At 35.6% G+C, this 124,115-nt stretch overlaps 5 protein-coding genes across 6 annotated transcripts in view; 1 reads left to right on the top strand and 4 right to left on the bottom strand.

The window, feature by feature from the left end:
* Positions 1 to 15,937: 15,937 nt before the first annotated feature.
* Positions 15,938 to 26,885, bottom strand: dcps (decapping enzyme, scavenger). The gene is made up of 6 exons (XM_056467544.1): positions 26,703 to 26,885; positions 24,996 to 25,146; positions 22,638 to 22,783; positions 22,450 to 22,563; positions 18,988 to 19,098; positions 15,938 to 16,324 (listed from the first exon to the last, which is right to left on the bottom strand). The coding sequence occupies exons 1-6, from the start codon at positions 26,880 to 26,882 to the stop codon at positions 16,058 to 16,060; spliced, it is 969 nt and encodes a 322-aa protein (XP_056323519.1). The 5' UTR covers positions 26,883 to 26,885; the 3' UTR covers positions 15,938 to 16,057.
* A 142-nt stretch (positions 26,886 to 27,027) lies between these two features.
* On the top strand, positions 27,028 to 45,367 carry cry5 (cryptochrome circadian regulator 5). Its single transcript, XM_056466318.1, has 11 exons — positions 27,028 to 27,113; positions 30,155 to 30,414; positions 30,965 to 31,159; positions 32,283 to 32,401; positions 32,475 to 32,629; positions 35,712 to 35,852; positions 36,765 to 36,932; positions 39,691 to 39,831; positions 42,426 to 42,577; positions 43,531 to 43,742; positions 44,746 to 45,367. Exons 2-11 carry the CDS (start codon positions 30,182 to 30,184, stop codon positions 44,805 to 44,807), a joined length of 1,578 nt encoding a protein of 525 aa, XP_056322293.1. The 5' UTR covers positions 27,028 to 27,113; positions 30,155 to 30,181; the 3' UTR covers positions 44,808 to 45,367.
* A 233-nt stretch (positions 45,368 to 45,600) lies between these two features.
* On the bottom strand, positions 45,601 to 71,100 carry foxred1 (FAD-dependent oxidoreductase domain containing 1). 2 transcript variants are annotated; one of them, XM_056466320.1, is made up of 12 exons: positions 70,910 to 71,100; positions 66,519 to 66,739; positions 64,439 to 64,549; positions 60,839 to 60,957; positions 59,021 to 59,115; positions 58,845 to 58,946; positions 54,073 to 54,149; positions 53,807 to 53,967; positions 52,654 to 52,783; positions 52,476 to 52,580; positions 49,505 to 49,767; positions 45,609 to 47,755 (listed from the first exon to the last, which is right to left on the bottom strand). In XM_056466320.1, exons 1-11 carry the CDS (start codon positions 71,010 to 71,012, stop codon positions 49,513 to 49,515), a joined length of 1,479 nt encoding a protein of 492 aa, XP_056322295.1. In that variant the 5' UTR covers positions 71,013 to 71,100; the 3' UTR covers positions 45,609 to 47,755; positions 49,505 to 49,512. The 2 variants fall into 2 exon arrangements, with proteins under 2 accessions (XP_056322294.1, XP_056322295.1); XM_056466319.1 differs by having other exon boundaries at positions 45,601 to 49,767.
* Positions 71,101 to 72,628: 1,528 nt separating this feature from the next.
* stt3a (STT3 oligosaccharyltransferase complex catalytic subunit A) lies at positions 72,629 to 96,446 on the bottom strand. Its single transcript, XM_056466740.1, has 18 exons — positions 96,362 to 96,446; positions 95,672 to 95,794; positions 95,532 to 95,592; positions 93,140 to 93,261; positions 92,114 to 92,259; positions 91,949 to 92,039; positions 89,987 to 90,093; positions 89,716 to 89,880; positions 89,445 to 89,625; positions 87,695 to 87,850; positions 86,141 to 86,232; positions 85,906 to 86,061; positions 81,499 to 81,687; positions 81,262 to 81,378; positions 76,821 to 76,923; positions 76,540 to 76,728; positions 73,575 to 73,690; positions 72,629 to 73,032 (listed from the first exon to the last, which is right to left on the bottom strand). Exons 2-18 carry the CDS (start codon positions 95,757 to 95,759, stop codon positions 72,994 to 72,996), a joined length of 2,118 nt encoding a protein of 705 aa, XP_056322715.1. The 5' UTR covers positions 95,760 to 95,794; positions 96,362 to 96,446; the 3' UTR covers positions 72,629 to 72,993.
* A 14,672-nt stretch (positions 96,447 to 111,118) lies between these two features.
* Positions 111,119 to 124,115, bottom strand: part of ei24 (EI24 autophagy associated transmembrane protein) — a 13,613-nt gene continuing 616 nt past the window's right edge. Inside the window, exons 2-11 of the mRNA XM_056466498.1 lie at positions 122,765 to 122,895; positions 121,082 to 121,227; positions 120,502 to 120,562; positions 120,347 to 120,413; positions 119,125 to 119,249; positions 116,051 to 116,170; positions 115,864 to 115,975; positions 115,680 to 115,791; positions 113,805 to 113,879; positions 111,119 to 113,698 (exon numbers count right to left, since the gene is read on the bottom strand). Coding sequence (XP_056322473.1) covers positions 113,536 to 113,698; positions 113,805 to 113,879; positions 115,680 to 115,791; positions 115,864 to 115,975; positions 116,051 to 116,170; positions 119,125 to 119,249; positions 120,347 to 120,413; positions 120,502 to 120,562; positions 121,082 to 121,227; positions 122,765 to 122,806 — 1,023 coding nt within the window. The 5' untranslated portion in view covers positions 122,807 to 122,895 and the 3' untranslated portion in view covers positions 111,119 to 113,535. The remainder of the gene's footprint in view (positions 113,699 to 113,804; positions 113,880 to 115,679; positions 115,792 to 115,863; positions 115,976 to 116,050; positions 116,171 to 119,124; positions 119,250 to 120,346; positions 120,414 to 120,501; positions 120,563 to 121,081; positions 121,228 to 122,764; positions 122,896 to 124,115) is intronic.

Here is a 124,115-nt window from a genome sequence, read left to right as displayed (position 1 = left end):
GACATTTCAAGACTCTGATCACACAGCTCAAGAGTTTTTAGTGCATTTTTAAGTTCATTTTAAAGGTATAGTTCACCCCTAAATGAACATTTTCATTTAATCATTCTGTTAAAAACAAAAGAAGATATTTTGAAGAATGTTGGAAACCTGTAACCATTGACTTGATAGTATTTTTTTCCTAATATGGATGTCCATGGCTACTGGTTTACAACATTCTTCAAAATATTGTGTTTAACAGAGGGAAAAAGAAAATGTTTACATGTTTGGTAGTATTTGAGGACGAGTAAATGGTGAGTAAATGTAATTTTACTGTTAAATTATGCATTTAATGTGAACAAATCGCATGATTCGTTACAACTCTGCATTTAAATAAACCCATGTGAACGCTTTGAGACTCTTTCAGGTTTTGTAGCATTTGAGGATGAGTAAATGTTGTGTAAATGTTAGCATTTAAATAAACATGTTTCAACAATATTTTGAAAAATGTTGGAAACCTGCAACCATTGATCTCGACATAGAAAAATTAAGATCTTAGTTAATTTAAGTCTTTAAGGACTAAAACTTTATTTTTTTAAATAAAATAAAAGTTTTTTTTTAATTGTCAACTTTTTCTGGATGAACACTGATCAAGGTCCAGAAAAAAATAATAAAAAACATGATTTACAAAATACAGTGCTCAGAATAATTAAGTACAGCCCATTTTGAAAATGAAATATTTTAGCCATTTCTCAGTGAATATAGGCTATGCATTTTTGAGCATTTTAACAAAACAAACTTTATTTAATAATAGATCTGTTTAATAAATCTTAGTTCAAAAATATTTGTAAATTGAAAGACAAATCTGTTAAAATTAAGCAAAATATTGCAAAAAAAAATAAATAAATACAAATTACATTTCAACTAAAGTTTTCAATTTTTTTTGCTTCTCTTGACTTTTCCTCTTTTTAAAATTTGTATTTGATATTTTTCTATAATATATAAATTTGGGTGTACTACTTTTTGGACCGTTATCGTAAGTTATTTTGTTAGATGAGCTCCAGATTTGGCTTCAGTACTGACTAATATAATGTATATGCACAAATATAATATTGTATAGCTTCCTATTAAAAATATGAACTTAAAAGAGATTTGTGAGGGGTGTACTTATATATGCTCGACACTGTACATAAAACTGTTTATTTACAAATATTTTTACAGTGTATGAGCATTTGAGTGAGTTTTAGAGGCAGCGTTTCATGGACATAGGAAAATTAAGAGCTGTTCAAAACGGTTTAACATATAGAATGCAGTGCTTTGGTGAATTTAAGACTTTTCAAGGTGTCAAACTTACATTTCTCTATATTTTTTTAAGACCCTGACCACACAGGACAGGTATTTTGTAATGTTCTTATTTGAATGTTAAAGTATAAAAAGTTATTTCTTTTTCTGCTGAACACAAAAGAAGACATTTAGCAGAATGTTGGAAACTTGTACCCAGTAACTTCCATAGTATGTTTGTTTTCTACTTCGAATGTCAGTGTTTTCTGGTTTCCAACAGTCACTGTGAAACAAAATGCTGGGTTTTACACAATTCCTTCATGTTGTCCCAAAATCGATTAGGTTAACTCAGTGGTGTCCAATCCCGGTCCCGGAGGGCCGGTGTCCTGAAGAGTTTAGCTCCAACCCTAATCAAACACATCTAAACCACCTAATCAAGCTCTTAATAGGTATACTAAAAAACTTCCTGGCAGGTGTTAAGATGTTAAAGACTGGATGACCAACAATTTTATTCTCTTAAACTCAGAATTATTAATTATTGGGCCTAAATCCTGTACAAAGCAGATCTCAAAACTCGACCTGCCATTAGAGGGATACAAAGTTACTGTTAGCTCTACAATAAAAGATCTGGGTGTCATATATATAAAATCATATATCCCATGTCACAAAAACCACCTTCTTTCATCTGAGAAATATCGCTAAGTTAAGAAGTATGCTATCCATATCAGATGCAGAAAAGCTAGTCCATGCTTTTATGACTTCTAGGCTGGATTACTGTAATGCTCTGTTCGCTGGCTGTCCAGCATCCTCTATTAACAAACTTCAGCTAGTACAAAATGCAGCTGCCAGAGTTCTTACCAGGTCTAGAAAATATGATCACATCCCCCCAATTTTATCCTCCTTACACTGGCTGCCTGTTAAGTTTCGTATTGAATTTTAAATATTGCTTCTTGCCTATAAAGCTTTAAATAATCTAGCTCCTGTTTCTCTATCCAACCTTCTGTCTCGCTACAATCCAACCCACTCTTTAAGATCTCAAAACTCAGGGCTTCTGGTAATACCCAGAACAGCAAAGTCTACTAATGGAGGTTGAACCTTCTTATTTATGGCTCCTAAACTCTGGAATAGCCTTCTTGATAATGTCCGAGGCTCAGACACACTCTCACAGTTCAAAACTAGATTAAAGACCAATCTCTTTAGTAAAGCATACACTCAGTGCATCCCATAGCAGTATGATGCATGAATGTGCTCCACGCAGGTTTTTGCATCTCATCACACTATGAACAGCAGCTATGCTAATTATTCTCTATTTCCATCTGGGAATACTTGTCCAGAGGCCTCCAGAGATTATGCAGCGCCACTGATGCGATCCAAGACCTGTGAAGAGATGATCCCAAGGTTTCCACAATCCCGGACCAGGCTGTATCCTGAGCAGCCAGCCAGATCTCACGAGAAAACGTAAGTATTTTACGTTTAGTCAGTTTAGTGGCTAATTCGTACGAGTTCATATGAATTTAGTTGTACGATTTTAAAAAGGAGGCGTGGCACCTAACCCCACCCCTAAACCCAACCGTCATTGGGGGATGAGCAAATCGTACTAAATTGTACGAATTAGATCATACGAATTCATACGATTTAGCCACTGAAGCAAAAAGTTACGAATTGCAGTGAGATTGTGTTGGAGCAGCTGCTGTGGAGGTCTTGGAGGAGTGGAGAGCATGAGACTGATTCCTCTGATGCTCCAGGAACAGACGAGTCTTCGCTGACATCCAGCGTTCTCCGGCGCCTTGACAGCAGCTCTGCACAAGACGTTTGGCCATCGGAGAAATGGTCATGCCCAACTGAGCCTGGTTTCTCTCTAGGTTTATTATCCTTCGCATTTGTCAATTGGTGAAGTTTTTTCCTCTTCACTATCGCCACTGGCTTGAATGGTTCGGGACTTGTAGAACTGCGCATCAATGGATTTGCTCTTTAGTGTCTGGACTTTCAGCAGTGAACATTAAACCACACTGAACTGAACGTAAACACTGAAAACTGAACTGACACTGTTTCAATTCACTATAATCTTCTATGTTAAGCTGCTTTGACACAATCTACATTGTAAAAGCGCTATAGAAATAAAGATGAATTGAATAGAGGTGTGTTGAAGCAAATTGGAGCTAAACTCAGCAAGACACCGGCCCTCCATGACTGAGCTTTGACACTCCTTGGTAAACTGATTCATTTGTACAAATTTAAGTGGATTGAACATAAAACAATTAACTTGTCCCCCCCAAAAAACCCTTAATAATTGTATTGTTTTAAATAAGCAATTTAAACAAGCAGCTTTTTGAGTGTTCTTCAAAATATTGCATTAAACAGTGTGTAAACATCCGATTATTTCTTGAATTATCCTTTTAAAGTGAACAAATCAAGTGAAAGTTTCAGGTCAAATCAGGTGGTAAATCAGCTTAACTCTCTAATCAAAACTAGCATGTGATACGATAACACATGGTTAACAGCACTTATCAAATGTAGCCGCATGAACTTCCTCTGTAACACTTGCAGTATAAACCTCAGCGTGGCAAAGCATGTCAAACCGCACGCTCATCTCTCATATCTCATAAATAATAATTCCCGGAAAGAAACAAAGAGATGTTATATATAAATTCAGCAGGTCAAACAACAGACCACATCCTCTGCTGAATATCGGAATCAAATTATGCACAACAACACATATATGGGTCAAAAAATGGGGTACTTTTGGGTAAGTGCTACACTAACACGAGTGCTTTTACATAAAAAAGAAAGCAATTCATATGCTACTTCTTTGTTTATTAACTTGTTTGTTTATTTACCTGTTTACCCTTGATTATTTATTCACATCCTTGTTTATTCACTTGTTTGTTTATTTACTTGTTTACATTTGATTATTTATTCACATATTTGTTTGTTTACTTGCTTGTTTACTTGTTTATCTACTTGATCATGCATTTCTTTGTTTATTTACTTGATCATTCATTTCTTTTTTATTTACTTGATTATTCATTTCATTGTTTATTTAATGGTTTTGTTTATTTACATCTTTGTTTATTTACTTGTTTGTTTGATTATTAAATTCTTTGTTTATTTACTTGATCATTAAATTCTTTGTTTATTTACTTGATTATTCATTTCTTTGTTCATTTACTTGATTATTCATTTCATTGTTTATTTAATTGTTTTGTTTATTTACATCTTTGTTTATTTACTTGTTTGTTTGATTATTAAATTCTTTGTTTATTTACTTGATTATTCATTTCATTGTTAATTGTTTTGTTTATTTACATCTTTGTTTATTTACTTATTTATTTACTTAATCATTAAATTCTTTGTTTATTTACTTGATTATTCATTTCATAGTTAATTGTTTTGTTTATTTACATCTTTGTTTATTTACTTGTTTATTTACTTAATCATTCAATTCTTTGTTTATTTACTTGATTATTAATTTCTTTGTTTATTTAATTGTTTTATTTACATCTTTGTTCATTTACTTGCATTTATTTAGTTGTTTGTTTATTAACTTGTTTATTTATTTGTTCGTCTGTTTACTTAATTATTTATTTCTTTGTTTACTTGTTTTATTTAATTTGTTTACTTGATTAACTTCTTTGTTTACTTGATTTACTTGTTTGTTTACTTGATAGTTAAACTTCTTTATTTACTTGATTAACTTTGTTTACTTGACTACTTTATTTGCTTGTTTATTTCTTTGTTGACTTAATTATAAACTTCTTTGTTTACTTGATTATTTACTTTATTTGCTTGTTTATTTATTTCTTTGTTGATTTAATTATAAACTTTGTTTACTTTATTATTAACTTCTTTGTATATTTGATTTACTTGATTATTAACTTCTTTTTTATTTACTTGATTATTTACTTCTTTGTTTACTTGATTTTTTACTTTGTTTACTTCTTTGTTTATTTACTTGATTATTAACTTCGGTTTACGCAAATAATTACTAACTTTGTTTACATACTTGATTGACTTTATTATTTACATCTTTGTTTAGTTACTTGTTTATTTACCTCTTTGATGATTAACTTTTGTTTACTTGATTTACTTTATTTGCTTGATTCATTGTTTACTTGATTGTTAAATTCTTTGTTTATTAACTTCTTTGTTTACTTAAAATCTTCCTTGGCTCAGAAATCAATTTAAAACTGACACTTGAAAAAATAAATATTGTCAGAAATAAATAGAAGAAGAAAACACTTGGGTTTTCTGGGTATTTCAAAGAAAATAATAAAAAAACTGCACAAAATTGCTCAATTTCACTGTATATTACTAAAATGAGTACTATTCTGCATGGACTGCATGCACGTTCTTATTTCCCATATGCTGCCATTTCTCAATTTTTCCACACTGATCAAGCTACTAATAATATCTTGCACTCAATACCCCGTGTATTAGTTAAGTTTGTCATTTTCCCTATAACACTGTGATTTGTTTAATCCATAGTAAATAAAAAAACTGACCTCTTTAACTATCTTTTGCTCCTTCAACCAGTGCTAACAACAATTTAATATAAATATTTCAAATGGACTTATTTAGCGGCTCAGTTGAAAAAAATATAAGAAAAAAAATAGCTAATTAGCCAAAAACACTGCAGCTGCTTACTTAAAAAAATAAATAAATAAAAACAGTGGCCACCTTAACAACAATCAAGCTCCATCACATTTAACTTCAACATAATGCACATAACAACTCATTCTCATTACCCTCCGATTGCTTTATATTCTCACTTAATGCACTCCACTTTATATATGCATGCATTCAAAAACACATGCATGCACGAAACTGACTATTTGTTTTTTTCTCATTTCCAAAAGCATAATCGTGAGTGGAGTGATAGATGGAGAGGCTCAGTCTGACAGCATCGCTTGTGTGCAGTAATTATGTAATTGTTCTAGAGAGCCTCCGTAAGGCCATTTAAAAAGCTCTTAAGGACTTTCACATTTTTCCTCTGGAATTTTCTGTCTAAATATTGAATCCTGCTGCCAAACACAATCACCACAGATAAGTAATAAGACCTGGTAATTACTTAGAATTAATGAACGCACAACAAGGAGCTAAAGCCGTATGCGCTGGCTATAGTGACAACACTGAAATTAGCGGTAGCCAGATGCAACAATAGCATTAGTTAGAAAATGTACAAGTGTTATTACTGAGAGCTTTCTTAGAGGGATTTTATTTGCAAGTGACTTAAAGGGATAGTTCACCCCAAAATAAAAAAGCTCACATCATTTACTCGCAAACACAAAAGAAGGTATTTTGAAAAATGTTGGAAACCTGTAACCATTGACTCCCATAGTATTTGTTTTTTCTACAATGGATGTCAATAGTTACCAGTTTCCAACATTCTTCAAAATATCTTCTTTTGTGTTCAACTGAAGAAAACATTTGCGACAATGAGAAAATTATGTGAACCTTTTTGTATTTTGGGGAGAACTATCCCTTTAAATCTCTTGCAAAAGAATTCCCTTTAAGAAGACACTTTCTTTTGTGTTCAACAGAAAAATAGGAACTTATAAAGGTTCAAAACCAGTTGATGTGTATTAAATTTAGATTTTTGGGTCAACTATTTAGAGTCCATTAAAAAAATAATAATATAGGCTACTTGCCCACATAAATGGATCCCGGACGAGCCCCCAATTTGTGTTACGGCCAACTCACTCTCGACCGTACCATAAAAAGTATCACATACAGAAACTAATACTATAAAATACACAATTATTTAAGGGATAGCTTTAATTAATTAAGACATTTTAATATTAATAATTAACATTAAAATGTCTACACTGTAAAAAATGATATGACCAATTAGTTCTGACAGCATGTGTGTTTAGGTCATTGTAACTTATTAAACTAAGATAATCATGTTCTAACTTAATTTTATAAGTTATGCAAAAATTTGATTCAGCTTAAAATTAAGGCAACCAGGATTTTTTAAAGTGTAGAGCAGGGGTGTCCAAACTCGGTCCTGGAGAGCCGGTGTCCTGCAGATTTTAGCTCCAACTTGCCTCAACACACCTGCACGGATGTTTCTAGAAAGCCTAGTAAGTGCTTGATTAGCTAGCCCAGGTGTGTCTGATTGGGGTTGGAACTAAACTTTGCAGGACACCGGCCCTCCAGGACCGAGCTTGGACATGCCTGGTGTAGAGACTTTAAATGAATGAGCAATGAACAGAAAAATATCTCAACAGAATAAAAATCTTCTGTAATAACTCTCTGGTGAATAACGGTCCACCTAAAGAAGTACAGTTCTTTACAAAAATTCACATATTTATACCCTCCACCCATAATATTAATTAATTAACATTAGCACATGGCAGCACGGTGCAAAATAAAGAAGCTCACATCATTTATTTGTCGCAAACCTGAGTTTCTTCCTTCTGTTGAACACAAGTGTTGGGGAAAAAATGTTGGAAACCATTGACTTCCAGAGTATTTTTTTTTTTCAACATTCTTCAAAATATCTTCTTTTGTGTTCAACAGAAAAACGTGGTTCAGACCCACTTGATGAGTAAATAGTAACTAAATTTAGATTTTTGGGAGAACCATTTAGAGTCCATTAAAAAAATAATAATTTAGGCTACTGACCTGCACAAACGGATCGCGCTCGAGCCCCCAATTTATGTTATGACCAGCTCGCTCCAAACCGTATCATAAAAATATCACATACATAAATATTACAAAATAAACATTAAGGAATAGCAAAAAATTAATTAATTAATAAGAAAATGGAACAGACTTTAAACGAATAAGTAATCAACAGACAAATATCTCGACAGAATAAAAATGTTCTGTAACAGAAACAAGGCAGCAAAGCAAAAGAAAAAAAAAAACTCTGGGGAATAACGTCCACCTGAGGATGTACCAATCTTTACAAAAATTCACATAATTATACCCTCCACCTATGATAATAACTAATTAACATTAGTACATGGTTGAACGGTGACTAGTAACCACGGTGAGTGGTTAGCACTGTCACCTCACAGTAAGAAAGTTGCTGGTTTGAGTCCCCGCTGGGTCAGTTGGCATATTTGTGTGGAGTTTGCATGTTCTCCCCGTGTTGGCTTGGGTTTCCTCCTGGTATTTCAGTTTCCACCACAATGCAAAAACATGCGCTATAAGATGAGCAAAATTGGCCGTAGTGTATGAGTGTGAGATTTTGGGTGTTTCCCAGTACTGGGTTGCGGCTGGAAGGGCATCCGCTGCGCAAAACATATGCTGGAATAGTTGGCGGTTCATTAAGCTATGGTGACCTCTGATAAATAAGGGTCTAAGCCAAAGGAAAATGAATGGATAAATGAATGAACATTAGTACATTTTCTTTGGACCAATTTTTTAAAATGATACATTGTAGTATTTTTCAGCCATTTTGGCTCCGTTTCTCATCAAACCAACTGCTCTGAACTGAACCAGTTGAAACAACATCCACATCAGTCTTTGGCTAGACGAATTTCCTAAACTGCATTTTGATTAGTCAAAATTAACCACCTTTTCAAACAGATTTCTCTACCATTGTTTGGTCCTCTTTAGGTGCGCACCAGAGTACGATTGCCAATTTCACAGCTGCCCAAATGAACCAAAAAAAGGAAAATGACTCTGATACATTTAAACAGAACTAAATGAAGCAGGTGTGAAAGTGATACCCTCAAAAAAAAAATTTTTAAAGTGTCATTGTGTGTTAGCTTGCTAGATATTGGTGCTTGTTGTTTTAATGTCGAACAAATATGCCAAAAGTAATTGTATTCTACCCTCTGAGATTACATATGCAGATGGAAGTGACTAAAAGGTTCCTGTACAATGGTGAGAAACTGTAGATTTCTAGTCAACTCTTGCTAATCTGAAATAAAAAAAGAAACAAAAATACATAAACTAACTCCCTCTACTAACAAACAGGAGAAAACTGATTCAAAACAAAATGGCACCCACCTTCCTACTCAACCCTCAAAATAAACAAACAACCAACCAGACTCACTTCTCTTTGGGTGAATTATTAGATGTTAACAACAAGATCACTGAAAGTAGAAGTCTGACTTAAATAGCTTTACCACACTGTAAACATTGAAGTCAAATCAAATTTTGAAAGCTCTAACAAACACAAGGTCTGTCTGTGGAGAAACGTTCTGCCACTGCACGATCTAGCCGCCACCACCAACAGTAGTTTGAAGTGTAGATCAGATTAAATACTCTCTCTCCTCTCCTAACAGCCAATCACTGGAAAGATCCAATAATCGCTACCAGGTGGACACAGTTACCTGCAGGGAGAGAGAGAGAGAGAGACACAGAGAGAGAGAGAAAACACAAAGCACATTGTGCACACAAAAAGATACGTGTCAGGACGTAACACCATCTTTCTGCAATCTTATACCAAAAATAGAAATAAAGGCAGCATTAATAGCTAAAAATGTGGAAGAGCATTGCTATTATGATACTGTATTTGTATTGCAATATGAAACAATTAAGTGTTAAGGTAAATCAAAAGTAATTTACAAATACTTGAAAATGAAATGATTTAATGACATTAACTTAACAAAATTAGTAACAAAATAACTGTATAAAATGAGAAAACATGAAGGAAAGAGTAGAGCAGGAAAAGAGAAAGAGCAAAGTTTACAATCCAATTTTGTCTTTGGCCATCGGACCAAAGCCCAAATACTGAGACATTCAACTCACCAATCAATGTGACCACATCAGAAAACCCCCAAAGCATACACACATCTTAGCCAGGCCCTGATCTTATCAGCATCTGCCTTTGGAATCTGTAAAAACCTTCTTGGTGGGACAGATGTTTTGCAATATAAATAAATGGTTATGATAATTCCTACACAGAATTTCTGACTGTTTTTAAATTATTGCTTTAAACAATCTTTTATTTTTTTTCCAGGAGATTTTGTGAGATTTGAGATATTGACCTTTTATTGGCTTGGCTTTGGTTTTTTTGTTTAGTTTTATGCATTTTTGTGTATATCTTTTACCTTTTTTGCATGTAAAGCTTCTACTTTATAGGTGCTACATAAAATTACATTTATCGTTGTTATTATTATTTACTTTTATTTTTGGCCATATGACAGAGATATAATATTATATTTTCCATATTTCTGTTTTGGATGGACTTGCCTCAAATGGTGATATTCGCTACATCTTATAGAGTACAATAAAGTCTAACTAAAGTCTTGTCGCCTATCCAAGTGTTAGGAGCAACAAATAATAACTTGACTTCTAATTGATCATTTGGTATCGGAAGTGGCTTATATGAAAGGCAAAGGCCTCTAGATTACGCTTATTTGACCAAAATAAAATATGATTTTTAATTATTTAATTAGGACTGTAAGATCTGACTTTGCTTAGACAAAAGTCTTATCGCTTAACAGAAAAAATATTGTACAATAATGTCTCTGCATTGACTAAAATAACTTATTAATAAAGTCATCTGGAATGGCAAAAAAAGCGTTCTTGCAGGACTCCCAGAGTTCATCAAGATTCATTGGATTCATTTTCAATGCCTCCTCCTTCATCTTACCCTAGACATGCTCAATGTTCATCTCTGGTGACTGGGCTGGCCAATACTGAAGCAGCTTGACCTTCTTTGCTTTTAGGAACTTTAATGTGGAGGCTGAAGTATGAGGAGCGCTATCCTGCTGAAGAATTTGCCCTCTCCTGTGGTTTGTAATGTAATGGGCAGCACAAATGACTTGATACCTCAGGCTGTTGATGTTGCCATCCACTCTGCAGATCTCTCGCACGCCCCCATACTGAATGTAACCCCAAACCATGATTTTTCCTTCACCAAACTTGACTGATTTCTGTAAGAATTTTGGGTCCATGCAGGTTCCAGTAGGTCTTCTGCAGTATTTGTGATGATTGGGATGCAATCAACCTTCTGACACTTTTCCAAATGATTAACTAGAAGTCAAGTTATTATTTAGTGCTCTTACAACTGAGATCAATGACAAGACTTCAGGTCAGGTAGTGTATTCTAAAATGGTCTGATGTAATTTTTTTGAATAGATTTAATAAAAACAGCTCAGGCACATAAAAGCAGACATTTTAAGATTTATTCAAATATGCTTTGTTCTCAGCTCATGGGTTTTACAGTAGTCAACATTGGAAGTGGAACAAGACTAGGGTGTTTTCCAGTAGTTTTTGATCCACTTCAAATGTTGACTACTGCACATTATCTTTAAATATTTACATAATTCTTTAAAATATACTTTCTTACTTAAGATTATGGCAAATATAATGCAGTCTCTAACATGAGAAACACCATTAGAGGACCATAAGGAATAACAGATTTTTTTTTCTAGAAACTTCTTTGCACAAAATAAAATCAAGCACTTTCAAGAACCTGTATCAGTGTATGTTTATTTTCAGAAACTTTCAAGGCCCTTGATTTTTTTTTTTTTCTCTTCAGATTCAGAAACTTTCAAGGATTTCAGGGACCTGTGGGAACACATCTCTCTTATTTCATCATTCTTTATGTCATGTTTACACTATAAAGCAATCTGATCAAATGCATTTTCGACTGTTCTGGTGGTTCACACAAGATGTCAAGTTCATTTTAGACCTTTATCACTGCCAACTTTTGATCAGTTTGAAGAAAATGCATCTTAAGTTGTGGCCAATAAGAATTAACAGTACACATGATGAACCAATGGCTGTTAAGCCACAACAGGCCACAAAAGCAGTCCATAAAATGTGCGTGACATAATCCAAGTAATCAAATGTAACATTAAAATATAACATTCCTTAGATTTATATACCACACATTGGGTGTATATAAACACACGTGTGCAGCATCCACCTGGATGACACGACGGCAGCAATATTGCACCAGACCACACACCAGCTCACCAGGAGACAGAGTGATGAAGCCAATAAGGATATAGGGCTGGTTAGGAGGCCGTGATGGACAGAGGCCAGTGGGCAAATTTGGCCAGGATGCCGGGGTTAAGCTCCTACTCTTTTTTTCGAAGGACATCCTGGGATTTTTAACGACCACAGAGAGTCAGGACCTCGGTTTAACGTCTCATCCGAAAGACGGCACTCACTGAGCAGTATAGAGTCCTCATCAATATACTGGGGCGTTAGGGCCCACACAGACCGCAGGTTGAGCCACACTAACTGCTGGCCACACTAACACCATTTCCGGCAGCAACCTAGCTTTCCCATGTGGTCTCCCATCCAGGTACTGACTGGACGAAGTTCTGCTTAGCTTTAGTGGGCGACCATGTGAGAGTTGCAGAGAGCTAGCTGCCGGCTAAAAAAAAATATATATGCATTTTTACTTTGTTATTTTATTATTATGCTAGTTTTATTTTCATGTAAACATTATGCCTTAAGTCCTTCATTTTATCAAGTTATTTTTATTCTACTCTCTTTCTGGATTCTGATGCTGAATTGTTTCTAATACAGATATGCAAGTAAATGCAGAATTTTAAGCAATAAAAAAAATAACATTTATGTATCATAAAAGGAAAAGGTTTCAATAACTGTGAACTAAATAATATTTGAACACCGTAATACCAGGAGAAAACAACATAAAATGAAAATAATGTCAGATTATTTTTTTCCACATCATTTAATGATTTCTAACATATATAGGTCTGCATACCGTAGATATGCAAGTAATTTCAGCAATTCATTCACTTTCAATCAGATTAGTCTCTATTTTACAGGTTGCCACAGCGGAATGAACTGCCAACTACTCCGGCATATGTTTTACGCAACGGATGCCCTTCCAGCCGCAGACCTAGTACTGGGAAACACCCATACACACTCAAACACTATGGACAATTTAGCTTATTCAATTCACCTACAGCGCATGTCTTTGGACTGTGAGGGAAACCGGAGCACTCCGACGAAACCCACACCAACATGGGAAGAACATGCAAACTCCACATGGAAATGCCAACTGACCCAGCCGGGACTCAAACCAGCGACCTTCTAGCTGGGAGGAGACCCACGCAGAAATTTAAAGCAATAAAAATCTGGCATTGATGTATCATAAAAGGAAAAGCTTTCAATAACTGAACAAAAAGAATACATGAACACATTATTACCAGGAGAGAATATCATAAGACGAAAACAATGTTCTTTGTGTGAACGTACCTTTAAATAACAGAGCATTACTTGAGCTGATACTCCATCAGAAATCATTCTATTCTGCGCTGTGATTCCCTGTGAATAGAGAGCATTAAGTCTTTGATTATGTAAAACAGTGAAATCTCATGTTGAACCACATAAACAAACTTTGAACAGACTTTTTTTTTTTCCTGCTTTGGAGGTTTGGGCTTTTCTGCTGCTCCAGGGCTGGATTTACAATGAGCTGCAAACTAAAAATCCAAAAAAATAGATATAAAAATCTATACAACTTGCTATAAGTAAACTCGCAGCTAAGCAAAAACATTATCGGTTGTGTTGTGCTTATTAAACTTTACTCTTCCTGAACGTTGGGGTAATATTGAACAAGTAACTTTCAGAAAAGAAAATAAGAAAAAAAGCCATCCATTGCAGCCCACTGCTCTGTCAGCCATGGCCAAATCTCTTCAAAGGACCCCTAAAACCTCAAAGAATAAGGCCTGGGGCCCCACTGGCTCCAATTGTGCTTTAAAATGAATCTCGACATCCCACCACAGACAGGTGCACAGCCGGGTGGAAAAAACTGGGCTTTTGAGTGATGAATTTAGGCTGTGTCCACACGATCGGCCACAGCATGAAAAACACAAACGACCCATTTAAAAAAACAACCTGTACTTTAATAATAATGAAAAACAGAAGATTACAAAAATCACACCTATATTTTAGACATAAAACTGTGAGATGTTATTAAATGACTGTTATAGTGACCATAATGCATGTTTTAAAACAGATAAGCAGTATAAAATGTAATCTTACATTAATTAAAGTCATTTATAGGTTAAAGGGTTAGCTCACCTAAAGAAAGAAAACTTGGTCATCATTATTACCCTAAAGCTTGTTCTAGATCAGGCATGAGCAAACTCGATCCTCGAGGGCAGGTGTCCCTGCAGAGTTTTGCTCCAACACTAATCAAACACACCTGAACACCCTAATTAGTGTCTTCAAGATCACTAGAAAGCTACAAGCAGGTGTGTTTGATTAGGGTTGGTGCAAAACTATGCAGGGACACCGGCCCTCCAGGATCGAGTTTGCCCATCCCTGTTCTAGATATTCTAAAGCTGTATACCGACTACCATTAAAGAGATTTACTGAACATTTACGGTTGATTTACTGACCTCTTTTTTTCCTCATTATCGAACAAATCTTTAGGAAGTCTTAAAGAGAAAGTAACCTACATTTCAGATCACCCGAGGGTGAGTAGATTAACTGGAAACTTTCATTTTTGGGTGATCGATCCCTTTAAGCTTTGAATGGTAATGCAATGGTATTAACAAGGTCCCATGTGATGTGTTTGTATATTGAAATTTGGTCAAAAACTAAATAGAATTTTCCAAAATTGAACAAAAAATCCTGAAACTGACCTTTAAAGAAGATTAGTTAACTTCCAGAATGATCGGTCACTGACCTCAATTCCGATCGGCATTGATTTTCATAGCAATTTTAACTGTTTGGATACCAAAATGTTTCTAATCATATTTGTTTGCATTTAATACAAGTAAAAAAAACTCAAACAGGTTTGTTAAAAACGACGGTGAACAAATGACGACAGAAATTTCATTTGGAAAATGAACTACTGCTCCACTTTTTTTTCCACATCACCTAGAGTTAAACAAGAGTTAGCGTAGCATAGATCACTGACCATTAGCATCTTGTTCAAACTTCAAAAAATAATTTTCTCTATTTAAAGCTCGACCCTTCTGTGGTTACATTGTGTACAAATAAATTTGGAAAACGAAAACTTGCCATCTTCTAGGCCAGAGATGCTCAAAGTAGGGCCCGCGGGCCACAGTTGGCCCATGGTAATCTTTAATTTGGCCCGCCATCCCATCTGAAGGGGACTGAACTCCATTGTGTTATGAATGAGATTATGTTTTTACTGTAATAAGTTCAATATAAAATGTTAAAAATGATACTGCATTACTTAATATGATTTAAAGCAACATTTTCTAGTTATTTTTAACTATTACCAAATAAATTAGTAGCTTGTCCATCACAAATTTAATATATACGGTTTGGTATATATATATATATATTAGGCCCACAGCCTTCAGTTAAGTTCATTTTTAGCCCTTTATAGGAAAAAGTTTGGGCTAAAAAGCTGATATGGCTAGAAACTATACTCTCATTCTGGCGTAATAATCAAGGAATCAATTTCAGGTGCTGTGTAATATCATTGCGCCTGCTGAAGGCATGGTACGACAGCAAATTCTCTTGAGTATTAGCCAAAATGATGTATCTACAGAAGAGTAAAGCTTTAAAAAGGGAAATCATCAAAACTTTTTTTTTTTTAATACATTTTTTTGAGATGCTAATGGTCTAATCTGATTTAATGATCTATGCTAAGCTAAGCTAAAAGTGCTTCCACCAGACCCAGAGATCAGCTGAATGGATAAAAAAAAATGATGACACTCAACAGTTTAACTTTAGGTGAATTGTAAAATCAGCCTATTTCCTGAAAAAGAGAGCCCAGAAAATGCACAGACATTCTGAGAAATCCAGCAGAACATTCTTACTGAAACAATCTGCCTTTAATGTTTAATAAAAGACAGTAGAGTATGACTAAATGTTACTTTCTGGTTGATCTATCCCTTTTAAAAAACAAGCTTAAAAAAAGTGGCAAACATCACTAAATTTTCCCAGCCTCTCTGAACCGTTGGAGCAGCCCATCATCAGCTCGCAGTGGAAACGACAGGCTGCGATTGTGATAGTAACTGGAATCCAACTGCAAGTTCTGGATGACATCTGAAAGCAGGTGAGCTCTTTCCACTCCACAACCCGGAACGTTGTACTCCACCGCAGTGAAATGGACGTGAAGGTGGTAGTACGACGGCTGATAGTGAAAATACACACGCAGTTTGCTTGGAGGGACGCCGTACTTCTTCTGAATGGTGTCCTGTGGATATAGACGAGACCTGAATTTAAATATGATGTACAGTTGAAGCCAAAATGATTCGCCCTCCTGTCAATTTCGTTTTCTTTTTCAAATATTTCCCAAATTATGTTTAACAGAGGAAGGAATTTTTCACACAGTATTTCCGATAATATTTTTTCCTATGGAGAAAGTCTTATTTGTTTTATTTCGGCTAGAATAAAAGCAGCTTTTACATTTTTTAAAAAACATTTTAAGGTAAATATTATTAGCCCCCTTAAGCAATGACTAGCCTAATTAAAATGTCACTTTATGCTAAATACTAGTATCTTGAAAAATATCTAGTACAATATTATGTTCTGTCATCAAGGTAAAGATAATATGTAATAAATAATATAATTCAGACTGTGACACTTCACAAATGTATTTGGGGAAACCATGCCTTGGGAATTATATCATGTTGAAGTGTTGTTCAAAGTCCATGTAAACCGGAAGCTGCAGAGACTTTTATTTCAGTATGTTGATGTGCTTCTAACTGAAAATGAATATGGAGTAGGGCAGTGTTTCCCAACCCTGTTCCTGGAGGCACACCAACAGTACATATTTTGGATGTCTCCCTTGTCTAACCCATTAACTTCAGGTGTTGGAGTCTCTTCTGATGTTATGATAAGTTGATTCAGGTGTGTTTGATTAGGGAGAGGTTGAAAATGTACTGTTGGTGTGCCTTCAGGAACAGGGTTGGGAAACACTGGAGTAGGGGGCGGGGCTTTTTTGTGTGTCACTCCCTCAAAGCAAACTAATGGTAAAAGGGCTATATATATATATATATATATATATATATATATATATATATATATATATATATATATATATATATATATATATATATATATATATATATATATATATATATATATATATATATATATATATATATATATATGTAGATGTTTTTGTGTGTATATGTAGAAATATTTATGTGTGTATTTATTAAATTACCCATTAGACTGAATTTTTATACAGAGTATTATTCATATTTTTTATTAAATTACCCATTAAACTGTATTTTTCTACTATTATTCATATTATTTATTAAATTATCCATTAAATTGCATTTTATTAACACCTACCTCTGCACCAACACTAAACCTAACTCTCACACTAATGTAAAAATAGTAATTACTGTTGTACAGCGTCACAAAAATCATGCTATATTGATGCGAGTATCTTCAGCTGTATCCCTTCTAGACTTCACCAAAGTAGACAGTAGAAACAGATGGACTTACAAGTTTAGTTAAACACTGACATCTAGTGGAAAACTGAATGTTTGAAAACTGAATGAATGGAATTCATTTCAGTGTTGAAACATATTGGTGCTGAAACAATTTTTTTATTCATAAAGTGTTGGTAAAATTCTGTTAATTGAAGAAATGTGACCTTGAACCCCAAAATCAGTCTAATTTCGCATGGGTATATTTGAGGGAATAGCTAAATCTATACTGTATGAGTCCTAATTATATATTTGTCTTTCATGTAAAACAAATTTCAGTTCAATAATTAAAATATCATAACACATTTTAAAAATGAAGGCAATGTTCCATAAAGACAATTTCTAAATTTCCTTTCATAAATATATTAAAAAAACTCATATCAGTAATATCAATATGAATTGCTAAGAACTTAATTTGAACAATTTTATAGGTTATTTTTTGCAGCATTTTGTTTTTTTGAAGCCTCAGATTTTAGATTATGAATCCGACAAATAGTTTAATAAAAAAAAAAAAAAATACAACAATTGAAAACTTCATATGATTTCCAAAAATGTACACTTTTGTACTTTTTTGTGGTCCTGGGCAAGTAATGTGAAGTAATGCATTGAATTAAAAAACATACATTTAAAAGTTGCATTTATTGTACAAAGACTTTATTTTCTTGTAAAACATACTGTGATCATCTAAATTTTCAACTAGGGCTGTACGACATATTAAAAAAAAAAATTGTAAACAGTTTGTGACATGACACACGTTATAAATATATGCAATACTGGTGTCAGAGAAAAGCAAAGAATGTAAATAAAAACAAGCTTGACTTTAAAACTGAAATATTTATTATTCGTCCACAATACTTCAAATAAATAAATCTTGATGGGAAATTGCTAATTATATCAGTCAAGTTAATTCTTCTTAATTTTAAATATTAATACTAGACTATTTTTAATAGTACAATATATTTCTTAATTGTTTCTTTGCATTAAGCACCATACACAGTCCTAATAATTTATGAAATGGTCAAAATAGTGAAACACATTAATAGAAAATTAAATTTTATAAAAATATCAACTTTGTAAACAATAGAAATATTTTTATTTCTTATAACTTCAATTGCATTTTATTGTATATATAAGATATTATGCAGCCCTATTGTTTATTTGTTTTAATGTCTTATCAGCAGCCTTGGCTATATTCATGGCAAAATGTAAAGAATATTATATACACATCATTTACAAAACCTCTTTTTTTAAAAAAAATAAACAAACATTATACAATACATACAGATGGCAGCAATACTGATAAAAGGTGATATAAGATCTTTCAATTTACTTCAACTTAAATATTCTAAAATTCTTCCAGGACACCCAATTTACAACTACAAAAACATTAGTGTGGTATACTTGACCCGTAACTCACCTCTCCTTTACTGCGGATGTTTGTGAGCAGTGTCAGGTGCTCTGCTGTAAGATCCCTCAAACTTTTAATGTCCCTCCTGTGGACGATGGCAATCAAATACAGGTCCTGCAGCTGAAGAGGAGAACAACAACAAAAAAAAACATTCATTATTTTTCCGCTGGTCTTACAAATCTACCTCAATATGACCACAATGTGTGTTTTTATTATGCATACATCATCTGATCTCTGAATAAATATGTTTTCTATTGATGTGTACTTTGTTAGAATAGGAGAATATTTGGCAGAGATATGAACAGATGAATATGACCATATGCATTTTGTTTGTAATTTTCTTCGGTCTCTCTTATTGTTCTCTCTCAGATAACTTTTTATGTTTAAGCTGAGTTCAATTAATTTTTTTTTTTTTTTTTAGCATTTTGTAACTAATTGAGTGTAACGATAGCAAAATATTATTATTAAATAATTTCATTTTCAAGTATTTTGTGAATTACTTTTGAACTGCTCATTATATTGCAATACCAAATTATTCACATAATAGCCATGCTAAGCTATTCTAACTGCTCTTATTTAGTGGCTTTGGTAGAATACTTTATTTACAGTATTAAAATCTGTTATCGGAGAATTAAAAAAAATATTTAAATATTGTGAAAATTGCCTTTAAATGTGTTGAAATAAAGGGCTTAGCAAGTATTACTAGCTAAAAATTAAGTTTTGATATACTTACAGTAGAAAATTATCTAAATATATTGACAGGACATGACTTTCACTTAATATTATTTGGCAAGAAATGTACAGTTTCACACAATCTTGCTGATAACGTTTTTAGTCCTTCAGCAATATTAGTGTGCAAACCACTGTAGTTAAATTAAAACAATATGTAATTTATTTAAAAAAAAGTAATAAAGTAGTTAAAATCTGTAATCTGATGATTTAAAAAAATAAATAAATAAATAAAAAAAAAAAATAAAATAAAATAAAAAAAAAAATAAAAAAAAAAAAAAAAAAAAAAAAAAAAAAAAAAAATCGCCTTTAAATTTGTTTAAATAATGTGCTTAGCAATGAGTACACTAACTAAGATTCAGTTTTGATATACTTATAGAAGAAAAATCATCAAAACATTCCATAGACCACGATCATTACTTAATATTATTTGACCAAAAATGTAGTGTTTTACACCATCTTGCTGATAATGTTTTTAGTCCTTCAGCAATATTAGTTCAAACAACTGTAGTCAACATTCATTCATTTTCTTTTCGGCTTAGTCCCTTTATTAATCTGGGGTCGCCACAGCGGAATGAACCGCCAACTTATCCAGCACGTTTTACGCAGCGGATGCCCTTCCAGCTGCAACCCATCTCTGGGAAATCAACTGTAGTTGTAATCAAAAAAAAATCTAAATATTGTTAAAATCACCTTTAAATATGTTCAAATAAAGTGCTTCACAATAAGTATTACCAACTACAAATTTAGGTGATATACTTAGAGGAGGAAATCATCAAAATATATTGCTAGAACATGATCTTTCTGATAATGTTTTAGTCAGTTCTACCCACTATAGTTAAAATAAATAAAACATTTAATTTAAAAAATTATAATTAATAAAGTAATTAAAATCTGTAATCTGATGATTAAAAAAAAATCTAAATACATTGAAAATCACCTTTTAATTTGTTCAAATAAACTGCTCTGCAGAGTATTACTAACTAAAAATTGAGTTGACATACAGTAGGAGATCATTAAAATATATTGATAGAACATGACTTTTACTTAATATTATTTGACAAGAAATGTAGTTTTACACCATTTTGCTGACAATGTTTTTAATCCTCCAGCAGTATTAAAGTTTGAGCCACTGAGTTAAAAATAATTAAAATATACAACTTTTAAAAGTAATAAAGTAATTAAAATCTGTAATCTGAGGGTTCAAAAAAACTAAATATTGTGAAAATCACCTTAAATTTGGTTAAATAAAGTGCTTAGCAGAGTCCTACTAACTAAATGTTAAGTTTTGACATATTTACAGTAGAAAACAATCAAAATATACTTGTTAAACATGATGTTTACTTATTTTTTAGCAAGAACCATCTAGCTGAAATGTTTTAGTCCTTCAGCAATATTACAGTTTGAGCCACTGGAGTTAAATTAATTAAAATCTGTCATTAAAAAGTAATAAAGTAGTTCAAATCTGTAATCTGTAGCCTTTACATTTGCTCAAATAAAGTGCTTAGCAATAAATATTATTAACCAAACATTAAGTTTTGATATCCTTACAGTAGAAAAATATCCAAATAGATTGACAGAACATGATCTTTACTTAATATTATTTGACCAAAAATGTACAGTTTCACACCATCTTGCTGATAACGTTTTTAGTCCTTCAGCAATGTTAGTGTGCGAACCACTGTAGTTAAAATAATTTAAATATGTCTTGTAAAAAAAGTAATTTAAAATTGTAATCTAAGAATTAAAAATCTAAATATTGTGAAAAATTACTTTAAAATTTTCTCAAATAAATTGCTTGGCAATGAATACTTCAAACTAAAAACTGAGTTTTGATATACTTAGAGGATAATCATCAAAATATTAATAAAACATTTATTGTAGTGTGTATACATATATACTTAACCTAATATTATGTTTTTGGCATAAAAGTAAAAGTTATCATTTCAACCCATTCAGTGGATTTTTGGTTATTGCCACAAAAAAAATAGCAATAATACATTTTATTTCTGATGCACTCATCTTAAACTCAAATGATGGTTCAGAAATCATTCTAATATTCTTGATTACTGCTCTAGAAAATATTATCATTATTTGTTTTTTATTATTATTAATGTCAAAACAGTTTAACAGCTTAAAACTTAAATCGTAAAACAGCTTAAAACTAGGGTTGCACAATATTGGAAAAAAGTCCAATGCTATATTTAAATTTGTGCTATATTTTAAAATTGTAAGATAACGCAATTAATAATTTGAGATTGATTGGGACGATTTTGTAGGAGAGTTCATAAAATATAATAAACAAACTACAGAAAGAAAGAAATATATCACAGTAAATATGCAAATGAAGGAGATTAACAGTATACAGGTACAGAAATAAAATAATCAAAAAGACAATAAAACTGCATATTCTTCATTGTGTAAATAATTAAATAGGATTAATCCTTGTTAAAGCTACAAACTTAATAATTGCTTGTGCCCAAATGCTTTAAACTCGCTTAAAATGTTTACCTACAAAACACAAGCAACTGATTAACTTTCACTTTATTGTGGTTTACCTGAAATTTTTCATGTGAACTGCTGTACCTGGTCAACTATAATCCATACCTGGTCAACTATAATCCTGACTCGACATTGCACGTCCTGCTCTGTGACTATTGCGTACTCACACATTGCAATATCAATCCTAAAACAAAATATAGTGCAGCCCTACTTACAACCATAAATGATACTATTTTTCACCTGCTTTTGGTCCCACTTGAAATCAGGCAGCAAAACGAAACCAGCATCAGGGTCTGGATCCTCGAAAACGACCCGATCCGCCTCTGCTTTCTTCTCTAATATGTTATACACCCACTGAAATCACAATAAAAGCTTGCTGTTATACGAGAGACACTGAAATGAAGGGTCAGACGGGACTGAATCCTCACCTGCACACTGAAGCTCTGGCTGCTGATGTACGGTAAGGTGAGGTTGCGATAATCTTCCCCTGATTCTTCAAGCAGAAAAACCTCCTGGTGCAAATACTTCTTAATATGCTTCTCCGTCGCAGGGCACATTACTGTCGTTTTGATTTCTGTTGCAAACAATTTTATGGAGTTTTAAATTAATAGGTGGTGGCGTGTCATTTGTATGTCCTGTGTGGTGGTTAAGATTAATTCTCAAACTGTCACGAAAGTCCTTTTTAAACTATAGTTTAGTTATTTTAGAGTAATATTTTTCAATATACAGTACTGATCCTTTGTAGTGCACTGATACAAATAAATCAGTATTAGACAGGAGGTAATATAAAATAAATTGATATCAGGGTGGAGATTAGAGAAATTCTGTCATTATTAAATTTTGAAAAATATTTAATATTTAATAATTTAATTATTTAACTAATTTTAAATATACGTATATTTAATCTAAAATCTTATATTTATTTATTTATTATTATTATTATTATATTTAAGTCATAATTTGTAATCAGCATGTGACAGGAAAAGAATTATCACAAAAGATTTCAATTAAAAAAGAAAATATTTCATCAAAAAATGCTAAAAAAAAGTATTATTCATGGTCGTAAGCGGAACTGTTTTGACGTTTTTAATAATAATAGTTCCTAGAGCAGCAAATAAGCATATTATAATGATTACTGAAGCATAATTTGAGATTAAGACAGGAGTAATGATGGTGAAAATGCAGCTTTGAATCTCAAAAGTAAATAAATAATATTTTTCAATATATTGATCCTTTGTAGTGTACAAATTAAAATGTGTGCATAACATTAAATAAATTTCTATTAGACAAGAGGTAATATAAAATGAATTGATTTTTGGATCAGTTTGAGTGGAGGTTAGAAAATTTCTGCCATTATACTAATACTACTACTACTACTAATAATAATGTCACAAAAGATTTCCAATTAAAAGAAAAATTCTATACAATCATGAATTATACATTTTTTTTTGTATTTTGATGTAAGTGGAACTGTTTTGACATTATTATTAATAATAATAATAATAATAAAAATAATAATAATAATAATTCCTAGAACAGTAAATAAGCATATTAGAATTATAACTGAAGCATCATTTGACATTAGAAACTTGGTGAAAATGCAGCTTGGAATCTTAGGAGTTATTTTACAGTAATATTATTCAATAGAGCGCTGATAAAAAATATGTGCATGACATAAAACAAATTGATATTAGACAGGTAATCATATAAAATAAATAGATATTAGAGTGGAGGGTAGAGACATTTTGGCAAATATAACAAAAAAAATTGTTGAAAAATATTAAATGTTGTTCAAAAATTAGGCATATTTACTTTAACTAAATTTATGAGAAAAATAAATAAAAAGCCATAACTGAAACACAGCAAAAAAACTAAAGAATCTGTCAAATGGAAATCAAGTAATAAACACCAAAGAAAAATATAAACTACCATTCAAAAAATGTGGTCAGATGGATTCTATTTTTAATAAGTCAAAATTTGTGATCCCCATGCGAAAAAATAAAATAAATAATAATAATAATAAAATATTTCAACACATCAAAAATCCTGAAAAAAATATTACTTTTTATTTTTTTTATTAATAATAATAATAATAATAATAATAATAATAATAATGTTTCTTGAACAGTAAATATGCATATTATAATGATTACCGAAGCATCATTTGACATTAAAGCCTGGAGTAATGATGGTGAATATGCAGCTTTGAATCACATTTAAATCACATTTCAACTAGGCACGGGCTGGAATAGGATTCTGACGGTATGATAACCTTGGATAAAAATATAATGGGTTGACTGTATTGTGATTACTGCTCCAAAAGAAGTTATTTTTAGATTGCTTTCACATTTTGGCATGGATCCGAACGCGATTGCTGGATTCACATATGCCAAACAAACCGCCCTAATTGGGGAAACGTGCCAGGTTCTGAAACAAAAGTCTAGGTGTGAAAGCACCCTTAAATGTCTGGGTAAAAAAAAAAAACACCCCCCCCCCCCCCTCTCTCTTATTAAACACTATATAATTTATTTTAAGAAACCTTTAAAATATTTTGGAGCAGTAGCTTTTGATGTCGAGCTTCCTTTTCTGCTCGATGTACGCTTGCCCTAAAAAACGAAATAAAATAGTTGTGAAAAAAAAAGCCAAAAAAAAAAAACAACATATACCTTAGGAACTGTATTACAGAAAACTTTGGCGGTTTTAAAAGCTTGACTTATCCAAACCGCAGTATACCTTGAAACCGGTTATCATCCCATGCCTAGTTTCAGAAACATATTGTGATCTACCGTTGAGTTGTGGTGGAGCATGCAGCTGGTATGTGCTGTACACGTCATTCTGCATCTCCAGCTTGAGTTGACTAGTCTTCAGTAACTCAGACAGCGAGTCCTGCCTGAACGGAGATTTCTCCAGGATCACAACAGCATCCTGATCCTTCACCTAGAAATCACAATAAAACATTCAACTCCCGCAGAGTTTACTGCTTTAATCTGAAAGTGTACTTCTGGTGTCTTTGCACTATTTGTTCTAGAAATAAAATGAATTTAATACAAATATAAAACAATATAAAACCTACTTTACCTCAATAGCTTCTACTAGCATAACAGAACCGAGTAACAATGAAGCAAATAAGGAAATACTGTAATGTAATGAATAAAATAGTAGTCATAAGTACTGCTGTGTAATGATACCTATGTGCTGGTATCCAAAGGAAAGTGAATTTATAATAGTTGTTGCGTGTTCAATTTAAAGATTTGATAGTCAGTGTTTTGCAATAATAGTTGGTAATTTCCTACAGTGATTTCACAGACACATAAACAAACACATAACGTTACACATACACAACATTATATAAACACAAACGCATACACATAACGTTACACATACATACACAATCTTATATATACACTATCCGTTACACATACACAACATTATATATACACATCCAAACGAATACACATAACGTTATACACAAACATTGCACATACACAAACTGTTACACATACACAAAAACGCATACACATAATGTTACACAATGTTCTATATACACAAACGTTGCACATACACAAACAGTTACACATACACAAACAGTTACACATACACAACATTATATATGCACAAACACATAACGTTACACATACACAAACGTTGCACATACACCAGCCGTTACACATACACAACATTATACACAAACTAATACACATATTGTCATATATATACACAAACACAGACGTTGCATAAACAAACTGTTACAAATAACGTTAAACATACACAACATTATACATATAAACACATACACATAATGTTATATATACACACAAACATACACATAACATTATATATACACACAAACACAACGTTATATATATATATATATATATATATATATATATATATATATATATATATATATATATATATATATATATATATATATATATATACACACACAAAAACGTTACACATACACACACATAACGTTACACATACACATAACATTATATATACACAAACACACACAAACGTTGCACATACACATAACATTATACATACACAAACGTTACACAGACAAAAATACACAACACATGCACATAACTTTACTCATACACAAGCATAACATTACACATAAACATACACATGTTACACACAAGCATACACAAACACATTATGACACACACACACACACACAAACATAACACATAAAAATACGAATAACGTTACACACAAACAAACACAAACACACACAGGCACACACACGCACGCACGCACGCACGCACACACACACATAACGTTGCACACACACACATACACACGCATACACACACATACAAACACACAAACATACATACACTCGCCATATACATACATACATACATACATACATACATACATACATAAACACATAACGTTACACATACACACAAACCCTCACATACACATTCATAAACACAATCCCCAACCACACACATAACAAATAACAAATAACACAAACACACCTTTCCGTGAATGAAGATACTTTTTTCTCGCGGACTATCGCGCAGAATGCGGGTGAGCTGGAAGTCTGCGACCGGGTTATCGGCCGACTGTTCTCCCGCATTTCTGTTCTCATCCTCCGCGTCAATTTTCGGTCTTTTTGCAGCGCTTCTACCGTCCTTCCCATTCTCGCTTTCCGCCATGATTCACCGGTCTGGAAACCAACCAATCAGAATTCACTTCACGAAAGAATAAACCACTGCGCATGTCTCACCGACCGCGTCCTGATTGGTTAGCCTGGACCTTGCGGGTGCATGTAAACAGTCTCTGATTGGCTAAACATGCCAGACACGTGCTGCTTAAATTACACGTCTTTTATAACACAGGGAAACTGTTACAAAACGCAAAGCAGAGCTCACGTAATCAGAAAATTTGTAAGTATTGATAATATTATGGATATATTTTTAATTAAAATAGCGAAAGAGCATGCAGAGTTGAGTTATAATGCATTGTTGTCTCATAATATCTCTGTTTGATTACATAAACGCAACCGAGCGAGGAAAATGTATTGAACCTGATAATGACGATGCACTGGTTAAACTTTAAATCAATAATAATAATAATAATAATAATAATAATAATAATGTTTATAATAAAAAAAGAGATCAAATGATTTTACTGCAGTTTATTTTACTTTTCGGGAAATTCGGCTTGGACTTATTACACAAAACAAAATAAATAATAACGTGGGTCAAAGTAAAACAAAATGTCTGGCATGTTTGGAACATTTATCATTTGGTAGTATATTAAAAATACATTTTAAGGATTTTAGGTAAAATATATTCTTTTATTCTTGTGTTTTAATGTAGATCAGAATAATAACGTTCAGTTTTTACTAGTATATCTGTTAAAACTAATATGAAACATTATTTCACCTATATATTTGACATTTCCCTTTTTAAAAGCTATTTGAATTATTACAGTAACGTTAGACAAACACATTCATGTATTATGCTTAATTTCTATGTGTAGAAAATCCCTTTTATCCATTTTATTTAATGTACACTCTAAAATGGTACATCTTATATACACGCTGGTACAACAGTGTCTTAATTTCTAATAATAAGCTATGTTGATTACACAATATCCATTTACCTTTAAAAGGGGAAATCATAGCTAATCGGCGGGGTTCATTAGCTCGTGGATGTCAATCAGAGTGTTTCTGCAGACTGTTTTTATAAAGTGTGATTCTAAAGAATAGAATGAATGATTTTTACCATTAGAAACTGGCTATATTCACACACTTTTACCACAGAACTGTGTTTGAACCCCTTATAAAAGTGAGTTTTGCAAAATACGTGCCCTTTAAAGGGCCAGTTCACCCAAAAATACAGATTTACTAATTTACTCACACTCAAGTGGTTCTAGACTTTTTTTCTTCTGTTGAACACTTACTTACTCACAGGAACATTTTATATAAAAGTTTATATTTAGTCGCACTATCTTGGTGTTTCGAAACATCTCATTTTTACGAGGTGGATTCTTAGCCCAACGCTGGAGAACCAGGACATACACTCATCCCCTATGGACAATTAAGCTTACCCAATTCACCTATAGCACATGTCTTTGGACTGTGGGGGAAACCGGAGCACCCGGAGAAAACCCACATCAAGACGGTGAGAACATGCAGACTCTACACAGAAATGCCAACTGACCCAGCCGGGGCTCGACCAGCGACCTTCTTGCTGTGAGGTGACACTGCTATGCACTGTGCCACCATCTGTTGAACACAAAACAAGATATTCTTAAGAACTTTGCACACCAGCAGCCATTGATATCCATAGTCAATCTGTCAGTCAGTTATTATTAATTTTTATTTATTTACCGAAGCCAATTTGGTTGTAGTTTACAAGCATGTCACACATAATACACAAAAACACATTGTACAATGCAAATCCATCCTAAATTTAAAAGCTTTACATCTGAGGGAATAAGTGAAAGTTTGAACTGATTTGTTTTACCAAAAGGAGTTCTGTATCGAATACTATAGAATGTCAATGTCTGCTACTTTTCTACGTTCTTCAGTATATCTATGCCTATTGTGCTCACTGCTCTAAAATATATTCTTTTTAAATGTGTGAGTAAAAAACTAAAACTTTTTTCCCCCTTAAAACAATATATTCGGTTTTTTTTGGTAAGATTCATAATATTTTGGAGCAGTAAACACATCTATATATAATACTGTATATAATACACGGCTATATAGTTCAAATGAATCATTGACTTCTGCTGTCTTCAAAAACATAGATTTCTTTGCAATTTAAAATGCCATTTTGGATAGTTTTTTTCTGCTGGAGATACTGTTGTCCTAAAAAAAAAAAAAAAAAAAGTTAAATAAAGAATCCTACACTAGGAAAAGTATTACAGAAAAAATTGGCGGTTTTAAAACCTTGACTTTTCCAAACTGCGGTATACCTTAAAAACGGTTATGGTCCCATGCCTAATGGTATAACTGAGCCATAGTCATAAGCTTTGTTTCCATCCAAAAATGTAAATTTAATTTAAGCGCAAAACTGAAATATCGCATAAAAGATGTGCGAATAAAACAGCGTTTCCATTCAGCGAGTCAAAGCGAACAAAATTGTCACTTCCTGATTAACTGGCGCCAAATATCAACAGTAAAAACTGAATTTATTGTGGTAGGAGAAGCTGCTAAATCTTTTCTTCATTTAATAAATGACTTGCGCCTCAGAAGGCAATCCTGACATGCAGTGAATGCATAGTGGTGTTTGAAGGCATGAGTCGCGGAGCACAGACGCTCTTGATTCTGGAGGTCATTAATAATATAATAACACGAATACTTAAACAGTAAGGTGTTTTAGAAGGACCAAAACAACATTTCAGATGTTTTACAGTGTGCTCAGCCTGCTGTTTTGTCCATACACAAACATTTTTATCATCACATGAGCTCTTATAATAAAATCACATGACGTTTTTAATGCATATAGTGGAATTTGTACGGTAAATAGTAGAATAAATAGTTTATCCTACTCCGTTATTATGCGCACATGTTTTAAATGCGTATTTTCAAAATTAATGTGCATCTTGGCATTTCCATCAACCAGTTTGTTATGCACATATCCAAAATGCGCATAAAAATAGGTGGATGGAAACGTAGCTATAGTCACTGAAGCACTTTGTTAGCTTTGAGAATACATGTGCGTAGACCACGGGTGCCCAAACTCACTCCTGGAGGGACGCTGCATAGTTTGGCTCCAACTTCTTATAACACACCTGCCTGGACGTATCTAGTATACCTAGACAGAGCTTGATTAGCTGGTTCAGGTGTGTCTAATTGAGGTTGGAACTAAACTCTGCAGGTCACCAGCTCTCCAGGACTGATTTTGGGCACCCCTGTTGTAGATAAACTTGAGTAAACATAGTATTAATACTGATTTTTCCATTGTCTTTACAGTCTTTCTACCTGTGTGGAGGTCTCCAAATGCCAAAGGCGACAACAATGAGCCATAACACCATTCACTGGTTCCGCAAGGGGCTGCGTTTGCATGATAACCCTGCTCTGATCGCTGCTTTGAAAGACTGTAAACACATCTACCCCCTGTTCCTCCTGGACCCCTGGTTCCCTAACAACACTCGCATCGGCATTAATCGATGGAGATTTCTGATTGAAGCCCTCAAGGACCTGGACTCCAGTCTGAAGAAGCTCAACTCCAGGTATGGAGTTTAAAGTCTGCGTGAACCGGCTTTTATTTCAGTATGTTGATGAACTTCCTGGAGGGCTACAGCTCTGCAGATTTTAGCTCCAACTGTCTTAAACCGTCTTAGATCCGTATTAAACTTTTTGATTAGTTGGATCAGATTAAGGTTGGAGCAAAACTGTGCAGAGCTGCGGCCCTCCAGGAATCGAGTTTGAGAGCCAGGATGTACTTCCAACTGAAACCGAATATTGAGTAGGGGGCGGAGCTTCCTTTTGCACATCATTCCCTCATAGCAAACAAATGCTAAAAGGGGCGGGGTTAAGAATATTGTGGATGAAGCAGTCAAACTGACATCAACAGAGAAGAACCACCACTCCTAATGCAGGAGCTAATGCTCAGATTTGATTGAAGATTACCAAAATAAAACAATTCAGTGGATTAATTGTTCATCTAAAGAATAACAATGTGAGCTAGCAAAATAAACATTGCACATTGTGATTTCACACAGACTTTAGCATGCTTTTTTCTCTTGCAACATGCTTATGTGTAGTTTCTTGCATCTCCAGGCTCTTTGTCATCAGAGGGTCGCCCACAGAGGTTCTCCCAAAGCTCTTTAAGCAATGGAAGATCACTCATTTGACTTTCGAGGTTGATACGGAGCCATACAGTCAGAGCAGAGACAATGAAGTGATGAAGTTGGCCAAGGAAAACGGCGTGGAAGTTACTCCAAAGATTTCTCATACTCTCTACAACATCGACAGGTAACATGGTAGAATTTGTCAATCAGACTTTAATGAAAACTCAGATACTTCCTCAGTCTAATTTTTTAAAGTCTCTTCAGATCCGTAATTTTATAAGATCTAAAACTCATTAATATCAGTGCCCGACCCTAGGTAGTTTAGAGAAATTGCAGTTAAACCTAATTTCTACACTATATAGCAAATTCGTTAATGCTTCCAAAGAATCTACAAATCATAAAAGACTGGCTTGGATTGATGACTTTCAGATGGATGTTACAGAAAATGAATGGGAAGAAAGTTGTGTTCAAGCGCGAACATTTTAAACTAATTCAATATAATTGGATAATGAGAACATATAAAACACTGGAAATGTTAAATAAATTTAATGAAATATTTTGGACATTTGTGGAAAATGTTTGACTTACAAGAGCACACTGTTCTATTGTGTTTGGCAACGTGAGCACTTGCAATCCTTTTGGAAAGAATTAATAGGCGTAATCTCTAAATCTATTGGTAAAGAAATGCCCTAAAATCCGTATTCTTGGTCTTTTCCCACCTGCCTTATCGCTGAAGTCATATGAACAGAAGTTTATAAATCTGTATCTATTGCCTGCGAAGCGTAGGCAAAGTATTCATGGTCCATCTTTGTCACTCTGGATTAAGGAAATGTCTTTGTGTATAGCGATGGAAAGACTGACTGACTCAAACAAAAAAATGGACATATTTTCATATCTCACATATCTTCCTTCCTTTTTTAAATAAGAATAGATTGACCGTTTAGTAATCTCAAAAAATGTGACTGTGTTAATGTGCGCTGTGTTTGTAATGACTAACTTTAATGTATCTTTCACTTTCATTGGAATGTATGTGTTGAAATGTCAATGTCTTAATGGCATTTTTTTTTTTTTTTTATAAAATTGCCCTTTTTATTTTTGTTTTTATTATTATTTTATCTCATTTTAATTTTTTATTTTCCATTTATTTAAGTATTTTTATTTTTTTTTGCATGTGAATGTCGGGAGGTTGTGGGTGTTCTTCGATTATATTTTGTTACTAATACAGTATGTATGCATCACATTTTTTCTGAAACAATAAAAGTATTAAAAAAATAAAAATTCAGATACTCACCTGCGTTCTCAAACAGAATTATCGACGAGAACAATGGCAACACTCCCATGACCTACATTCGCCTGAACAGTGTGGTGAAGGCCATCGGTCACCCTAAAAAACCTATTCCTGCTCCAACCAATGAGGACATGAGAGGTACAGCAAGGATATATTGTTAAATGATTCATAATTGCGTTTCTCTATTATGTAATACTTGTCTTTCTGGAAGGTGTGTCCACTCCACTTTCTGATGACCATGAAGAAAAGTTTGGGATCCCGACTCTTGAGGATCTTGGACTGGATACGTCATTCTTAGGGCCACATCTGTTCCCGGGTGGTGAACAGGAAGCTCTGCGCAGATTAGATGAGCATATGCAGAGAACGGTACTAGCTCCCAACACCTTTCACACACAGCCACAGCAGCAGTCTGAAGCCTGACATAATAAATACATAAATAATTACGAAAAATCAGATACATATATAAATGGACTGCTATGCATAATTGTATAGAACTGAGATCAGCATATGGTGATTACAATTGTAATGCAAGAAATAATAATTACATTATAATGATAGCAGTAAATAATAATAAAATATTATATAATGCAGAGCTTCCACTTCAAGTCAATTATCAAATCTCAGACTAAAAAGCTGAAAACAGGTCACTGTTGTGCATATATATATATATATATATATATATATATATATATATATATATATATTTATAAAAATAATATGTTGGAATAATAAAATAATAGGGTGATGCGGTGGCTCAGTAGGTAGTGCTGTCTCCTCACAGCAAGAAGGTTGCTGGTCCAAGCCTCGGCTGGGTCAGTTGGCGTTTCTGTGTGGAGTTTGCATGTTCTCCCTGCGTTCGCGTGGGTTTCCTCCAGGTGCTCTGGTTTCCCCCCAGTTTAAAGACATGCGGTACAGGTGAATTGGGTAAGCTAAATTGTCCGTAGTGTATGAGTGTGGATGGATGTTTCCCAAAGATGGGTTGCAGCTGGAAGGGCATCCGCTGCGTAAAACATGTGGTGGATAAGTTGGCAGTTCATTCCGCTGTAGGGACCCCGGATTAATAAAGGGACTAAGCCAAAAAGAAATTGAATGAATGAATAAAATAATAATAAATAGTGTTAACTTGATCATCATTTTGCATGACTTTTAATAACCATTACGAGAACTGCAATGAATAATTTACCTCAGATTTTTTTTAAAAATGGTGCTACCATAACAAGTCACAAAACAACACAAAATAAAAAATATGGTGCCAAAAAATAACATTTTAATAAATATGTTTAATAAATATTTTAATAAATATGCCTTCAGCTTAGTCCCTTTTTTTATCAGGGGTCGCGACAGCGGAATGAACCGCCAACTATTCTGGCATATGTTTTAGTACACTACGGCCAATTTAGTTTATTTATTTCACCTATAGCGCATGTCTTTGGACTCTGGGGGAAACCGGAGCACCCGAAGGAAATCCACACTAACATGGGGAGAACATGTAAACTTCACACAGAATTGCCAACTGACCCAGCCGGGACTCGAACCAGTGACCTTCTTGCTGTGAGGTGACGATTCTAACCACTGAGCCAACGTGCCCGCCCATTTTAATAAACGAAAACTGAAATTGAAAGTGACCAACAAAAATTCCATATGAGGAGTTCAGATGCAAAACCCTCTAAATCCATCAGACCTCTTTTCTTAATGAGTATTTTCTATCAGGCTCCTCTGATTAGGTTCAGAAGTTTCGTTTTATAGATTATCATAAGGTTATTAGCTTTTAAATATTTTTTTTTTCATAAATGTCACTTTAGTCAATTATTTGGTTTTTAACAAGGTAGATTTTCTTGCCATTAACCAGCTAAATCCACTTGTGCTTTTTTTTTTGCAAAAACCTCTAAATCAGGGGGTCAAACTCAGTCCTGGTGGGCCGATGTCCTGGAAAGTTTAGCTCCAACTCTAATCAAACACACCTGCTTATAGATTTCTTGTGATCTAGAAGACACTGATTAGCATGTTCAGGTGTGTTTGATTAGTGCTGGAGCAAAACTGTGCAGGACACCGGCCCTCCAGGACCGAGTTTGCCCACCCCTGCTCTAAATCCACCTATTGGGACAAGACACTGTAATTAGTTGAAAAATCATTAAAGATGCAATTAGAAATTATTTTACCAGAACATAAAAAAAACATTACACAAACAACCTCAAATTGAAAATAGATAAATCTGTCAAGTAAGTGGCGGTTCATTCCGCTGTGATAAACCAGGGAAAAAGCAGAAGGAAAAATGAATGAATGAAATCTGTCAAGTAAGTGCAATAATCAATAACATTAAAACTGACACTAATTAAATCTTAACAATCTGTTGTCATTTCTGATGTTGGAGATTTAATGCAAGTAGAGCAATGTAAACATAGTAAACTAAGCTTGGTAGATTCAAATAATGTAGTGTAAAACATTGTGAAACATCAATATCTGTGCATTGTCCATTAATGTAAAAAACTTATCAGATGTATTGGTATTATGAAGTAATGTAAATAATTTATAGTTTTATACATTATATTTATCTCTAAAAATAGCTTAAATTAGCTAATAAAACACAAGGTAGGCCTACTGCACAAAAGGAGATGTCTCTCAAACACTTTGAGAAGCTGTCATTCATTCATTCACTCTCACCATACTTAAGGTTTTGGTCTCTTGTTTATCCTCATAGCATCCATGTGGGATAAAAGAACGTCATCTTAACTTCGTCTTTCATGAAACAAAGTTGCTGTTTAATGTATAGTAAATCGGACTCATTCAAAGTAGCAACGCTACGCAAACAAACGTAATGAATGCATGCTACACTTCTAACTGTACAGTGTGTTTTCTTTTTCTTATAATGCACAGCGTTTTGAGGTAAGGCACGTTTTCATTTGCTATTCACTGACAGTCGGACAGCCTCGTCCAGTTCATCAAACTCTATCTTTTAAAATCGAAATCGAAAGCGGAATAAAACAGTCTCCTCATAAAAGCCGCCGTATCAGTGCGCTGCTACATTGAAAACATGTAATTCGATTCGCATCTTCTGATTGGTTCTCAGGATATAGCGGCTTTTCTGAATGAGCTGACGCTGTGATTTAGATGATTTGAAGCAAATCTATCTGTTGAACACTACGTGCCTAAAGCATTCACTCAATGTCATTACCACGTTTTTGGCGGAAGTGGCGTTTAGAGGATTTTGCATCTGAACTCTTCATATATTCCATGACCTGGACAAAAAAAAAATACAAAAAAAAATGCCCTCACTTTAATGTCTTTAATAGACATTTTTAATATTAGACATTTGTTATATTCCAGAAATTCCATGACCTGTGGGAACCCTCAACTTATTTATTTTATATCAAGCAAATATTGCATGCATGGAATTTTTAGTTACAATATAAAAGTCATTCTTGCCATTATTTTTTACTTTTTTTTGTAGAACTGGGTGTGCAAGTTTGAGAAACCAAAGACGTCCCCGAACTCCTTGATCCCCAGCACCACCGTCCTGAGCCCCTACGTCCGGTTCGGCTGCTTGTCTGCACGCACCTTCTGGTGGAGGCTCACAGACGTGTACAGAGGGGTGTGTGTCTGCTTGAGTTACATTAGTAATGTGTCAACGTGTCTGTGTCTGTTGTGTCTTTCCACCCCAAAAAAAATGAGTGTAAATCGACAAGGCTGCAAAAACACACATGCTGTAGTATCTGATGCAGAAGCTGTAAAGGCTCCTCCCTCTTTTAGAAAGGGAGAGGGGAGCAGCAGCTTATTTGCATTTAAAGGGGACCCATAATGCAAAATGGAATTTTATAAGTGGTTTTAACACTGTTGTGTGGCAACAGTGTGTGAATATATCCAGCTTCTGATGGTAAAAATGTATTGATAGATTTTTTATTATCGCACTTGATTTTAAACAGTCTCCAGAAACACTTTGATTGACATTCTCCCTTTGTACGTGTCAGAGGATGAAAGCCCCGCCCATTAGTGACGACCTCTTTCTCATTAGCATAGGATGTTAGTCTTGTTTTTGAATCTGCCACTATGCTGACACGTTGGCATTTGCAGCCTCGCCCTGTTTTAAAAACAGCACAATCTCATTTAAATTTAAAGCGACAGTCACCAAAATGGCACAATTATGATCAAAGCCTAAAAGAGGCAGTTTCAAAGAGTTATAAAACATTATTTGTGTGGTATTTTGAGCTGAAACTTCACACAAACACTCTAGGGACAGCAGAGAGTTATTTACCATCTTGTAAAAAGGGGCATAACAGGTCACCTTTAAAAGTGACACAGACAAAAACAATGTGGTTTTGCTTCTACCTGAAAAGGGGCATTTACAGCATGCTGTATTCAGTTATTTATGAGGCGTTTTGAACTGATATTTTACAGACACATTCAGGACACACTTGAAGTTATTTCTTGTCAAAAATGAAGTATAATAGGACAGCTGTACCTGTTCAAGTTCCTGGTGTGACTGAAAGTGTGGTGTGTTTTGCAGAAGACACACTCTGATCCTCCGGTGTCTCTGCATGGCCAGCTGCTGTGGAGAGAGTTTTTCTACACGGCTGCCGTCGGGATCCCAAACTTCAACAAAATGGAGGGAAACTCTGCCTGCGTGCAGGTGGACTGGGACAACAACCCCGAGCACCTTGCAGCATGGAGAGAGGTAAAGTTAGCTTTTAGGGCTTTCAAAATGTAATAACATAAACTCAATTTATGATTTACTACAAAATTGTTTTAAAGATCTCAAATGGTACAGAACATATGGAGAGATCCACAGCCTAATCACCCTGCAGCCCAAGATCAGGTACTCACTGAAGCGAAGCAGGGCTGAGCTTAGTCAGTACCTGTATGGGAGACCAATGTTGCTGTTGGAAGTGGTGTTAGCGAGGGGCGCTCAACCTGTGGCCAGTATGAGTCCTAATGCCCCAATATAGTGAAGGGGACACTATACTGTCAGTGAGCGCCGTCTTTCAGAGACTTGAAACTGGGGTTCTGACTCTCTGTGGTCATTAAAAATCCCATGGCACATTCATAACCCTGGTGTCCTGACCAAATTCCCTCCATCGTCCCTTACTCATCATGGCATCCAAATCATCCCCTTCCACTGAATTGGCTCTAATACTGTCTCTCCACTCCACCTATAGCTGGTGTGTGGTAAAGCACTGGCGCCGTTTACCTGTGGCTGCAGTCACATCATCCAAGTGGATGCTGCACACTGATGGTGGTGTGGAGAGACCCCCCTCATGATTGAGAAGAGCTTTGGGTGTAAATAAATACACACATTACATTACATTAGATCAAATGTGCTGCCAATAAAGGAAACGCATAAACAGAAAAACACTAATAAACTAAAAAAAAAATAGAGAATAAAATTGAGATAAACTGAGATCTCAATTTACAGATTCTCACAACACATGCAAATACAGAAGTGTGCTTTATATGAACAAGGAAATGTACGACCAGGATGATCAAATAAACAAAAACTCATCTTTTAGATCTCCGACAACACCACGGACTCTAAACCGGATGTTGTATTTGTCATTTTTTTCAGGGTTCCGTTTTGGTCTGCACTATTTGTAGTGTGTTTCTGTATTTGCATGTGTTGTGAGAATTTGTGTGCATTGTCAAGCTGGAAGATGTTTTTTTTTTCAGTTTATTAGCGTGTTTCTATTTGCATGTGTCATAATTGCATGCTTTGACTGTATCAGTATGTTTTATATACACTCTGACAAAAGTCTCGTCGTCGATCTCAGTTGTAAGAGCAACAAATAATAACTTGACTTCTAGTTGATCATTTGGAAAAGTGTCAGAAGGTCGATTTTTCTGATGAATCATCTGTTGAGCTGCATCCCAATCATCACAAATACTGCAGGAGACCTATTGGAACCCACATGGACACAAGATTCTCAGAAATCAATCAAGTTTGGTGAAGGAAAAATCATGGTTTGGGGTTACATTCAGTATGGGGGCGTGCGAGAGATCTAAAGAGTGGAAGACAACATCAACAGCCTGAGGTATCAAGACATGTGTGCTGCCCATTACATCACAAACCACAGGAGAGGGCAAATTCTTCAGCAGGATAGCGCTCCTTCTCATACTTCAGCCTCCACATCAAAGTTTTTGAAAGCAAAGAAGGTCAAGGTGCTCCAGGATTGGCCAGCCCAGTCACCAGTCACTAACATTATTGAGCATGTCTGGGGTAAGATGGAGGAGTCATTGAAGATGAATCCAAAGAATCTTGATAACCTCTGGGAGTCCTGCAAGAACGCTTTCTTTGCCATTCCAGATGACTTTATTAATGAGTGATTTGAGTCATTGCAGAGATGTATGGATGCAGTCCTCCAAGCTCATGAGAGTCATACACAATATTAACTCTTTTTCCACTGCATCATGACTTTAGATTCTATACTGGACATTATTTCTGTTAAGTGACAAGACTTTTGTCTAATCAAAGTCAGACCTTACTGTCTAATTAAAGAGCCCATATTATACATAAAATAGGGTCATATTTTGGTTGTAAAGGTCTCCAACAACAGTCTAATATGCATGCAAGGTCAAAAAACACTTTCATGGTCTTATAATCTGCATTTATTTTTACCTAGTTATCCCAGCGACTCCCATATGAATCGTTCAGCGATTCATTTGTTCTCAAACCCCTCCTCAGCGTGAAGCTAATCTGCGCTGATTGGACCGATGACAGCCTGCTGCGATTGGTCGACTACACTAACAGGCTTCAGCGCGAGGCAGAGTGAAATGCCCAGCAGCTAATCAACAGTATAAAAGTAGTCACAGTGCATACACGCTTCATAGTGGATTTTGGCTGCCAGTAGGTGAATGTAAATACAGACAATGGACTAGAAAATACTGACGACTAACTATTTTATTGAGCAAAAAGTCCAAGAACTAGCACGTCGCAGTCTATTTGCTCTTTTCACACACACACACACACGCACGCACGCACGCACGCACGCACGCACGCACGCACGCACACACACACACACACAGGGCCGGCGCGTCCATAAAGGAGACCTAGAGCGGCAGAATAGAGAGGGGGCGGCGCTCAGTTATATCTGCGAATCGCTCCGTTATATCCGCTGCGCTCAGTTATATCACCAAGCATATACACACTACATGGAAGGGCATTTTCAAAAACCCATAATATTGGCTCTTTAAATAATTAAACATCAAGACATGATCATATTTTAATTAGGTAAAATAAGCGTAATTTAGAGGCCTTTGCCTTCTTATATAAACCATATCTGATCCCAAATGATCAACTAGAAGTCAAGTTACTATTTGTTGTTGCTAAAACTTGGATAGGCGACAAGACTTTTGTCAGGTAGTGTACAACATTGTTTTAATTGATCTCCATTTTGATAAACTACATGTTTATAGTCTAAATGTTGATTGTGTGAATTCAGGCTCGGACCGGGTTTCCCTTCATTGATGCCATCATGACTCAGTTACGACAGGAGGGCTGGATCCACCATCTGGCCCGGCATGCAGTCGCATGTTTCCTGACCCGAGGAGACTTGTGGGTCAGCTGGGAGGAGGGTCAGAAGGTTTGTGATGGGCCTGTTTACTAGCTATGTAAAACACTGATAGTTCAGACCAAGGCTATTATAGATATCGATTTAAATTTGTTTTTATTTTGACCCTATTTTTAAATTTGCTGAAAATATTTGTGAACATTTTATATAACTCTTTTGACACTTTTATAAAGTTGAAGTTAAAATTATTAGTCCTCCTGTGAACTTTTTTTTTCTTGTTCAAATATTTCTCAAATATAATGTAACAGCAAGGAATTTTCACAGTATTTCCTATAATATTTTTTTCTGGAGAAAGTCCTTTTATTTTGGCTAGAGTAAAAGCATTTTTTAAAAGCCATTTAAGTCAAAATTATTAGCCCCTTTAATCTATATTTGTTTTTTCTATTTTCAGAAATTAGGAAAAGAATATACAGGGGGACTAATAGTTTAGGGCAGCTAGTAGTTCTGACTTTAACTGTATTTAAGTTCAGATTTAATTTATTTTTAACTTTAGTCTTAATATTTATTCCAGTTTGACGCTGTGTTCACACCAGACCCGGATGCAGCATCAAGCGCGAGTAATTTACATGTTAAGTCAATGCAAAGACACGAATAGACATTCTGTGGTGCGATTCGAGCGACTGAAGCGGCGCGAGTTGAACGTTTTGCGTGAATCACTTGAGTTGGAAAATCTGAACTTCAGCAGATATTCGCGCCGCGTTAACCAATCAGGAGCTTTCTCTTTAAGGGGCGTGATAATGACGTAGCGCCTGTTGTTGGTGTCCCGAGGGGAAATCCTCTTGGAAACACTGGACAACAGCTCATCAAACTGGGCATGGCTCAGCCTGAAGCACCGCTGAAAGCCTCCATCTTCCAGGTATAGTTTCTGGAGGAGTTGATGAACTCTGAGCTGGGTGCACCTCTCAAGGATCTAGTGGACTCAGACACGGCGCCGAATAAAAAAATTCTGTTTTTCAGCCTTCCTAAAGCACATAAAGCACAGCTACTCTTTTAATAAAATCCATGTTAGCCATCTAGCAACGAAACTAGTCACCAGGCAGACAGAAGCCCTGCCCATGACGCGTCTATTGTGAGGTGAATTTGACACGAGTGATTGAAGCGAGTAAACTTAAAGTTGTTCACGCGTCTATTTATGTGAATATTCTAGTGTGAATCATAGACTGTAAAATATATGGACGTAGTATCCGTGACGTCATCCATAGGTTTCTGAACACTGCAAAAGAGGCTACAAGTAGGCGCGGCCAACGTCACCATTTTGTTCGCGCGTTATCGCACCCACGGCGGGATACCAAACAAGGGCAAAGAGGCGGAGAGTGAGCGGAGCTACAGACACCCTGCTGGCACTTTGCTTAGACCTGGCAGACAGACTTTACTTTGGGAGAAACGCTTAATACTTTATTACCTGCGACTCGTTTGTGTTCTGACCACATGTGCTTGGCTGTACACAATATCAATAAAGTGTTTAGACTTTCAAAAACACTGTAGTAATACATTGAGCCACTAAGCATTGTTCTTATGACGTTTTTCTACGGGAGGAAAACGCGAATTACTTTCAAACACTTCAGATATAGTGTGTGTTAGTAAATGCAAGACTATTGATGAACTCCAGCATAACACTGTATGATAACGCTTCAGATGACTGTTCTAGATCCTACAGCTAATCAGTCTGTCACATTCTGGAGGGCTTTACAGCTCTAAAGAAAAATATTAATGATAAATGATCTTAAATAAAACAAAACAAAAATACGATGAATATGCTGAGATCAGTGGCTAATCTGCCGGATTTAGCTGAGGTGAAGTGACGGCGACCAGCGAGACCTAGCTGTCACTCAAGTGGCCACGCCCTTAATTATGCAAACTTAATATAACCTAATATAAAGGAAATGGATGAGTTATAAAAAAATTCACCCCCCTCACAGTTGTCATGGAGGGTAATAATAGCTAAATGAACCAAAATCGTTCTTTGTACCAGGCTGTAAACACCTTTTTTTTCTGCTGTAAAGTTGGCCATTCTAACAGTGGGCTCAATTGCAATTTGCTCTATTATGGAGCCAGGACTAGCGGAATTTTGATGAATTGCAGTTTCAGTTACTTCCGTATTGGCTTCCCGAGGGAGAGCGGGAGGTTGCCGCTTAGTGTGAACACAACATTAGAGAGTTAACAGAGCAAAGTTTAGTGTTTTGCACAGTTTACATTAACTTTTGTGCAAATCTCTTAGTAATAAAAAGTACATTTTTAGTTTGAACAGACACTGAACTAAGAATTAAGACATCTTTATTTTAAAGATCATGTTTGTAGTTTACATTTTTTGACAAAAGATATTTTATTTTTGCCATTTACAGCAAAAATAAATGCCAAATTTTCTTAATTCTTAATGTTTAATGTATTAATTATGAAAACAATTATTATTATTATTTTTTGCTAATCATAATTTTGTTTCAGTTAGTTTTCCAGTGACTGTTGATAGTTTTTTTTTTTTATTTATTGTAATTTATTTATTGTATTTCAGCTATAACAAAAATGTTTTGGTCAGTAGTTTTAGTCTTTGTTTACTAAAATAAGCTTGGTTCAGATATTATCATTAACCTGTTCACTGTAATCTGAAGGTGTTCGAGGAGCTGCTGCTGGATTCTGATTGGTCGCTGAATGCAGGAAACTGGCAGTGGCTCTCCGCCAGCACGTTCTTCCATCAGTACTTCAGAGTTTACTCTCCTATAGCCTTTGGAAAGAAAACTGACAAACATGGGGATTACATCAAGTTAGTTTTTATCTGCATTCTTAATATAAAGAGTACGTCAGTTGGCTGTAAAACTGTACAAAGACACAAATGATTTGTACTCTCTGCTTGGTCTGTGTCCGAGTCGTACATGTACGACTGATTGCTGATCCTCTCACTCCTGCTCCTTCTCTCAGTCTGCCCAAACACAGAGCGGGTGAGCTCATGGCTCCGCCCCCTTGTTACATTGGGGCGGGAAGCCGAAACTAATCTACATGTAAAGCAACACACCCATAAATCAGCGAACTGTGGACACGCCCCCAACATGACACTTTTTAACACATTATAATAAACAATCTGAATTGTGTTTTAAACTGAACCTAAACTGGCACACACAGAAGAACCATAATATTGATATTTAATCATAAAAAAGAGGTAAACTATGTGCCCTTTAAATAAAATTCGTCATTTGTACATCAGTGCAACAAAACTCTCTCTGAATAAAAAAAATAATTAATTAATACAATGTATAAAAAAATTATAATAACTCTCAATTCAGACTTTATAACACAGAATTCTGACTTAACTCAGAGTTGCGACTTTATCCCCCGGTTTCACAAACAAGGTTTAAGGCTAGTCAAGATTAAATTGCATGTTTGCGCTGTCTCAACTCAAAATAACTTGCGATGAGATGTCTTACAATACGTCAGTGTCATTTTTTATCTCCAGGTGCACACCAGTAATATATTTTTCTAAGGCCATTTTTATAAATGTGGCTTAAATAGCCTAACTTAACTAAGGCTTAGTCCTGGCTTAATCTAAGCCATTTGTGAAACCGGGTCTCTAACTCACAATTCTGACTTTATAATTTTTTTCATCGCATTTATTTATTATTATTATTTTTTATTTAGTGGCGGGAACGGGCTTTTATACATTTTACAGAAAATATGGTTTATGTGAACTGTTTCCTAAATGTTGTTTTGCATGTCTTCCAGGAAATACCTGCCGGTGCTGAAGAAGTTTCCCACCGAGTACATCTATGAACCCTGGAAAGCTCCTCGGAGCGTTCAGGAGAGAGCAGGGTGCATTGTGGGAAAAGACTACCCTCGTCCTATTGTGGACCATGAGGTTGCCCACAAAAAGAACATTCTGAGAATGAAAGCAGCATATGCAAAACGCTCACCAGAAAACAACACCATCAACAAAGGTAATCATAGACATAGAAATATTCATATTATTCACATTTACACTCACCGGCCACTTTATTAGGTACACCTTACTAGTACCGGGTTGGACCCACTTTTGCCTTCAGAACTCCCTTAATCCTTCATGGCATAGATTCTGCAAGGTACTAAAAATATTCCTCAGAGATTTTGCTCCATATTGACCTTATAGCATCACGCAGTTGCTGCAGATTTGTCAGCTGCACATCCATGATGCGAATCTCCCTTTCCACCACATTCCAAAGGTGCTTTATTGGATTGAGGTCTGGTGACTGTGGAGGCCATTTGACTACAGTGAACTCATTGTCGTGTTCAAGAAACCAGTCTGAGATGATTCATGCTTTATGACATGGCACATTGTGGTCATAAAGAATGGATATGGTCAGCAACAATACTCAGGTAGGTTGTAGTGTTGACACGATTCTCAATTGGTAATGGACCCAAAGTGTACCAAGAAAATATCCCCCACACCATTACACCACCACCAGCAGCCTGAACTGTTGATACAAGCACGATGGATTCATGCTTTCATGTTGTTGATGCCAAAATCTGACCCGACCATCCGAATGTCGCAACAGAAATTGAGACTCATCAAACCAGGCAACATTTTTCTAATCTTCTATTGTCCAATTTTGGTGAGCCTGTGTGAATTGTAGCCTCAGTTTCCTCGTCTTAGATCAGCAGTTTCTGAAATACTCAGACCAGCCTGTCTGGCATCAACAACCATGCCACGTTCAAAGTCACTTAAATCACCTTTCTTCCCCATTCTGATGCTCGGTTTGAACTGCAGATCGTCTTGACCATGTCTACATGCCTAAATGCATTGAGTTGCTGCCATCTGACTGGCTGATTAAAAAAAAAAAATTGCGTTAACAAGCAGGTGTACAGGTGTACCTAATAAAGTGGCCGGTGAGTGTATGTACATATATAAACTGTATTTTCTGACATTTTTGGTTATGAGGGTGATTCTTGTTCTTTATTCTCCAGGTGAAAAGCGCAAAGCGAGTCCATCCGTCAAGGACATGCTTCAGAAGAAGGCAAAGAGATAAATCGAGTTCTCTCATCATGAATATTTTTATATGGCGCTCCTCTATATGTCAATAATGGTTCTTTATACTTAAAATAACTTTGATACATATTTAAGGATAAATATACATTTTTGTTTAGCTGGGATAACTTAGCTGTCATGGTTTTACCTTCTTATTTTAAAGTGCTAAGGCACTTTACATTTAATTGGCTTTTAGATGCTGTAAATGTGCTATAAAGGGACAGTTCTCCCAAAATAAAAATTTCCTGATCATTTACTCAAACTGCGAGATCTAAACGCTTATGAATTTCTTTCTTCTGTTGAACACAAAACAAGATATTTTGAAGAATGTTGGGTGGGAAAGCAACCATAGTTGGAATGGTTGTCTCTTTAGAATTTATTCTTTCGTGTTCAACAGAAGAAATAAACTCAAACAGGTTTGGAACAAATGAAGGATGAGTAAATAATGACAGACTTTTCATTTTTGGGTGAACTGTCTCTTTAAATGGAAAGTGATTTTCTGCTGGATTGATTAAATGCATGTGTGTGTGTGTGTGTGTGAAAATAAACTGTCATACGTAATCTTTTAATACAAAACCTATGTGTTTTATATGCATATTTTATACTTAACTTGTACTAAACAAGAAATGTTCACTTAGCATGTTTCTGAAATATCTGCAAACATATGGTATTTTTGTGCTTTAGAAGAGTCAAAAACTTACATACAGCACCTTTAAAGCATAGGTGACAAGCAAATGCATACTAAATTGCATTATTTATAAATGGTTAAAACTTATTCTTATGTTCTGGTTTGAAGAAAAGTTGCTAAGTATATTTCAGACGCAAATTCAGTAGAAAAGTATGAAACAAAAGCAATGTAATAAAAACGGTAATTTAAAAACGAGAAGTTGATTTACTTTAAAAGCCAGCAGATTAGAAACTGAAATGATGGTAAGAATCAAACTCAAACATGATTTCCCTTCTAGAAAAAAAACATAAATACCCAAAGAAAAGGGTTAAGTGTGACGTCACACAAAGCGGCTTCCGGGTCCAAGCGCTCTATCAAACTGTATGTGGAGACTCATCAAATGGTAATTATAAACATTTACAAAGCGATGTATTACTCTAGAAAATCACGATCGTAATATATAGCCATGCCTAATATCAGATGGCCAGAAAGTGATTCATTTTTAATAATATGTTAAAATTTTGGTATTTGTGATGCAGCAAGTCCAGAGACTGTTGTGTACACTGTGATTTATATCAAGTTCACTTTAAACTGTGATGACTATAACTGTGATATGGTCATAAACGAATATTTTCTCAATTCAAATGAGTAGCGGCTTGGACCCGGAAACAGTATTTCATACGTCACTGAAACATCACGACTTAATAAGCGGATAAAATGACGCAACAATAAAACAGATTTTTGTTGGTGGTCTTCCACAATATTTATGTGTTTTCACATTCAATATTAACAAGCAATAAAATGTACACATTTATAAATCTCAGTCCATGAGGTCTGATTCGATTTTAAGACAAACTTTTAAAGTTTATGATTATTTTTGGTGTTCATTTCTGAAACATTACGAATATGGCGACCTAAAAACAGTCTGAAAGGTGAATCTGTCATATGCATATTCAAATATATGCAAATTCAAAGATGCAACTGAATTTCTGGATCTCTGCTGTGAGGTTTTGCAATGATTTTTGCACGGTAAATTTGGTTGAAACTACAGCAGCATTTAACACTTTAAAGGGTTCGTTCACGATCTCAATTCTGTCAATTACTACCCGTCATGCCTTTTCAGTTTCCCTTCATTCATCATCAGAAGACAAATGAAGATATTTCAGATGAAATCAGAGAGCTCTCTCATCCTCCATACACAGCAAATGGTCAGACGTTCAGAAAAACACACATGAAAAAACACTAGTGTTTTTAAACCATACTATAGTAAAGCACGGTGGCTCAGTGGTTAGCACTGTCGCCTCACAGCAAGATGGTCGCTGGTTCGAGTCCCAACTGGGTCAGTTGGCATTTCTGTGTGGAGTTTGCATGTTCTCCCCGTGTTGGCGTGGGTTTCTCCTACAGTCCAAACACATGCACTATAGGTGAATTGAATAAACTAAATTGGCTGTAGTGTATGAGTGTGAATGAGTGTGTATGGGTGTTTCCCAGTACTGGGTTGCAGCTGGAAGGACATCCGCATATGCTGGATAAGTTGGCGGTTCATTCCGCTGTGGTGACCCCTGATTAATAAAGGGACTAAGTCGAAAAGAAAATGAATGAATGAATGAATGAAATTTGCTGTAGTGTATGAATGTGTATGGGGGTTTCCCCAGAGATGGCTTGCAGCTGGAATGGCATCCGCTGTGTAAAACATATGCAGGATAAGTTTGTGGTTCATTCCGGTGTGGTGACCACTGATTAATACAGGAACTAAGCCGAAGGTAAATGAATGAATACTATAGTAAAGTGAAGTATTACCTGATAATCTGTAATAAATACAATAATATACTTTAGTTTTTACTACAGTAAACTGTGCTGTGTTCTTAAATAGTTGGAGTAAACAGTACAGCATTGGTATAATTTACCATTTATATTACAATATTTGTTGTAACCATGGCAAATATGCAATTACAACAACATATTAGGCGACGCAGTGGCGCAGTAGGTAGTGCTGTCGCCTCACAGCAAGAAGGTCGCTGGTTCGAGCCTCGGCTGGGTCAGTTGGCATTTCTGTGTAGAGTTTGCATGTCGTGTGGGTTTCCTCCTGGTGCTCCTGTTTCCCCCACAGTCCAAAGACATGTGGTACAGGTGAATTGGGTAGGTTAAATTGTCAGAGTGTGTGTGAATGAGTGTGTGCGAATGTTTCCCAGAGATTTCCTGGAAGGGCATCCGCTGCGCAAAAACGTGCTGGATAAGTTGGCGGTTCATTCCGCTGTGGCGACCCCGGATTAATAAAGGGACTAAGCCAGGGATGTCCACACTCGATCCTGGAGGGCCGGTGTCCTGCAAAGTTTAGTTCCAACCCCAATCAGACACAGCTGGCCTAGCTTATCAAGCTCTTACTAGGCTTTCTGGAAACATTCTTGCAGGTGTGTTGAAGCAAGTTGGAGCTAAAATCTGCAGGACACCGGCCCTCCAGGACCGAGTTTGGACACCCCTGGACTAAGCTAAAAAGAAAATTAATGAACAACATATTAATTCAAGTAATTTACTATAGTATGGCTCAAAAACACTATAGTATTTTTGTCAAAACATTCAATGTGACTTTAGTGGTTGGAGTATAATCATAAAAAACACTTGTGCACCAAAAAAAAACAAACAAACGTAAAAGCAACATAATCGCCTACATCTTAGCAAAGAGTTGCATTCTGTGTAGTAAATGTGCTAGCTAAAGTTGATCAGAAAATGCTCGCCGATAACGATGCCAAAATTTTTACAGTATCAGCGAGTATTTCTGAACAACTCTAGCACATTTACTATGCAGAATGCAACTCTTTGCTAAGATCTAATCAATATAGGCAATTAAATTGCTTTTACGTTTTTTTTTTTTAATTTGAAACCATAAACCAATCCGATACCATCATTTTAATTGAGACATATGCCCACAACAACCACTGCTACAGCAGTGAAGAAGAGGGTATCACACTATTTTTATATAAAAATAAATCAGAATTTTAAGTTTCAAAGAGGTTATTTTTCCATACTGTACTTTTCTCTCTTTCGTTTTTGCACCAAATGTTTATACAGTTATACTGTAAAACGCTTTAGTTTACAGTGTTTGATTCATGGCTCAACTTGTTTCAGTAAAGTATAGTAAATCATATTACTGTTGAATGGCTGATAATAAAAATGTCAGATAATAAAAATACTCTAGTTCACTGTATGTATTTGTTTATATTTGAATTTTATATTTATTATTACATTTAGTTTATAGGTCTGAAGCACACCGTAAATTATTTGTCAATTTATACAGGCCTAGTAGTAGTGTAGACAACTGTTTCTACAGATACACACTCCGGTATCGGCCGATACCCTGAGCTCAGGTATCGGAATTGGGAAGAGAAAAAGACTATTGGAACATCCCTAAAATGTGCAAGGGGACCTGACATGGGCAACATCGGTGAATAAAGTAGTTTTAAAAGTTGTTTTGGCTCACAAAACTGTTCTCTGAGCTTCATATGATTACAGTTGAACCACTGAAGTCACATTTGAAGGTGTCTCAGGACTGTCTATGGAGGATCAGAGATTAAAATATCTTCATTTGTGTTCTCATTCATTCATTTTCCTCTAGCTTAGTCCCTGATTAATCAGGGATCGCACAGTGGAATGAACCGCCAACTATTACGGCATATGTATAACACAGCAGATGCCGTTCCAGATGCAACCCATTACTGGGAAACCCCCATACACACACACTCATAGACTACAGACAATTTAGTTTACCCGATTCACCTATAGCGCATGTCTTTGGACTGTGGGGTAAACTGTAAACAGTACTAACCAATGAGCCACCATGCTGCCTCATTTTTGTTCTGACAATGTCAAAAGGTATTGGGGAATTGAAAGGCGAATAATTAAAAATAGAATTCATTTTTGAGTGAACTAACCCTTTAATCTCCCACTAATCTAAGTTTCAGTCACCAAACTCATCCAGCTGAAACATCAATTGCGTTTCTCCAGTGAGTTTCCCTGCTCCTCTGAACACATACCGTCTTCCTCACACAATGTTTCTCTCCAGTATGGGCTTCTTCTTGATGATCCGTTTGATGCCAAAAGCACTGAGGTCGATGGTTTTATATCCTCTGTCCAGAATGAGCTCAGCGATGGCGCGTCCAACCGCAGGAGACTGCTGTAAACCGTGACCGCTGAAGCCTGTGGCGAAGTACATGTTGGCCACTAGAGGGTGCAGTCCTAAAATACCGTTCTGATCAAAGGTGTTGTAGTCGTAAAATCCAGCCCACGCGCTCGAAACCTGACAAATACAGCAGAATATAGCAACATCTTTACTCTATCGTTGACTGTATTTTCCTGAAAATAAGCCACCCGACTGGGTCGCACTGGGTCAAAATTAAGTTGTTCAGAGAAAATACATAAATAAATAAATAAATAAATAAATAAATAAATAAATATATATATATATATATATATATATATATATATATATATATATATATATATATATATATATATATATATATATATATATATATATATATATATATATATATATATATTTATAGAGAGAGAGAGAGAGAGAGAGAGAGAGAGAGAGAGAGAGAGAGAGAGAGAGAGAGAGAGAGAGAGAGAGAGAGAGAGAGAGAGAGAGAGAGAGGCAGAAGTATTACCCAAACAAATACTAATAAATAGACAAGATGGTCTCTACGTGGATTTATGTAGATTTTAACTAATATAATGTAATGGGCATTTTTATAAGAAATACATTTGCTAATTTATTTAAAATCGCACAAAATATGAAATCCCAGCATACTTAAAAGCCTCCCTGCACAAATTATACATAAGTTATTACTGATACACTTCCTTTTGATATTTAGATTATTATTATTATGATTATTATTATTTAAATTTTGCTAAATAATTGAATAACTGATGACAGACTAGATAAACATATTAAGGATGAAATAAATATATAACTTCCATTGGGCTAAATAAGTTTAATAAGTAACAAGTCACCATTTTCCTCATAAAACATAAGGTGCTATTGACTTGAAATTTTCCCTGTATGTTGGTAACAACCAAAGAAATGCATAGATGCAAAGAAAACAAATCTAATTAGTCTACAAATCAAGTTATGTGTAATAAAATGAAATGATGCAGGGAAAAAGTATTGAACACATGAAGAAAGGAAGGTGTAGAAATGCACTGAAAGTTTCCTTAGCTGTGTTTTGGATCATTGCCTAGCTGAAACCACCCTGGTTCCATCTTCATCATCCTGATAATGTAGATGTTGGACTGAAGCAGCTGATATTCATTTACACTGAGGAAGGGCAGAGAGTTGCTGAAGAACTACTGAGAGATTTCAGCTGCTGTCCGGGCTTTCACTCCGTTTCTACACCCACCTTCCTTTCTTCATGTGTTCAAAACTTTTTCTCTGCGTCATTTCATTTTATTATACATAACTTCAATTGTAAACGAATTCGTTTAGTTTTCTTTATGTATATCCGGTGAAAATTTCAAGTCAACGGCACCTTTAGAAATGTGTTTTCTGAATAAAATGTTCAATGAATAAAGTGTTCAATACTTATTTCCCCCAATGCATGTGATGATTTTACCGAAAAAACAGATTTGGAGTAAATGAATAGATTATGTTAAACCAGGACACCAATTATTTATCTTGAATTGTATTTTTTTTTAAGGCAATCATTTGAATGACTTGTAGCAACTTCGATTTGACTGTACATAGTTGATGTTAAACGACCGAAAATACAAAGCATGTGTAAGATCTGTAAGGCTATGTTCACACTGCAGCCAAATGTGGCCTGAATCAGATTTTTTTGCCCACATGTGACTCAGGTAATGATAGTGTGAACAGCCCAAACCGCATGGAATCTGATCGTTTCAGGTCAGATCTGTGCCACTTTCATATGCAGCCTTAAATCAGACACAGATCTGATGTTCTGCAATGCGACCGCAGTGTGAGCGGTTATGTCGGATTTCATGTGACTTTTACATGATCTTTGAGCAACATGCGTCATCATTCTGTGCTGCAAACATCCTCTACTCCTCAGCACAGCAGCATAGTAGAATAGCCCACATGGCGATTACTTTACCACAGAAAGTTGGTTTTTCATTTTGAAAAAAATTTGGAGGCAAAACTGGTGCTTGTTAATGATTGAGGCATGTCTTGATCGCGAAGGTGAAGATCGTTGTGCGTGTTGCGGATAGGGGATCTGTGTGCAAAGAAGGGAGAACTTTCTCTCAGAGAGAAAAAAGGGCAGGTGCTCAAGCACCCAAACCCCCCTTCTGCACGTGTCTGCTGTTTATAATGAAGTAAAATGAAATAACTCTGCAAATGGAGATGCACCAACTCCGCCTACAAAGTTCAGTCTGCGGCTGCTCATTAACCCTTAATGAGTTCACTACACCGGTGGTCAAACAAATGCGCACCGCGATTGTCATAAATCACAAATGATCAGTGTTTTCAATCACAAGTGACTTATTTTAGATTTCAAATGCCGAAATACACATTAGTAGTAGCAGAACAATTATTTACAGTTTATGAAATACTCCACGATTGTCTGTGAAAAGAGTAATAATCATATAAGCATGATCTGACAACGTGCTTACTTCATACAGTATACACATTGTGTGCATAATTAGACATTTTGTGCTGTCCGTAACTGTACATTTGCGCATGCAGGTCAGTTTAGAACCATAATCTGTTCACACTGCAAATGTGATATTGGCCACATTTATAAGAGCAGTGTGAACAGCCATGCAAATAAATCAGATCTGAGCACTAAGCCTGGCAGTGTGAACATAGCCTAAGTCTCTATCTATTTGAGCCATTATATATATATATATATATATATATATATATATATATATATATATATATATATATATATATATATATATATATATATATATATATATATATATATATATATATATATATATATATATATAAATAAAAGAACAATTTTCCATGCTAAATCTCACCTTCAGTTTCTCAAACGCAGGAATTCGGTGAGCCAGATGATGCCAGACCTTCTCTTGAAAAAACTCATGGTCCACATCCAGGTTACTAATATCCGGTTCTTCTGACTGCATCAAAATATAAATCAAATAATGAAAAAAGTGTGTGCAGATGATGCCAATTCAATTTCAGTGTCTGTACCTCCTCTGGTGACATTCCTGTGATGTAATTTCCTCCCAGTCCCTCTCGCCTCAGGTAAACCCCTGAATAATCGATCAGAAACGGAGTGTCCAAGCCCGGTCCATCAGGACAATGAACCACATAAACAAACCTGCAGGAGACACCGGTGGATTTACTATTAATATATCATTTGTACATTAGATTGGAACTAAATTTACAAATGATATTTAATAACTTATTGACAATTTTAATCTAATAAGGCATTTGTATATTTCTATATACACTTTTACTTTTATGTAAAAGTGTATGTTTATGTTGTTTTAAGGTAAATTGTAGAATCACATCAGTAATTCACATTAAAGGGGTAGTTTACCAAAGACTGTGTTATTAATGTCCTGTTACACATTTGAACTTACACTTACTATTCAGTGGGTTGTTACATAAGTGTAGTTACATAAGTATTACACAAGTAAATGCTATGTACCAGTGTGTACATACACTGTAGTTACATACTGCTTACACATCTAGTCACCATGTAAGTTGACAGGTATAAGCGACAATATATAGTGGGACCTAATAATTAAATATTCAATAAAAACTTTATAATTATGTGATACTAAAGGTTATTCATTAGGCATAAAATTATATATTAACAAAATATTTAGAACTATTCTGAATATTTAGAACTACTGATTGTTCATTTAAATTCAAATAAATTGATTTATAAGAATAACTATTTATTTTTATAACGATATTTGATTTTTAGTAATATATATTTTTAAACTGCATTTTTGAATAATTGGCAATAAAGTTAATAATAATAATAATAATAATAATAATAATAATAATAATAATAATAAACAACAATCAATACAATAATTAAACAAAAATTATGTGATACTAAAGGTTATCGATTAGGAATTAAATAATATATTAATACAATTATTTAAACATTTAATTCTGAATATTTAAAACTACTGATTATTCATTTATAGGAATATTAATTCATTTTTACAAATGATATTGACTATTATTATTAATAATAATATTAATAATATTAATATTTTTTAAACATTTCTGAATAATTGGCAACACTTATTCATCAAAGCAAGTAGGAAGTCATTGCCAATAACTATACAGCCACAAAATTCACAAAAGGTGATCGAGTCTTGACCTTTTCCTGGGTTCCACAGGAAATGGAATACCAGATACGGATTCCTCTGGACCCAATCCGATGCCCAGCATGGCAGCAATCTTCCCTGAGTTTGCACCCGCTGCGTTTACCACAACCGGGCACTCAACCGGCTGATACTCCAGACTGTTGGGCATCCGTACCTAAAACAACACCTCATTTACTATTAATGCGCATTTTAAAAGCAATACATTTTCAACAAAGGTCTGCCATTTTCTGAAAAGCTTAATGCATGTTTAAAGACTTACATTGACACATTTTATCCTTCTGAAATCAACAAAGTCTCCCTCTGCAACTTCTGCGATCTGTGTGGTGTACCTGAAACCTAAACAACACATTTGAAATCAATACAAGGTGGATTCTTACAAACCAACCTCTTAGTTAAATGAACACTCCACTTCACTTCATTTTTCAACTCCCCAAGAGTTAAACAGTTGAGTTTTACCATTTTTTAATCCATTCAGCCAATTTCTATTTCTGGCAGAAGCACACTTAGCTTAGCATAGATCATTGAATCAGATTAGACCATTAGCATCTCGCTCAAAAATGACCAAAGAGTTGATAATTTTCTTATTTTAAGCTTGAATTGTCTGTAGTTACATTGTGTACTAATACAAACAGAAAATGAAAAATTGCTATTATCTAGGCCAATATGGCTAGGAACTATACTCTCATTCTGGTGTAATAATAAAGGAACTTTGCTGTCCTACCATGGCTTCAGCAGGTGCAACGATATTACGCAGTACCTTTAAATAGTCCCCAGCACCAAGTCCTACACTTGCACCACCAGTTAGATTCGGAGTGATATCATTGCACCTGCTGAAGCCATAGTATGGCAGCAAAGTACCTTTATTATCACACCAAACTGAGAGTATAGTTCCTAGTCATATCAGCCTAGAAAATAGCAACTTTTCATTTTCTGTCAGATCTAATACACAATGTAACTACAGAAGAGTCAGGCCTTAAAAAGGAGAATTATCGAAACAGTTTTATTGACATTTGAGTGAAATGCTTATGGTCTAATCAGATTCAATGATCTATACCAGGGGTCACCAAACTTGTTCCTGGAGGGCCGGTGTCCTGCAGATTTTAGCTCCAAACCTAATCAAACACACCTGAACAAGCTAATCAACGTCTTACTAGGTATACTTGAAACACCCAGGCAGGTGTGTTGAGGCAAGTTGAATCTAAACCCTGGAGGGACACCGGCCCTCCAGGACCGAGATTGGTGACCCCTAATCTATACTAAGCTAAGCTAAAAGTGCTCCCTTGACCTTGGTATCAGCTGGATAATTTAAAAGAATGGTAAAACTCAACTGTTTAACCCCAGGGGAGCTACAAAATGAGCCTGTTATGACTAAAGCTTATTTAATTTTGTTGCACATTGCATGTGTATTTTTTGTGTCCCTCCTTCTAGTGTTAATTTTTGTTATCCCGTAGGATCCCATTTTAATGTGGTCCAGGTTCTAATGGCTTCTGTTCACGGAGAGCTATAAAAGGGAACTTTCGGCAGAGTTCGAGGAGCTCATTTGTGGTGTGACCGTTGCTGGGAGTGGAGAGCTCCTGAATTTCCCTATCCCTCCGGCCGACGACCAAACTTTATTCTTGTTAAAATGTATGCTTGCAACTTTTTTTGAAGGTTTGGGCTTGTAGGGGTGGCCGGCCTTTTTATTTGATTACTTTTGACTGTGTTTACGTTTAGGGAGGAAGGTAAGCTCACTGTATTTTTCTTTAAAGACTTACATATTATTAAGCTTATTTGCTTTGCAGAATCATTTGTTTGTTTGTTTGTTATTTTTGCCTGTGGCCACCCTGAAGAGATGCTCATTTAAATTGCTACTTTTTAAAAAATAATAACTCTATTCAAGTACTCTCAACTGAGTATCCGAGTTTGGTTGTCGACCGAATGGGATCTTTTGCATAAGCTTTTTTGGGGGGGAAATTCACCACCCACAAGCTTATTTTGTTTATTATGCCAAAGTTGTTTTCCCCTAGTCTTGGAGCGTAATAGAGCCTATTTTCCAAAACAAAGCTGAGTTTTTCTTTAAAATGCTATTTTAAAAGTTCTATGTGTTGTTTATTAGGGGTCCTTGCTGCTTAAATGCTTAATATACTTCAATAAAAAAAAAATTCAATAATAAAAACGTTCAAATACTGTACACATTTCTATTATGATCTGCCCTATCTGCAGCACATTTCTCTATATTTATATGTTTATTTGTTAGTGTTCTCCTATTTGTGTGCTTTTTCTAAATTATAAGCACATCTGAGCTCTCTCTGCCACCGTATTTTGAACTATTAGCCAATGAATAAGTACTAATGGATAATATCATATAAAAAAAATTAATTACAAGCAGAATAAAATTAGATCTAAAATGGACTAGTCCATTTAATATTTTATAGAACAGGTCTATAATTTGTTCCATGTTAGATAATAATAACAGGATATATACCGGAATCAGAGAGTAAAATGCAATACCTTAAGACATTTTTAAGACTCTTTCCATACATTTTTGCCACTTTATGTTTCGACTGGTAACATTTTTTGGCCACATAAACTTCCAGTATATTCACTAAATAATGATTGAAAGAAACTAATCCTAAACTAAAACATCATTCATATTGTGAATAAAAGTGTTAATCCAGCAGGTGGCGCCTATAGAACAGCAGAAATAACGTTGTGTTTCTGCGGTAGACAAAAAAAAGGTAACGTAAAATATAGCAGGACACAGCATTCAGGCAAATTTTGGCATACAACTATACAGTTGAAGTCAGAATTATTAGCCCCCTTGAATTATTATCCCCCTGTTTAATTTTGTCCTCAATTTCTCTTTAACAGAGGGAATATTTTTTTCAACACATTTCTAAGCAATAGTTTTAATAATTCATTGCTTTTCTTTTTTTTTCCATTCAGTTTTTTATTGCAAATTCAAAATCTCAAGTTTCCCAAATTCACATACATTCAAGGACATTATATGAAACAAGAAAAACAATACACTTACAATTGTTTTGTATATCGTCAAAAAGAAACAGATAAAATTGCTTTACAGTTACAATTCAATTGTGTACTTTTTTTTTTGTACCGTATTGTGGCCCCCAGTCTTCCCTTTTTCTTTTCTGTTTTTTATTTTTATTATTACCTAAACTATGTACATACAAAACTGTGAGGATGGTACTTTTTTTAAAAATAGGTATTGTTCTTCTTAATATCTTTCTGTTGTGTTTTTCTCTCATTACTAAAAATAATACACAAAATAAAAAAAATCACATCTTTCTGACTATTCATTCTATAATAAATCTTCTCTTAATGGAAGAATATATTCTACCCATTTTCTCCATGTCTCATTAAACTCCTCTGTAAACGACGGTTCATTGTTAGCCTCTCCATCTTATAGATTTCATAAATTTTGTCAAACCAGTCACCAATTTGAGGTATTTCACGCTGTAACCATTTTTTAGTTATGGCTTTTTTACAGACCATCAGCAAAATTGCAGCAGTTTTTTGTCAGATTTTTTTTCTCGAATAGGATTTTTTTAGGCCCAAGTATAGAGTTGAGAAAGAAAAATCGATAGGGATATGGAATATATTCTCTAAACATTTATGAATTTCTTGACAAAATGCCTGGATTTTTAAACATTTCCAACAATATGTGAATGATTCGCTTCATTTGAGCCACATAGTCTCCAGCAGACTGCCTTTTTGTTTAAGTATCTCTTCTGCTCAGGGGTGACGAAAAAACGAATGATATTTTTCCAACCAAATTCCCTCCAGACTGAGGAGGATGTTGAGTTTTAAAAATTCTATTTCACTCTTCCTCAGTAATTTCAATATTGCACTCTTTTCCCATTTATTTTTTATATAATAGGTGTTCTCTAATTTATTGTCTTGCAGACTTTTATATAATTTAGTAATTATTTTGATCATGTTGGCTCCTTTATAAGCTGAGATAAATATTGTAAGAAGACTATTATTTTTCTTTTCATCGCCATTTCTAATGTTTTTAATTTTGTGTCTTATCTGTAAATATCTATGAAAGTCATGATCACTCAGTGAATTTTCATTTTTGAAAGTTTCAAAATCCTTAACACTTCCATTATGTAGAAAAGTGCAGTAAGTTGTAAGTCCTTGCTTATTCCAAACTTTAAAACTAGTGTCTATTTTGCTTGGGGCAAATGTGGAGTCAAAAGCTGGCCATCTCAGTATTGATACTGATTCTGTTAAATCACATTTTTTAAATATTTCTTGCCAAGCTTTTAGTGAATTGATTGTCCATATGCTAATTTCTTTTTCATAGATTTTCACCAAATTGTCATCTGCCATTAGGGCCTGGATTGGGGAATAATTCATTTCTAATAACTGATTTATTTCATCTTTGCCATGATGAGAGTATATAATATTTGACTAGATATTTTTCTAGACACTTCTATACAGCTTAAAGTGACATTTAAAGGCTTAACTAGGTTAATTAGGTTAACTAGGCAGGTTAGGGTAATTAGGCAAGTTATTGTATAACGATGGTTTGTTCTGTAGACTATCGAAAAAATGTATAGCTTAAAGGGGCTAATTATTTTGACCCTAAAATGGCTTTTAAAAAATTTAAAACTGCTTTTATTCTAGCTAAAATAAAACAAATGAGACTTTCTCCAGAAGAAAAAATATTATCAGACATACTGTGAAAATTTCCTGAATCTGTTCAACATCATTTGGAAATAATAATTCTGACTTCAACTATACATTGTATAATCAAAAATGACACTAAATGAAATACCTTGAAACAGCATTTAAGATTTCTAAATACTTTAAGGGTCTTACATTTCTCTAAATTGATTGATCAACTTTTCATAATTTTTAAGACACTGTCGACACCCTAAATAATATTAATAAACCCATTTACTAGGGGACTTTTAGAATCATATACAATCAAATCTTTTCTCTTTTCCAAGAAAAGAAACACCCAGCATCATATAGTCTCTATAAAAACTAGTATATGTAGGACAACATGGTAATAATTAGTCAAACCTGTGACTTCTCCGAAGCACTGATAGACTCCCATAGACAAGGCCTTGCGTCTGAAAGCGTTCAGCAGAGACCAGGGGTCAAACCAGCCCTCGTTCTCTAGTCCTGGAGATAATTTAATACATCACTCAGTAAAGAAGTTCAGTTGAGACTTATTATAGTAAAAAATGATCACAAACCAAGAGAAGCCAGAGCGACGCCCTCTGTGTTCATCCAGGGGAATCGCTCCTTCAGCTGAGACGGCGACAGGAGGACCACCTTTGCACCAGCGTATCTGACAACAAAACACTACAATGTGATTTTATTATTTATTTTCCTGCAGCTTAGTGCCTTTATTAATCTGGGGTCGCCACAGCGGAATGAACCGCCAACTCATCCAGCATGTTTTGTGCAGCGGGTGCTCTTCCAGCTGTAACCCATCACTGGGAAACATCCATACACACTCATTCACACACATACACTACGGACTATTTAGCTCGCACAATTCACCTATATCGCATGTCTTTGGACTTGTGGGGGAAGCCAGAGCATCCGGAGGAAACCCACGCAAACATGGGGAGAACATGCAAACTACACACAGAAACGCCAACTGGCCCAGTTGAGGCTCGAACCAGCGACCTTCTTGCTGTGAGGCTACCCACTGTGCTGCCTAATATATATATATATATATATATATATATATATATATATATATATATATATATATATATATATATATATATATATATATATATATATATACATACATACATACATATACATATATACACATGTATATACACATACATATATATACATATATATATATATATATATATATATATATATATATATACATATACATATATACATGTATATACACATACATATATATATATATATACATACATATATATACATACATACATACACATATACATATATATATATATATATATATATATATATATATATATATATATATATATATATATATATATATACATATACATATATACATATATATATATACATATATATATACACACACACATATACATATATATATATATATATATATATATATATATATATATATATATATACACACACATACATATATACATACATATACACATATACAGATAGATAGATGGATGGATGGATGGATGGATGGATAGATAGATAGATAGATAGATAGATAGATAGATAGATAGATAGATAGATAGATAGATAGATAGATAGATAGATAGATAGATAGATAGATAGATAGATAGATAGATAGATAGATAGATAGATAGATAGATAGAGAGAGAGAGAGAGAGAGAGAGAGAGAGAGAGAGAGAGAGAGAGAGAGAGAGAGAGAGAGAGAGAGAGATAGATAGATAGATAGATAGATAGATAGATAGATAGATAGATAGATAGATAGATAGATAGATAGATAGATAGATAGATAGATAGATAGAACGAGAGATAGAACGAGAGATAGATAGAACGAGAGATAGATAGAACGAGAGATAGATAGAACGAGAGATAGATAGATAGAACGAGAGATAGATAGATAGAACGAGAGATAGAACGAGAAATAGATAAACGGATAGATAGACGGATAGACAGACAGGGAGATAGACAGATAAAATAGTTTGAAAAAGGATATATATATATATATGTGTGTGTGTGTGTGTGTGTGTGTGTGTGTGTATTACGCAAATACAGGCTTTTATTTTGGATGCTGTTAGTCACAATTAATCTTTTGACAGCACTATTGAATACAATTTATCCATTGAAGGCACCAGATCATTATTTGAAAATGGTTTATTTAAATAAATCTCTGAAAATAGGGCAATATGTACTGTAGATAGAGCAAGTCAGTGTCAAGTTAGCTCAAAAACATGTGCTTTTATTAATCTTTAACTTTATACAGCAAGTCTGTTGTGCACAAAGTCCTTTTTGATTTGCTGATATGACATATACTTAATCAAAATAGAAAACATAGTAATTAAATTCTGCAATCTAACCTTTGTGTACTGTAGTTTTCCTCCATAACATGGGCTGATTTTTCACTGGCGAGGAAGAGATATCCCGAATGGTTAAACTGCAGATCGACGGGGTCTTCGTTTACCACCCACAGATGCTTCTGTAGCATTTAAACACAAACACAATCATTTATGAGTATTAAGCTCTAACCAGGCCTAAATGATCACACTTACTGCCTCCAGAAAATAAAACCATATTTAGAGTACATTTTCAATTGATTTACATTGAAGTGCATGTAATAATACTAATCATAATTATAATAATAATTCAGTTTATCTAAAGACCATTCTACCATGAATCCACACAATAAAACTAATGTAAACATTCACAAACATGATGCAATCAAATGTAAGCAATGAGCTATGTGCACACAGACTTTTAATTTTCAGCCAGGCAGCCCAAGAGTGACCTGTCTTTCCATTACAAAACTGTCACGTTTAAGATCTGATTTCTTTAAAAATCGGCGATCTTCACTGACTGTTAGATATACGATATAAATTGGGTCTCAGATCGCACTACATTAAAGTTCATTTCCCCCCGCCATGTCTTTAAAATAGGAGTTTATTTTACCCCAGTATTTTCAATGGGATTTTAGCGCTAGCCAGTTGCTACTGACAGAGCTAGTGGTTACAACGGTCTTTCATCTCGTTTTATGCTTGAACAACTAAATGAATGCTTAAGTCTATTTAACTAAATGTATTTTTTAATTACATTACAACATCGATGCTGTAAAAACCATGTGATATTGTAAAGTCACATTAAGCTTTCACCCAAAGATTATCGTTGGCTTTAAAACTTTAGCTATGCATAGAGCCCATTATAAATAAATGGGTTTTAAGACGAACGATAAAATCAGAAAAAAGAAAAGAGAGATGAAAACCAGGTTTTGATTTTAGCCAAATAATTTAAAGGTGAAAGGATCAAATCAAAAAGGTGAAGGAAAGACAGAAGTAGAAAAAAGGACATACAGTTTAAGTCAGAATTATTCGCCCCCCGTTTATTTTTTTTCACAATTTCTGTTTAATGGAGAGAAGATTTCTTCAACACATTTCTAAACATAATAGTTTTAACAACTCGTTTCTAATAACTGATTTATTTTATCTTTGCCATGATGACAGTAAATAATATTTGACTAGATAATTTTCAAGAGACTTCTATACTATGGAGAGAGATTAGACTCAATAATAATTCACGCAAAAGACACGATGTACACATGCGTAGCCAAATACACTTACGTAAAATATTTATTTATACTTACAAAAACAATTCACATGCACAAAATAAAAATACATTTTCATAAAATACGTTTCACAAATGCAAAACACCATTTGCAAATATATAAGAGTGTACAAAAAGTTTTGAATGTTTAAAATTCACGAGTTCATCCTGAATGAGAATGTGCAAATCCTCTCACGTACGACTCACCCTGAATACGAGTGTGTGCATTTTTGAGACTTTCCTGCCAGAAACAGGCAACTCGTACCTCTCAGCCAATCAGATGAGAGCTGTACTCGATGTCAACCACTCTGCGCTCCTTTTGCGCAGTCTGTTCCTCTAACCAACATGGCGGATACTCCTGTAAGTCAATACTGTTTCCTACTAGTTTGTGTATACGCTTTTTATAGTAGAATCTGAGTGTATTTTCAGTAACTCAATAGAAAAGTGCTTGTGTTAAGTCTATTCTTCTTAGAGGATCATCTCCGTTAAGTCAGACTGCGCAAATGGTGCGCACAGTGAAGCACTTCGGTCATTCCCGCGTTCTCAGGGAGTTGTGATTGGTTAAACAGTAAGCTTGCATCTTATTGGCTACAGGGCACGAGTGACTCACGTGGGAGGTGTGTGCTGACAGGAAAGTCTCAAAAATGCACACACTCGTATTCAGGGTGAGTCGTACGTGAGAGGATTTGCACATTCTCATTCAGGATGAACTCGTGAATTTTAAACATTCAAAACTTTTTGTACACTCTTATATATTTGCAAATGGTGTTTTGCATTTGTGAAACGTATTTTATGAAAATGTATTTTTATTTTGTGCATGTGAATTGTTTTTGTAAGTATAAATAAATATTTTACGTACGTGAATTTGGCTACGCATGTGTACATCGTGTCTTTTGCGTGAATTATTATTGAGTCTAATCTCTCTCCATACTATACAGCTTAAAGTGACATTTAAAGGCTTAACAAGGTTAATTAGGTTAACTAGGCAGGTTAGGGTAATTAGGAAAGCTATTGTATAACGATGGTTTATTCTGTAGATAATCGAGAAAAATATTAGCTTAAAGGGGCTAATAAGTGACCTTAAAATGGATTTTAAAAATTAAAAACAGCTTTTATTCTAGCCGAAATAAAACAAATAACTCTTTCCCCAGAAGAAAAAATATTCTCAGACATACTGTGAAAATTTCCTGAATCTGTTAAACATAATTTGGAAAATATTTTAAAAAAGAAAAAATAATCAATAAATCAATGGGGGGATAATAATTCTGATTTCAACTGTATATAGTTAGGCATTGTCTGCATAAGAATAAAAAAAATTATGCAGAATTTAAAAAAAATTGTCCCCTAAACCAGTGTTTCCCAACCCTGTTCCTGGAGGCACACCAACAGTACATATTTTGAATGTCTCCCTTTTCTGACCCATTAACTTCAGGTGTTGGAGTCTCTTCTGATGTTATGATAAGTTGATTCAGGTGTGTTTGATTAGGGAGAGGATGAAAATGTGTACTGTTGGTGTGCCTTCAGGAACAGGGTTGGGAAACACTGCCCTAAACAATAAAAAAAATAATAAACAAGAGAGGGCCCAAGACGGAAGCTTGGGGAACACCTCCGGTAACATTTTATGTTTCAGATTTAATTTAAGAACAAACTGAGTGCATCCAGAGACGTGATCTTAACCAGGACAGACATTGACATTTGTAATAAGAACAATGGGTCTCTTTCACTAATAATTGCAATACGTTTTTCATATTTATAAGCACATTTAAACTGCTCACAGAAACTTTCCAGCTTTTTCACAACACGTCCGTACACACAAGAGTTTGTTCTTAAACTCATTCTTCTGTTAGTGAATTTTAAATCCTCAGCTCTGTTCCAAACTAGCATCCTTGTTCACAAGGCACGTAATTTGCTTAATACACGCCCAAACCACCTCCATTTAAGGGCTTTCCACAAATTGTCCAGAGAAAACTATGAGACGACAAATTATAAATTAAGAAGAGGCAATTATGGCACTGAAATTATGGCAGCTTTTGATGTCAGATGTGGCATGTGCTTTCAGTTATGAAAAAACTCACTTTGTTGACTTCCTTTTGTTGACTCTTTTTTTAAAAAAGCAGAGCGCTGCATGGTTTATGATGTATGGATGATCATACATGATTGCGTAGATGTGGTATAAAATATTCTTGAATTTGTTTGTATATTTAGAATCAATTTTAGTACGAACGATTGGATGAATCGTGAATTATTCGTGAAAACGTCTGTATGCGCATTTCATGCATGCAAAATTTGTGCGTACACATCTTTAGTAAATGAGACCCAATGATTCAGTACAGTTTTAGAAGTGCAATACGGAGGATTTTTACATTAATGTTCCTCAAGAAATCAGCAGATTCCAGTGACAGCAGGATATTTTCTTTCAGGGAAAACTGCTGTCGGATTCCACCACATGACAGCACAGTTGAAGCCTGAGAATACTGCAGAAAGAAAAACAAAGATTAGATATGTGTGTATATAAATGTACAGAGTCTACTGTAATGTTTCAAATAATAGTAAAAATAAAACCTCAAAATATGGGTTAAATAATGTTCAAATCTCAATATGCATAACTGATATTTCTGTAAAAATGAAACCAAATACTTATTTTGGCTTGAGATTAAAAGATATTTTCATGTATACCTACAAATTTTAAGATTTAAAAAGCGTTGTTTGTCGGCGCAATAGCCTAGTGGTTAACGCGTCGACATATTGTGCAGTAGCACATCCCGAGTTCAAATCCTGGCTCCAGGACATTTCCCTACCCACCCCCCCTCTCGCTCCAACTTCGCTTCCTGTCCTGTCTAATAAAGGCAAAAAGGCCAAAAATAAATCTTTTTTTAGGGGTGTTACAGACTGTACCAAAAAGTTGAAGGCCCGGGGGAGGCAATAACAAAAAGGGAGGGTGGTGGGACATGGGTCTGAAATACAGGAGACTTATGGTAAAAATGGGAGTGTTGGAAGGTATGCACTACAGCCAATTTAGCTTGTTTAATTCACCTATAGTGCATGTCTTTGGACTGTGGGGGACACCCACGCCAACACAGGGGGAACATGCAAACTCCAGCTGGGACTCACACCAGTGACCTTCTTGCTGTGAGGCAACAGTGTTAACCACTGAGCTACAGTGTCCTCCATAATAATACATTATGAAGGAGAAATGGGATAATCAAACAAATGTTCTCGAATATATTTAATTGAATGGCTTCTGTGCATTTTCTGAACTAACTGGGGATTATGTTACCATAATGGCAATATTGATCTCTGACAAATCTCAATTATACGTCATGCTCATCTTCAAATCTTTAAAGTGTGTGTGAAATGGAGACTGCATAGCTGAAATTAAATTTATTGAGATCTCCACTTGAAATGATTAGCCCTTGTTCATATAATTTTCTTTTTCATTCAGTCATTTTCGGCTTAGTCCCTTTATTAATCTGGGGTCGCCACAGCGGAATGAACTGCCAACTTATCCAGCATATGTTTTATGCAGCGGATGCCCTTCCCAGCTTACACTAAGGACAATTTAAGCATACCCAATTCACCTATACACCACATGTTTTTGGACTGTAGGGGAAACCGCAGCACCCAGAGGACATCCACGTGAACTCGGGGAGAACATGCAAACTTCACACAGAAATGCCATCTGACCCAGCCGAGGCTCGAACCAGCGATCTTTTTGCTCTGAGGCAACATAGCTACCCACTGCGCCACCGCATTGCCTTTTTCATACATTTCCCAAATGATGTTTAACAGAGCAAAGAAATTTTCACAGTATGTCTGATAATATTTTTTCTCCAGGAGAAAGTCTTATTTGTTTTATTTTGGCTAGAATAAAAGCAGTTTTTAATTTTAAAAAATCATTTTATTGGCAATATTATTAGCCCCCATTAAATAAGCTATACTAGTTTTGATTGTCTACAGCAGTGTTTCCCAACCCTGTTCCTGAAGGCACACCAACAGTACACATTTTTGACCTCTCCCTAATCAAACACACCTAAATCAACTTATCATAACATCAGAAGAGACTCCAACACCTGAAGTTAATGGGTCAGATAAGGGAGACATTCAAAATATGTACTGTTGGTGTGCCTCCAGGAAGAGGGTTGGGAAACATTGGTCTACAGAATAAACCATTGTTATACTATCATTTGTCTAATAACCCTAACTTGCCTAATTAACCTAGTTAAGTCTTTAAATGTCACTGAATACTAGTGTCTTGAAAAATTTTATTTACTGTCATCATGGCAAAGATAAAATAAATCAGTTATTAGAAATGAGTTATTAAAACTATTATGTTTAGAAAGGTGCTGAAAAAGTCTCTTCTCCTGAAAAAATAATATAGGAGCTCTAATAATTCAGACGGGCTAATAATTCTGACTTGAACTGTTCACCCTCATATAAACTCACAGTAGGGTCTTTCTCCACAACCACCACCCTCAGAGCACCCCTCGTTCTCTCTTTCCTCTTTATCCAGTATGCAATGGACCATCCCACGACGCCGCCTCCAATAATCACCACATCGGCCCTCTCAGGAGGCAGGCCGGGCGTCAGCTCAAACGGGCTCCAGTCACTGCCGGGCATCGCCTTCACAGCTTTTTTCCGAAACGCCCGGAACTGATCCTCCAGTTCTGCAAAAATGAATGAATAAATCAATAAACAAATACATACATGACAAATAAATAACTTTTTTTAGCATGTTTATTTAGAGTTCTCAAGATGAATGTACAGTGTGCTTTCACTTTTTACACAGAATGTGCAATGGGTTAAAGTCCAAATGTACTACAAATCAAAGTGTGTGTTTTTATTTATTTATTGCCATGTCAGCAACCAAGGCTAATTTCATGGCAAGAAAATTTCAATAATAAATAAACAATTAAGAACAACAAACAAATGAATACACAAGTTAAATAAGATTTTTAGTGGTAATACATGATAAAAATTCTAAAAAAAAAAAAAAATTCTGGTGTCACTTTGCTAAAAATGTCCTTAAGAAAGTTAATTTTATTAAAAAGTCTTCTGTTTTACAGTAAGGGGAGTTGTGCAGAACTAACATTGAGTGGGGTCTTCATCTTTAATTAAAAAGCCATGAGTTAATCTTGTATGTCCAATACGACATCTGGTAAAAAAAAAAAAAAAAAAAAAAAAATCACTTGATCAAATCGAGTCTTAAAATGTCTTAAAATTCTTTTTGAGATTTCAGGTTGTATTTCATGTAATTTATTATTTTCCAATGCATCCCACTCCTCTTGCCGCTTATTTAAAATGTAAACATTGATAAAAGGTCTCATCTCTGATGGAGGAATTTGACATTTGATCACCATCAGCTTGCTCATTTCCTGAAAGCCCAACATGTCCTGGAATCCAGCAAAAAAGTCATGTGATAAAACTGATTTTGTAGATAAATCAAATTATAAACAATAATAGAAAATAGATTAAATAATCATTTACCAAACAAATAAATACATACATAAATTTTTATGAGCAAAATAATAAAAAATGGCATGTTTATGAAATTATATGACTTCCTGTCTGGAGACTGATTGTCTTTAATGGGGTATACGGATGGGAACATTTGAGGACAACACATACACTCAATACACTTCATTAAACATGTACACGCAGACATCACTTATACAACTGCATGTTAACTCTGTTTATATATCTATAATAACTTACGCATTTAAAAGGTTATTAATGACTAGTTAATTAGTTAAAGTTATTCATTCATTCATTTTCTGCCACTTTTCCAGGGCTGGGTTGCGGGGTCAGCAGTCTCATGAGAGAACCCCAGACTTCCCTCTCCGCAGACACTTCCTCCAGCTCCTCCGGGGGATCCCGAGGCGTTCCCAGGCCAGCCGAGAGACATAGTCCCTCCAGTGTGTCCTGGGTCTTCCCCGAGGCCTCCTCCCGGTGGGACATGCCTGGAATACCTCCCTAGGTAAGAGTCCAGGAGGCATCTGAAACAGATGCTCGAGCCACCTCAGCTGACATCTCTCGATGTGGATGAGCAGCGGCTCTACTCTGAAATCCTCACGGGTGACAGAGCTCCTTACCCTATCTATAAGGGTGTGCCCTGCCACCCTACGAAGGTAACTAATTTCAGTTGCTTGTATCAGAGATCTTGTCCTTTCGATCATGACCCAAAGCTCATGACCATAGGTGAGAGCAGGAACGCAGATTGACCGGTAAATCGAGAGCTTTGCCTTTCGGCTTAGTTCCTTCTTTATTACAACAGATCGGTACATCGACCGCATTACTGCTGCCACTGCATCAATCCCCCTGTCGATCTCACGTTCCATTCTTCCCTCACTCGTGAACAAAACCCCAAGATACTTGAACTACTCCACCTGGGGTAAAGAATTTTCTCCAAACTGGAGATGGCAAACCACCTTTTTTCGATGGAGCACCATTGCCTTGGAGGTGCTGATTCTCATCCCAGCCGTGTCACACTCGGCAGCAAACTTTAAAACTATTAGTAACTAATAATGTTATGGGAACTAATAATATACCTGGTCAACATTGTGATGTAGTGCTGTCGCCTCACAGCAAGAAGGTCGCTGGTTTGAGCCCAGTTGGCATTTCTGTGTGGAGTTTGCATGTTCTCCCCATGTTGGCGTGGGTTTCCTCCGGGTGCTCCGGTTTCCCCAACAGTCCAAACACATGCGCTATAGGTGAATTGAATAAGCTAAATTGTCCATAGTGTATGTGTGTGAATGGAAGAGTGTGGGTGTTTCCCAGTAATGGGTTGCAGCTAGAAGGGCATCCATATGTGTAAAACATATGCTGGATAAGTTGATGGTTCATGGTGGTGACCCCAGATTAATAAACAGACTAAGCCAAAAAGAAAATGAACGAATGAATAAAATAAACTTGAATTGAACTTTTTTTCAATTTATTTTTCTATAAGCCATCTCAAGCGCTTCCGGTAAACTGTCATGCCATTATAAACTCACCACGTTTGAGATCTGGTTTCTTTAAAAATCAATGATCATCACTGCCTGATTGATATACGATATAAAGTGGTTCTCAGACCAGACAAGAAGCACTGCATTAAATTACATTATTCTGCACCATGTATTTAAATTACAGAAATGTATTTTACATAAGATTTTTCAATTGAGTTTCAGCACTCGCCTGCTGCTACAGACGGCACATCCGTTTTAATGGATCTTGTTTTGCACATGAACAGATAAATGAATGCTAAAGTGTAAGCATTCTAAACTGATTATACTTTAATTACATTACAACATAAATTATGTAAAATGAACCTTATGAAATTAAAGTCACATTAACCTTTCACAGGAAGTTTATCTGTGACTGAAAATCACTAGCTGTGCATGTACCTAAATTCAAGCATAAACCCCATTTCAAGAAACCAACTGCATGCCTGTAGCCAGCCTACTGAAAGGGGTGGACCTTTTTGCAGTTATTTCAACACAGTCATGAGGTTTAAGCTTTGCTGGATTAGCTTGACTGATGGTGATCACACTTTCTTATGCACCAAAGATATTTCCTACAGTTTTGTCAAAGTGTTTACAACAGGCCTACTATTTTACTACGAAGCATACACTTACAAATGTGCACTTAAATTGTAAACTGTAATTACAGTTTTATAATGTTATGAGATAAACATTTTAAATTTAAAAATATATATGCTAAACGACCTAAATGCTTAGGTCTATTTAACTGATTATACTTTAATTAAATTACAACATCGATGCTTTAAAAATGAATCTTATGAACTTAAAAATAGTCACATTAACCTTTCGCCGGAAGTTTATCGGTGGCTGAAAAACACTAGCTGCACATATACCTCATTTCCAAAAGCCAAAATCAAAATATTTTGATTCTGTTAGATAAGTTTGCGTTACAAAATGTAAGTGACTTTTTTTCTTCAGTAGAACTTTAAAGATCTTTAGCTGAATCTGTAGTCCTTAGTCATTCATAAAATGCTAATCAACTGCTACTGGCACTTTGAGAATGAAATATATATACATATATATATATATATATATATATATATATATATATATATATATATATATATATATATATATATACATATATATATATATATATATATATATATATATATAGGTTAAACTAAATTAATAAACTAAGTTAATATAATGAACCAACCAAGGGACATGGCTTTAGCTATTAAAATAAATGTTGAATGTGTTTAAGTAAATGTCACCTACCAGATAACAAAATAAGTGAGGAATAAAGTAAAGATGAATTCACATTTGGAAAAGAAATTGTCAAATTTTTACGGTTTAGCATATGCTAAATCATAAATTGTGGATTGAGTTATAGATTTTTTAAATTTTTTAACTATTACGTATGTGACAAGGTTAAATCACCCATATTTTTAGATGTTATTATGATTTTGTACCTGACGAATGATCATAATTTATACGTATTTGTTATTACGTTAACGAGTTTATGAATCCTACTGTAGTAACCGGTAGTTCATGAATATTAATTACGCACTGCTTCGTTCGCACTCGCCGATTTGCTGAAAGGCACGAGGTAGTAAATGGCCGTTGAGTATTCGACCAATCTCCTTCGTCAAAAGCTTTGACTCATGAATATTGATAAGATTCACTTACCAAGCAACGCCAGCTAAAGCCAAATTAATATTAATAAGCTCATTCCTCCATTCTCGTAATAGGGTTATTAAATAGATTTTCATGAGGACAAGTATGACTCTAGGAACCGCTGACAGGGTTTAACTTTAACTTCTCACGTACTAGTAAAACATACGAATACATATATTAAGTGTATCGTTGGCTTACCTTCAAATACGTCCTTGTCAGATCTCCTGCTGCTTTTGAAACTCCTGCAGGGCGCTTTCAGAAGCCGGAAAGCAGGGACGGAGGCGAACAATTTGCGCCACATGGTTATTGTCAGCAGGCTGTCATTCAGTCAGAAAACAGTCTCCTAATCACCTTCCACACTGACACGCCGCTTACAGACGAGTGTAAACTCATATGGACCACTGCGCATGCGCACAGTGACGCCACAGTAAGAGAGCCGCCCACAACTGTGCTTTCATGAGCGGCCGGTAGAGAGAGATGATGAACTCCAAATAGGTACACATTTTAGATTGTTGATGTAAAAAAAATTAATCAAATAAACATCACACGTCCGACCTATAGACTGTAAAAGGTCCAACCTTGAGGCAGATGGGAAACTGGAAACTTAGGCTACAATTCGCACAGGCTCATCAAAATTGAACAATAGAAGATTGGAAGAATATTGCCTGGTATGGTGAGTCTTGATTTCTGCTGCGACATTCCTTGGCAAACTTTGGGCCCATTAGTACCAACTGAGCGTCGTGTTTACACCACAGCCTGCCTGAGTATTGTTGCTAACCATGTCCATCCCTTTATGTACACAGTGTGCCCATCTTCTGATGGCTACTTCGAGCAGAATAATCCGCCATGTCATAAAGCACGAATCATCTCAGACTGTTTTTTGAACATGTCAATGAGTTCACTGTACTCAAATGGCCTCCACAGTCACCAGAACTCAATCCAATAAAGCACATTTAAGATGAGATGGAACGGGAGATTCGCATCATGGATGTGCAGCCGACAAATCTGCAGCAACTGCGTGATGCTATCATGTCAATATGGGGCAAAATCTCTGAGGAATATTTCCAGTACCTTGTTGAATCTATGCCATGAAGGATTAAGGCAGTTCTGAAGGGGAAAAGGGGTCCAACCCGGTACTAGTATGGTGTACCTAATAAAGTGGCCAGTGAGTGTATAGTTTAGATTAAACGCCACTGGGATTCAATTTTATATGGTTTTAATGGATGTGAAGATTTTAATTCTGAAAGCCTTGTCACAATTTTTTGTATCTTGTGTAAAATAAATTTATGAAAGGAAAAAATTTAATATATACATATATATATATATATATATAGGTAGCACAATCACCTCACAGCAAGGTCGCTGGTTCGAGCCTCTGGCTCTAGCTGGGCCAGTTGGCGTTTCTGTGTGGAGTTTGCATGTTCTCTAAGTGTTGGTGTGGTTTTCCTCCGGGTGCTCTGGTTTCCCCCACAGTCCAAAGACATGCGCTATAGGTGAATTGTGCAAGCTAAATTGACCGTAGTGTATGAGTTTTTCCCAGTTATGGGTTGTAGCTGGAAGGGCATCCGCTGTGTAAAACATGCTGAATGAGTTGGCAGTTCATTCAGCTATGGTGACCCCTGATGAATAAAGGGACTAAGCCGAAAAGAAAATGAATGAATGAATATATAAAATATACTCTTTTACCCTAACGCTTTCTGCATCAACCAAAATTACAGCCAAAAATAAAAATGTTATTTCTTTCATCAAACCCACTTTTGTTTTTTATCCCCCATCCTCTACTATTTTAAGCTAAATGCAAGCCAAATACAATAATATTATTATTAATGCATGTCTTAAAAAATCATTTACATTACAGTTCATTAAAATAGCTGATTAAATGACTCGACGGATTAAAAATGACAGACAGAGAGGAAATGTAATCCCAGTCACTCCTTTATTAACCCATTTAAAGACAAAATCAAACCATTATCTGGCCAGTAGATTGCAGAAATGACTCATGAACATACTTAAACATTTTCCTCACATAATCAGGTGATATTTTCACACCTTCTGCCCCGATACAGACAAAACATCACATTTGAGAATCAAATTTTTTAAAAAGCCAACCAAGAAAGAAAACAAAAAAAAAAAAGGTATGAAAAGAAAATCTCTTTCAGCAATTACAACAGAAGTATAAAAAAAGTTTTCTTCGTGTTCTCCTCAGATCCCAGGACGGGGCCGCAGACGTTCAGTGCTGTGTGTTCGAGAGAAGGGTAGCGGGAGTTTGTCTTTCTGGGTTTTTACGTTCTCGAGAGGCCGCGATTGTCAAGATCTTTGACCTGTGGAGAGATAAAGCAGATTATCAGAGAGATCTGCAGGATAACAACAGTTAAAGTGCACATGAAATCAAAAGTAACCATGTTGATTTTGTTAGCTTACAGTGCTAGTTTTGTGGTGAACAATTCATCTGTGCATTTCATTAAGAAAATAACAATAGTTTGCCCCTGTAATCTTTAAATAAATCTGAAAATGCACTTGTTTGTTTTAAGTTAAATTCTAAAATTACGTCTGTCTGAGGTATTGGGCGTGGCTAACATACTTAACCACGCCCCTCCAGCTGTCAGTTTTGACAACAAACAAAAATGGTGAGGAGGAGGTGTCTGTTAGGTTGTAATAACTCCCAAAACCCTTTTCCCAATCTTTCTGAATGAAATGCCTACTTTACTACATCCAATCAGCTCGCAGTAGAAAAAAAACAAGCCACACCCAGTTTTCTCATTTAATATTAATTTCTCTAGGAACTGCTTTACAATATGAAAAAAGTGGTTGCAGCTTCCAGTTCATGCGGACTTTAATGCAGCAGAGAAGAGCTCAAATTAACCTTGTATATCCTGACAAGCCAGTGCTCTGTAGTATAAGCTTCTTCCAGCACATCCAGCTCAAAGTCCTTATTGCCAATCTCAGCGTTACGAACTCTGTCGTAACCAGGAGGACGCTCTGAGGGGGAAACAGAAAAATACATATATTAAGTTTCATTTTAGTCTTCAACAAACAAGAATTTTTTTGTCCGAGGCACTCGAAAAATGTGGAAAACTTTAAAAGTCTTTATTCACATGGCTAATCCTTAAAAAAACCTACGCGTTTCAGCAAGGAACTGCCTTCATCAGGGTAACAGTTACAACTATTATCCTAACAATTTTATAATTAAAAACCGTTACAGGGTAGAGACCAGGTCAATGCCCCACGGAGTTCTAGCAGCAGACACATCTCTAGAACTGTTAAGAGGAGACTGTGTGAATCAGGCTTTCATGGTAGAATATCTGCTAGGAAACCACTGCTAAGGACAGGCAACAAGCAGAAAAGACTTGTTTGGGATAAAAAACACAAGGAATGGACATTAGACCAGTGGAAATCTGTGCTTTGGTCTGACGAGTCCAAATTTGAGATCTTTGGTTCCAACCACCGTGTCATGCGCGACGCAGAAAAGGTGAACGGATGGACTCTGCATGCCTGGTTCCCACCGTAAAGCATGGAGGAGGTGTGATGGTGGGGGGTTGCTTTGCTGGTGACACAGTTGGGGTTTTATTAAAAATTGAAGGCATACTTGCATCTTGCAGCGACATGCTATTCCATCCGGTTTGCGTTTAGTTGGACCATCATTTTATTTTTCAACAGGACAATGACCCCAAACACACCTCCAGGTTGTGTAAAGGCTGTTTGACCAAGGAGAGTGATGGGGTGCTGCGCCAGATGACCTGGTCACCGGACCTGAACCCAATCGAGATGGTTTGGGGTGAGCTGGACCGCAGAGTGAAGGCAAAAGGGCCAGCAAGTGCTAAACATCATCTGGGAACTCCTTCAAGACTGTTGTAAGACCATTTCAGGTGACTACCTCTTGAAGATCATCGAGAGAATGCCAAGAGTGTGCAAAACAGTAATCAAAGCAAAAGGTGTCTACAATGAAGAACCTAGAATATGACATTTTCAGTTGTTTCACAGTTTTTTGTTATGTATATAATTCCGCATGTGTTAATTCAGAGTTTTGATGCCTTCAGTGTGAATCTATAATTTTCATAGTCATGAAAATAAAAAAAACTCTTTGAATGAGAAGGTGTCCTAACTTTTATATATACAGTTGAAAGCAGAGGTTTATATACACTGTATAAAAAGGCACATAACCATTTTTACAAAAGTCAGATGTTAATGTGACTAAACTTTTTCTCTTTTAGGCAAGTTAGGATTATCAAATTTGTTTCTGTTATGCTTAATAGCAGAATAATGAGAGAGAGATTTTTGGAGAAATTGTTATAACTTTTCTTGAAAGTCAAAAGTTTACATATAATGAGATTATTATGCCTCTTAAAAAGCTTAGATGATGGTGTCAAGCTTTGGAAGTTTCTGATTGGCTAATTCACAACATTTGAGTTAATTGGAGGCACAACTGTAGAATAGTATTTAAGGAAATCCTCAAACACACTGCTTCCTTTTGTGAAAACATGGGAAAATCAACAAGCCAGAATCAACAAAAAAGCCAGATCACAATTTGCTAAATTACACTGGGAAAACGACTAATTTTGACACATGTCCTGTGGTCTGATGGAACTAAGATTGAACTATTTGGCCATAATGACCAGTGTTACATTTGGAGGACAAAGGGGAAAGCTTACAAGCCTAGGAACACCATCCCAATTGTAAAGTATGGGGGCGGCAGCATTATGTTGTGGGGCTGTTTTTCTGCAGGAGGGACTGGTCCACTTCAGAGTATAGATGGCATCATGAAGAAAGAAGATTATGTAGAAATACTGAAGCAACATCTCAAGACATCAGCCAGGAAATTTAAACTTGGCCACAAATGGGTCTTCCAAACGGACCATGACCCTAAGCATACTGCCAAATTAGTTCAAATGTGCTTTAAGGACAACAGAGTGAATGTTTTAGAGTGGCCATCACAAAGCCCTAATCTCAATCCTATAGAATATTGTGGGCAGAGTTGAAAAAGCTTGTGTGAGCCTACAAATCTGTCTCAGTTACACCAATTCTGTCAGGAGGAATGGGCCAAAATTCCTGCAAACTATTGTGAGAAGCTTGTGGAAGGATCCCCAAAACATTTGGCCAAAGTTTTACAGTTTAAAAGCAAAGCCAAAAATAAATATCAAGGAAATGCATGTGAACTTATGACTGTCTAGAAATTAATGCAAAAAAATAATAATAAAATAAAATACTCTCATTATTCTGGCATTTAGCAAATGTAAATCATTTAGGTAATCCTAACGGACTTAAAATAGTAAATGCTTAGTATGATTTACCATCAGACATTTAAAAAAAAAAAAAAAAAAAAGGTTATGCTACTTTTTTTAGAGTGTATGTAAACTTCTGGTTTCAACTGTATATATAAAATAAATAATTTCCTAGGCAGCTTACATTAAAAATTAATTAAATTAAATTAGAAATTATATGCTAAAATAAACAGAAACCGGCACTGAAGTCAATATAAAACAGCATTATGCTGTAACATTTATGTCACTCAATTCTGAAGAAAATAATAATAATAAAATACTCAATTAAATTAGAAATATTATTAGTAAATTAGAATTACAATTACTAAACTATTCCATTTTTTAAATATATGAAATGGAAAAAAATCTATTTAAAACTACTATAAAAGTTTCTCTATTAGATTTATTAAATAATATTAATTGTAAACGGTGTCTTGGCAACTAACTGAAATTAAATTAGCAAGTTATTTTCAAAGATAAAATTATCAGAAAAATAAGTATTATATATATCAAATGGAGCAAATATATAAAAGGAATTAGCTTAAAATAGAGATCAGTGGATGAACTCACTGGCTTCAGTGTAGACCTGGCCGAAGCGATAGTAGCACATCTTGTACATGAGGCAGTTGAGCAGGACAGGAGAGCCCTCGCGGTCCACACGAAACTCTCCAGTGGGCGTGTAATAATCGTGCTCCTTTATGTGCCTCCCTGTGTCTGTGCTGCCGCCGATACGCACCATCCACAGGAACTTATTAATGTCTACACAAACACACATAAGCAAACATGAACATATGCATGATATTCAGGATTTAATATTTGTAAAAAAAAAAAAAAAAAAACACTTCCCGTACCATCAGATGAATATCCGGTCAATCCACCAAAGATCACCAGGACGTAGCTCACATCCAGCTCTCGCATAATCTCATAGGCTTTCTCCTCTGTGGAGGCCATTGCCTGTGAAAAAGAAAAAAATAGTTACACTTTACAATAAGGTCTCATTAGTTAATGTATATGCTAACATGACCCAAGTTAATACATTTATTAACAAATCAAAGTTCAACATTTACTAATGCATTATCGGGGTATATGCAGGAATCCTAAAGGTAATTTCAATACCTTTTTAAGACTTTTTAAAGACTCTCAGAATATTTTAAGACTGCATCGCCACCAAGTTCGAATCAGTATCGACCCTTTAACCCAATAAACAGTTGTAAATAAACAGTTGTAGTTAAATAAATCAAATGGAGCACAACCATGCAACAGATCTCGAATAAGCTCGGAAGAAACAAAGCTTGAAAGAACAAATTACACAGTTGTTTTCCATTGTTTAAACTCGTCTTTCTCAAAGCAGGAGTACACAAACTTACATTTCATTTTGCTGTCTGTTTCGCTCTATGGTTTCGCTACATGTGGAGAGAGTCACATCACCTTCCCGCGTTTGTCGCAAATTACGTAACATCACTCGGAGGGAGGAGCTTGGCTGGATGCGCCCCAGCCCGAATCAAATCGGGTGGATGGAGCACGCCGTTGTTAATATTAGGAGGAAAATAAATATATTTACGCTTTTTTGAAGTCAAACACTTTGGACCACGCTTGAACAGAACTTAAAACCTTGTAAAAACGCGATTAAGACTTTAATAATTTTTAATGGCCTTAATTTTCTCATAATTGATTTATTACCTTTTAATGCTTTTTAAGAGCCCGCGGACACCCTGATTATAGTGTTGTCTTGATACTGGAATTTCTAACTTTGATACGATACCTTGAAAAATATTAATACCATTTTCAATACTTCTGAGGAAATCATTCCCATACGCAAACAAATTTTAAACTTGGGCAACTTGATGATGTCTATTATCAACCATTTGCTAATTAATTGTTACAATTGACCCTTTGCTAAGCCACACCTGAAAAACCGTCACCCACCAATCGTGGCTTAGAAACCGTAGCTATGCGCAGGAGGCCTGTCAAGCTTTCGAGCGAGGGAAACAAGCCAAAGCATTGTGCATATGGATTGTGCAAATCTGATACCTGGTATCCTAAAAGTTTGGATGGGGTGGTGAAAATTTTTTCCCTTTCTAAAACCTAAAACCCAAGGGGAGAAATGCCAGCGTGGATCAAGCTCTGTGTGGGGCGCTAAAAAGAGCTGGGTTAAGTTGGTTTTGTTTTCGATATTCCTGACACATTCAGTGATAGATGGCAATAATTCAAACACCTCTTAAAAGATCTAAACTGTGTTTCCTACAAACAAACAAAGCAGGTTATGTTTCCCAGCTGTCTTTTTCTTTTTCCCTTGATATTATGAGAACTGCTCTGTTTAAGCCTTCGCCATAGTAGTCATAATAATAGTAATCATATTTCCATCTGTTTCAAGCTATGAGTATTTGAAATTACATAAACAGAAAAAAAACCGAGCTGTAATCACAATCTGAGCACTTGCGATCAATATACTTCACCCGCAGCTGTTTTTCAGTCATTTATAACCCTCATGTCCATGTCAGAGCTACAATTCACTAATGTTTTCATCCATCTTTTAGAGATTTAGTCATTGGTGTTGGTGTTATATTGGGTTAGTGTCTGCTTTTATATTTGGTGTCGGATTAATATTTGCTGGTTGGGAAAATCTATTTGTTCACTTCTGCTATTTATACTTTCATTTGCATTTTAATTTATTTTTAAACTTAACTGCAAATTACAATAGAAACTGGATAATAAGCACACAAACATACTGACAGCTATAGCTACTGTACTTTGTTATGGGTCAATCATCCTAATATTCGGCACAAATCCCATCAATTTGCCCTTTTTGGCTGTTCTTTCTATAAATGAATTATGTAGAACAATTAATCTATGAGGCTTTTTTTCTAATAATAGTGAAATCAGTTTAATTTGTTATTATTAGATTATTTTAAATGTCACCTCTCCTGCTGTGCATGAACTAAGCTGTTGAATGGTCAGCGTATGAGGCGGCTAGGCTAACCTAGCTTCAATTTTGATTCAATTATTTTCTAATCGGTTGCCTATTAAGTTGTGAATATACCCCTGTAACGCATACTGCAGTCCTTCTTTGTCTGGTTTTCTCAGATATCTCACCTGTTCGCCAAAAATGACCAATTATATTCCTGGGAATATTTGACACCGGCGCATACATATTGTAATAGACGTGCCAGGCACGAAAGCTTGACAGGCGTAGCAACAGTAACTATGGAGGGCGGGGCTTAGTGAAGGGTCAATTCACTCACCAATGATTGAGTTGGAGGCCAAGAATATTTTGTTGCAGAAATACTTGCATTTCTCTTCTCTTGAACAGACAGTGCTCTTTTTTTTTGTTTATTTTATTTACACAACCAATAATGTGAAGCATCGCTAAGTTTTAGGAAAAAAAAAAGTTAAATATAAAATGTTTAAATGAATGTTTTGTTAACAGTTTATTTTTTAAAGGTGCAGTAAGATTGACACCCAGTGGTTGAACTAGGTGTTTCAGTCCAAATTCTAAATATTGGAGAAGGTTTTTTTCCCCATCCTACCCCTTCAAGATGTCCTCGTTGCAGTCTGTAGCGCGATGACCTACTGAATCAGGTCCCATACGTAGTGCTTCTGAGAGCTGGGTTTTGGTTGGGACAGGTGTAGGCATTAACTGTGATAGTTTGGTTTAGGTTTGGGGTAGGTGTAGACTATAATAACTGTGAGGGTTGGCTTTTGATTTGGGGTAGATGCAGAAACTAAAAACACAATGTATTGTGTAATTTATTAATTTATCAACAACTGCACACATCCACTACGTATAGGACCTGATCCAGTACGTGATCATGCTATAGGCTGCAGCGAGAACACACTCAACATGCTCACAGGTTGCCAGTTTGATGACACAAACAGGCGCCAGCATGCCTGATGATCGAGGCGTACACTGTAAGCTGCTCAGCTAATGTTTACACTTGTAACATTCATATTATTTGATAATTAAAATCTCCCTCATTTTTACAACTCTGAATTTGCATCTCATTTCAGAGGTTGCTAGTGTCCTCTGGAGGTCACAGTTTGAACTGCGCTCGTATATATAAGGCAACCTAAATGACTGAAATTAAATACCCTGTGTTTACCACCAAGGCAACCCGAGATGCCAAAATATAATTGGGTAAACTGTCAGCGGGTGGAGTTACACAGACCAAAACAAAGAAAAAACAAAAGATAGTCTGACAAGAATCACTTTTCTTAGATGAACAAGTATGTTCACTTGTTTTGCAAATATCTGTAAACATTGATATTTTTGTTCTTAAGAAAAATCACAAGTGTACATACAGCACCTTCAGGATGCAGATCTTGATGGTCAATTCTGATTTTGTGACTATCTGATTTTTGTGATGACCTGCTTACATAAATCTTTAAAAATGACAGCAAAAGGTGCAATGACACACACACACAAAAAATAAATAAATAAAATTGAATTTAAAAAAGAGCAGGCGCTGACTGACAGCTGATGATAAGAGCACTTTTTTCCTCCATTGCTGTATTTAATCTGTTCGCAGGGTTTAATTTTTAAAATTTTCCTTTTGACAAGTTGTTTTGCTATAGTATATGACAGAAAAGTTCTCATTTGGCCATATTTTAAACCACTGTTTAAACCATCCTACTGTCATGTCCATGTATGCAATAGTTTTATATTAGTTTATAATGATTACGTGGCGGACATTGTGCTCGCACTTGCTCTCTCATTAACATGCTAAAAAACAATGACTATGACAACATGACAATACAAAAGTTTTTATGTCCTAGTATATAAGATTTGAGGTTTGGGATTCATGCAGAACTCTGTTCTGAAATGAAAGCATCAAAGTTGACATCATTCACTACAGTTTTTAATGACGCGTGACTCGCAGTGACAGGTGAAAATACGGTCTACCTGCTTGCACTGCAGACACGAGGGAACAGATCTGATTCATATACAATCGGTCTAAATCTTATTTGAGTAAATAGAAATCAGTGTGATTTTTTTCCTTCTTACACATTAAAAAAATAATAATAATAAATAAATAAAAATAAATTCTAAATTGTTCCACTTGAACCATGCAGTGTAAATGCAGCCTTAATGTCCCATGGAGTACTCTGAAATGTGCATTCTAGTATGATGTTTGACAATTTCAACTGAAACATTAAGATGGGCTGGACATACAGTAGCTCCTCCCAGTTTTTCTTGTTTCATTTATATCACGACTCTACCATTCAGAGCAGTTAGCACATCCAGCCAATAGTGAAACCTATATCAAGTTGTCTGTAGAGGGTTGCCTCACTCACCTGACCCACTCTGGAGATGTGAGTGTTATTCCAAGTGTTATTGTCAACCAGAATCGTTCGATTGGCCATCGCTGTTATCTGATACCCATAATCCCACCATGACATCACTTTAGCATCCTAGACACAAACAAATGTCAAGTAAACAGCACAATACTAGAATATGGGATACAAGTTGTACAACACAGCATGTAGTAACTTCTAAATAAATCCAAAACAAAGCAGAAAGTTCCCACTGACCTCTGGTGTGTTGTGTCTGAGCCAGTAATAAGCCTCTCTGAAGTCATCAAAGATGATGCGGCTGCCGTCGCCACCGCGAGCAGAAAGCACGATGGAGGGGGATGAATACGCCTCGCTGGTCACCCAGGTGGAGTGGAAGGTGTATGTGATGAGGAAGAACGCCATCACTAGAATCATCCCACTGGCCACCTATGGACCAATCAGAGATTAACATCAACGGTGTTTCCATCTACATGGTTTTGTTTCTTTAAGGGGATTTATTGCATCATAAACATAAATACAAACAACACATTAAAAGATCCTTAAAAACAACTGAGGTATACATTTTTTCAAGATGACAAGACATTTAAGGTAACTACATGGTACTAAACACATTTACTAAATAAATTTCTTAATATACACAGAAAACCCCATGTGACTTTACCTCAAAAGAAGACGTGTTAACCTTTTAAGTCACAATTCACACTATTAACTATTGGCATACTACCTACCTGCCTATTATGAAGATATTAAAGGTTTATTAGTAGATGTAAAGAATGATTTTACTTTACATCCTTAATCCAACCCAAAATCCAAACTCAACTACTAGCTTACTAACTATTTACTAACTATTACCGTAATGGTTTGTTAATAGTGTAAACTGTGGCAGTGTTACCAAAGACATGATTGGTTAACTAGACCAAGGCCCTATTTACACTAATACATTTTAGTTTTAAAACACATTAGTTACGGTTTCGACTTCCATCCACACTCCCACAGATTTTTTAAGCCCCAAAAACAGAGCGTTTTGAAAACGCCGAAGAGCCTATTTTGGTTTTAAATGCTGCTGCTCCATCAGACATCTGAAAACGGAGGCATGGCTGCAGACATTCGCCTATCTGATTGGGGCTTTTCCCTCAAAATTACAGTGCACAAAGTTCAGTCTTTCCTTGTAAGTTCAGACTTCACAAGTTTGATGTGGAAAAACTGCTGAGGAAACGTCAGGTCAATCTTTAAAGGGAACAATGTACTTTATAACGTCCTTCACATCACCCTGGCTTTGTTGTTTCAATATTTGAACAATATAATAAAAGCAAAAATTATAATTTTCATTTTAATATTAACAACGGATAATAAAAAAAATATTGAGGCATTGTGTAGCTGCATATTTATATGACCGTCATCTTCACTGTATGCATATTTAGAACAAAACACAGCCTTTAACATAACCGCATCCTTTCATTTTCTGTGAAAAATGTGAAAAACCATGTCTCTTTTGCTGAATATCAGTTTTATTAATTAATAATGGCCCTTATAAAAGTATAACATATAATAAGTTTATAAATATAGGAAAGGCAGGCAATCAGTAAACATGCACAATCAGTGTACGCGGTTACATAAATGAATATATTAAATTATCTGTGCTCTCAGCCAAAACACGTTACCTGAGAACAAGTTTTTTTTCTTCCCATAGACTTGCATTCATACGCACACGAATGCGTCAGACCAGAAACGCAAGCTCGTGCGTCAAGCTTCGCTGCGTTGGAAAGTTCAAACTTGGTGAACTCTGACCTGCGAAATCGCATCACTTGACTGCGTGAGACCAATTGAGGATCAAAACATGAGCTCTCTGGACAGAAATTTAAAATATGGAGCAATCGCTCGCTTTCTTTTAATGGCTAATCATCTTGTTTAATCCCGCTCATTTTCGCAGTGCCGTACAACAGAATTTCGCACACACAAGCTCTAGTGTGACAGCAGCTTTGTAGATTCAAAAGACTGTAGAGTCGTAGATAGAGACAGGATGAATTAAATGTCACGTTTTAACAACTACAGTGAGTTGAGATCCAGCAGTAGATCCTTGATGAACTGTCTGACGTGCACAGCTCTCACCTGGGGAGGTGTGCTCAAAGCGCCAGCTGCCTGCCTGGAGCTCAGACGTCCGCATACGCTGCAGCACATGCCAGAGTGTGTGTGTGGTGACGTGATGTGTGTTTTCAGTGGTGTAGTGTGGACAGAGAGCTGTTCAGAAACGCTAGATGAAACGCCAGTGTGGACGTGGATCGTTTTCATTCTAAAATGCTGTTTTAAAACCAAAATGCATGAATGTAAATGGGGGCTAACTAGTAAATCGATCTTAAATGTAGTTTTAGTTTTTTTCTGAAACGCCCAATGGTTAATTTCCACTGCGTACATTGGAAATAAACAAACAAAACATTCATATGTGGGTTTTTTTTTTTTAAGTCTTGCTAGTTCAAACCCACAAAACACATTATTTTGAGACAAAACGTAAGAATAAACATGAGCTTTTATTTCAAAATCTGTACCAGTTCCTAAGGTAGTAATCATTTTGTTCTCCTGAACATGAAAATGACGCTTTATGCCCAAACCAATCATGCACTATTCCAGTTAAACTCACAAACTTGTATGCAAGCTCAGTGTTTCCTCTAGGATTTTATCCAGCTGTGGCGGCAGGCCTTTTTTTTTTTTTTACACAGATCTACCAACTACCTATGGCGTTATTTCAAAAACAAATGTCGGGAGCCCAGTATTACAAGTCGAGATCACGTTCATGTAATACACAATAAATGCGCTATATAAACACATTACATTACTACGAGCATGTGATCCTCTTTGCTTGCGTGCTGATTTTCTCTGTTCGTGCACAAAACCTCTTGCACGCACTCAAATATATGCTGCTCAAGCACAGATCTTCTTGTGCGCTCTCAAATAAATGCTGCTGAAGTGCAATTTAGTGCGTTTTTGTAATGAGTACGTCTTCAACATTTATAAGATTTGCTAGGAATATTTATGAATGTCTCTAATAGACATACAGAACGACATTAATGCGTCCTGAAGTAAAGTGAAACGGCTATAAACTCCAGCAAGATAAAGTCATAATACCATAGACTGTAAAATATATGGACGGAGTATCTGTGACGTCACCCATAGGTTTCTGAAGAGCGCAAAAGAAGCCACAAGTAGGCGCGGCCAACCGTCGCCATTTTGTTCGCGCGTCATCGCACCCACGGCGGGATACCAAACAAGGGCAAAGAGGCGGAGAGTGGGCGGAGCTACAGACACCTGCTGGCACTTTGCTTAGACCTGGCAGACAGACTACTTTGGGAGAAACGCTTGATACTTTATTACCTGCGACTCGTTTGTGTTCTGACCACATGTGCTTGGCTGTACACAATATCAATAAAGTGTTTAGACTTTCAAAAACACTGTTGTAATACATTGAGCCACTAAACATTGTTCTTATGACGTTTTTCTACAGGAGGTAAACGCGAATTACTTCCAAACACTTCAGATGTGTGTGTGTGTTAGTAAATGCAAGACTATTGATGAACTCCAGCATAACACTGTATGATAACGCTTCAGATGACTGTTCTAGAGCCTACAGCTAATCAATCTGTCACATTCTGGAGGGCATTACAGGTCTAAAGAACATTATAAATGATAAATGATCTTAAATAAAACAAATACATTAATAGAGATGGTATACAAGTATATAACTTTACTCACATGGGAAACGAGGCCACGTGAACGGTTTGTGAGCACAATTAAATGCACACAGCATCCCATATCATCTGATAATTGTAAGAAATAAGTCCAAAAGGCAGCTGACTGAGTAAAGCCACATAAAACAAAACAAAAATACGATGAATATGCCGAGATCAGTGGCTAATCTGCCGGATTCAGCTGAGGTGAAGTGACGGCGACCAGCGAGACCTAGCTGTCACTCAAGTGGCCACGTCCTTAATTATGCAAACTTAATATAACCTAATATAAAGGAAATGGATGAGTTATAAAAAAATTCACCCCCCTCACAGTTGTCATGGAGGGTAATAATAGCTTTATGAACCAAAATCGTTCTTTGTACCAGGCTGTAAACACCTTTTTTTCTGCTGTAAAGCTGGCCATTCTAACAGTGGGCTCAATTGCACTTTGCTCTATTATGGAGCCAGGACTAGCGGAATTTTGATGAATTGCAGTTTCAGTTACTTCCGTATTGGCCTCCCGAGGGAGAGCGGGAGGTTGCCGCTTGCATAATACGCAGAGCCATATACCTTTTTCTATAAAGTATAATTATGGAAACGGTTCATCATAACTGAAAGCTACGTTGTGTTTTCTAGCCTCACGCATCACGCACCTGTCAGTCAGTCAGTCAGCGCATTAAAGGTTAAACAAATAGCGCACAGCACCAGTACGGTTACAGAAAAGTTTGCGCTGTTATAATTCACTAACCTTTTAATACGTTTCGGTGCGATTAAAACAAGCTATTAAAAAAAGACTGAATGTTTTAAATGAGATGCTGTAAAGTAGCCGTGGTGGGATGAATTTTGGTGTGGCGCCCCGCTATGGAGGAATGAGCAGAAACCATGAAGCTAATGAGTAAAAAGATTGTAAAAGCATTGATCGTACTTCATTCTTGATTGGGTAGGTGGAGTCCTGCTGTTTCTTGGTTTTCTTGTCGGGTCGACTGACATCCAGGTTCTTCATGAAGGTGGTGAGGACCTGAGAAACGCCAATGCCAGAGAGAATGCACATGACAGGGGCGAGGACCAACATGAGACGCACCTGAGAAGAACAGATAGCAGGTAGGGTTAGAGAGATATACCAACACATCTACTTCAAAGAGAAAGTGGAAATATTTTACCATCACAGCTGAGAAGTACATGCTGGTCACGCCATACATGATGATGAAAATCGTGGCATCAGAGAGGTTGTTAAAGCAGTAGTAAAGGCCAACTGGGAGGGGAAAAAAAAAAAAAAGATGATGGTGATGTTATTTTAATGCCATTTATACTTATAAATTTGTATAAATATTTGTTTTTATGCATGCATGCATGTACAGCGGGAAAATATGTCTTGAACACGTCATGTTTTTTCCTGGGAATAATATTTCTAAAGGAGCTGTTGACAGAATTGAACCAGATTTTGGTAAAAACCCAAACAATACAAACATAAAAATAAAACTAAACTAAATATATATATATATTTCAAAAATGAGTTGTGCAATAACAATAAAATGACAAGGAGAAACTGAAACGTATTTAATACTTGATACAAAAGGTTTTTTAAGATGCCTCTCATATGGAGAATGAAGTCACATGCATTTTTCGGGTCTGTTTTTTTTTCCACATGCTTCAACAAAATCTTGATGGTTCTGTGAGTCTTGTCTATCAAATCTGACCTTTTTTGTATTTTCTATTGGATTCAGTTCAGGTGACTGGCTGGGCCATTCTACAGCTTGATTTTCTTTCTCTGACACCATTTGAGAGTTTCCTCGGCTGTGTTTTGGATCATTGTCTTGCTGAAATGTCCACCCTGGTTTCATCTTCATCCTCCTGCTAATGTAGATGTGGAACTGAAGCAGCTGATATTCAATTATAGTTAGGAAGGGCAGAGGGTTACTGAAGAACTACTGCCTTTCTACACCTGCCTTTCTTCAAGTGTTTAATACTTTTCCCTACGTCATTTTCTTTTATTATTACATTTGTTTTCTTTGCATGTATGTTTTTCTTCGGTTGTTACCAACATCCAGGGACATTTTCAAGTTAACAACACCTTTAGAAATATATTTACTGAGAAAATGGTGATGTTTAACATACTTATTTTCCCCACTGTATGTATCCAATCCAGCGTCTTCACTGCAATTGTAGTTAGGTTTTGGTTTTTATTCATATAGTATATGACATAGCTAAGTATTATCACACAAGCAAGAGTGTCATTTCCCCAAACATCAGAACACAAGCATAATTGCAAAAGTAATACAGTTCAGTTGAACAAAACAAGGATAGTAAGCAACTCACATTTTAGACACTAAACTCTCTGTTTTACCAATACATTTTTTTTTACTTGAAGCAGAAAATTTGTCTAAATTTGAACTAATAACTTGAACCAGTGATCCATTCATAAATACAGTCAGATGTTTAGTTTCTAAAAGATTTGGATGTTTTAAACTAATTGCTTGAATGGATGATTCACTAAATCACTTAAGACATGTACTTTCTGCCCCTTACCTGTGGTCTAGTGTCAGATTTATTATGACAGGCCTAAAGCAACCAACTGGTACTAGCTCAAAAACACACTAAAATACTGAATTATTGTCATCAAAAATGTTACCAATGAGTTTTAATAGCTGTTCCTTAAAATACAACACTGATCCTGCAGACCATACCAACACCATACACATTTTCTTAAACTGTACCTGGAAACATGAAGACCAGAAGCTGGAGGTCAAAGTAGTAGGAGGACCAGGTGGTGGGCTGATGCTCAGACACAGAGGCGATGATGGGAATGTTGTTCTTGGCATACGATGGATCCAGCAGAGAGTAGAAACGGCCAGTCCAAGGCGAGATTTTTCCTAATATGAGACAATACAAAAAACGAACTATTGAAAAACAACATTTAAAAGACCAGAAGTAAGCATTTTAAAATGTATTTATAATATGCATTTAAAATGCATTTATTTATTTAATATGCGGTCCTACTATCCTCCCTTTGAAGACATAACAAAAGTCTCAAGTGTGCCCAAAATGTGTCTATGAAGTTTCAGTTAAATTAAAAACTCGTGGATTTATTATTATGCCATGCTGTAAATGCCCATTTATTCACCACACTGCCTTTTTTGTTGACGAGGAAAAATTTCGAGTTCACACTTCGATATTGCTTGATTATAATAGCAAGTTTGGCATGCTGTCCCAGGAGAAAACCCTAAGCTTGTAGATACTTGAGGCCAGGTCTCCCACCTGGTCAATGACTACATTTACATGGACACCAATAATTCGATTTTAATGCGATTAAGACAATACTCTGATTAAGAGTTAACCATTTAAACAGCAATTTTTGATTGATTTAATCAGATTAAGGTCATAAACTAACTAAAGAGAAATCGAATTAAGACATGTGGAGTATGCTGATTTTGGTCACATTATTGAACTGCAGTACAGACATGTGAACACTTTAATCGAATTATATTCCTTTGTTATGTAGGACTTTTTTGCCACGTTTTGCGACAGGATAGTCCTTACACACACACACACACACGGCTGTATGACACTCTTTGCACCTACTCAGTCAGTGTAAACCACAGACACCTGCATCATGAAATGCGGAGGTTTTTTTTTTTCTCTTTCATTCAGCATGTGGTATGAACTTTAAAACCATTAAAACAGCTCTTCCAGCAGCTTTTAGTCGCATCCAATATCTCGTTTGTCACGGAGGGTGTGCATGAAATGTTCGTGAATGAAAGTGAAAGTGCCAAACTGCAGTTAAAGTCGACAAATTAAAAATGAAACACCCGAAATTGGATGAAACTCAATGCAATTCGCATAGCCTGGTGACGCAATGACGTTAATCAAATTATGTGCTATAACATGTAAAACGGGATCATGTAAGTAACACTCAAAAAGCAACTCATGTAAACACCTTAGTCTTATTATTCTCTTAATTAGATTAAAGCAAATAATTCGATTACTGATGTCCATGTAAACGTAGTCAATGAGCATGTATGGGGGTCCGAGATCAGATTGTTCTCGAGAGCTCCCCCTGGTAAAGGAGGAAAAGGGGGAGATTCTTCAAAAACGAAGATAAGGGAGTAATGCTAGACGGGTTATTTATAGTGAGTTTGGAAAACTTCAATTGCCTTACTAATGATTACAGACGAGAGACCAGCTGCGATCAATCATATCATGTTCGCCTCTCGAAATTAGTTTGTGAAACTTCAGCTTTTTGTCACTAGGCAATGACTGAATCAGCAGCATATTTTGTGCGAGCATTGCTGTTGATATTGTTAGCATTGTAATATTTAACAATACTGTGATACTCAAAGTCATACAGCTCCGGATAACTCTAACAGTAACCACTAGTCTCTTCCTCATCCTTAAGGCCTCCCACCTTAAGCTGATAGGAGTAATAGAACTCATTGAGTTATTTAAAGAAATAGTGTTTCCTCTAACCTGTTAGCATGAGCAACCCGCCCACAGAGAGCAGGATGATCCCGACCAGCGAAATGACACTCCTGAACAACACCTCAAACTGCTGCGCGTTCAGTTTGCTCCGCAGGTAATCGACAAAAGCATGAATCTGACACAGACCAAACACTCCAAAAGCAGCCATGTGTTCAGAGGACTGGACGGGCTGCAGGAAGAGCCAAATAAAGGTTTATTTGAATGTTTATAACAGGAGCAAGTACTTCTATTTGATAGCTGATGATTAATTATTACAAACCTGGAATCCAACAAAAGAGATCTGCATGGAGAGGATGGTGCCCAGGCAGTAGACTGTGCAGTAGGCCACATAGATGCGATGAGAGAACCGGCCGGTGAGCATCAACACCAGCACGTGCAGGGGAATGAGGTTTATCAGAAACACATAACCACCCCAGGAGGACACCTGACATCAGCACACAAAGTTATGGTTATTGTGTGTTTTATGCATTTATACAGTAACGTATTTGCACAAAAATAATCTCAATTTAAAGCAACATTGCATCGCTTACCATGTAAAAGTAAGCCAACGCACACATGGATGACCAATAAATGGAGCCTGACTTCACTGCCTTGATCCACATGTAGTACGTCAACAGCATGCAGAAAATGGCAATTCCTTAATAAAACAAAAGAATTGTCATACATTTTTATGTAAATTCACATTTATTTACATTTTTTTATTCTAATTCGATCACAATATACATTCAGAGTTTTTTTTCTTCAATTATAAATAAAAAACAGCATTATTGATGTACAATCCCAAATGTCCTCGATAAACACTTCAACAATTCAAAGCACTATTACTAAATAAAAGTATTGAATGAAAAGCAAAACTTTTAAAAATAAAACTCTTACTATTCCCAAACCCTAGAACAGTGGTGCATATATATATATTAACTTAAACAACAGTACTATCTGGTTCTTGAATCTGATTGGCTGATAGCCGTGCGATATTCTGCCAGTAACAGCACCTGTCCTGCCTCTTCACCTTTCACCCTTATGTATTACTCCACCCACATACAGCTTCAAGCAGAACACAGTCTACAGCTTGACAAATATTGCAGCTGTTGGCCAACATAATGTACTTTTGAGGTCTGTTTTGGTCGACAATGTAATTGTTTAGATTGCAGCTATGCAGTTTATTTATAAAGATAGTGCCTATTTTAAAACATTTATAAATTTCAGAGATTCAGCGCATCGGCATCCATTAGCCTGTCTTACTGAGCTAAACTAAGACAGTTGACACTCCACCACAAGATGGCAACAGAGATCGCATAATAAGCCCTTAGAGCAGGGGTGTCAAACTCAGTTTTTGGAGGGCCGCAGCCCTGCACAGTTTAGTTCCAACCCTGCATCAACACACTTACCTGTCCCACAAACAAGCCTGAAGGATTTAATTAGTTTGATCAGGTGTGTTTAATTCGGGTTGGAACTAAACTGTGCAGAGTTTGACACCTGTGTCAGGAAAAAAACTCGGGATAATTTCTAACTACAGCTGATCAAAATGATTATAAAACTGGTGAGTGACATTCTAAGTCGATCTCTCTTTTTTGTATGTTGTAGTGTTATATTTATATATTCAATATATTTGTAGTGTATTGAGTGTGAGATGGGACTCGCATATTAGGAATGCATGTATATTGTGTTGTCCACTCTTTGTATAACTATTTATTTTTTGGTTGGCCCTCTGTTTGTTCAGTAAACAGAAAGAAAGAAAGAAAGAAAGAAAGAAAGAAAGAAAGAAAGAAAGAAAGAAAGAAAGAAAGAAATGCCTGCATGTGTTTAGCGTTTTTCCTTTTGTCAAACACAACAGTAATCTGCTAGTGTTTGCTTTGGCTTTTTCAGGGTTAATTATTGTGATCTCCTGATTGCAACAGAGAAATACTGGAAAATGTCTCCAGATTGATGGAATTTAATGCCTTTCAGCCTTTTAATCTTGAAATGTGAGCAAAATCACCTGTTTTTGTCCTCACTTTAGACATTACGCTAGAGAATCATTCAAATACTAGCTCTAAAGTGACGTTGGTGCATTAGTAATGGTTTCTACTGTTCTGAAGTCAGCTGCAGATGTGAATGAACAGTGGAGAAATGTTCCTCAAACAAAAGGGTTTTTAGACTCCGTGTTTGATTTTCTTTTTTATATACACGATTATGCTGTCGAACTGTTGTATTGTAGCAGTGTGATATGGGTGTATATCAGCACTGGTGGGACACTAAGGCACTCGGTCTGCAGCCTCGTGCCAACGCACGCCTTCCACCAGTGCCGATATACTGCCATATCGCACTGCTACTTGTGTGCGATTGCTTATTTATATCTAACATTCGAAAGAAATTCTTAAACGTTTTTTACAAGCTTTAAGCAAAACAATACTGACTCATAGAGGCCTTTAAAAGCATCAGAAACATAGTAAAGGCTTACCATATCAACCAGTTTGGGAAACTGAACAAAAATTTCTGGAACAAGACTGTACCTTCATTATCATAAGAGCCTGCCACAGAACGGGAGATGTATCCCGGCACGACTGCAATCATAGCAGCAGCCAGAAGCCCAGCGCCCGCATCCTGAAACATACAGTATTAGTTAGCTGAGTTAGCTAGATAAACAATGAGAAGGCAAGACTGATAAGTTCTCTCACCTTCAGCTCTTTGGTGAAGTGGTAGGTGACGATAGCGGTGAAGGAGGAGAAGAGAGGAGCGAGGAACACGCACACATTACGGATGTCAATGGTGATGTGGAAGAAGTGCAGCACATGATATAGAGCCGCTGATGTGATCATCAACCCTGTAAAACATACAAAACAGCTGAAATCTAGATTGTGATGTGTAATTTAAACCAATTAGACAGACAATAGCAAGTTTTCTGGAATGTTTACTACTCCATGTCTTTCAAGCTCCTAAAGTTTTGTTTTGGGATGATTTTGTAGAACTGTAATGTCTATATAACATTTTTATAACATCTTAATGAAGAGGAAAACTGAAGATAATACACAGATAAAAAAGGTTTTAAACTTTTAGGTTTTTTTAATACCTCATTTAAATTTTAAACTAAAATCTTTAGGAACAGAAAGATGATACGTGACCAAACTCTTAAAGTGTTTAATAAAACATGCACCAAAATATATTGTCTATATATTCACTAAGATATAAAGATATCTCATTTACATTGTGCACTGTGCGTTTTTGCATATCGATATTTTTTTTTATTATTATTATTATTATTAAAATATAGTACAAAAAAAGTACATTTTATTGCAACAATGTTACCCATGTGTTATTTACTATCTTTAAGTTAAGTAGCACGAAGATTTAATTTAATTCAAAGGCTTTTTTCTGCCACCTAAGATATCAGCACTGCATCGGGCATCAAAAAAAGCCATTTTAGTTGACCACTAGGTTCAGCTTGTTGCTATGACATTCCTAGACTTAAATATGGTCCATGTTTATGAGATGTAATGAATACTAATGGTCAGTTTAAACTTTGAGCAATAAGTATGTGATGTAACTTATACTCTTCTTTTTAAAAAAAATTTCATGACAAAAATCCCATTAAACATCCCCTTCAGTTTTCTATCTTATGTTCGGTTGCTAAATGAAGCCCAATGGCTCAGCTGCCGATTAAAACACAAACTTATGTTGATAAGAATTTGATAAAATTGTTGTACCTGGATAGATGGTGCCTCCAATAATCCTCCCAAGTGGATACCAAGCCCGATCATCGAACCAGTTATGGAATTTGTAAAATCCTTCTTCTGCCAGGAACCGAGTGGTCCGGTAATTGAAATACCTGTAAACAATTAAACAAAAATAAATAAATAAATAAATAATAATAATAAACTGTTAGATAGATGACACAGGCTTCTCGCGAAAGACAATAAGACAATGTACAAGAGGTATCATAGCAGGAAAAAAAAATGTTTCTCAGCTTTTAGTTAGATCTGAATAAAAAACTTCAGAATTTGCAAGAGGTACGAATAATTTCAGGCTTGACTGTAGGTAACACCACCCTCCCCCATTTACGTGTATACATTTTCTTTATTTAATAATTAATCATTATAACTAATTAATAATCATTATTATTTATTTTTTAATGTGCACATAGATACATGTTTTTATTAGTGCTGGGCAAAATGATTAATGGCATCCAAAAATAAAGTCTGTTTTGACATAATATGTGTGTGCGTGGTGTATAATTATTATCGATATATAAATACATAAATTGATATATAGATATAAAATATATCCGATACTAAACATATAAAAATTTAAATGCCTTAAAAAGCCAAAAACTGTTTTGTTTAGTTTTATTTTGTGTGTGCGTTTATCACATATACATAATAAATATATGTAAAACACATAGGGCTGGGCAATATGTAAGGCCAGATAGAATCTGTGGACATTTTTTATTATTTCTGCTGAGAATTTTGTTAAAAATCTGCTGATTTATGCGGAATGATTTAGGGAAAATAAAATATATGAAATAAAAAAAATACATATTTTAAACTTAAATCCAATTAGATCCAAGTCTCAAGTCTCTAGTCCGTCTCTCATATAATATATACAGTAAAAGACAGAAAATATTACTTTACAAACTGTACTGTACATAAATCTAATCAACATTTTAATTTTACCATTATTATATCATAATAACATTAGTGAAATTAATTTAAATAAATGTAATAATTGAATAAATACAAATTTACACATATTTACACAAGTAAATACAGAGGCTTAATGATGGGATTAAAAATCTGTGGATATCTGCACGTGCAAATTCCGAGTGGGCCTAGCGATATGGCAAAAATGCAAACTCGACAATTTTTTTCCATATTGAACAATAATGATAAACTTCTATACAAGTTGTTGAAAGCTTGCAGCTTTAAAAGTTATGATCCTAACAGAGACTGATGCAACAAAACTGAGAGGGTTCATTAAATTACAAATTAAAATATTGTTTATTAGCAAAAACAGATTACACATTTGGTCTAAATTAAAACAAATAGTAAAAAAAAACATTTAAAAATACTAATCTAGCATTATGAGGTAAATTAAATGTGCAAAATGTAAACGATAAAAATATACAGTACAACTTCAAGCAAGTCCACACAAACTGGAAAACTGGGTGATGCTTTTTTTAGGTGATGTGATAGGTTGGTTGTGTTGCCAGACTTTTCACAAACCACTGAGATACTTTACAGATCGTTTTAATCTGCTCCTTGTCACACTTCAGATAGCCAAACCACTTCCATATAACAGAATTCGAGCTGCCTTTTTTGTCAACAATTTTATCATCTTTGGATAATAACTGAAGGTTAGTTTACTCTCGTCAAAGATTCAACTCATTGTTTATTTATTTTTGTCATCTTTTCGAGTTTGTTAGCAAAGTACGGTAAGAAATGGTCTTTGACTTCATGCTGTTTGGTTGTTGTCGCATATTGCTGCTGTGTGATTGGCTCTTAAATCAATATCGAGTTAAAATGTACAGAGCTTTGTGATATCTGGGAGGTGTTTTTGAACTTTGTAAAAAATGGAGATATTGAAGAAGCTTTGGAAGTCTGAAGTTGTGGAATGTGAATTGGTGGTTGATTAGAATGTTGTTATTATTATTATTTTATTTATTTTAATATTAAATAATTTTTTAATAAGGATTTTTTTTCCTAAGCCTGTGTGGGGTAAGTTTTGGGTATTGGGGTTTGAATTATTGTAAAATCTTGAAAAAACTCAAAGACATGTTGTACAAAAATAAATAAATAAATGTCCAGAGCTTTTCATTGCTATCGAAATAAATTATCGCATTTCGATATGATTATCATGTATAGGCAAGCCCTAAAAACACACACATATTAAGTCAAAAACTTTTATTAATTGTGATTAGTCTTTGCCCAACACTAGCTTTTATATTCCTTTCATTGTTTATATGTCAAAGTTCTGTATTAGATGTTCATCTGTATTATCTGCAAATAAGACAATCAATAAAAAAATCTAATCATTAAAAAAACAACACTTAAACAGAAGTTTGGATTCTAGTGCTCCAAACGACTCTAAAGCTGTACTCACGGATCAAACTCGTGGATGACGCTCTCGAACCGAAGCACAGAAAACAGTCTGGTGGAGAAGGCTGAAATTGACAAGACAGAAGAGAATTAGAGGAATGCTGATGTACGGGACGTCAGATGAAGAGGTGAGCATCCACTCACACAGGACGGCTGCCATAGACAGGATGAGCAGCTTCAGCAGGGTGTCCTGTTTCTCATAGGACAGACGCAGGAAGCCCAGCTTGGTCATCTTAACACACGGGAGGCAGGACTAACTCTTTACACCTGACAAAACAGACATAAACAGCGTGTTAAAATACAAGTTCACATCAGGGGGAGGAAATAAACTGGATAAACTAAAAATGGAGCTCATATAGTAAGGCATGCTAAATTAGTAAGCTAATTTTGGAGGATTTTAACTTTAATAAGTGTTCTTAAGCAATCCACAACGTATTTCTAATGTTTTAAATCAATTTAACATTACATATAAGTCGTAGAAACAAATATATTTGAGAAATAGACATTTTTAAGTTCTCCTATCTCCAAAAATGGCAAATCTCAGTAAATTCAAATGCCAACTAATTAACACCACAAACTTAATAATAAATAAACTATCCCAAATACCATTAATATGCACAATAACACTTTGTTTTCCTGATAAACTTTTCCTGATAATCAACTATTAGTGTTCATTAGCTCCTTAGCTGCTAGCTAACATCAAACATTTCACGTCTTCGCGAGCTATTTTAATATACGCAAATGCGCTGTTAAATGCACACGAGTAAACATAATGTCAATAATACTGCATAAATATGATACATGAGTTTATAATTTCTAATTGTGCAAAATTACCAGTCTTATTCATCGGCAGTTCACTCACTCCAGCCCTTCCACACTTTCACACACAACCCTCTCTGCGTTTACACCCCGCCCATCCACGTAGAGAGATCGCTAATTGGCTCGACGTCACGATTGCTGAAGAATGGCTTTCGCTGATTGGTCTTTGAGATGTCACTCAAGCGTGTCAAGAGCAGTTCCGCATGGCGCTCCAGATGTGACGTGTCCTAATGGGAGAAAGACAGTCAGCACAGTGGAGTCCACGCAACAGTCAACTTCCAAACTTGAGCTATCAAATTTCATAACAATTATTATTATTATTATTAATTAGATTATGGTTTATTTACATGCTGTTAATGAGTGAACACGCTTCTAAAGCAAACCGTTTATTCGAGATGTTGTTTTTGTTGCCTTTTAACAAAAAGTGAAGAGTTGTCTGATGTAGTTTAACTAATATACATAATATTGCAATTAAATATTATAAAATTATGGCAATTATTTCTCTCCTCCAATTACTATTCTATTATATAATGCTGAATGCTAGTATGCTTGGTTCTGATTGGCAGGTCAACCTTATAAGTTGGGCAAGTGTTGACCGCATTACAGTTCCAAATTATTATTATTATTTATTTTTTTCCCTTTTTTGCCAAGTACAACTGACATTATTTATTCAGAAATATAATTTTTTTTTAAATATAAACCCACTTCAACAAACCCTAACTCTGCCTAATGAAAGACAGTAAAAAAAGAAAAGTAATAATAAAAAAATAGAAAAAAGCTGCAAAAATTTATAAAAAATTAATAATAATAAAGGATTAAATAAATAAATAAATAAATATAATAATAAAAAATATGAATAAATAAGGGTGGCGCAGTAGGTAGCGCTGTCGCATCACAGCAAGAAGGTCGCTGGTTCAAGCCTCGGCTGGGTCAGTTGGCGTTTCTGTGTGGAGTTTGCATGTTCTCCCTGCGGTCACGTGGGTTTCCTCCGGGTGCTCCGGTTTCCCCCACAGTCCAAAGACATGCCGTACAGGTGAATTGAATATGCTAAATTGTCCGTAGTGTATGTGTGTGAATGAGTGTGTATAGATGTTTCCCAGTGATGGGTTGCAGCTGGAAGGGCATCCGCTGCGTAAAACGTGTGCTGGATATGTTGGCGGTTCATTCCACTGTGGTGACCCCAGCTTTATAAAGGGACTAAGCCAAAAAGAAAATGAATGAATTGATCATCAAACTGAGAATCATGTGGCGCTGAAGACAAGAATAATGATGCTGAAAATTCAGCTTTACATTACAGGAATAAATACAATTTTAAATATTCAAACTTATTTTCATTTGTAATAAAAATATATTGCTTTAATAAATATTACTTATATTAATTATGGGTGTCCCAGTGGCGCAGTGGGTAGCACAATTGCCTCACAATAAGAAGGTCGCTGATTCAAGTCCTGACTGGATCAGTTATCATTTCTGTGTGGAGTTTGCATGTTCTCCCCATGTTGGTGTAGGTTTTCTCCGGGTGCTCCGGTTTCCCCCACAGTACAAAGACATGCGCTATAAGTGAATTGAATAAGCTAAATTGTCGAACGTGTATGAGTATGAATGGGTGTTTCCCAGTTTGGGTTACGGCTGGAAGGGCATCCGCTGCGTAAAACATATGCTGGATAAGTTGGTAGTTCATTCCACTATGGCGACCCCTGATGAATAAAGGGACAAAGCCGAAAAGAAAATGAATGAATGAATAATTATATAATTAAGTACAGTATATTAATAAGTACAGCTTACCCTCACTTTCAAACGGTTGTATTCAAAATTAGATTAAAAGTCTACATAATATTGACTAAATATGGTCAGGTGACAATAATGTAATATTCTGTCATACATGAAATGTTTACAACACAAAGTTTATTGCAATATTTTAAAAATAGCATGCAAAACATCATAAACTATTCAAACCATACATGATAATGTGCAGGGACGGCCCTAAGCAATTCCAGGTATGGGGCCCTATCATTGAAAGGCAAAACACTCTCTTTCCTTATAGATAGATATATATATTTTTGTAAATAAACTGCATGTTAAAATAATATATAGTGGAACTTTCTTATTGTAAAATTAAATACAATAAACTCACAAATAAAAAAATAAGCTCACAAATTATGTTCAGTTCATTAGCCATACTTGTGATTTGTGATTAGATTTTAATATTTGCATGTGTAGTACAGAAGGAACGTTCCACTATTTATAGGAGCCCCCGGTTTAGAAAAGAAGTAATAATGTTAAAATCTTAATGGTTATAGACAGATTTTACAACATATGATACAAAATTTATAAAATAGCTTTAGGATTATTGATTTCCTGGGGACCCCTGGGGGCTGCTTACATCGCTTATTGGTTAAGTCCGCCCCTGATAATATGAGTATGCAGTAGTACACTCTCAGAAATAAAGGTACAGAAACCGTCACTGGGGTGGTACCTTTTCAAAAGATGCACATTTGCACTAAAAGGGTCCATAATGATACCTCAAAAGCTTTTATTTGTACCTAAACATTTTAAGAGGTACACTTTTGTACTTTTTAGGTACTAATATGTACCCCGGATGTATTGATAGGGACACTTTAGGTACAAATGTGTAGCATTTATAAAGGTACCACCCCAGTGACAGCTCTCCTACCTTTATTTCAGAGAGTGTAGTAGCCTACAATAGTATTGCAATGATGTATTTTTTGTAATACGTTATTTAAAATTTGTTTATGAAGGGAGTTTTGTTGTTTGAGTTTCATAAAACCTTTTTTTAGTCCTTTGTCATCAAATGTATCAATTTCTAATTAACTATTAATTAAAACTCTCAAATAAAACAGCTTTGGTTGCTTATAAAGGAGTTTATCCAGCTGAGATGTGTTTTAATGTACTTTTAATTCACCCTCAGTCATTTCTCTTCAACAGAAAACATTTCAGAGAAGTGTCCTGTTACCATAGTTACAGTAGATCGTTTAGAATCACAATTTAGAACGCGTTCCGAGCTGTATGTGAATGCGTGCAGCACTGTGAAACCTCAGTGGGTTTGCAGTAGTGGCTTGTAGTGGTTGTAGCAGTGTTTGTGTTTGGTACTGACATCGACTAAACAGCTTTCCTAGTGAAGATTCTCCAGCTATTCACGGCTTTTCAAACTAGCGAAGCTATTAGTGGTTTGTGGATGTCCGAGCTACATACCCCGAAGTCTTTTGGCAATCCACGGTGCAAGACCGAGATTGCCACCACTATGATTGCGGACCAGAAAAATCCCAGTAACACACCGTCAACACCGTGTGTCCAACTGGAGGACGGCAAATCGAGGATGGAGGAACCAGTGGTGGAGAAGCCGAGGAAAAAGAGGTTCTTCAAACTGCCCTCTTTCCTGAGAGCTGACCTGAAAAATGTGCAGTTCAGTCAAACACCTGACAGCTCCAATGGTGAGTGGTATTTAGGCCTACATTGTAAAGGGGTTTCCCTGATTTGAGATTATTTAAACCACATTCTGTCCAGTTTGAGGATTAATTCACCCAAAAATTACAATTCTGTTATTAATTAATTACTCACCCTCATGTAGTTCCAACCCCCTGAGACCTTCCTTAATCTTCTGGACACTAATGAATACATCTTAGATTAAATTCGAGAAATTCCTCATTCACCATATAGACAGTCACGAGAGGTTCAAAGTCCAGAGAAAGAACCAAAAACTGTCCAAAATGTTTCATGTGTCTTCAGTCGTTCTCAACCTAATTTGTTTGTTTAAATTCAGCCCAAATAAATTGTTTCCAAACACTTAAAAAATGTAGTAAATCCAAGGAATCATCTTTGAATAATTTTTCTCAGTGTATTTCCTCTCAAATGACTGTGGGAAAGTGTGTCTGCTACAATCGTTTCTCTTTTAACAGATGAGGGGAAAGAGAAGAGGAAGAAAAAGAGCCGGCTGGCATCGTTCTTCAGAGCGTGCAGAAAACACATGAAGATCTCTTGCCTCACATCCAACAAAGAGAAGATGGAGGAGGAAGAGGAGGAAGAGCAGAAAAAGCTCCCTAACTCACCAGACAAAGGCACTGATGGTAAATAAAGATATCAGTCTATAATGGTATTAATCAATTGTATTCTTCACACAGACATCTTGAAAATGACTGTAAAATGTGTATCCACTTCATTTCTCCTCTAACAGATGACTCTCTGTGCTGCTCCAAGCATGAGAAATGTCTGGATGTGAATTCTGTCATCATTCATGAAATACGCTCTGTGGAGGACGAGATGCTCGTCAGTAAAGGAGAAATCATACTGACACACATTGATTTATCCTGCTGCAGTCATGAGGAGGAGAAGGAGGACAGGATTAAGGAGGAGGAGGTGAAAGACAAGAAAAAGAGAAAGAGAAGGAAGAAAGAGGAGAAGATGGAGGAGCCAGTGATGGAGAAGGAGGAGGAGGAGGAGATTAAAGAGGAGGACGGAGGGAAAGAGAGACAGATAAAAGAGGAGAAAATAAATGAGACTATGATGGAGGAGGTGGTGGACAAGATTAAGAAGGAGAAGAAGAAGGAAGGAAGGAAAAAGAGAAAGAGAAGGATGAAAGAGGAGAAAAAGGAGCGAAGGTGCAGGAGGAAAGAGGAGAAGGAGATGAGCAGGATGAAAGAGGAGAAGGAAAGGGAGGAGAATGAAGAGGAGGACATTGAGATGGTGGATTTGAAAGTGGAGATAAAGGAGGAGGAGGTGAAGAAGAGAAACGGAAAGAGAAAAATCAGCAGCAGGATGAGCCGGAGAATGATGAGAAGGAGGAATAAGAGGAGGAGGATGAGAGGATGATGGAGGAGGTGGAGAAAAACAATAAAAGATGCATTCAAATTCTCTTGTCCCTGTCTGTTTTGTTGATCTGTTTTCAATATCGGTTTAAAATGAACTCTTGTGTGAAAAAGTGTTAAAAGTGTTTTGCCCATTACTGAAGTGTTTTTTATTTTAATTTTCAGGTAATCAAACAAATGTAAACATTAGTCAAAGAGAACAGAATAGAACACATCCATCAAATCATGCAGTCTTTATATGCAGATTTTTATTATTTAGGGAAAACAAAATCCAAAACTACATAGCCTTAGGTTCTGCAGCAGGACAACCATCCAAAGCATGAAGACTTTGGAGTGGCCTAGTCAAAGTCCTGACCTGAATCCAATTGAGATACATTACCTTAAAAAGGCAGTTCATGCTTGAAAACCCTCTGATGTGGCTGAAGTACAACAATTCTGCAAACAGTGGGCCAAAATTCCTCCACAGCGCTGTAACAGACTCATTGCGTTATCAAAGACACTTGATTGCAGTTGCCAACCAGTTATTAGGTTTAGGGGCAAATCATTTTTCACACAGGGCTATGTAGTTCTGCATTTCTGTTTTCCCTTAATAATAAAAACCTTCATTTTAAAACAGCATGATGTGTTTACTTGTGTTATCTTTGGCTAATATTTAAATTAGTTTGATGACATTAAACTGTGAAAAACATGCAAAAAGACTTTAAAGTGGCCTAGTCAAAGTCCTGAACTGAATCCAATTGAGATACATTACCTTTAAAAGGCCGTTCATGCTCAAAAATTCCTCCACAGCACTGTAACAGACTCATTGCATTTACGAGAACACTTGTTTGACTATCAATTAGATTAATTTGATGACATTAAACTGTGACAAAAACGCACAAAAAAAATCAATAAATAAACTAATAAATAAAAAAATCGGTAAGGGGCGAACACTTTTTCACACCACTGTATTTATGCATACAAGTAAAACGCTAACATAAAATAAAACGCTCCATACTGTATACAGAGCAAGTTTATTGAAATAATGTAATACTTTTACAAAATGTCACTCACAAATATCCGTCTGTAGGTGTAACACTATGGACTGCCATCGATAATTACAACCCATTTGTTTTTAAAAACACACACCACCCACCCACAATAGATACAATGACATCGAAACGAGCCATTAGTATGTGCTTCACTTTCAGATGTTCGAAAACAGGAACACACGCCACAGTAGACATCCACTCCGCATGCCAGCGTTCATCAGAAACCGGATTCGTGGTCATTTAAAAGGACAGATTCACACGTGTCGCACAGTTTGGCAGTGTCACCTGACAGCAGCAGAGGAATAAAGCTTGTGCATACTGTTGGAAAATCATTCCCGAAACCATCGCAGATGACACTGGATCATGTTGACATGGTATTCCCGAAATAAAAACGCACTATAAAAAGAAACCCAAATAAAAAGCAGCTCCCTTTTGAGTTGAACGTTAAAATGAATTTTTCCGTAAAGTTCTCTCATCATTTACTCCGTCTAATCTGATTTCTCCAGAGGAACACAAATGAAGAGATTTAAAAGAACGTTCACGCTGCTCTTTTTTAATACAACAAAAGTATACAGTGATTTGAGCAGCATGAACATTCTTCAAAGTCTCTCTTTTTGAGTTCGATAGATAAATGATGAATTTGGAGGTTAGCTTTTGGCTGAATCATTCTTCGAGGAAGATGCCTAGCCAGCAAAGTAACACGCTGATAATTCGGTAACACTTTACAATATGGGACACTAGTAAATGTATTTAATAATGTGAACAATATATTTATTACAGTATTTATCCATCTTTGTTAACATACAGTTGTTTATTTTTAGCTCACGTTAAAGGGATCGTTCACCAAAAAAAATCCAGTCATCATTTGCTTTGATGATTTTCTTTCTTCTGTTGAACACAAAAGAATATAATTTGAAGAAAGTTGGAAACCTGTGAGCAACTGACTTCCATAGCATTTGTTTTTCCAATGGAAGTCAATGGTTACAGGTTTCTAACATTTTTCAAAATATCTCATTTTGTGTTTAACGAAAAAAGAAACACAAAGGTTTGAAAACACTTGAGGATGACAAAATATTTTGTAAATTTACATGTTTTAAATGAACTATCAATGATTGCAGGTTTCTAACGTTCTTCTAAATATCTTATTTAGTGTTCAGTGGAAGAAAAAAACTTATAAAGATTTAAAAGCACTTGAGGAAGAGTAAACATTGAGTAAATTTACACTTTTGAGTGAACTATCAATGATTACAGATTTCAAACATTATTCTAAATATCTCATTTTGTGTTCAACAGAAAAAAAAAACACATACAGGTTTGAAACCACTTAAGGATGAGTAAATATTTTGAAACTGTTCATATTTTAAATCAATTACCAATGGTTACAGGTTTTCTAACATGCTTAAAAATATCTTACTTTGTGTTCAACAGAATAAAGAACCTCATGTAGGATTGAAACAACTTAAGGATGAGTAAATTTTCACTTTTTTGAGTTAATTATCAATGGTTACAGGTTTCTAACATTCTTCAAAATACCTTATTTTGTGTTCAAAGGAAGAAAGAACCTCATAATGGTTGGAAGCCACTTGAAAATGAGCAAATATTGAGTAAATGAAACTGATTGTGAACTATCCCTTTTACCAACTAATCCCGTTAGTAAACCATGAACTATAACTAATAAATGCTGTTTAAACTTTATTCATTCATGTTAGTATATACATTAACTAACATTAACCAAGTGTCCCATATTGTAAAGTGTTACCGATAACTCATACCTTTCATATCAAGAAACATCTACTGCTCAAAGAGGCCTTTAAAATAGCTCGTTTCTGACTCTAGATCAGTTGTCAGTGCAGGAAAGTAAACCATCAGGTACTTTTTTCTTCATTGAGTTTAGTGTTAATAGATAAATACACTCTCTTGCATGTCTGAGCCTCAAAAAAGTACATTAAAATTAAAAAGAAGGCCATAAATAGATAAAAAGAGTCGACTAATGTAGACTACAGGGCCTAAAAAGAGGACGGTGGGCCAATTCACAGAAAATGTGCATGCTGAGGTCTTTGTGCTGTCTCTACAAATCACCCAAATGGCACGTAATGGGTACAAAATCAGTCCGAGAAAAACAAATTAAAATCACACCGAGAATCATAACCTTGATTCACATTACTAACCCGTCCAGAAGAGCACAGACACACGCTTTCAAATGCAGAGAGTGCGTAATGGATCATTTCCCGGCTTTCAGAGTGAGAGGTGAATCCCGGAGAGGTCACTGAGGGGGTAAAGGTCGCTGGCGAGTTGGGGACACGTGAGGAGACGGCAGCTTCTCTGTGGACGCGGAGGTGCTGAGGGAGCTCTGCAGGTTCACTGTCTTGTGGAACAGTTTGTTACTGATGAGGACGACCAGGGAAAAGAGCCGGAGCTGGAAGTGGCTGCAGTGATGGAAAACAAAACACAATGATGTGGAGGATTGCGATCAATGAATTTTCTGAAAACTAAATCTGTAAAAAAAGTACAATCAAAAAGCACATTACTTACTAGAGCTTGACTGGGGTCTTTGCTTCATTAGCGCTGATGATGAAGAGTGGGAAGAGAATGGAGAACAAACAACCACTGAAGGAAAGACCAAGATGTAGAGATGGAAAAAGAGTTGTAAAATAAGGTTGCTTTTACACCTAAACATTTCAAAGATCATGACGTTTCACAAATCTCAATTAATGCCAAAGTTCAATTATCCCAATATTGACCGAAGATGCAAAAAAGATATTTTAGCAAGTAAAATAACCCGAAAATACTTGCTGTGTTACTTTATTGTATGTACATGTGAGTAAATGAATGCATTAAACAAATAAAATTGCTAAATATTGCAGAAGTTACACTAAAGTCTCATTAGTAAATGTTAGTTAAAGGTGCAGTATGTAAGTTTGACACCCAGTGGTTGATCTAGGTATTGCACTCCTGGTTCAAAACACATTTTCACTCGCCCCCTCCTCTAACAAGTCCACGCAAGTGCAGGTTGCCAGATTGATGACACCAACTGGAGCATGCCTGACTATGAGTCTAAAGGCTGATTTAAGAGCAGCGGCACCCGATAGAAGGAAAATTCTCCTTATTAAAAGCAGTTTTTGTTTAACCAACACCTCGAATTGATATATTAGAAACGGCTTCTATTTCTTAGATGAACAACAGAAAACTGACAATGATCACCTCAGGTACACCTCATGTGCTTTATTCAGTGTTAAATGACAATAATGTGAGCTTAAACGCCATTTTACATGATTTATTACCATACTACTGAAAGCAGCAGCAGATAGTTCACCTCAGATCTTGAGAATAAAATAAACTGTTTGAAATTTAATTCAGCACGTCAGGGTTTCTGCAAGTTTCATCAAGACTAATTGAAGACTTTTAAGACCCTTTTAAGACCATTAAGAATGAAATTTTAGACGTACACCGGGTTAAAGACTAAGGATTTTTTTCTAATGGCCTGGTATTGTGTAATTGTCATGTGTAATCGTTTTTAGCTGTTTTTCCCTGATTAGGGACTTTAATTTGGGGAATTTACAGTAAAATGTCTAACAGCTGTTATGAATTGTTTCACTTTGCAATAAAAAACTTACATCTAAAAAAATAAGGTTTTATTGAGATGTATTGTTGGTCATTGGATGGATGTCTGCTTGATTGAGAAGCTTTCCTTGAACAAAGCACAATTAAGACCCGTTTAAAATGATTTAAGACCAACAACACAACATTTTTGTGAATTTAGGCCTTTTTAAGGCTTAAAGGTTTGTTTTTGAAATGTTGGTAGTTCATTCCACTATAACGACCCCTGATGAATAAAGGGACAAAGCCGAAAAGAAAATGAATGAATGAATGAATAATTCTATAATTAAGTACAGTATATTAATAAGTACAGCTTACCCTCACTTTCAAACAGTTTTAATAAAAATTAGATTAAAAATCTACATAATATTGACTAAATATGGTCAGGTGACAATAATGTAATATTCTGTCATACATGAAATGTTTACAACACAAAGTTTATTGCAATATTTTAAAAATAGCATGCAAAACATCATAAACTATTCAAACCATACATGATAATGTGCAGGGACGGCCCTAAGCAATTCCAGGTATGGGGCCCTATCATTGAAAGGCAAAACACTCTCTTTCCTTATAGATAGATATATATGTATTTTGTAAATAAACTGCATGTTAATAAAATATATAGTGGAACTTTCTTAATGTAAAATTAAATACAATAAACTCACAAATAAAAAAATAAGCTCACAAATTATGTGCAGTTCATTAGCCATACTTGTGATTTGTGATTAGATTTTAATATTTGCATGTGTAGTACAGAAGGAACGTTCCACTATTTATAGGAGCCCCCTGGTTTAGAAAAGAAGTAATAATGTTAAAATCTTAATGGTTATAGACAGATTTTACAACATCTGATAGAAAATTTATAAAATAGCTTTAGGATTATTAATATAGGCTTCTTGGCATTGATCGGGGCCTCCTATTTCCTGGGGACCCAAGCGGCTTCTTACCTTGCTTATTGGTTAAGTCCGCCCCTGATAATGTGCAGTATGCAGTAGTACACTCTCGGAAATAAAGGTACAGGAACCGTCACTGGGGTGGTACCTTTTCAAAAGATACACATTTGCACTAAAAGGGTCCATAATGATGCCTCAAAAGCTTTTATTTGATGATAATAATTGCGAAACCAACATCACTACTTGCTATACACTTTTATACACATATACACTATTTAACAACACACTTTACATGCCAATTTGCACATAACAGCTGCACATATAACATTGTATATAGTAATAAACACGTACATACACTTGTCCATCTGTATATTTGCACTCACTACTTCTATTTTTTTTTTAAAATATATTTATTATCTGTTTTTTGTCCTGTCTCTGTAATGCTGTTGCACTGTAGAAGCTCTGTCACGGAAACAAATTCCTAGTATGTGTGAACATACCTGGCAATAAAGCTCTTTCTGACTCTCATTCTATTTGTACCTAAACATTTTAAGAGGTACACTTTTGTACTTTTTAGGTACTAATATGTACCCCTGATGTATTAATAGGGACACTTTAGGTACAAATGTGTAGCTTTATAAAGGTACCACCCCAGTGACAGCTCTCCTACCTTTATTTCTGAGAGTGTAGTAGCCTACAATAGTATTGCAATGATGTATTTTTTGTAATACGTTATTTAAAATGTATTTATGAAGGGAGTTTTGTTGTTCGAGTTTCACAAAACCTTTTTTTTTTTTTAGTCCTTTGTCATCAAATGTATCAATTTCTAATTAATTATTATTGAAAACTCACAAATAAAACAGCTTTAGTTGCTTATAAAGGAGTTTATCCAGCTGAGATGTGTTTTAATGTACTTTTAATTCATCCTCAGTCATTTCAGAAAACATTTCAGAGAAGTGTGCTGTTACCATAGTTACAGTAGATCGTTTAGAATCACAATTTAGAACGCGTTCCGAGCTGTATGTGAATGCGTGCAGCACTGTGAAACCTCAGTGGGTTTGCAGTAGTGGCTTGAAGTGGTTGTAGCAGTGTTTGTGTTTGGTACTGACATCGACTAAACAGCTTTCCTAGTGAAGATTCTCCAGCTATTCACGGCTTTTCAAACTAGCGAAGCTATTAGTGGTTTGTGGATGTCCGAGCTACATACCCCGAAGTCTTTTGGCAATCCACGGTGCAAGACCGAGATTGCCACCACTATGATTGCGGACCAGAAATATCCCAGTAACATACTGTCAACACCGTGTGTCCAACTGGAGGACGGCAAATTGAGGATGGAGGAACCAGTGGTGGAGAAGCCGAGGAAAAAGAGGTTCTTCAAACTGCCCTCTTTCCTTAGAGCTGACCTGAAAAATGTGCAGTTCAGTCAAACACCTGACAGCTCCAATGGTGAGTGGTTTTTAGGCCTACATTGTAAAGGGGTTTCCCTGATTTGAGATTATTTAAACCACATTCTGTCCAGTTTGAGGATTAATTCACCCAAAAATTACAATTCTCTAATTAATTACTCACCCTCATGTAGTTCCAACCCCCTGAGACCTTCCTTAATCTTCTGGACACTAATGAATACATCTTAGATTAAATTCGAGAAATTCCTCATTCACCATATAGACAGTCACGAGAGGTTCAAAGTCCAGAGAAAGAACCAAAAACTGTCCAAAATGTTTCATGTGTCTTCAGTCGTTCTCAACCTAATTTGTTTGTTTAAATTCAACCCAAATAAATTGTTTACAAACACTTAAAAGATGTAGTAAATCCAAGGAATCATCTTTGAATAAGTTTTCTCAGTGTATTTCCTCTCAAATGACTGTGGGAAAGTGCGTCTGCTACAATCGTTTCTCTTTTAACAGATGAGGGGAAAGAGAAGAGGAAGAAAAAGAGCCGGCTGGCATCGTTCTTCAGAGCGTGCAGAAAACACATGAAGATCTCTTGCCTCACATCCAACAAAGAGAAAATGGAGGAGGAAGAGGAGGAAGAGCAGAAAGAGCTCACTAACTCACCAGACAAAGGCACTGATGGTAAATAAACATATCAGTCTATAATGGTATTAATCAATTGTATTCTTCACACAGACATCTTGAAAATGACTGTAAAATGTGTATCCACTTCATTTCTCTTCTAACAGATGACTCTCTGTGCTGCTCCAAGCATGAGAAATGTCTGGATGTGAATTCTGTCATCATTCATGAAATACGCTCTGTGGAGGACGAGATGCTCATCAGTAAAGGAGAAATCATACTGACACACACTGATTTATCCTGCTGCGGTCATGAGGAGGAGAAGGAGGACAGGATTATGGAGGAGGAGGTGAAAGACAAGAAAAAGAGAAAGAGAAGGAAGAAAGAGGAGAAGATGGAGGAGCCAGTGATGGAGAAGAAGGAGGAGGAAAAGATTAAAGAGGAGGACGGAGGGAAAGAGAGACAGATAAAAGAGGAGAAAATAAATGAGACTATGATGGAGGAGGTGGTGGACAAGATTAAGGAGGAGAAGAAGAAGGAAGGAAGGAAAAAGAGAAGGAGAAGGATGAAAGAGGAGAAAAAGGAGCGAAGGTGCAGGAGGAAAGAGGAGAAGGAGATGAGCAGGATGAAGGAGGAGAAGGAAAGTGAGGAGAATGAAGAGGAGGACATTGAGATGGTGGATTTGAAAGTGGAGATAAAGGAGGAGGAGGTGAAGAAGAGAAACAGACAGAGAAAAATCAGCAGCAGTATGAGCCGGAGAATGATGAGAAGGAGGAATAAGAGGAGGAGGATGAGAGGATGATGGAGGAGGTGGAGAAAAACAATAAAAGATGCATTCAAATTCTCTTGTCCCTGTCTGTTTTGTTGATCTGTTTTCAATATCGGTTTAAAATGAACTCTTGTGTGAAAAAGTGTTAAAAGTGTTTTGCCCATTACTGAAGTGTTTTTTTTTTATTTTAATTTTCAGGTAATAAAACAAATGTAAACATTAGTCAAAGATAACAGAATAGAACACATCCATCAAATCATGCAGTCTTTATATGCAGATTTTTATTATTTAGGGAAAGCAAAATCCAAAACTACATAGCCTTAGGTTCTGCAGCAGGACAACCATCCAAAGCATGAAGACTTTGGAGTGGCCTAGTTAAAGTCCTGAGCTGAATCCAATTGAGATACATTACATTAAAAAGGCAGTTCATGCTCAAAAACCCTCTGATGTGGCTGAATTACAACAATTCTGCAAAGAAGAGTGGGCAAAAATTCCTAAACAGCTCTGTAACAGACTCATTGCAGTTATCGAAAACACTTGATTGCAGTTGCCAACCAGTTATTAGGTTTAGGGGCAAATCATTTTTCACACAGGGCTATGTAGTTCTGCATTTCTGTTTTCCCTTAATAATAAAAACCTTCACTTTAAAACAGCATGATGTGTTTACTTGTGTTATCTTTGACTAATACTTATATTAGTTTAATGAAATTAAACTGACAAACATGCAAAAGACTTTGGAGTGGCCTAGTCAAACTCCTGATCTAAATCCAATTGAGATACTTTACTTTAAAAAGGCAGTTCATGCTTGAAAACCCTCCAATATGGCTGAATTAATTAATTCTGCAAAGAAGAGTGGGCCAAAATTCCTCCACAGCGCTGTAACAGACTCATTGCGGTTATTGAAAACACTTGATTGCAGTTGCCAACCAGTTATTAGGTTTAGGGGCAAATCATTTTTCACACAGGGCTATGAAAAACATGCAAAAAGACTTTGGAGTGGCCTAGTTTAAGCCCTAATATGAATGCAATCGAGATACATTACCTTAAAAAGGCAGTTCATGCTTGAAAAACCCTCTGATGTGGCTGAAGTACAACAATGCTGCAAAGAGTGGGCCAAAACTCCTCCACAGCACTGTAACAGACTCATTGCGTTATCAAAGACACTTGATTGCAGTTGCCGACCAGTTATAAGGTTTAGGGGCAAATCATTTTTCACACAGGGCTATGTAGTTCTGCATTTCTGTTTTCCCTTAATAATAAAAACTTTCATTTTAAAACAGCATGATGTGTTTACTTGTGTTATCTTTGACTAATATTTAAATTAGTTTGATGACATTAAACTGTGACAAACATGCAAAAAGACTTTGGAATGGCCTAGTCAAAGTCCTGAACTGAATCCAATTGAGATACATTACCTTTAAAAGGTCGTTAATGCTCGAAAAATCCTCCACAGCACTGTAACAAACTCATTGCATTATCGAGAACACTTGTTTGACTATCAATTAGATTAATTTGATGACATTAAACTGTGACAAAAACGCACCAAAAAAATCAATAAATAAAAAAATAAAATAAAAAATCGGTAAGGGGCGAACACTTTTTCACACCACTGTATTTATGCATACAAGTAAAACGCTAACATAAAATAAACGCTCCATACTGTATACAGAGCAAGTTTATTGAAATAATGTAATACTTTACAAAATGTCACTCACAAATATCCGTCTGTAGGTGTAACACTATGGACTGCCGTCGATAATTACAACCCATTTGTTTTTAAAAACACACACCACCCACCCACAATAGATACAATGACATCGAAACGAGCCATTAGTATGTGCTTCACTTTCAAATGTTCGAAAACAGGAACACACACCACAGTGGACATCCACTCCGCATGCCAGCGTTCATCAGAAACCGGATCCGTGGTCATTTAAAAGGACAGATTCACACGTGTCGCACAGTTTGGCAGTGTCACCTGACAGCAGCAGAGGAATAAAGCTTGTGCATACTGTTGGAAAATCATCCCCGAAACCATCGCAGATGACACTGGATCATGTTGACATGGTATTCCCGAAATAAAAACGCACTATAAAAAGAAACCCAAATAAAAAGCAGCTCCCTTTTGAGTTGAACGTTAAAATGAATTTTTCTGTAAAGTTCTCTCATCATTTACTCCGTCTAATCTGATTTCTCCAGAGGAACACAAATGGAGAGATTTAAAAGAACATTCGTACTGCTCTTTTTTTAATACAACAAAAGTATACAGTGATTTGAGAGGTGTGAACATTCTTCAAAGTCTCTCTTTTTGAGTTCGATAGATAAATGATGAATTTGGAGGTTAGCTTTTGGCTGAATCATTCTTCGAGGAAGATGCACGCTGATAATTCGGTAACACTTTACAATATGGGACACTAGTTAATGTAATTAATAATGTGAACAATACATTTATTACAGTATTTATCCATCTTTGTTAACATACAGTTGTTTATTTTTAGCTCACGTTAAAGGGATCGTTCACCAAAAAAAAAATCCAGTCATCATTTGCTTTGATGATTTTCTCTCCTGTTGAACACAAAAGAATATAATTTGAAGAAAGTTGGAAACCTGTAAGCAACTGACTTCCATAGCATTTGTTTTTCCAATGGAAGTCAATGGTTACAGGTTTCTAACATTCTTCAAAATATCTTACTTTGTGTCCAACAGAAAAAAGAAACAGATAAATGTTTGAAACCACTTGAGGATGAGTAAATATTGAGTAAATTTACATTTTTTGAGTGAATTATCAATGGTTACAGGCTTCTATCATGCTTAAAAATACCTTATTTTGTGTTCAACGGAAGATAGAACGTTATAAAGATTTGAAACCACCCGAGGATGAGTAAATATTGAGTAAATTTTCATTTTTTGAATGCACTATTATTCTTCTAACTATCTTATTTAGTGAGAAACACAAAGGTTTGAAACCACCCGAGGATGAGTAAATATTGAGTAAATTTAAAATCTTTTAGTGCTCTATCAATGGTTATAGTTTTCTTACATGCTTCAAAATATCTCATTTTTTGTTCAACAGAAAAAAGACTACCTCATGAGGGTATTTAAACCACTCGAGAATGAGTAAATATTGAGTAAGTTTTTTATTTTTTTTAGTGAACCATCAATGGTTACAGGTTTCTATCATTCTTCAAAGTATCTTATTTGGTGTTCAACAGAAAAAAACTAACTCATGAAGGTTTTTAAATCACTTGAGGATGAGTAAATATTAAGTAAGTTTTCATTTTTTGAGTGAATTATGAAAGGTTACAGGTTTCTAACATTCTTCTAAATATCGTATTTTGTGTTCAATGGAAGAAAAAACCTCATAAACGTTTTTAAACCACTTGAGAATGAACAAATATTGAGTAAATGAAATTGAGTGAACTATCCCTTTTACCAACTAATCCCGTTAGTAAACCATGAACTATAACTAATAAATGCTGTTCAAACTTTATTCAGTCATGTTAGTATATACATTAACTAACATTAGCCAAGTGTCCCATATTGTAAAGTGTTACCGATAACTCATATCTTTCATATCAAGAAACATCTACTGCTCAAAGAGGCCTTTAAAATTGATCGTTTCTGACTCTAGATCAGTTGTCAGTGCAGGAAAGTAAACCATCAGGTACTTTTTTCTTCATTGAGTTTAGTGTTAATCGATAAATACACTCTCTCGCATGTCTGAGCCTCAAAAAAGTACATTAAAATTAAAAAGAAGGCCATAAATAGATAAAAAGAGTCGACTAATGTAGACTACAGGGCCTAAAAAGAGGACGGTGGGCCAATTCACAGAAAATGTGCACGCTGAGGTCTTTGTGCTGTCTCTACAAATCACCCAAATGGCACGTAATGGGTACAAAATCAGTCCGAGAAAAACAAATTAAAATCACACCGAGAATCATAACCTTGATTCACATTACTAACCCGTCCAGAAGAGCACAGACACACGCTTTCAAATGCAGAGAGTGCGTAATGGATCATTTCCCGGCTTTCAGAGTGAGAGGTGAATCCTGGAGAGGTCACTGAGGGGGTAAAGGTCGCTGGCGAGTTGGGGACACGTGAGGAGACGGCAGCTTCTCTGTGGACGCGGAGGTGCTGAGGGAGCTCTGCAGGTTCACTGTCTTGTGGAACAGTTTGTTACTGATGAGGACGACCAGGGAAAAGAGCCGGAGCTGGAAGTGGCTGCAGTGATGGAAAACAAAACACAATGATGTGGAGGATTGCGATCAATGAATTTTCTGAAAACTAAATCTGTAAAAAAAGTACAATCAAAAAGCACATTACTTACTAGAGCTTGACTGGGGTCTTTGCTTCATTAGCGCTGATGATGAAGAGTGGGAAGAGAATGGAGAACAAACAACCACTGAAGGAAAGAGCAAGATGTAGAGATGGAAAAAGAGTTATGGCTTTTATATTTATATATATATATATATGGTTGAATTCCCTGTAAAATAAGGTTGCTATTACACCTTAACATTTCAAAGATCATGACGTTTCACAATTCTCAATTAATGCCAAAGTTATTAAAGTATATATCACAATATTGACCGAAGATGCAAAAAAGGTATTTTACAAGTAAAATAACCCGAAAATACTTGCTGTGTTACTTTATTGTATGTACATGTGAGTAAATGAATGCATTAAACAAATAAAATTGCTAAATATTGCAGAAGTTACACTAAAGTCTCATTAGTAAATGTTAGTTAAAGGTGCAGTATGTAAGTTTGACACCCAGTGGTTGATCTAGGTAATGCACTCCTGGTTCAAAACACATTTTCACTCGGCCCCTCCTCTGACGAGTCCACAAGTGCAGGTTGCCAGATTGATGACACCAACTGGAGCATGCCTGACTATGAGTCTAAAGGCTGATTTAAGAGCAACGGCACCCGATAGAAGGAAAATTCTCCTTATTAAAAGCAGTTTTTGTTTAACCAACACCTCGAATTGATATATTAGAAACGGCTTCTATTTCTTAGATGAACAACAGAAAACTGACAATGATCACCTCAGGTACACCTCATGTGCTTTATTCAGTGTTAAATGACAATAATGTGAGCTTGAACGCCATTTTACATGACTTATTACCATACTACTGAAAGCAGCAGCAGATAGTTCACCTCAGATCTTGAGAATAAAATAAACTGTTTGAAATTGAATTCAGCATGTCAGGGTTTCTGCAAGTTTAATCAAGACTAATTTAAGACTTTTAAGACCCTTTTAAGACCATTAAGAATGAAATTTTAGACGCACACCGGGTTAAAGACTAAGGATTTTTTCTCTAATGGCCCGGTATTGTGTAATTGTCATGTGTAATCGTTTTTAGCTGTTTTTCCCTGATGAGGGACTTTAATTTGGGGAATTTACAGTAAAATGTCTAACAGCTGTTATGAATTGTATCACTTTGCAATAAAAAAACTTAAATCTAAAATCATAAGGTTTTATTGAGATGTATTATTGGTCACTGGATGGATTTCTGCTTGATTGAGAAGCTTTCCTTGGACAAAGCAAAATTAAGACCCGTTTAAAATGATCTAAGACCAACAACACAACACTTTTGTGAATTTAGGCCTTTTTAAGGCTTAAAAGTTTGTTTTTGAAATGTAAGACATTTAAGACTTATTAAGCGGACACCCTGGCATGTACATTTAATTATGTTAAAGTTTAATGTCATCATTGGAGTGAAGTAAGTACACTATTTTGTGCATCTGAATGGCTGAATTTTAATTTATGTCATGTTTAGTCTGGTGTAAACAGCCAAACTGCTTGTCACTGCGTATCTTGTCACGTAGCGTGTTGTTAGGACACTTTATTAGAACATTTAATAACAGGATTATGATTTTGGTTTTAATTGCGTTATTAGGCATTAGATTAGTCGCAGAATCTTCAACTTTGAAGGCCAGATAAATGTGAAAATGTGAATGTTTGAAAATAAATCACAGATGATTAAGTCTTCAAGCATCTGTAATGAACAATCGATGATATACAATAATCTGAATATTCTTAAAAAGCTCCCAAAAAATAATAATAAATAATTCATCACTGTATTTTGAAGTGCAGATGATATCAATATTGTTCATGTTCATAATGACAACATATTGAATTACTAAATATCGACATATGTCTAATCAGAGCATAATATGATCAGAAGAGTCTGAAATTGTACCTTATGATGTATGAAGAGGGCAGAGCAGTCAGCAGAGCCATGGGCAAACCGAAGCCAAAATAATACGGCCAGTTCCTCTCAATGTTTGACAGCCTTTGGTGCATTTCAATTCCTTAAGTCAAGAGATCAAATGTCACATTTAAACAATCTGATCTTATATCTCCCTGACTGATCACACACTTACCATGATTAAACCAGCGATATTCGAAGCAGTAAAGCGAGTAGAGCAGAGACATGTGCAGGAGACTGACCAGCTGACCAATAGCATCGATGGGAAAGAGACTCACAATCCATCCCTAAACAGGAAACGGCGTGCATTAAAAGCATGTTTGAAAAAGAGAGACACACAATAGAGAAGTAAAGGTTTGTACCTGGATGAGAAAGAGGGCCTGGAGCAGAAGATTGAAGAGCATGTCCGCGATGATCTTACTGACGCTGGGAAAAGGCTGAGCTTTACGTCCAGACACTTCAAACGCCAGATCAGCAATGTCCTGCCCAACAAAACGGCACCAAACCAACATTTACGTATTTAAAAAAAAAGAAAAAAAAGGGAAACATTTTATATCAGGAGGCCTTAACTGATATGTAAATGAATCAATAGTTACAATGTACTAATGCTGTAAAATCTTAATTTCCATACATTTCATAGAGAGTGTGTGTGTGTGTGTATATATATATATATATATACCCTACTGAAAAAAACAGCTTAAACCAGCCTAGGCTGGTTGGCTGGTTTTAGCTGGTTGACCAGCCTGGTTTTAGAGGGGTTTTGGCCACTTTCAGGCTGGTATCCAGCCATTTCCAGCCTGGTCTTAACTGGTCAGGCTGGAAAATGACCAGCTAAAACCAGCTTGACCAACTTGCCAGGCTGGAAGCCCAGCCAAAACCAGCTATGTCCAGCTTAAACCAGGCTGGTCAAGCTGGTTTTAGCTGGACATTTTCTATATATATATTTTCTATATATCTATATATATCTATCTATATTTATCTATCTATATATCTATATATATATATATATATATATATATATATATATATATATATATATATATCTATCTATATATAGATATATATATAGATATATATATAGATATATATAGATATATATATATATATATATATATATATAGATATATATATATATATATATATATATATATATATATATATATATATATATATATATATATATATATATATATATATATGAAGAGTTCAAATGCAAAACCCTCTAAATCCATTAGACCTCTTTTCTTGTAAATGAGCATTTTCTATCAGGCTCCTCTGATTAGGTTCAGATGTTTTATTTTATATGTACTGATAAGGTTATTAGCTTTAGACAACTCTTTGGTTTTTAACAAGGTAGATTTTCTTTTGCATCAAAACCAGCTAAATCCACTTGTGCTTTTTTTGCAAAAACCTCTAAATCCTCCAATTGGAACTAGACCGTGTAATTAGTTGAAAAATCACTAAACATGCCATTCGAAATTATTTTACCAAACATAAAACACATGCTCAAACCACCTAAAACACATAAATCTGCCAAGTTAGTGGCGGTTCATTCTACTGTGATAACCAGGGAAAAAGCAGAAGGAATATGAATGAATGAAATCTGTCAAGTAAGTGCATTAATCAATAACATTAAAACTGACATTAATTAAATCTTAACGATCTGTTGTCATTTCTGATATTTGGGATTTAGATTTATTGTAAGTAGAATAATGTAAACATGAAATAATGTAAACTAGTGTTTGGCCCTCCAAGTGTCTGTGAATCTACAATTAATCAATTAGGTTCGTTCAGGCCTAAGGTCCACAGTCACGCAAAAAATCTTGGAGTTGTTTTTGACACTGAGTTAAAGTTTGACAAGCAAATAAATTTAATCGTCAAAAGTGGTTTCTATCAATGAAGAAACATTGCCAAATTGAAGCCTTTCTGTCTTCTAAAGAGTTGGAAACCATCAATGTTTTTATTATGTCCAGATTAGACTACTGTAACTCTTTGTAATCAGGAATTTCGCAGGCTTCAATTGCATGCCTGCAGCTGGTTCAAAATGCAGCTGCTAGGCTTTTAACTGGGACAAAAAACATTTCTAGCATCTCACCAGTTTTATCATCTCTTCACTGGCTCCCAGTCCAATTTAGGATTCAATACAAGTTATTGCTACTAGTTTTTAAAAGTTTGAATGGTCTGGCACCTATTTACATTGGTGAGCTTCTTCACTGGCATACTTCACTGAGGCCAATCAGGTCGGAAAACAAGTTTCAGCTAGTTGTCCCCAAAACACAGTTGAAATCAAGAGGTGACAGGGTTTTTTCCATCTGTGGAATGGTCTGCCTTTACATATTAGGTCGTGTTCTTCCCTTGGTGCTTTTAAGGCTCATCTAAAAAAATCATCTTCTGTCTCTTGCATTTTGATTGCAAATAATTAATTTAAATCTGTTTTTATATATTTTGCTTATTTTTATATACAACTATAGATTTTGTATGCTGGTCTTTTTGTAAAGCACTTTGGTCAACATCTGTTGTTTTTAAATGTGCTCTATAATAAAGCAAACAAACAACAAACAAACATAGTAAACTAAGCTTGGTAGATTCAAATAATGTAGTGTAAAACATTGTGAAACATCAATATCTGTGCATTGTATAAGAAGCTTATTAGATGTATTGGTATTATGAAGTAATATAAATAATGTATAGTTTTATACATTATATTTATCTCTAAAAATAGCTTAAATTAGCTAACAAAACACAAGATAAGCCTACTAGGCAAAAGGAGATGTCTCTCAGACAATTTTAGAAGCTGTCATTCATTCACTCACTCTCACCATACTTAAGGTCTTGGTCTCTTGTTTATCCTCATAGCATCCATGTGGGATAAAAGAACGTCATCTTAACTTCGTCTTTCGTGAAACGCAGTTGCTGTTTAATGCATAGTAAATCGGACTCATTCAAAGTAGCGACGCTACGCAAACAAACGTTATGAATGCATGCTACACTTCCGACTGTACAGTGCGTTTTCTTTTCCTTATAATGCAGAGTTTTGAGGTAAGGCACGTTTTCATGTGTCATTCAGTGACAGTCGGACAGGCTCATCCAGGTTATCAAACTCCATCTTTTAAAATCGAAATCGGTCTCTTCATAAAAGCCGGCTGATCAGCACGCTGCTACATTGAACACATATGATTCGATTTGCATCTTCTGATTGGTTCTCAGGATATAGCGGCTTTTGCTGTGGCGTTTAGCGGCTTTTGCCAACAAACTGTTATTTAGCACATCATAAAGCACATCTATTTGTTGAACATGTACTACGTGCCTAAAGCATTCACTCGATGTCATTATCTCATTTTTGGCGGAAGTGGCGTTTATTGGCAAGATCACATGATTTTAGTAAAAGGAGACTGTTATGTCATTACCAAGAGTGATTCCTGCTAAATAGTCTCACCTGAAACCAAATGGCGTTGACTATCTTGCTAAGCACAAATAGCGGCAAAACCCAGAGAGCACTGAATACAGACGTTAGAATGAACTCCAGCCATGACCACACATTCCCATGCAGCGAAGGGTCACCTAAAAAAAAGAAAGAGAAGAAATATTAAAAATACATACAGTTGAAGTCAGAATTATTAGCCCTCCTGAATTATTAACCCCTCACTGTATATTTTTCCACGCAATTTCTGTTTAATGAAGAGAAGATTTTTTTCAACACATTTCTAATCATAATAGTTTTAATAACTCATCTCTAATAACTGATTTATTTTATCTTCACCATGATGACAGTAAATAATATTTGACTACATATTTTTCAAGACACTTCTAATGCTATTAACCGTAAAATGATTATCAGTCTGGTTATATCAATCAATAACTGTCTGGTTTAGCTCAGCTACTAAATATGACCTCCAAAGACTACGTCGAATAGTTCGGACTGCTGAGCGAATCCCTGGTACAACCCTTCCTACTCCCCAAGAACTGTACTTATCTAGAGCGAGCAGGAGGGCTGCCAAAATCACTCTGGACCCCTCACACCCAGCACACTGCCTCTCTGAATTTTTACCTTCTGGTCGACGCTACAGAGCACTGCGCACCAGAACAGCCCGACACAGAAACAGTTTCTTCCCTCAGGCAATCCATCTCATGAACACTTAATGATAATAATTGTGGAACAAATATCACTACTTGTAATACACATATACACTTATTTAACAACACACTTTACATGCCAATTTACACATAACAGCTGCACATATAACATTGTATATAGTAATATAGCTGTACAAACACTTGTCAATTTGTATATTTGCATTCACCTCTTCAATTTTTTTTAAATATATTTATTATCTGTTTTTTGTCCTGTCTCTGTTATCCAGTTGCACTGTACAAGCTCTGTCACGAAAACAAATTCCTCATTTGTGTGAACATACCTGGCAATAAAGCTCTTTCTGACTCTGATGATTTAAAAAATATTAAAAACTGCTTTTATTCTAGCCGAAATAAAACAAATAAGACTTTCTCTAGAAGAAAAAATATTATAGGAAATACTGTGAAAAATTCCTTGCTCTGTTAAACATCATTTGGGAAATATATATATAAAAAAAAACTAAAAATTCACAGGAGGGCGAATCATTTTGACCACAATTATGCACAGTCTTTAATGTGACACTTACCTATAATTCTAGCAGTGAGAGACTGCAGTAGTGGGATAAACACTCGATAAAACAGGAACAGGCTTAGCTGTGAGATCAAACAAACAGGATTTTAATACAATGGTAAACACAAACAGACCAACGTTTTGCTGACCAATGGAGACAGAGAAACATACCCAAAATACACCTCCATTCCAGGCACAGCACTGGAAAATTCGACTTACTAGTTTGGGTTCACTGTTAAGAAAAAAAATGGATTGAAGTAATGATCAAGGTTGTAATGTCATTAGTATTAAAGGGGACCAGTTATGCGCCTTTTTACAAGATGTAAAATAAGTCTATGATGTCTCTAGAGTATGTATAGTTTCAGCTTAAAATACAATACAAATAATGTTTTAAAACTCTTTGAAATGGCCCCTTTAGGGTTTGATCCTACTTGTGTCATTTTGGTGGTTGTCGCTTTAAATTCAAATGAGATTGTGCTCTTTTCAAAAGAGGGCGGAGCTACAAATGCCTGTGTGTCAGTATAGTGGCAGATTCAAAAACAAGACTAACATTCTATACTAATGAGGGAGAGATGGTCACTAATGGGCGGGGCTTTCCCCCTCTGATGACACGTACAAAGGGAGAATGTCAATCAAAGTATTTCTGCAGACTGCACTTTAAAGCAGCAGTTGACTAAAGTGCAGCGTGTGCTTATAATGAACAGAACGATATATTATGTTGTTGTGGACGCTAATACAGTTATTGTTCCACCTGTCTTGTTTTCGTTCTTCGCTTTGAGCTCGTCTCATGGCCAGTGCTCCGCATGATCTGCGCCTCCTCTGCTCCTCTCGCTTCTGCTGAATACGAGCATCGAGTTTGGAGATGGTTCCAATGCCCAGGATCGAGTCCTTGATACCCTGGAAAAACAGGAAGACTGCTGTGTAAGACTGAATCCCATGTCTCTCAATGAAATTAAAATAAAGGATCATATCTTAACCATAAATCAATGAAAAGCTTAATTATTCAGCTTTCATTATAAGTTATTATAAATAAGTATTATAATACTATTATTATAAACCTCGTAATAATATAATATATGAATTCAATACTAGACACTTATGAATGGTCGTGTGATCCAAATATTTAATAGTGTCTTCTTTAATATTTAAAATAACTTTTAAGACTTAAATGAAATCTACTTTTGTGCATATAAACCGAGAATCAGAATGGGGAAGAAAGATGATTTAAGTGACTTTGAATGTGGCATGGTTGTTGATGCCAGACAGGCTGCTCTGAGTATTTCAGAAACTGCTGATCTAAAGGGATTTTCACGCACGACCATCTCTAGTGTTTACAGAGAATGGTGTAAAAAAGAGAAAATATCAAGTGAGCAGCAGTTCTGTGGGAGCAAATGGCTTGTTGATGTCAGAGGAGAATGGCTAGACTGGTTCCAGCTGATATAAAGGCAACAGTAACTCAAATAACCACTCGTTACAACCGAGGTCTGCAGAAGAGCAACACTGAACACACACCACGTCCAACCTTGAGGCAGATGGGCTACAGCAGCAAAAGACCACACTGGGTGACACTCCTGTCAGAGTTTACAATTGGCACAGGCTCACCAAAATTGCAATAAAGAAGATTGGGAAAACGTTGCCTGGTCTGATGAGTCTCGATTTCTGCTACAACATTGGGATTGTAGGGTCAGAATTTGCCATCAACAACATGAAAGCATCCATCCTACCTTGTATCAATGGGTCAGGCTGATGGTGGTGGTGTAATGGTGTGGGGGATATTTTCTTGGCACACTTTGAGGCCCATTAGTACGAATTGAGCATCGTGTCAACACCCCAGCCTATCTAAGTATTGTTGCTCACCATGTCCATCCCTTTATGACCACAGTTTACCCATCTTCGATGGCTACTTTCAGCAGGATAACACGCCATGTCATAAAGCGCGAATCATCTCAGACTGGATTCTTGAACATGACAATGAGTTCACTGTACTCAAATGGCCTCCACAGTCACCAGAGCTCAATCCAATAAAGCACCTTTGGGATGTGGTGGAACGGGAGATTCGCCTCATGGATGTGCAGCAGACAAATCTGCAGCAACTGTGTGATGCTATCATGTCAATATGGAGCAAAATCTCTGAGGAATATTTCCAGTACCTTGTTGAATCTATGCTACGAAGGATTAAGACAGTTCTGAAGGCAAAATGTGATCAACCAGGTACAAGTAATATATATATATATATATATATATATATATATATATATATATATATATATAGATATAGATAGGATGTCTTTCCAATTCAAAGTGCAGTTTGTCATGTCTTTGCTTGTCTGGCAGTGGAAGACTCATTAAAAGTTACAAATGCTGATGTGATGTAATTTCTGGAGACGTTCAAATGATAATTATGAATTTATTGGATGTAAAATTAGTTGCTGACCGTCGCAACATTGCGGAGAAACGCTCTGACACTGTCCGTCATCGCCACACCGGCTGCAGAGTCATCAACTGCAGGAGGAGAGGTCAGAGGTCAAGCAAGATCTCATGACAGGAGGAGGACACGCCTGCAAACTGAACACACACACAGAGATTAATTTAGATATTTTGTTATGATTATTATCATTATTGTTATTACACACAAGCAAACAACACACAAACAGACACATCTAGGTTATTAGAAATTAATCAATGTACATATACTATTAACTATTACTGTTTTATCCTAAAGTTGAAAGTCACTAGTACTTTTTCTGTAAGCACTTATTATTATTTATTTAAGATTTTTATTTTCACATTCTGATTCCAATGCCGCATTATTAGACTGCTAAAATGACTATACTTAAATGAAATATTCTTAAGAATAAAATATGACATGTTCTTTGGAAGAGTGTACTTGCATTGTGATGATATTGTATGGTCATTCTGGGATTATATAATGAGTGGCATAAAATGGCCATAAAATTTAAATATAAAGTTTAATCACAATATATTTTAGTGCAATATATTATACAGCAAAAAATAGATATTGCGACAGGCCTACATGTTTGAATTGTTTCTTTACTCTGCCATTCATTTCTCATTTGTTATACATTTCATGTAAATGACGTAAATCTATTCAATATTTTATACATAGTTAAAATATTTTGGCAAAGGTCCCTGAGAGCGCTCCGCTCAATATAAGACAAATTAAAATGTTAGCCTTTGGTTCTCTTCTGGCTAGAAGACTGATATTGTTAAGATGGAAAGACTCTTTTCCACCGACACATAATCACTGGATAAGAGAAGTGATTTCTCATCTTAAGTTGGAGAAAATAAGGCATACTCTCAAAGGGTCTGTTAAGACATTTATATAAGGCCTGGCAACCTTTTTTAACTCTTGTGATGGAAATGGAATACAACATGACAATATGAGAAAAAATGAACTAGTGTCATATTTTCATGTCATGTTTTCATCTTTTATTTTCTAATGGAACACAACATGACAACATGAGAAAAAATGAACTAGTGTCATGTTTTCATCTTTTATTTTCTAATGGAACACAACATGACAACATGAGAAAAAATGAACTAGTGTCATATTTTCATCTTTTATTTTCTGTGGACATTTAATTAAATATTGTTTCGAGATCTGGTATTCTATGAAAGGGGTGTTTTGTTTTTGTTTGCTCTGTATAACGTGAAAAACAAATTAAAAAAACCTTGAACAAAAAAAAAAAATACCTTGGCAATATTGTAAAAAAAGTAATGCCAAAAAAAGCTAATTGGACTGAACTAAACAGAGAGATACTGTA

Source organism: Danio aesculapii, chromosome 10 (genome assembly GCF_903798145.1).
Source record: "Danio aesculapii chromosome 10, fDanAes4.1, whole genome shotgun sequence".
Lineage (NCBI taxonomy): Eukaryota > Metazoa > Chordata > Actinopteri > Cypriniformes > Danionidae > Danio > Danio aesculapii.
This window is presented reverse-complemented; position numbering and strand designations above follow the sequence as displayed.

What these genes read in the sequence shown, in the direction of transcription:
- dcps (XM_056467544.1), bottom strand. Translation starts at nt 26,882, where the DNA reads ATGGCGGAAAGCGAGAATGGGAAGGACGGTAGAAGCGCTGCAAAAAGA. An exon ending in TGCTCCACCACAACTCAACG is followed by an intron (nt 22,784 to 24,995) that starts GTAGATCACAAT and finishes TGTTTGCAACAG; the next exon opens with AAATCAAAACGACAGTAATG. An exon ending in TCAAGTGGGACCAAAAGCAG is followed by an intron (nt 19,099 to 22,449) that starts GTGAAAAATAGT and finishes TCTCCTCTTCAG; the next exon opens with CTGCAGGACCTGTATTTGAT.
- cry5 (XM_056466318.1), top strand. Translation starts at nt 30,182, where the DNA reads ATGCCAAAGGCGACAACAATGAGCCATAACACCATTCACTGGTTCCGC. An exon ending in CTGAAGAAGCTCAACTCCAG is followed by an intron (nt 30,415 to 30,964) that starts GTATGGAGTTTA and finishes TTGCATCTCCAG; the next exon opens with GCTCTTTGTCATCAGAGGGT. An exon ending in AAACAACACCATCAACAAAG is followed by an intron (nt 43,743 to 44,745) that starts GTAATCATAGAC and finishes TTTATTCTCCAG; the next exon opens with GTGAAAAGCGCAAAGCGAGT.
- foxred1 (XM_056466319.1), bottom strand. Translation starts at nt 71,012, where the DNA reads ATGTGGCGCAAATTGTTCGCCTCCGTCCCTGCTTTCCGGCTTCTGAAA. An exon ending in GTGCTTCGGAGAAGTCACAG is followed by an intron (nt 54,150 to 58,844) that starts GTTTGACTAATT and finishes TGTGTTGTTTAG; the next exon opens with GTTTCAGGTACACCACACAG. An exon ending in CCTGTGGAACCCAGGAAAAG is followed by an intron (nt 52,784 to 53,806) that starts GTCAAGACTCGA and finishes TGTCTCCTGCAG; the next exon opens with GTTTGTTTATGTGGTTCATT.
- stt3a (XM_056466740.1), bottom strand. Translation starts at nt 95,759, where the DNA reads ATGACCAAGCTGGGCTTCCTGCGTCTGTCCTATGAGAAACAGGACACC. An exon ending in AGGCTCTTATGATAATGAAG is followed by an intron (nt 90,094 to 91,948) that starts GTACAGTCTTGT and finishes TGTTTTATTAAG; the next exon opens with GAATTGCCATTTTCTGCATG. An exon ending in CCAGGTCTACACTGAAGCCA is followed by an intron (nt 73,691 to 76,539) that starts GTGAGTTCATCC and finishes TTTCCCCCTCAG; the next exon opens with AGCGTCCTCCTGGTTACGAC.